This window comes from Gopherus flavomarginatus, chromosome 10 (genome assembly GCF_025201925.1).
Source record: "Gopherus flavomarginatus isolate rGopFla2 chromosome 10, rGopFla2.mat.asm, whole genome shotgun sequence".
In the NCBI taxonomy this organism is placed as follows: domain Eukaryota; kingdom Metazoa; phylum Chordata; order Testudines; family Testudinidae; genus Gopherus; species Gopherus flavomarginatus.
The window spans coordinates 9351035-9493504 of NC_066626.1; the positions used below are offsets into that span (position 1 = coordinate 9351035).

A 142470-nucleotide genomic window follows, 5' to 3' on the forward strand; every position below is an offset into this window, starting at 1 on the left:
AACTTTGCGTTCCAACAGGAAATGGGCTGAACAGTGCCGCTGCGTGCGGCCATGCACGGCTCTGAATTTGGGTTGAGCTCACTGAATAGCTTCAGCCACGTAAAAATTAGGAGAAAATTTTCAGAAAAGTTGAACTGGTTCATTCAGCCAGAAGGCAGCTTCAGTTCAACCCACAGGGCCAGCACTATTTGGGGCGGCACAATTTCAGGGGCGGCATTCCAGACATTTTTTTTTTTGCTTCGACAATTGCGCTCCCAGAGGTTATTTTTGTATTTTTGCTTAGGGAGGCAAAAACCTAGAGCCGGCCCTGTTAACCCAGCCCAGCCCCTTTCTGAGCTTTGAGAGGCGGTGAGAACCTGCGGGCAGGGGGCTGGGCTAGCCTGGGAACTGGATGTGAGCAGGAGCTGGCAGTGTGAGGGAAGGCTGAGCAGACAGCTCCCTAGGAGGAGCTGGCAGCAGAGAGCTGGGTAGGGCTGCAGCAGCAGGAGGAAGACAGGGCAGCCTGCAAGTGGGGCACATGGGAGCTGCAGCAGGACACAGGTGCCCATGTACCCCCTTCATGGCTGGGAGCTGCTGGCAGGCTCGGTGCTGTCACAGTTAGCGTGCCAGTGCCCAGGGGATCGCGTCTTTCATTTCTGGTGTCCTAGTGAAAGAATGTTCTGTTCCTGGCTGGGCATGAGCAGTGAGGCAACCCTCTAAGCAGCCCCCATATCCCATTGCCCCCTTGCTTTCCCTCCTGCACCCAATCATCTCTGCCCAGATCCAGGCCCCAGTTCCACACACACACACCCTTGCCCAGCCTGGTGCCCAGACCCACCCCACCCCACGCTCTGTCCTCCAGGCCACATGGTCAGAGCATAGAATCATAGAGTATTAGGGTTGGAAGGGACCTCAGAAGGTCATCTAGTCCAAACTCCTGCTCAAAGCAGGACCAATCCTCAGACAGATTTTTACCCCAGTTCCCTAAATGGCCCTCTCAGGGATTGAACTCACAACCCCAGGTTTAGCAGGTCAATGCTCAAACCACTGAGGTCTCCATCTGGCCCCAGGAACCTGTGGAGCGACTCCCAGGGTGCTGTAGGCTTTGCAGAAGCATGCAGGGTGCAGCACCAGCCGGCGGATATATGATCTCTCTCTGCCCATTTCCATGACAGCTCCATAACTCCATCCAATGCAGACCTGGTGCAGAAGGGAAACTGGGCTATTATCCACAAACAGCCTGTGTCTGGGGTAAAAGAGCCTGAGTTCACGGACCGGGACTGGGCAGCCCAGATAGCATGGTGGGTTGAAAAACCCTAAAGCCATGTTTAAATACAGTTCTAGCCATTTCCAAACAGTATGCTTTCATGTTAATAAATATTTTTATCTGTAAATACACCCAGGTGCTGAATACACGAAACACAACTGTAGGAGCGCATGGGATTTTCAAGTTAAAGCCAAAGGAGCATACAAAGCCTCCGACTGCACTTGGAGGTTTGTGTTAACTTTCTAAACATCCTGGAGCTTTTGGCCGAGTGGCTGAACTCCCAGGGAACAGAGCCAAAGCGGGAGCTGGCATTGCGTGTTTGCGTGGCTGTTACAGAGACTGTTGGTGCTGTCACCGCCTACCAAAGATACAGGCATAATGGGGTCTCTGGCTCATCGATTCACAGCTTGCATTGCTGCTGTGAGCATATCACTGCTATTCCCAAAGAGGAGAGGAAAGTGTCTGGAAATGCCAATTTCAGGGGCGGCATTCCACTTCCCTAGTGGTGTAAATAGGCACAACAGACCTATGCCAGCCTCCATCAGAGGCCCAGGGCATAGATGAGAAAGGGAGGGGGGAGGTATGGCCACAGCATACTGCACTCCAGCTGTTCTGGGCTGCTTGTCAGCGACATAGGAAGCTGTGCAGGTGGCAGAGGTTAGAGTAGCCCTGGGGCTGCTCTAGCTTACAGTGAGAACTGTCTGGTTGCCTCCTGAATTTGAGAGGCTCAAGGTGGGGAACCAGAATCCAGGCCTATGTTTAAAGCTGCCATTTCTGAATGAGCTCCTCTGCTAGGTGACATTGTGGAGAATATCTTGTGTTCCAAAAGGTGCTTTCTTTGCAGATAAGGAGTAACTGGGAATAGAGGTGAGCTACTGAGGGAGAAGGAGGGGGAAGGAGTGATAGAAAGTTTTTGTTGAAATTATGCGACTACTCCCTGGCAAAGGCCCTGGGCCAGGTGCTGCTGACAGCTGCTCCTCATGACTGGATTAACTGATCTGTGCACTGGGTCAGCTCTGCTTTCCCCACAGCCCCCAGTTTCACAGCCACACAGTGAAGGTGGGAACGCCAACCCTGCATCACCATAATCCCCCCAACCAGGCAGGTGACTCCATGCGCTTCCCTGGCAAATGTGCCCTGAATCATTCTGCCAGAGAGGGGGAAATTTGTGCTCCCCCAAACTGGCAGGAGGCCTCACTTTCATCTAGGATCAGGAGCATCCAGGCAACCCCCCAGTGACTCTGCTGTGTTCCTGTGACCCTGGCCCAGGACCATCCCTCTGGGGCACACCCAGTAGGAACTTCCATACACGCTTGGCTGAGGTCTGTCTCCTCCCCAGTCCGTGCCCACAGACCCCCCCCTCTGAAAGGGCTTCCACAGTGTCTAGTGGCCGGGGGAACCCGCAGCAGGAACAGTGTATCTGGGGCCTTTCGCGGTTCCCTGATCCTGCGCAGCAGAATGTGGCCCTTGGGAGGTGGCATGGTCCGATGTGTAGGACACTAGACTGGACAACTGAAGACATCCGTTTTTAGTCTACCTGAGCTGCTGGTTGACCATGGGCAATTCACTTCTCTTTGCTGTGTGCCTCATATACCTCTGCATCTGAGGAAGTGGGTATTCACCCACGAAAGCTCATGCTCCAAAACGTCTGTTAGTCTATAAGGTGCCACAGGATTCTTTGCTGCTTTTACAGATCCAGACTAATACGGCTACCCCTCTGATACTCATATACCTTGTGTGCACAATGCTATTCACCCTTGTGATGTGGTGTCCTCCCCACCCTGGGCTTGAAAGGCTTAAGGTGTCCGTCACGGCTAGTTAACTCCCCATGCTGCACCTGGAAGAGGAGTCAGGGAGCAGAGGTTTGCAGCTCAGCTGGGCAGAGGAGAGCTGTGTAAAGCCCAGGGGCTGAGAGTAGAGGAGGCTGCAGGGAAGCAGGCTGCACTCACACCCTGGTAGGAGGGAATTGGGAGGAAGCCAGGAAGGCAGGAAAAGGCTTAGGAGGGAAGCAGCAAGGGAGAGCAGTGTAGGTGTAAGCAGCGGATTGGTCCTGCTATTGTGGGAAACTTTCCCTGCTTCTGCACTACCCCGGTGAAATGGGCTAGTGAAAGGATCTGAGTCCTCGCTCCCACTCCCTTTACCCAGAGGGCTCCCTGCCCTCGAGGGCTCCCCTTCCACTCTCCTGGGGGGCAGAGTCCTCATAACCCCAACAAGGCTGGGCCCGAGAGTCCTGGGGGGCTCAACCCCACAGTCTTGTCATGGTCTCTTATGCCAGGGTCCAGGGTGTCCCCACTTCGGGTGCTCTCTCTGCACCCGATGCCTCCTAGGCCCACTGCAAAACCTCTTGTGTAGAGACATCTCCCTTTGCTAGGCCCTCTGCCCAGGGGCTCCCTCACTCTCTCAGCCACTCACCACGGCTGCAGTGTCACTTTTGGCACAGCAGGTTCTGCTCCCCCTCTCTGGGCCCACAGCTCCAGGCTGCAGCTTGGCCCTGGTTCCTAGCCCGTGCAGCTAGTCAGCAGTGCCCCAGCTCCAGCTCCCTGTCCTGGTTCCAGCTCTGCTCTGCTTCCTCTGGCATTGCACTGCTGCTCTGCCCCCAGCCCAGCTCTGCCCCAGGCCAGCCCTGGCTTCTCCGGCCCTGCCCCCAGCCCAGCTCTGCCCTAGGCCAACCCTGGCTCCTCTGGCCCTGCCCCCAGACCAGCTCTGCCCCAGGCCAGCCCTGGCTTCTCCGGCCCTGCCCCCAGCCCAGCTCTGCCCTAGGCCAGCCCTGGCTTCTCCGGCCCTGCCCCCAGCCCAGCTCTGCCCCAGGCCAGCCCTGGCTCCTGCGGCCCAGCTTTGCCTTCTGGGCTGCTTCTCTGGCTCTGGTGGCTTCTGCTCTTCCCAAGTCCAGCTCTGGCCCATTTAGCACAGGCTGCTGCTTTCCCCTTAACTCTGCCCTGCTGCAGCTCAGCAGCTCCAGCTCACACAGAGGATGGGACCTCACACTCCTGATTCCCTCATTGGCCTGCCCACCCTGTCAATCAGGCTGATTGGGTTATTGGGCTCTCATAGACTCTAGGACTGGAAGGGACCTAGAGAGGTCATCGAGTCCAGTTCCCTGCCCTCATGGCAGGACCAAATACTCTCCCCATTGGTCCTGGCAACTGGCAGTCTCAGGAGATTGATTTCTCATTGGCCATTCCCCTTTCTTTTGGTACTGGGAGAGGGCTGACTAAAACACCCCAATCAGTGTCAGTGAGGGGCTAAGAGTCCTCCAACACAGGCAGTGGCTGAAGCCTGGGGGGCTCCTGAGCTGGAACCTGAAGGAGAGGGCAGGCCCATTCCCCCTGCCAGCCCCTGGAGGGTGGCATGCTCGGAGCTGTAACTGGAGGACTGCCATTGCATATGGAGAGATTTTGATACCCTCTGTGAAGGGGAAACACCTGTGGTGGCCGGTCTGGAGGACTACTTCTCAAAGAGGGAGCCCCTGGAGCAGCAAACAGCGAGAGGGTGATGGAAGAGACACTGCTGGAGGAATGCACAACCCCCAGCCACAGCTGCTCACCCCCAGGACAGGCAGGAAGAGGCACCACGAGCAGAAAGTGGACCCTGTGACAGAGAAGCACCTGGGACCCTGCAGCTGAAAAGCGCTGTCAGGCCAAGGTTTGTTATTACTGTTGTAACAGTCGCTGTCAGTGTATGTGGACACTGATCCCTTCCTGCATGGTCTCAGGGGCAAACTAAATCTTGGGCAATCCTGGAGCAAATGAAACCACCTGAATCCCTCAGCCTGAAGGGGAACCTCTCTCGGATGCACAGGAGCTCTGCTACACCCCCGCTTTTAAACAGTCTCTTGGAGGAACCCCACTAGTCTGCCAGAGCATCAAGGGGTCCCACTCTTCTTTCAGGGTAGGCCATGCAGTCTCACCGCTTCCTAGACCGAACCTCTGGGCTCCAGCAAGCCTGCTTCACACCATGAGCTGTGCCCGACAAGTCCCGCTGAGCTAGGCTCTGATAGAGACTTGTACGCTTGTCAGGCCCAATGCACTTCAGCCAGCATTTGCCTTGACACCAGTAGTTGCAGTCGCAGTGTTTTTAAAACAGAGCAGCATTTATTAGTCAGCCTGGCAGTCCGTAGGTTAGCACAGAGGAAATAAAAGTTGAAGCATAGTCCATTCTGGCCAATCCAGCACTATTCAGCAGCCAAGCTGTCATGACTCCATTTCATGCTCTGTCTCTCTCTGATCCCTCCCAGTCAGTCCCAGGGGAAAGCAGTCAACTTCCACACTGGACATGTCTCAATCCTTTGCTCTAGAGCTGGGGTCTCTGCTCAGCTTCCCTTCTAAGAGGTCGGGGGAACCTCCTTCCTCTTCATCCTTAGAATCCTAAAATCATAAAAGATCAGGATTGGAAGACACCTCAGGAGGTCATCTAGCCCAACTCCCTAGGGTCCTTGCACTCTAGGTGTCAATGTTTTGTTTCATTTGGGCTTTTCCGATGTCTCTTTGGGCTTCTGTGTTGATACGGGGTCATTTTCAGCAAGTTCTAGCCAGTTCCTTAATGACCTTTTCTACTGTGCCCAGAGAGCAAGGCAATACCCATGCCGCATGTCTTGCACTGCCCCAAGACAATACAGAGAGAAACTGAGGCATGCATAGAATTTATAAATATATTAGAGAAAATTCCCCAGAACGCATGAGGGAAGTTAGGAGAGGTGGTTGCAGTGTTTCCAGGTTGACCTGGAAACAACAGGGATTTCAGACAACTGCAAAAAAACATGAAAGCAAACTCCATTCTTAGGCATATAGGCGGGGGAGAATGATCTGATAATGTGAAGACTACATCTTTTGTTGGGTCTCTTAATATACATTTATCAAGCAAGGCTCTGCAACTGATCAGTGCATGCTTTTGAAAATGCACCAATGCATGTTGAATTTCCCAGGAGATGGCTACTGAAGTAAGGTGCAGAGTAACCACAGTATGTGCAGTGGAACCACAGAAACCACATGAGGTGCCTGGTCACCATCCCTGGGACAGACCTATATGAATTAAACAGGAAAGATGAATTTGTATTGCGGGGCTGCTGCTCAATTTTAAGAAAAAACTGAGCACTAACCCAACCTATTGAGTAACAACATAATAATGCTTCTTAAATCACATGTTACTTATCATGGGAATGCAGATGAACTACTAACAGCTCACAGCTGTGACTCCTTTGTGTCACGCTCATCCTATGCAGAGTCAAAGGTGTTAGCAGAAGAGTCAGCCCAATCAAATACCAAAGAGCAAGGAACTTGATTTAAAAAAAGTAAAAGCTGATTCAAAAGCTACATTAGATCATTATAGCGCCCCTCACAAAGCATTGTTAATGTCTCCAGTTCAGGGACAGAGGGAGAAACCATGGAGCCAGCCTCTAACAGTCATGTTAGATTAACTGTTAGATTAATAATTAACAGTCACTTAAAGCAACTTCTGTATCAGATGGCTAGCATAATGCCGATTTTAAAAAAAGGCTCCAGAGACAATCCCAGCAATTACAGGCCGGTAAGCCTAACTTCATTTCCAGGCACATTGATTGAAAGTATAGTAAAAAATATCAGAATTATCAGACACATAGATGAAAACGATTTGCTGGGGAAGAGTCAGCACAGCTTTTGTAAAGGGAAATCATGCCTCACCAACCTATGAGAATTCTCTGAGAGCTTCAATAAGCATGTGGACAAGGGGGATCTAGTGGATATAGTGTACTTAGATTTTCAAAAAGCCTTTGTCATGGTATAATTCCCCACTCTGAACCTTAGCGTCCAATGATGGGGTACCAGCATGAATTCCTCTAAGCTCAATTACCAGCTTAGTACTTGTGGCGCTGCCACCAACCAGGAATTCCAGTGCCTGGTACACTCTGGTCCCCACAAAACCTTGCCCGGGAACCCCCGAGACCCAGTCCCTCTGGATCTTAATACAAGGAAAGTAAACCCTTTCCCTCACCGTTGCCTCTCCCAGGCTTCCCCTCCCTGGGTTACCCTGGAAGATCACTGTGTGATTCAAACTCCTTGAATCTTTAAACAGAGAGGAAAATTCACTTTCCCCCCTCCTTCTCTCTCCCCCTCCCAGACTCTCCCTGAGAGAGACAATAATCCTAACACAGAGAGAAAATAACCTCTCTCTCCCCCTTCCCTCCTTTCTCCCCACCAATTCCCTGGTGGATCCAGACCCAGTCCCCTGGGGTCTCACCAGAATAAAAAAACAATCAGGTTCTTAAACAAGAAAAGCTTTTAATTAAAGAAAGAAAAACAGTAAAAATTATCTTTGTAAATTTAAGATGGAATAGGTGCAGGGTCTTTCAGCTATAGACACTGGGAATACCCTCCCAGCCTAAGTATACAAGTACAAAGTAAAATCCTTTCATCAAAATACAGATGTGAACTCCTCCCAGCCAAATACACATTTGCAAATAAAGAAAACAAACATAAGCCTAACTCACCTTATCACCTAGTACTTACTATTCTGAATCTATAAGAACCTGTATCAGGGAGATTGGAGAGAAACCTGGTTGCACATCTGGTCACTCTCAGAACCCAGAGAGAACAACAACCAAGCACTAACAGCACACACACAAACTTCCCTCCCTCAAGATTTGAAAGTATCCTGTCCTCTGATTGGTCCTCTGGTCAGGTGACAGCCAGGCTCACTGATCTTGTTAACCCTTTACAGGCAAAAGAGATATGAAGTACTTCTGTTCCATTAACTCTTAACTATCCGTTTATGACAGCCTTTGACAAGGTCCCTCACCAAGGCTCTTAAACAAAGTAAGCTGTCGTGGAATAACACAGAAGGTCTGTGATGCAGTAGGGACTGTCTGTGTGGGGAGTGGGAGAGCAGGGGAGGACTTTAGGGGATGGACGATGCCAGGGCCTGTAACCTGAGCTAGGTAAGGGAGGGGAAAGGTCAAACACCTTTGCCCGGGAAGGGGAACAAAGGAAGGGAGTGGCAGGAGGGAAGCAGTTGGAGTTTGGGCTTGGGGCTGGGTGGGCGGAATTCAGGGTATCCTAGCTAGGATCCAAGCACCCTGAAAGCCCAGAAGGACTCGGTGGAGGGGTCCTGACTGTGCCTGCAAGCTCTGCTGTAACCGGTGTTCCTGTTGTCCAATAAACCTTCTGTTTTACTGGCTGGCTGAGAGTCACTGTGGGTCCCAGGAAGAGGGGTGCAGGACCGGACTCCCCACACTCCGTGACAACTGGTGGCAGCGGCGGGAGATACTGCACCCCGTGGACGGCGCTTCCTGCAGTAAGTGACTGGGGAGCAGTAAAACGAAGGGGTGGTTAACCCCTGGGAGTGTGTGCCCAGTGAGAAGGACTTTGCAGTAACAGGGTCCCCCGGGGGATTGCAGCGAGCGGTCCCAGGGGCGGAGGAGTCTGCAGCTCGACCCTGGCAGAGAGGTGGTGACCTCACGAAGGGCTGGTGCACTAGGGGTCCCCCTGGAAACCGTGGGGAGCGGCGAGCACCCCGGCCTGTGAGTGGCCAGCAGGAAGATGTATGCCAAGCGGCGCAAGTGTGACCTGGTGGAGCTGTGTAAGCAGAGGGGGCTGCACCCAGGGAGGCTCAGCAAGGACCAGCTGATTGCACAGCTGGAGCAGGGAGACCGCATGAATGAACGGAGCCCTGTCTCTGAGGGAAGCAGCCGAGCAGATGCAGCGCAGGCACCAGTGACTGTCCCCGCTGGGAGTGGTCAGCCGGCAGACGAGGGCTTCCCGAGACCCCCCCTTCCTAGGCGTAGAGGAAGGGCGGGGAGGAGCCCAGTGTATACCGAGGGCACCGTGACACCCCCGGCCAGCAGGGGAGCCCCACGGCGAAGCTCACCCCCCAGCAGGGGATCCTCCCGGCAACGCTCAGCATCCGTGGAGCGGATGCGGCTGGAATATGAAAGGGAGCTGAGACGGGAGGAGCTCGAGTTAAAGAGGCGAGAGCTGGAGGAGAAGGCGAAACAACGTGAACATGAGCTGGAGGAGAAGGCGAAACAGCGTAAACATGAGGAGAACCAGCGTAAACATGAGGAGAACCAGCGCCAGCGTGAGTGGGAGGAGAAGGAGAAACAGCGTAAACATGAGCTGGACCTGGCCCGGCTGAGGAGCAGTGAGGCCCCGGCTGCGGTGAGTGAGGGGGGACCCAAGCCTACAAAGAGCTTTGATAAGCACTTGCTGCCCCGGCGTAAGGAGGGGGAGGACATAGATACCTTCCTGACGGCTTTTGAGAATGCCTGCGAGCTGCACAGGGTTGACCCTGCAGACAGGATTGCAGTTCTCACCCCCTTACTGGACTCCACAGCCGTGGAGGTGTACAGCCGACTGAAAGGGGCGGAGGCAGGGGACTACGAACTGTTCAAACAGGCCCTGCTCCGCGAGTTTGGGCTGACTCCTGAGATGTACCGGAAAAAGTTCCGGAGCCAGCGTAAAACCCGTGAGGTCACATACCTACAACTGGTCAACCGGGCGCAGGGGTATGCTCGCAAGTGGACAGCTGGGGCCCAAACTAAAGAGGACCTGCTTGACCTATTTATACTGGAGCACCTGTACGAGCAGTGCCCGTCCGACCTGAGGCTGTGGTTGATGGACCAGAAGCCGGAGAACCCGCAGCATGCAGGCCAGCTGGCCGACCAATTTGTGGACAGTCGGGCAGGGGATGGCAGGGAGGAGTCTCGAAGGAGCAGGCCTGCCTCAACGCAGAGAGAGAGTCATCATGGGACCTCCCAAAGGGGGCCTATGGAGAACCCCCCCAAAAGGGGAACATCCAGCGGCAGGTCCCTCCGACCCACTCAAGGGGACCCACGAGATATGGGCTGCTATCGCTGTGGCCAACGAGGTCACATACGGGCCCAGTGCCCCAAGCTCAGGGACAGACCAAGCAGACCCAACCCGCAGAGGGTGGACTGGGTAAAAACCCAATCGGAGGAGGGGCTACGTTCCCAGGAAAGGGGGGTTGGCAACATACCACCTGTTGATGCTCCCGGTTCCGGGTTTTTGGTTTACCGGGTGGGCGCGGGGCTGCCCCTCCGGAAAGAGTGCATTGTTTCCCTGGAAGTGGATGGGAGGAAGGTCACTGGGTACTGGGACACGGGCGCAGAGGTGACGCTGGCCCGGCCCGAGGTGGTGGCCTCAGATCGGATGGTGCCCGACACCTACCTGACCCTGATGGGCGTGGGCGGGACCCCATTCAAGGTACCCGTGGCAAGGGTACACCTGAAATGGGGGGCCAAGGAGGGCCCCAAGGATGTGGGGGTACACCAATATTTGCCCACTGACGTGTTAATGGGAGGGGACCTTGAGGACTGGCCTAGTAACACCCAGAGTGCCCTGGTCGTGACTCGTAGTCAGAGTCGGCAAATGGCACTGCTCCCCGACAACGGGGAAGGTACTCGACCTGAGGTGCAGGCCCCTAACTCAGGGAGCGGGGAACGCCCAGGGGCACGGTGCAGAGAGGCTGCGGCCTCAGACCCAGCCAGCAAGAGAGAGCCGGTCCCCATTCCTGTCCCAGCTGCTGAGTTCCAGGCCGAGTTGCAGAAAGATCCCTCCTTGCGGAAGCACAGGGACCGGGCTGACATTAGTGCGGTACAGACCATGAGGAGAGGTTGCAAGGAGAGGTTCCTGTGGGAGAAGGGGTTCCTGTACCGAGAATGGGCTCCCCCAGGGGAAGTAGAGTCATGGGGGATCAGGAGGCAGCTGGTGGTTCCCCAGAAGTTCCGTCACAAGCTGTTGTACCTGGCCCATGACATCCCTCTCGCAGGGCACCAGGGAATCCGGCGCACCAGGCAGAGGCTGCTACAGAACTTTTACTGGCCTGGGGTCTTTACCCATGTCCGACAGTACTGCCAATCCTGTGACCCCTGCCAGAGGGTGGGGAAGGCCCGGGACAAGGGGAAAGCGGCTTTGAGGCCTTTACCCATCATAGAAGAACCTTTCCAGAAGGTAGCCATGGACATAGTGGGACCTCTCAGCAAGACGACCCGGTCAGGGAAGAAATACATCCTGGTGGTCGTGGATTTTGCCACTCGCTACCCCGAGGCGGTGGCCTTGTCCTCTATCGAAGCAGACACAGTGGCAGATGCGCTGCTGACAATTTTCAGCCGGGTGGGGTTCCCCAAGGAGGTCTTAACGGACCAGGGGTCCAACTTCATGTCGGCCCTGCTCCGGTCCTTATGGCAGAAATGTGGGGTCCAGCACAACTGGGCCTCAGCGTATCACCCCCAGTCCAACGGGCTGGTAGAAAGGTTCAACGGGACGCTGAAGATGATGCTAAAAACATTTATGAACCAGCATCCGCAAGATTGGGACAAGTACTTACCTCACCTGCTGTTTGCGTACAGGGAGGTACCCCAGGAATCTACTGGGTTTTCACCTTTCGAACTGTTGTATGGAAGGCAGGTGAGGGGGCCCCTAGACCTGATGAGGGACGAATGGGAGGGGAAGGCCGCTCCCGAGGGAGAGTCAGTGGTGGAGTATGTCCTGACCTTCCGGGAAAGACTGGCCGAGCTCATGGGCCTGGCCAGGGAGAATCTGGCCCGAGCCCAGAGGAGGCAGAAGGTCTGGTATGACTGCACAGCACGAGCCCGTACCTTCGCCACCGGGGATCAGGTGATGGTTCTTATCCCCGTGAGGAGAAACAAACTCCAGGCCGCCTGGGAAGGGCCCTTCAAGGTTATCAAGCAACTGAATGAGGTAAACTATGTGGTGGAGCTGTCAAACCGGGCACATCACCGTCGGGTGTACCATGTGAACATGATGAAACCATACTATGACAGGGGGAATGTGGTGTTGGCCGTGTGTGGACATTGGGAGGGGCAGGGAGATGACCCCTTAGTGGATCTATTCCCTGGGACAAAAGCTGGTTCCCCCCTGGAGGCGATTCCCCTCTCTGAGCAACTGACCCCGGGCCAGCACGCTGAGATCAGAGGGGTGCTGCATCTGTACCGACAGCTGTTTTCCAACCAGCCTGGACGCACTAATTTGACTGTCCACCGGGTGGAGACTGGGTCACATCCCCCTATAAGATGCTCCCCTTTTCGGGTCACTGGTAAAACTGCCCAGGATCTTGAAAGAGAGGTCAGGGACATGCTGGCTTTGGGGGTGATCCAGCCGTCTTCCAGCCCTTGGGCCTCGCCAGTGGTGCTGGTTCCCAAGAAGGATGGGTCAATCCGGTTCTGTGTGGACTATCGAAAGCTCAATGCCATCACCGTATCTGATGCCTACCCTATGCCCAGGCCTGACGAGCTCCTAGACAAGCTGGGAGGTGCTCGGTACCTCACCACTATGGATCTTACCAAAGGCTACTGGCAAGTGCCGCTGGACGCAGATGCCAGGCTGAAATCGGCCTTTATCACCCCTCTGGGGCTCTATGAGTTTCTGACCCTGCCCTTCGGCCTCAAGGGAGCGCCAGCCACCTTCCAGCGCCTGGTGGATCAGCTACTGAGGGGGATGGAGAGTTTTGCCGTGGCGTATATTGACGACATCTGCATCTTCAGCCAGACCTGGGAGGACCACATGTCCCAGGTTAAACAAGTCCTAGACCGACTCCAAAAGGCTGGGTTAACCGTAAAGGCTGAGAAGTGCAAGGTGGGGATGGCCGAAGTATCTTACCTGGGCCATCGGGTGGGGAGCGGCTGCCTGAAGCCGGAACCAGCCAAGGTGGAGGTGATCAGAGACTGGCCTGCTCCCCAAACCAAAAAGCAGGTACAGGCCTTTATTGGGATGGCGGGGTACTATCGAAGGTTCGTGCCCCACTTTAGTGCCATAGCCGGCCCCATCACTGAACTGTGCAAAAAGGGGAAGCCAGACAAGGTGATCTGGACTGAGCAGTGCCAGGAGGCTTTCCGGGCGCTGAAGGAGGCTCTGGTTAGTGGCCCAGTTCTGGCAAACCCAGATTTTGACAAACCCTTTATGGTGTTCACTGATGCCTCAGACACGGGACTGGGGGCAGTGTTAATGCAGGAGGATGAAAAGGGGGAGAGACACCCCATCGTGTACCTGAGTAAGAAGCTGCTACCCCGGGAACAAAGCTACGCAGCCATCGAGAAGGAATGCCTGGCCATGGTGTGGGCCCTTAAGAAACTAGAGCCATATCTCTTTGGGCGACACTTCACCGTGTACACCGACCACTCTCCCCTGACCTGGCTGCACCAGATGAAAGGAGCAAACGCCAAGCTCCTGAGGTGGAGCCTGCTCCTGCAGGACTATGACATGGACGTGGTCCATGTGAAAGGAAGTGCCAACCTGACAGCGGATGCGTTGTCCCGGAGAGGGGGCCCTGAACTTCCCCAGGTCACTGGGCAGAGTGACCCCGCTCAGTTCAGTCTCGAAGGGGGGAGAGATGTGATGCAGTAGGGACTGTCTGTGTGGGGAGTGGGAGAGCAGGGGAGGACTTTAGGGGATGGACGATGCCAGGGCCTGTAACCTGAGCTAGGTAAGGGAGGGGAAAGGTCAAACACCTTTGCCCGGGAAGGGGAACAAAGGAAGGGAGTGGCAGGAGGGAAGCAGTTGGAGTTTGGGCTTGGGGCTGGGTGGGCGGAATTCAGGGTATCCTAGCTAGGATCCAAGCACCCTGAAAGCCCAGAAGGACTCGGTGGAGGGGTCCTGACTGTGCCTGCAAGCTCTGCTGTAACCGGTGTTCCTGTTGTCCAATAAACCTTCTGTTTTACTGGCTGGCTGAGAGTCACTGTGGGTCCCAGGAAGAGGGGTGCAGGACCGGACTCCCCACACTCCGTGACAAGGTCCTCTTGTGGACTGGTAACTGCTTAAAAGATAGGAACCAGAGGGTAGGAATAAATGGTTAGTTTTCAGAATGGAGAGAGGTAAGTAGTGATGTCCCCCAGGGTCTGTACTGAGACCAGTGCTATTCAACATATTCATAAATGATCTGGAAAAAGGAAAACAGTCAGCTGGCAAGGTTTGCAGATGATACTAAACTATTCAAGATAGTTAAGTACAAAGCAGACTGCGAAAAGTTACAAAGAGATCTCACAAAATTGTTTGACTGGGCAACAAAATGGCAGAGGAAATTCAATGTTGATAAATGCAAATAATGCACATTGGAAAACATAATCCCAACTAAACATACAAAATGACGGAGTCTAAATTAGTTGTTACCACTCAAAGGAGAGATCTGGGAGTCATTGTGGGTAGTTCTCTGAAAACATCCACTCAATGTGCAGAGGCAGCCAAAAACGCTAACAGAATGTTGGGAATCATTAAGAAAGGGATAGATAAGATAGTAAATATTATAATGCTGCTATATAAATCCATGGTATGCTCTCTTCTTGAATATTGCGTGCAGATGTGGTCGCCCCATCTCAAGAAAAATATATTAGAAATGGAAAAGGTACAGGGAAGGGCAACAAAAATGATAAAGGGTTGGAACAACTTCCATAGGAGCAGAGATTGAAAAGGAGGGGACTGTTCAGCTTGGAAAAGAGGAGACTAAGGGGGGACATGATAGAGGTCTATAAAATCATGACTGGCATGGAGAAAGTAAATCAGGAAGTGTTATTTACTCCTTCACATAACACAAGAACCAGGGGTCACCCAATGAAATTAATAGCCAGCAGGTTTAAAACAAACAAAAGGAAGTTCTTCTTCACACAATGCACAGTCAACCTGTGGAACTAGTTGCCAGGGGATGTTGTGAAGGCCAGAACTATAACTGGATTCAAAAAGAATAAGATAAGTTCATGGAGGATAGGTCTGCCAATGGCTATTAGCCAAGATCGTCAGGGACGAGACCCCATGGTCTTGGTGTCCCTAAACATCTGTTTGCCAGAAGCTGGGAATTTGTGACAGGGGATGGATCGCTGGACAATTGCCCTGTTCTATTCATTCCCTTTGAAGCCCCTGGCATTGGTCAGTGTCAGTAGAGTACTGGGCTAAATGGACCATTGATCTGACCCAGTATGGATGTTGTATATTGTATTGTACATGTGCATAAGAACGGGCATAGGTTCAGGAGCAGCCCAATGACCTTATGTATGTATGTGTGAGCCGCTCCTGCAATTATGTGTATGTATTGTATGTGTACTGTGACAGACCCAGACCAGTGGGGTACAGGAGTCTGGCAGAGGGCAAATATATTGGTCACTGGATGAGTAGTTTTCTGTTCCCTGAGTGACCAGAGCAGGGGCTGCACTAGAGTAATCAGGAACCTGCTAGAACCAATTAAGGCAGACAGGCTGATTAGAACACCTGCAGCCAATCAAGGCAGGCTAATCAGGGCACCTGGGTTTAAAAAGGAGCTCACTCCAGTCAGGTGAGGAGGAGCCAGAGGAGAGGAAGTGGGTGTGAGGAGCTGGGAGCAAGAGGCTGTGCTGCTGGAGGACTAAGGAGTACAAGCGTTATCAGACACCAGGAGGAAGGTCCTGTGGTGAGGATAAAGAAGGTGTTTGGAGGAGGCCATGAGGAAGTAGCCCAGGGAGGTTTAGCTGTCATGCAGCTGTTACAAGAGGCATTATAGACAGCTGCAGTCCACAGGGCCCTGGGCTGGAACCCAGAGTAGAGGGCGGGCCCGGGTTCCCCCCAAACCTCCCAACTCCTGATCAGACACAGGAGGAGTTGATCCAGACTGTGGGGAAGATCACTGAGGTGAGCAAATCTGCCAATAAGTGCAGGACCCACCAAGGTAGAGGAGGAACTTTGTCACAAAAACCTACAATGCTGAGTACACACACAACCCCAGCTCCAAGTGTAGATGTAACCTAGATCTGTACAGCACTCAGCACAATAGGACCCTGATTTCAGATGGGGCCTCAGGTGCTTCTCTAGTGCTTAGTGTCAGAAGAGCTGGTTTCTTCTAGGCCCTGAAATTCCACAGGGTTTGGGTGGAAAGAATTCTGTTTGCCCATGGTGAGATCTCATTGTGAGCCAGGGGGCGAGGCTCAGGTTTAACGGAGTTGCTTGTAGCTGCCCAGGGTTTGTTGATTGGCTGGAACCATAAGCAGGGCCAGAGGCTACTTTTCATTGTGTCTGTACAGTGCCTGGTACAATGGGACTATGAGCTCTTTTGGGACCTGTACTGGAATAGAAAGAATAAAAAAGTAATACCATATGAGTAGCCCCAGGGGACATCTTCCAGGGGAACATGGTCCAAACTCAAAACCTGCTATACAAAGGGACCTCAGAAAGTCCAGAGAGATCTGGACAGAGCACACACTAAAATGCATAACAGTGGGGCACTGGAGAGCTGTAATGAGCCACGGCTCGCTTGGGGGTGACCGCGCTGGCTGCGAGCTGCATCTCCCTGGCCCAGCACAGGGCACCCGTGGAAGGAATGCAGGGCACAGGGGACTGCCCAGGGATGCAGGAGAGAGGAGAGGGGAAGCACTTGCAGACTCATGCCTAGGTAAATGCAGCAGCTGCGTGTTTTGACTGTGTCTCTTTCCCCCTTCCTTTCTCTCGCCCGCCCTCCCGTGCCTTGGTTTGGTGTGACTAACTTTGGATGGCAAGGCCTTTGGGGCAGGGGAGGCTGGAACCCAAGAGACTGGTGACACAGGCAGGTGAGACCCCAGGATGATCCTGAGGCAGACTCCACCCTCACACCCCAGTGTGATGACATCATCATAAGCTGACATGGGTGTGTGATGATGATGTCATACCTGGGGTCTGGCAACATCCCCAAGGGAGATGCAGCACATTATCATAAAGAGCAGGGGGCCTCCATGACATCACTTCTGGGCAAGGAGCGATGGTGATACCACAGGCTCAGGGGTTCTGGCACTAGCCTGCGACTTGAGAGAATTCTGCCACAGACAGCTTGGGTGACCTTGGGCCAGCCCCTGGGTGCCTCAACTCCCGTTTGTGAAATGGGGAAATAGCCTTGCCCTCCTGCCTGGGGTTGTGTCAGGCCCAGTGCTTTAGACAATAGGAGGGGCTCAGATCTGGTGGCAATGAGGGCCATGTTGGAGGCCAGGTTTGGATATCAGTCCAAGGGGATGAATTTCTTACTGGTGTAGTCATTTGCAGTCACTCTCCATAAAGGGTGTAATATATCATGGTACTGTCTCTTTAAAATTAGCCATGCATAATCCCCAGGGGGTCTCACACCCTGAGGCTCTCACCTATGAGGTGGGCACATTCAAGGTCTGCATGCTCAGGGACTGCCAGGGCCTCTTGTCACGTGACTAGTGGAGTTCTGGTTTAGACTTTACAGCCCTGCCCTGACTCCAGAAGCAGATTGGCTGCAGCATCCTTCCAAAGATGACACTGCCAGCTGTCTGCTTGTGTCAGAAAGCAAGATGGGGGGCATGCCAATGCAAGTGTAGGCAGGGTATGAATGAGCTCTCCCCTGGCAGCTATCTGGGAGGGGGAGAGACTTCAGGAGCAAACTGTATTCACATGAACACACCTACTCTGCTTAGAAATCTAGCAGATTCATAGACTCTAGAACTGGAAGGGACCTCGAGAGGTCATTGAGTCCAGTCCCCTGCCCTCATGGCAGGACCAAATACTGTCTAGACCATCCCTAATAGATATTTATCTAACCTACTCTTAAATATCTCCAGAGATGGAGATTCCACAACCTCCCTAGGCAGTTTATTCTAGTGTTTAACCACCCTGACAGTTAGGAACTTTTTCCTAATGTCCAACCTAAACCTCCCTTGCTGCAATTTAAGCCCATTGCTTCTTATTCTATCCTTAGAGGCTAAGGTGAACAAGTTTTCTCCCTCCTCCTTATGACAACCTTTTAGATACCTGAAAACTGCTATCATGTCCCCTCTCAGTCTTCTCTTTTCCAAAACTAAACAAACCCAATTGTTTCAGCCTTCCTTCATAGGTCATGTTCTCATGACCTTTAATCATTCTTGTTGCTCTTCTCTGGACCCTCTCCAATTTCTCCACATCTTTCTTGAAATGCGGTGCCCAGAACTGGACACAATACTCCAGTTGAGGCCTAACCAGCGCAGAACATAAGAACGGCAGTACCAGGTCAGACAAAAGATCCATCTAGCCCAGTATCTGTCTACCGACAGTGGCCAATGCCAGATGCCCCAGAGGGAGTGAAGCTAACAGGCAATGATCAAGTGATCTCTCTCCTGCCATCCATCTCCATCCTCTGATGAACTGAGGCTAGGGACACCACTCTTTACCTGTCCTGGCTAATAGCCATTTATGGACTTAGCCACCATGAATTTATCCAGTTCCCTTTTAAACATTGTTATAGTCCCAGCCTTCACAACCTCCTCAGGTAAGGAGTTCCACAAGTTGACTGTGCACTGTGTGAAGAACTTCCTTTTATTTGTTTTAAACCTGCTATCTATTAATTTCATTTGGTGACCCCTAGTTCTTGTATTATGGGAATAAGTAAATAACTTTTCCTTATCCACTTTCTCTACATCACTCATGATTTTATATACCTCTATCATATCCCCCCTTAGTCTCCTCTTTTCCAAGCTGAAGAGGCGTAGCCTCTTTACTCTTTCCTCGTATGGGACCCTCTCCAAACCCCTAATCATTTTAATTGCCCTTTTCTGAACCTTTTCTAGTGCTAGAATGTCTTTTTTGAGGTGAAGAGACCACATTTGTACACAGTATTCGAGATGTGGGTGTACCATGGATTTATATGAGGGCAATAAGATATTCTCTGTCTTATTCTCTATCCCCTTTTTAATGATTCCTAACATCCTGTTCGCTTTTTTGACAGCCTCTGTGCACTGCGTGGACATCTTCAGAGAACTATCCACGATGACGTCAAGATCTTTTTCCTGACTCGTTGTAGCTAAATTAGCCCCCATCATATTGTATGTATAGTTGGGGTTATTTTTTCCAATGAGCATTACTTTACATTTATCCACATTAAATTTCATTTGCCATTTTGTTGCCCAATCACTTAGTTTTGTGAGATCTTTTTGAAGTTCTTCACAATCTGCTTTGGTCTTAACTATCTTGAGTAGTTTAGTAACATCTGCAGACTTTGCCACCTCACTATTTACCCCTTTCTCTAGATCCTTTATGAATAAATTGAATAGGATTGGTCCTAGGACTAACCCTTGGGGAACACCACTAGTTACCCCTCTCCATTCTGAGAATTTACCATTAATTCCTACCCTTTGTTCCCTGTCTTTTAACCAGTTCTCAATCCATGACAGGACCTTCCCTTTTATCCCATGACAGCTTAATTTACGTAAGAGCCTTTGGTGAGGGACCTTGTCAAAGGCTTTCTGTCCACTGGATCCCCCTTGTCCACATGTTTGACCGCTTCAAAGAACTCTAATAGATTGGTAAGACACGATTTCCCTTTACAGAAACCATCTTGACTATTGCTCAACAGTTTATGTTTTTCTATGTGTCTGACAATTTTATTCTTAACTATTGTTTCGACTAATTTGCCTGGTACCAACGTTAGACTTACCGGTTTGTAATTGCCGGGATCACCTCTAGAGCCCTTTTAAAATATTGGCGTTACATTAGCTAACTTCCAGTCATTGGGTACTATCATAACCTAGTCCCAGATTTGGACCTTAGCGTCCAAAATATGGGGGTTAGCATGAAAACCTCCAAGCTTAGTTACCAGCTTGGACCTAGTAAAGCTGCCACCACCCAAAAAATTAGAGTGTTTTGGGGCACTCTGGTCCCCACAAAAACCTTCCCTGGGGACCCCAAGACCCAAATCCCTTGAGTCTCACAACAAAGGGAAATAAACCTTTTCCCTTCCCCCCTCCAGGTGTTCCTGGAGAGATACACAGAAGCAACTTCCGTGAATCTAAGCAGAGGAATTCCACCCTCCCCCATTTCCAGCCGGGAAACACAAGCACTTCCCTCTTCACCCAGAGGGAATGCAAAGTCAGGCTAGTAAATCTAACACACACAGATTTCCCCCTGACTTCTTCCTCCCACCAATTCCCTGGTGAGCTGCAGACTCAATTCCCTAGAGTTCCCCACTAAAGAAAAACTCCAACAGGTCTTAAAAGAAAGCTTTATATAAAAAGAAAGAAAAATACATAAAAATGGTCTCTCTGTATTAAGGTGACAAATACAGGGTCAATTGCTTAAAAGAATATTGAATAAAAAGCCTTATTCAAAAAGAATACAATTCAAAGCACTCCAGCAACTATAGACATGTAAATACAAAAAAAACCCATATAAATCACTAGCTGATCCTTTGTACTTACAACTGGGAAACAGAAGATTAGAAAGCAAGAAATAGAAATCCCCTCATAGCCAAGAGAGCATACAGGCAGAAAAACAAGAACAAAGGACTCACACACAAATTTCCCTCCACCCAGAGTTGAAAAAATCCTGTTTCTTGACTGGTCCTCTGGTCAGGTGCTTCAGGTTACTTTTTTTTTTCAGGTGAAAGAGACATTAACCCTTAGCTATCTGTTTATGACAGGTACCGAAGCCGATTTAAAGGACAGGTTACAAACCTTAATTAATAGTTCTGCAGCTTCACATTTGAGTTCTTTCAGAACTCTTGAGTGAATGCCACCTGGTCCTGGTGACTTGTTAACGTTGAGTTTATCAATTAATTCCCGAACCTCCTCTAGTGACACTTCAATCTGTGATAGTTCCTCAGATTTGTCACCTACAAAAGTCGGCTCAGGTTTGGGAATCTCCTTAACATCCTCAGCCGTGAAGACTGAAGCAAAGAATCCATTTAGTTTCTCCGCAATGACTTTATCGTCTTTAAGCGCTCCTTTTGTATTTTGATCGTCAAGGGGCCTCTCTGGTTGTTTAGCAGGCTTCCTGCTTCTGATGTAATTAAAAAACATTTTGTTATTACCTTTGGCATTTTTGGCTAGCCGTTCTTCAAACTCCTCTTTGGCTTTTCTTATTACACTCTTGCACTTTGGCAGTGTTTGTGCTCCTTTCTATTTGCCACACTAGGATTTGACTTCCACTTTTTAAAGGAAGTCTTTTTATCTCTCACTGCTTCTTTTACGTGGTGGTTAAGCCACGGTGGCTCTTTTTTAGTCCTTTTACTGTATTTCTTAATTTGGGGTATACATTGAAGTTGGGCCTCTATTATGGTGTCTTTAAAAAGAGTAGAGCGGAAGAATGACTTCTCGTGTCTTGCTCACAACACACCTGTTAATAAATCCCAGAATCACATTTGCTTTTTTTGCAACAGCATCACACTGTTGACTCATACTTAGCTGTTGCTCAAAGTAACCAACTTTGGTGGGTGTTGGGTTAAAAATCACTTTAGTACTGAATGCAGGGGTAGTGAAATGCTGTTATCAATGCTGTCTTTATTGTATGAATAAACGAGAGCACAATTGTGCTTAACCTGTCCCAAATGATGGGGTTACCCTCCGCTGAAAGGACCTAATTAAGCGAGGGGCTTGAATGCCAGACCCCTGTGAAAGTAAGAGGGGTGGGGACAGGCGTGCTAATCAAGAGATATGGATTCTCCCTAACAGCCCTTGGTCTGGTTTAGCTTATTTCTCTCCACTATTCAAAGATAGAGCTAAATACATCTCCCCAGCCTAGACCTCCCCCACTGTAACTTGAGACCACTGCTTCCTGTTCTGTCATCTGCCACCACTGAGACCAGCTGAGCTCCATTCTCTTTGGAACCCCTGTTCAGGTAGTTGAAGGCTGCTATCAAATCTCCCCTCACTCTTCTCTTCTGCAGACTAAATAACCCCAGTTTCCTCAGCCTCTCCACGTAAGAAGAGGGTAGGTTTAGAAGATAAGATAAAAAAAGAGCAAGTAAAAAAGCACTTAGAAAAGTTAGATGCCTGCAAGTCACCAGGGCCTGATGAAATGCATCCTAGAATACTCAAGGAGTTAATAGAAGAGGTATCTGAGCCTCTAGCTATTATCTTTGGGAAATCATGGGAGACGGGGGAGATTCCAGAAGACTGGAAAGGGGCAAATATAGTGCCCATCTATAAAAAGGGAAATAAAAACAACCCAGGAAACTACAGACCAGTTAGTTTAACTTCTGTGCCAGGGAAGATAATGGAGCAGGTAATTAAAGAAATCATCTGCAAACACTTGGAAGGTGGTAAGGTGATAGGGAATAGCCAACATGGATTTGTAAAGAACAAATCGTGTCAAACTAATCTGATAGCGTTCTTCGATAGGATAACGAGCCTTGTGGATAAGGGAGAAGCAGTGGATGTGATATACCTAGACTTTAGTAAGGCATTTGATACGGTCTCGCATGATATTCTTATAGATAAACTAGGAAAGTACAATTTAGATGGGGCTACTATAACGTGGGTGCATAACTGGCTGGATAACCGTACTCAGAGAGTAGTTGTTAATGGCTCCCAATCCTGCTGGAAAGGTATAACAAGTGGGGTTCTGCAGGGGTCTGTTTTGGGACCGGCTCTGTTCAATATCTTCATCAACGATTTAGATGTTGGCATAGAAAGTACGCTTATTAAGTTTGCGGACGATACCAAACTGGGAGGGATTGCAACTGCTTTGGAGGACAGGGTCAAAATTCAAAATGATCTGGACAAATTGGAGAAATGGTCTGAGGTAAACAGGATGAAGTTCAATAAAGATAAATGCAAAGTGCTCCACTTAGGAAGGAACAATCAGTTTCACACATACAGAATGGGAAGAGACTGTCTAGGAAGGAGTATGGCAGAAAGAGATCTAGGGGTCATAGTAGACCACAAGCTTAATATGAGTCAACAGTGTGATACTGTTGCAAAAAAAGCAAATGTGATTCTGGGATGCATTAACAGGTGTGTTGTACACAAGACACGAGAAGTCATTCTTCCGCTTTACTCTGCGCTGGTCAGGCCTCAGCTGGAGTATTGTGTCCAGTTCTGGGCACCACATTTCAAGAAAGATGTGGAGAAATTGGAGAGGGTCCAGAGAAGAGCAACAAGAATGATTAAAGGTCTTGAGAACATGACCTATGAAGGAAGGCTGAAGGAATTGTGTTTGTTTAGTTTGGAAAAGAGAAGACTGAGAGGGGACATGATAGCAGTTTTCAGGTATCTAAAAGGGTGTCATCAGGAGGAGGGAGAAAACTTGTTCACCTTAGCCTCCAAGGATAGAACAAGAAGCAATGGGCTTAAACTGCAGCAAGGGAGATTTAGGTTGGACATTAGGAAAAAGTTCTTAACTATCAGGGTAGTTAAACACTGGAATAGATTGCCTAGGGAAGTTGTGGAATCTCCATCTCTGGAGATATTTAAGAGTAGGTTAGATAAATGTCTATTAGGGATGGTCTAGACAATATTTGGTCCTGCCATGAGGGCAGGAGACTGGACTCGATGACTTCTCGAGGTCCCTTCCAGTCCTGGAGTCTATGAGTCTATGAGTAAGACATGTGCCCCAGCCCCCTAATCATTTTACTTGCCCTCTGCCGGACTCTCTCCAATTTGTCCACATCCTTTCTGTAGTGTGGGGACCAAAATTAGATGCAATACTCATGGTGTGGCTTCACCAGTGTCAAATAGAGGGGAATAATCACATCCCTCAATCTGCTGGCAATGCCCCTACTAATACAGCCCAATATGCCATTGGCAACGAGGGCACACTGTTGACTCTTATCCAGTTTCTCATCCAATGTAATCTCCAGGTCCTTTTCTGCAGAACTGCTCCTTAGCCAGTCAGTCCCCAGCCTGTAGTGATGAATGGGATTCTTTTTTCCTAAGTGCAGGACTCTGCACTTGTCCTTGCTGAACCTCATCAGATTTCTTTTGGCCCAATCCTCCAATTTGTCTAGGTCCCTCTGGACCCTATCCCAACCCTCCAGCATGTCTACCTCTTCCACCAGATTAGTGTCATCTGTGAACTTGGTGAGGGTGCAATCCATCCCATCGTCCAGATCATTAATAAAGTTATTGAACAAAACCGGCCCCAGGACCCATCCTTGGGGCACTCCGCTTGATACCAGCTGCCAACTAGACATTGAGCTGTTGATTGCTACCCGTTGAGCCTGACAATCTAGCTAGCTTTCTATCCACCTTATAGTGCATTCATCTAATCCATATTTTTTTAACTTGCTGGGAAGAATACTGTGAGAGACCATATCAAAAACTTTGCTAAAGTCAAGATATATCACGTCCACTGCTTTCCCCATATCCACAGATCCAGTTATCTCATCATAGAAGGCAATCAGGTTGGTCAGGCATGACTTGCCCTTGGTGAATCCATGTTGACTGCTCCTGATCACCTTCCTCTTCTTCAAGTGCTTCATAATGGATTCCTTGAGTACCTGCTCCATGATTTTGCCAGGAACTGAAGTGAGGCTGACCGGTCTGTAGTTCCCCGGGTTCTCTTTCTTCCCTTTTTTGTATGTGGGCACTATATTTGCCTTTTTCCAATCATCCAGGACCTCCCCATATCACCACGAATTTTCAAATTTTCTGCACTGAGCAGAGTATTGCAACAAATGACACACTGGATTTATCATGAGGAGACAGCTGGCATCATTTTTGTCTTTATCTGGAATTTGTGTTTAGAAAATGGACCATGACTAATTCTAGCTATTTGGCTGATGGATTTTTAAGCAATTGTTTTCAATGGCCAATAGCTCTGCAATCACATCAGCCAACTCCCTCAGCACCCTTGGATGCATTAGATATGGACCTATGGACTTGTGCACATCCAGCTTTTCTAAATAGTCCTTAACATGTTCTTTCACCACTGAGGGCTGCTCACCTCCTCCCCATACTGTGCTGCCCAGTGCAGCAGTCTGGGAGCTGACCTTGTTTGTGAAGACCGAGGCAAAAAAAGCACTGAGTACTTCAGCTTTTTCCACATCCTCTGTCACTAGGTTGCCTCTCCCATTCAGTAATGGGTCCACAGTTTCCCTGACCTCCTTCTTGTTGCTAACATACCTGTAGAAACCCTTCTTGTTACCCTTCACATCCCTTGCTAGCTATAACTCCAATTGTTCCTTGGCCTTTCTGATTACACCCCTGCATGCTGTAGCAATATTTTTATACTCCTCCCTAGTCATTTGTTCAAATTTCCACTTCTTGTAAGCTTCCTTTTTGTGTTTAAGTTCACCGAAGATTTCACTGTTAAGCCAAGCTGGCCACCTGCCATATTTGCTATTTTTTCTGCACTTAGGAATGGTTTGTTCCTGCGTCCTCAATAAGGTTTCTTTAAAATACTTGTGGTGGAACATCATTTCTGCCCAGCTTGCATCACTAAGAGCTGACAATCACTAAGAAACTGACCTGCAGAGGTCACAGCAGAGAGTACCTGATGAGAGCGGCGAGAGCAACCATCCAAAGCAAGTGCTCAGATGGTGGAGCAAGCCAGGTGCCTTCTTTCCTGGGTTGGCATTGAACTCACACAGATGCACCTTTGAATCCTGGGTCCTCACTGATCAAGGACAGCCACTGTGAATGGGGTCTGGTGAGGGAGCAGAGAGGGGCATGGTAAAGGAAGTTTTGGTTGTAGAACTTAAGACCTTGAGGTGGAAGGCACTGCCCCATGCACTCTGGGGTGAGTGTCCTGCTCAAAGTTTTAGATTTATGAATCCTGCTTGCGGTATTTTTCCTAATTAATGTCAGGTGATTTCCCTACTTTTATTAAAAGTTTCTTTGCTCCACTCAGACTCTATGCCTGTGAGTGGGGAAGGACTGCCTCTCAGGCACTTGGGGTAGTGTGTAATTTTCCTAGGTTACTGGGTGAGGGTTGAAGCTCGTTCTGTGTTGTATCAATGGAAAGGAACCCCTAGATAATGAACCCAAATCTGGTTGCTGCCGGTTCCACCTGGCAGAAAGGTTACACAAGGAGCCAGGCCCCACATGTCTGGATGCTCCTTCTGAACCTTTCAGGACTCTACCAGCTGGATCACCCCTGACTCCTATCTCAGCACTGACCGTGGGTGAGGGAGGTGCAGTGGTCACTGTGCTCCACCGCTCTTGTAGAGGCTTCAGGGAGGCAGCTGCAGTTGGGCCCAGCGCAGCCCTTTGGCAGGTATTTCTCAGACTGTGAGCTCTTTGGGGCAGGAAGCATCTGTTTGAGCCATGCCTGGCACAACAGGGGCCTGGTCCCATATGGGGTCTGGAAGCACCACCACAATAATGAGATTTCAGAACCTCAGAAGCAGTCTGTTTGGCTCAGGAGTTTATGTCCCTTCCATACGCAGCACAGAGATAACAAAAAGGTTTTCTCTGCAACCTTTTTTTCATCCCTCTCTATCTTCCTGGTCCCAATTAATTTGCTTTTAAGATAATATTTAGAGAAAACAATCTATGTAAACTGAAAACTGTTCTGCTGCAGTCCAGACTGTACAAGTTTTGTTTGTGCTGCACAGCTGGAGTTTATACTGCAATGTTAATCTATCAGGGATATATTTTATGACCCAGGGAATTGGCACTGAGCAGGGTATTGCAACAAATGACACACTGGATTTACGATGATGAGACAGCTGGTATCATTTTTGTCTTTATCTGGAATTTCAATGTTTAGAAAATGGACCGTGACGAATTCTAGTTATTTGGCTGATGGATTTTTAAGCAATCAATTTGCAAACATCTAGAAGATAATAAGGTGATAAGTAATAGTCAGCATGGATTTGTCAAGAAGAAATCATGTCAAACCAATCAGATAGCTTTCTTTGACAAGGTAACAAGCCTTGTGGATAGGGGGAATCGGTAGATGTGGTACATCTTGACGTTAGTAAAGCTTTTGATACTGTCTCACATGACATGCATCTGACGAAGTGGGTATTCACCCACAAAAGCTCATGCTCCAAAACGTCTGTTAGTCTATAAGGTGCCACAGGATTCTTTGCTGTCTCACATGACTCTCTCATAAACAAACTAGGGAAATGCAACCTAGACGGAGCTACTATAAGATGGGCGCAAAACTGGTTGGAAAACCATTCCTAGAGAGCAGTTATCAGTGGTTCACACTCATGCTGCAAAGGCATATCGAGTGGGGTCCCTCAGGGATCCGTTCTGGGTCCAGTTCTGTTCAATATCTTCAATATCTTAGATAATGGCATAGAAAGCACACTTATAAAGTTTGTGGATGATACCAAGCTAGGAGGGGTTGCAAGTGCTTTGGAGGATAGGAATATAATTCAAAATGATCTGGACAAACTGGAGAAAGGGTCTGAAGTAAATAGGATGAAACTCAATAAGTAAAAATGCAAAGTACTTCATTCAGTTGCACACATACAAAATGGGAAATGACTGCCTAGGAAGGAGTACTGCGGAAAGGGATCTGGGGGTCATAGTGGATCACAAGTCAACATGAGTCAACTCCGTTACCAAAAAACCAAACATCATTCTGGGATGTATTAGCAGGAGTATTGTAAGCAAGACAAGAGAAGTAATTCCGCTCTGCTCTTTGCTGACTAGGCCTCAACTGGAATACTGTGTCCGGTTCTGGGCATCACATTTCAGGAAAAATGTGGACAAATTGGAGAAAGTCCAGAGAAAAGCAACAAAAATAATTAAAGGTCTAGAAAGCATGACCTATAAGGAAAGATTGAAAAAACTGGGTTTGTTTAGTCTGAAAAAGAGACAACTGAGAGGGGACATGATAACAGTTTTCAAGTACATAAAAGGTTGTTACAAGGAGGAGGGAGAAAAATTGTTCTTCTTAACCTCTGAGGACAGGACAAGAAGCAATGGGCTTAAATTGCAGCAAGGGCAATTTAGGTTGGACATTAGGAAAAAATTCCTAACTGTCAGGGTGGTTAGCCACTGGAATAAAATTGCCTAGGGAGTTTGATCCTGCTCTGACCCTTGGCCCTGACTGGTCTTGTGGGGATCCTGGCAGTTTGCCTGGACCACCCCGGCCCTGGTGAAGACATTACCCTGGGGGAACATGGAGGCAGTGGTCCATTTCCTACCCAGGATGCCCCAAGCAGTATTGAAGGTCCCTAAATGGGTTGACCGCTCCCAGGAGGAGCTCCCCAGGCTCCAAGCCCAAGTATCGCAGCTCACAACAGAGAACCAAGTTCTGAATAGACAGTCCACCAAGCTCTGTGATGAAAATGTGGCACTGCGGGTCCAACTGGAACAGCACGCCGCAGGTAACCAGCTGCTACAAGAGCAGGTAGCCCGGCTGCAGAATGCAAACACTGCACTACAGGCATGACCCAGTTCCCCTTCCAGAATGTTTTAATGTGGACTGCCAAAAATTCAAGGTGTTTATTAATCAGTGCCGTCTCTGGTCCTGCCCCCTGAGCAAGCAAAAGCAGGACTCATTATTAGCCTCCTGATGGTACATGCATTGGACTGGACCTCACCCTATTTGAATGAGTGAGCCTCATGCTATTATAGACTCATAGACTTTAAGGTCAGAAGGGACCATTATGATCATCTAGTCTGACCTCCTGCACAATGCAGACCACACAATCTCACCTATCCACTTCTATAACAAACCCCTAACCTATGTCTGAGTTATTGAAGTCCTCAGATTGTGGTTTGAAGACCTCAAGCTGCAGAGAATCCTCCAAGTCACTCGTGCCCCATGCTGCAGAGGAAGGCGAAAAACCTCCAGGGCCTCTGCCAGTCTGCCCTGGAGGAAGATTCCTTCCCAACCCCAAATATAGCGATCAGTTAAACCCTGAGCATGTGGACAAGACTCACCAGCCAGCACCCAGGAAAGAATTCTCTGTAGCAACTCAGATCCCATCTCATCTAACTTCCCATCACAGACTACTGGGTCTATTTACCTACTGATGATCAAAGATCAATTGCCAAATTAATTGCCAAAATTAGGCTATCCCGTCATACTATCCCCTCAATAAATTTATCAAGCTTAGTCTTAAAGCCAGATATGTCTTTTGTCCCTACTACTCCTCTTGGAAGGCTGTTCCAGAACTTCACTCCTCTAATGGTTAGAAACCTATAGAACTGGCTTACCTTTCTGCAGGTGTTTTCCACCATATCTGATGATCCTCACCATGCCTACTCAGCAGAGGTGGCCCTGTGCAAACTCTCACAGGGGCAGGGATTATGTAAAGAGATTATGGATGAGCTACTTTATTTGGAGTCCCAGCCTAGATGCCTTTGTCAACCTTGTCATACACAATGACAGTGGCTCAGCAAATGGCATGAGGAAAGGAAGGGGTCCATATTAACATCAAGCCAGTTCCCCTTGGTACCGGTCTCCAACTGGTGCCCACTGCCATGTGACCTCTGAGGGAAAAAAAACCCATTGTTGATGCCACTGACTATGATTTCACTGTGGAGAATCTGGCTATACTCTTGTCAACTGCCCATCCTGAGCTCTAGCATGATGCAGTTTGGGAAATGACCACACCCAGACACGGTAGAGGGAGCTGGCCTGGAGGAGTCCTGAGATAATGTCCCCCTAATCCACACCAAGGCATGCCCCAGCATGCTCCCTGCATCTTAAAGTCCAGGTCTGCCTCTGTGTTCCAGGGGAGCCTTATCAAATTCCACCACAGTGGGCACTGGTGGATTACAGGACAGTGGACAACTTCATTGATGTCAATAAGGCCCAGCCTCTGAATATTCCGGTTCAACTAAAAATGGGTCCCAATTTAGTGGAAACTATAGATTTCATTGGTGCCAGGAACACACAAGATACCACCTCTGGAAGTTGCCATGTGGGAGCATCAGGATGACTTTCAGTTGTGAGCAGATCATTCCTCTCACTTCCACATAATCTTTGTAATTTCATCACTGGTGGTTCACGATCTGCACATCCTTTGGCATGAGCACCAAGTTAGCTCTTTCTCCAAGTTCTGCCAGCAAGTCTGTCTACATGCACCATCTGATGAGCCCCAGAAACAAGATGTGCACCACCAGGACCTGGCTGTGGGTCAGGTGGGAACACCATCAGAGTTGACTACAGCACTGCCCCACAAGTACAGTGACTATGGTGATGTCTTCAAGAAAAAGGATGCTGACACCTTACATCCACACCAGGATTATGATTTCCCAGTTGAGTGCAATCAGATGCCAAGGTGCCATTTGGCTGTATCTGCACAATGTCAGAACCTGAGCTGGCTGCTCTGCATTCCTGTCTCCAGGATAATCTGGCCAAGGGCTTCATAGGGCCACCTACCTCTCCCGCCAGGGCCCCAGTTCTGTTGTTAAAAAGAAAGATGGAAGCCCTCAATCAGGTTACCATCAGGAATACATACCAACTTCCACTCATCCTGGAACTAGTGGACCATGTACAATTGGCTCATGTATTCACAAAACTTGACCTGTGCGGGGCCTACAACCTGGTTTGAATCTGAAGCAGGGATGAGTGGAAGACAGCTATTCGAATGTGTTATGGCAATTATGAATACCTGGTAATGCCATTTAGCCTCACAAATGCCACTGCAACATTCCAATACTTCATAAACAAGGCCTTCCATGACATCCAAGACTGATACATGGTAGTCTACCTAGCTGGTATCCTCATGTTTTCTGAGGGTTTCATGCTACACACTCAACACATCCAGTCTGGATGCATAGCTGGAAAAGTGCAGCATTGACCAGCACTCCATGGAGTTCCTGAGCTAAATCCTGTCTCCTGACGGTCTCCGAATGATCAAAGAAGATGGAGGCAGTATAGATCTGGGCATTCCCCTCTCCCCCAACATCAAGGAACAACAATACTTCCTGGAGTTCACTAACTGTTATAGGCACTTCATCTCTTGGTTTTCAAGCCAAATCACCTCATTGACAGCACATCTGTGCAAAAGCATCACTTTCACTTGGTATCCAGAGGCACAACAAGCTTTCAATCAGCTCAAGATGCCCTTTACAAGAGCCCTGATCCTGGTCCACCCTGCCCTAGCATGACTCTTAATCACTGAGACAGATGCCTCCAGTGTGGCAGTTGGGATCATACTTGCTCAAAGACACAGCACCTTCACCCTTGCGCCTACTGTTCTTGGAAGCTCATTCTAGGTGAACAGAATTATGAAATTCTAGATAAGGAGCTTCGAGCCATCAAAGTGCCCTTCAAAGAGTGGCGCCACTATCTGGAGGGTGCTTGGTAGCCAGTATAGGTATACATGGATCCTCACATGAGGCCCCAATTCATATCTCAAAGTTTGTATTTTTCAGCAGCTTTTAACTCAATAGATGATTATAATATCATATATTTGTATTAAGGTAATATACAGATGTCCCAACTGACAGTCACTCCAAACAGATGAATTAAGAGTTAGAACAGTACTTGTGCTGCTTCACAAGGGCAATTGCTCAACCCTTCTACCCCAAACAGAGTTTGCTTAGAACAACACCGACTATGTCTCCACCAGGCAGAGTCTGTTCTGTGCCAGTTGTGGCTCCCACCCTCATCTCCATCTGGCCACACCTGTCTGCTCCACCAATCACGCAGTCGCCTACTGGTTGCAACAGATCCAGGAGATCCAAGAAGAACTCAAGACCCATGTGGACAAGGCCAAGGAAGACTACAAGTGGTATATGACCAACAGCACTGAGAAGGCCAGGCTTGCAGCATCGGGCAAAAAGGGTGGTTTTCAGCTACCAAATAGCCATGTTGTAAAATGGACCTTCCATACCTCAGCACGTGTTCTATCAGCCAAGTAATCAGCTGAGTGACCATGAAACTTGAGTTACCCAGATCCCTCAAAATACACCCAATGTTTCATGTATCCTTGCTAACCCTATATTGACAACAGCTTTGCTCACTTGGCTCACCCACCCCCCTCTTTGGTACAGGTCCAAGGACATGATGAGCATGAGGTCCAGGAGAGACTGGAATAAAAAATCAGTCACAGTTTCCTATGGTATCTCAGAGACTGGGAGAATAATGTCCTAGAAAGGGGATCCTAGGAGCCCATGTCCTAACTTCATGGTAGGCTTCTGTGTAGGTAGGGTAATGTAAGGGCCAGCAGGCCTAGAGCCTGGGCCTGCAGAGCTGCCAGGTAGTAGACATGTCCATGCTGCCAACCTGCAGTAGCTGTAACCAACTTGCGCTCCACTGCCTATGACCAGCTGTGGACGCAGACCATAGGAAGTCCTACCTCAAGGGGTCTGACAGGAAGCAGCCTCATGTCTCCTGATTGGCTCCTGCCCTATATAAACCCAAGGAGTGTTCCAGGTAGTGTTCAAACATCAGTACAGCTCTCCTATAGCTGCCTTGACCTTTCCTGCTCCTTGGCGCCAGGCTTCGACTTTGGCTTGATTTGGACTTTGCCTCCTAAGCTGGAGCCTGAAACCTGACTCGACCTCTGATAAGAATGGCCATACTGGGTCAGACTGAAGGTCCATCTAACCCAGTATCCTGTCTTCCCACAGTGGCCAATGCCAGGTGCTTCAGAGGGGATGAACAGAACAAGTAATCATCAAGTGATCCATCCCCTGTCACCCTTTCTCAGCTTCTGCAAACAGAGGCTAGGGACATCATCCCTGCCCAACCTGGTTAATAGCCATTGATCGACCTATCCTCCATGAACTTATCTAGTTCTTTTTTTACCCCTGTTATACTTTTGGCAGTCACAACATCCTCTGGCAAAGAGTTTCACAGGTTGAGTGTGCGTTGTATTGATCCTTGGTATTGACCTTGGCCTGGAACCTGACTATGAACTTCTCTGCCACTCCCAGCCTCAGGTTTGACCCTGTTCTAATCCTTGGTCCTAACTATCATTGCTAGGATCCTGATGACATGCCCCAAGAATAGAATTTGGCCTAGATTGTACACGCATGGACTGAGTATATTTTTCATGGTATGTAACGAGTCAGATACCAGATGGGAAGGGAGTCATCTAAATCTATCTATCTTACAGTTGGTTGAAAGATTCATTCATTTGAAATGTTTTGGCTTAAACTTTCAATTTTTGCTGGAAAAATTTGAAACAGTTTTTACTTTGATGCAATTTTCAAAAACTGAAAACTTTGAAAATGTTGGATGTTTGTTTTCTTCTTTCTGTTTTCCACCACTGAATGCCATAGAATGAATTATATCTTGGGGTTTTCTTGTTTTCTCTTCTTCTTTCCCCCCTTTTTCTACTCTGTAATTTCTCAAGATTTCTACAGTTTTGGAAAAGCTAGAGTAGCACCTTTATATTCTACATTCACATTCCTTGTTGTTGTTTGTTGTTTGCTTGTTTTGTTTATTTTATTATTATTTCAAGCATACTTAGTTTCATACCATATATGTTTCACAAAAGGAAACTGCCCATTTATGACTGTACCCTAAGTCCTGCCTCCAGGGTTCTCCAAGTTTTCCACTCTGCAGAGCATTCTGGGAAAGAAAGACCTTATCATGAGCCAGCAGTCCACCTCACTGCTTGGTTCTCAAATATTCCATTCCGTGGACCACCACGAAGGGCTCTGTGACCTTTGGTAGTCCCTACGTCACAGTTTGAAAACCACATAAGTATATAGAAAATAATTGGAAAATTACATGCAGAGGCTTTTTTTCCATGTGGGGCTTTTCCATGTACAGTACTGCAGAGTAAATGACTCATCAGTAAATCAGGACTGCTAGACTGTTGAACTGAAATGCATGGGGCACACAGGGCCAGTGCAAGGAGGTTTCACACCCTAGGCGAAACTTCCAGCTTGCACCCTATCCCCCTCACTCCCCCACCCTGAGGCATCCCCCCTTGGCAGCTCCTCCCCCTGCCCTGAGGCAGCCCCCTTGTGGCAGCTTCCCACCCCCCACCCTCTGCCCTGAGGCACCCCTCCCCCTGCCCCAGCTCACCCCTGCTCCGCACACGAGCACCCCGAGCATGCCTCGCTGCTTCACTTCTCCCGCCTCCCAGGCTTGCGGCACCAATCAGCTCGGGGAGGAGGCAGGGCAGGGGTGCGCTGGGGTGGGCAGTTCCCCTGCATTCCCCCCTCCCTTACTTGCTGCTGGCGGCCCTCCCTGCTCTCCTCTGCCCCAGCTCCCTCCGCCTAAATGCCAGCGGCGACCAGAGCGGCTGAAGATCTGGCTGCCGCAGTCGCTGCCGAAGAAAATGGCGCCCCTCAAATGCTAGTGCCCTAGGCGACTGCCTAGGTCGCCTAAATGGTTACACCGGCCCTGGGGGTACACTGGGCATGGAGCAGTTACAATAGCAGGGAAACAGCAAAAATCAGATTAGGAAAACAAATAGTAACATGGGTATTCATTAAAATGATGGGTCTGCCTTGTACTTGGAACCCAACAGGGCTCAGCCTGTGAGAGCTATGCACAGGCTACAAACCCAGCACCACTACTGGCAGGTCCCTCCGAGAGGCCAAAGGCTGAATGGGTTTGGAGAGTGACCTGCTCCCCCACCCCTAGATTGAGAGGTCAGTTCATGGCAGTGTCCAAGGGCAGGGAAGGCATAGGATGATGTGGGGACACTGGTGCTGCCATTCACCCTATTGTGTTTGTCTTTGCATTAGTGACATTAATGGGGGTTGGATCGGGACATTTTCCTGGCCAGGAGGTTGCCAGGGTCCCTGAGTAAGAGGCGAATATTTGTAAAGGCTGTGGGAAGCTGAAGTCTGAGGCCTTCTTGTTTTGAAATGTGCCAGTCCATGTTATGCATTCTCCTCAAGATAGGTTACAAATGGGGGGAAGAGGAGTAACATGAGTGAGTGGTGAAAATCCATGTGGCAGGCACAAGGAGAGCTCCTGTGCTTGGAAAAACATGATTTCCTCTTCCGTTTTGTTTAAAATAATCTCCTAACTGCAACATTACAGCATCCCCTCACCCCACTCCAGACACCCCCAGGGAAAGGAGTGATTGGAGGGTGATTCCCACTCCCCAGCCTAGCCTAGTGGGGCTTCGATGGATCCGCACTGACACCCTGTGGATACTTGGAGTAAGGACATCTTTGGTCTCTGTCACAGACAGAGCTGAAGGAGGAGAATTATAAAGTAGGCAGTTTCTTTTTTGCCAGAGAACAGAGGCTCTCGGCTGGAGAAGCCTCTGCCACTCCCAACTGATCCCTTCTCTTCATCAAAAATAGACACCAAAAACTTCAAGAAAAGAAATCCAACCCTTCCAACCAAAGATGCAGAAGCCCTATTGACAAAAAGATTCCAAGACTTTTCTCTTCTTTTCCTGATTTGACTTTCTGGAGGAAACTTCGATCTTGTTTTCAGGTAGGCAAAGACTCTTGCTTCACCATTTGATATCTCCATAAACCTTCCTGCTTCTTTTGAAGCTGCTGCAGATGTGAACAGCGAAACTAACTTTTTTATCTTCAGGCTGTGTTTGTGCTGCTGTTTGTGAACTCTTGATCAAGTTGATACAGTAGAATTTCTAGGCATGTTGCTTTTAGAGACTAGACACAGTAAACGCTTACCTCTCTGAGCTGCTCCATAGTTCAGAGATTTACATGTGTGGATATTCTGGGCAACAAACTCTCTTGGGATTAGAATAATTGTTAATGAGGCCACTTTCTGAAGGAAACCTTTTTGGGAGAGATTCTGCAGCTTCTGCTCTTCACAAGACCCAAGGAAAGTTCATATACAAGGGACTGAACTCAAGTTTCAGGCATTATGGCCAAGGGGCTAGTCAGTCACTATAAAACTTGTTGGGCCAAATTAATCCCTAGTGTAACTCTATTGAAGCCAGTGGCATTACCTGAGGGACAGACTTGGCCCACTGAAGCAGTACCAGAATGTTGATGCTGCTACAAAGCCTGAATTATTAGACCCAAGGGCGTCTCTTTGACTTTCAGTGACACAGGAATACAAAATGCTCTTTGCTCCTCACAGAAATCGGGTGTTTTGGTCTGTTGAATTTCACAAGCAAGTCGATTTTCTGCGAAGAGGTGACTGGCAGGATTTGAACAGGGCTCGGTGTTATTGCTAGGGTACACGTAACTTGCTTTGTTCGGGCTGATGGGTTTACGGCGTATACTCTGATTTCATGCACACTGCTTTAGCTGCGCACAGTGAAATGTGCATGTGGCTGGTTCACTAGTACTGCAATTCCAGCGGTTTGCTGATGGGTGTGGTTAACACGGCAGTATAAGCCATCCCCTGGAAGAGGTGCTGTTTCTGCACAAGTGAAAAGGGCACCCAGACCGAGATTGTTCCTCCCTCACAAAATGACATTCCCAGGCCTCTGGCTGCCTCCTTCCCATGCTGTCTGTGCTGTTTGAAGTCCTGTGGTGTTTGATAGACGAGGTAGAGCTGGGGGCCAGGCAATGGAGGGGAATGCTTTGCAGTGGGTGGTCTGCCTGGGAACCAACAACTGAGCACTAAGGGAAAGATCTAAGCAGATTGTTTGACACACACTGAAACTACTGGCACCTGCACTGAGTGAGCCCAGCCTGCGTGTGCGCGAGGGCAGGAGGAAGGCATTTGCCTGGGCATTTGTTGCAGACGAGGGCACAGATTTCTCCTAGTTTTATCTTACTTGATTTTCAGAAGAAACCCTAGTGCCTTGGACAGAGCTAGAACAGAGGGTGCCTATGTAACTGCAGACCACAGGTTGTGCCCCGAGATCACATATTCCAGTGCACATATCCTGCTTCTCCACAGCCTCAACACAACCCATAGCCACTGCCATGAAAACCATGGGCCTGGATGGTTCTTCAAGCAGGAATATGGCGTGTGAAATGTTATTGTAGATTCGCCATCAGTGGGATGATGCACGTGGGAATAGTTATCTTCCTGTGAGCAAAACCCATCTGGTGGCATTAACTCAGCTGCTTCCATACAGTGTTAGCCCAGACACTGAGGCTGGGACTGGTTTGCTAGGGGCACCTCTGGCAAGTGAGATGCTCAGGCCTCTCTCAGGGATGCCAAGTAGATCTTCAGTGTAGGAGGCACACAAGATAGGGATTCTCACCTGCTGATGCTCTCAGCTCTCACAGTTGGGTGAGTGGACCAGAGTGGTATAGGGGACCCTGGCTATGCAGGGAGGTTCTGTGGCACTGAGCTGGCCCTTCTGGCATGCTAGGGGATCTGCCAGCTGTCTCCACTCTCAAGGATGGGAAAGAAGGTCTGTCATGTCTGCTAGCTGGTGTCCTGCTGATCTGTGAGCAGAGGGAATCTGTATCCCTCATTGTGAAATTACTGCCACATTTCACAGGACTCCACACTCCACCAGCCAACGTCTCCCCACTGTTATAGGGAAGGGCAGTGGGGACAAATGGTTGAATGACGTGATTGTGTGCAACAAGACTTGTTGGGGATCATCTCAAATGGTGGGTGGAGCTGCTCTCTTGCCATGAGGAGTTCAGGGGAGGGAGAGATGTCTTTCCATTCTGCCTGCAAGTGCAGACCCGGCAGTCTCCTGCACGGCCACTGTCCTTGCCAGGCCACTGCTTGGCCATTAGGGCATGCTGCAAACAAACAGGGCAACCTAGGACAGGTGTGGATGGGTGAGCTCCTGGGCTCGCATGCAGCACTGCACAGTGCCTTGCGTCTGCACGTGCCCCCTCAAGTCTCCATCGATTCCTTGAGGTGAGGCCTGAACCACACGCAGGGAGAGGATCACTGCACAGGCTGGGGCCTTCTGCATCCACTCCATGGGCATGAAGCCAGGGCTGGTGAGTCCCAGGGCTGCTCCTCCTGTCTCTATTACCGGCAGGGATGTCTCACCTCTGACTCCCAGACTTTGGAGGAGGAGAGGTTGGGGGAAGCTTTGAGAGGGTCCCCTCATGGACTCTGCCAAATCACTCCCTCAGTGCCTGCAGGCCCGTGAGATCAGTGGGGGCCACTCCTCATCAGGCCAGACTGTCCGGGCGCCCTATGTGAGCCAGAGTAGGTAATACAGCCCAGGTGATATGACCTTCCCTGGGCACCTCTCTGCGGGGCTGCCTGGGGAAGGGTCAGTGTGTGTCCCTCACTCCGCTCACCCACGCCTCCCCAACCTGCTCACTGCCTCCACGTGGGTCCTGGACTCAGCAGAGAACCCTCCATGGTATCCAGGGGGACGGCAGGGGACAGCACCCAGCCAGTGACCTGTGGTCCTGTTGGCATGTGGGCCTGGTGAACATGCTGCCCCCAGGGAAGGCTGGGGGAAGCAGATGTAATGGTACCACCTGAGGTGGGGCAGGGGTGCACTGAGGTGGGCTGGAGAGGTGGGGGGTGGGGCTGAGATGGAGTGAGGACCCCGGCTGCTTTAACTGCTGCTCAGGCAGCGACTCTGATGGGAGCATGCCTGTCCCAAGGGAAATCTCTGGTTACAAATGGCAGGGGGGTTGTCCTGGGGCTCTTGTGGGGCACTGCTGTGCCGTATGTGTCACAGGAGTGTGTGTGCACAGAGGAGAGAAGGCTCTGGGTACACACCTGCAGCTCCAAGTCAGCACTACTCTTCTAGTAGCATCATTCATCCTGGTGCAGAAGAGGCCATGGCTGGTGGAGCTTCTCCGCCCCACGCTGCTAGTGCACCCCAGTCCTCTGCTGGAAGGCTGAGAGGCAATCTCTTGCCGTACTCATCCACTCCTTGGCTTCTCCAATGGGGCAGCAAATTGCCACATGGGCTGATGCCTGTCTTTGCTGTTGTGAGCCCCTGTCTACTGTGAGCTAGACTCAGGATCCTTCTCACTGCACATAGGTCACATGGAGGTGGTCCCTGGCCAGCTGGCAGGGCCAGGGATAATCAGCTAATTCCTGAGCCAGCCTATGCTCCAATGATTGGCCCCAGACTGCACAGCAACATAGCTCTCCATGGCGCTTCCCTGCAAACGAAACAAATGGGTGCTGATTTCGCTTTGCGAGCACATCTGAAGTATTTCTTTAATAGGCAGATGCCCTCTGAATGCTGGCTACAGTCCTGGGGCTCAGGATGGGGCCCAAAGGGCTGAGGGGTAATACTGGAGGATTTGGGGGTCCCAGAATGCTTGGCACAGCTCTCATCCGAGCCCCTCAAGCACTCTGCAGACATGGCCATGTTTTCTCAGCACCCTGCTGACAGGTAGGGTGCTATGGGCATGGTATCCCGATTTCCGGGGGAGGAAACAAAGGCAGAGTGGTTAAGTGACTGGCACGAGGCCAGACAATGGCTGTGGTGCTGATCTCACATCACTGTAAGTCAGAAATGGCCTTGTTGGACCCAGTGACATGACACTGGTGGAACCAGCATGACCCTAGTGAGTCAGTGCAGTCAGGACAGCCTGAATCTCGCGTTGCTGCGCTGGCCACTAGACCCCTTCCCTTGGAGCAACATGGGCTGGGGAAGCAACCACCCATCTGGCATGAGGTAAAAGCTGCTTAAAAACAACTTCCAGCCGCACTCCAAGAAGAGGGGTATTTAAAATAACTTAGCTGGATTAGTTAGACCTGAAACCTGACTGCAAGTCCCAAGGTACAGCCACTCTGTGCTGAATGAGGGTGGAGCCACACTCCCAACTGCACAGTGAGCACTTTGCTTGGTGGGTCGCGACTAGCATTGCCCTGGATGCTGTGTGCTGTGAATTGCAGGTTCCAGGCCCCAAAGGGAGCACTGTGATCATCCAGTCTGCCCTCTTGCATAACGCAGGCCAGGTGACGAGGGCACTATTAGAGAAGCATCTGCTCCTGATTTTTAAAATGTCCAGTCAGAAGACTCCAGCCCGACTCTTGGTAAGTTGTTCCAGTGGCTAATTCCCCTGACTGACCCCTGGGTTTGGTTTGTTCTCCTGCAGGAAGCTGAATGTGAAGTGAGGTGGCTAAGATGTCCCAACCAGCCTTTTTTGCTGTTCTTCTTTGCATGACGCTGGTTCCCCTCCAGGCTCAGTATGATGAGATCGAGTTCACAGCCTTCAGTCCTCGTTCAGCTGCCTGCCCAGGTACCAACAGGATAACTCGTCTCTCTGCCTCTGTCCTCTGTATTCAGCATTAACACTGAAAACTCCCCTGGGTTCAGTTCTAAAGGCTGCTCAGAGGGGCCCCTCCATGGCATGCCAGAGCTCACTGCTCCTTTGCATTGGCTGCACAGTACCAAGCCCCGAGGAGCTTCCTTGCCCAGTGGGTGGGGCAGGGCACACATGCAGCTCCCATTCCTGAGGGATGAGCTGGGGTGCGGATGTCTGGGCATGAGGATCTCAGTCTAGGGGAGGCAGGATATCACTGTAGATAGCACAGTGGACCCAGTTTGTGTGTACATTGTGAGTTACCATTCCTTATCCTCCCTGCACCTCCCTCCCAAACCCATTCTAAGAAGTCAGTGTAGACAAAGCCCAGTGTAGACAAAGCTGGGTGATTGGGCAACAAAATTGCAGATGAAATTCAATGTTAAGTTCAAAGTAATGCACATTGGAAAACATAATCCCAACTATACATATAAAAATGGGTCTAAATTAGCTGTTAAGAGCATAAGCATGGCCATATTGGGACAGACCAAAGGTCCATCTAGCCCAGTATCCTGTCTTCTGACAGTGGCCAATGCCAGGTGGCCCAGAGGGAATGAACAGAACAGGGAATCATCCAGTGATCCATTCCCTGTCGCCCATTCCCAGCTTCTGGCAAACAGAGACTAGGGACACCGTCCCTGCCCATCCTGTGTTACTAGAAGGAGTAAATAACACTTCCTTATTTACTTTCTCCATATTAGGAGTGATTGTATGGACCTCTGTCATATCCCCGTTTAGTCATGTCTTTTACAAGCTGAAAAGTCCTGGTCTTATTAATCTCTCCTCATACAGAAGCCGTTCCATATCTCTAATCATTTTTGTTGCCCTTTTTTAAACCTTTTCCAAGTCCAATATATCTTTTTTGAGAAGGGGTTACCACATCTGCATGCAATATTCAAGATGTGGGCATATCATGGATGTATCTAGAGGCAATATGAGATTTTCTGTGTTATCATCTATCCCTTTCTTCATGATTCCCAACATTCTGTTCACTTTTCTGACTGCCGCTGCACATTGAGAGGATGTTTTCAGAGAACTGTCCACAATCATAGGCGCCGACTCCATGGGAGCACCCGCGGGGAAAAATTGGTGTGTGTTCTGCACCCACCAGCAGGTCCTCACTCCGCCCCACCTCACCTCCTCCTCCACCTCCTCCCCTGAGCGCACCATCCCCGCTTCTCCTCCCAGCGCTTGCCGCCGCGAAACAGCAAGGAGGAGCGGGAATGTGGCACACTCAGGGGAGAAGGTGGGGAAGAAGCAGGGCCAGGGCAGGGGTTTGGGGAAAGAGTTGGAATGGAGGTGGGAGGGAGCAAGGCAGGGTTGGAATCGGGGCAGGACTGGGAGCAGGGGGGCACGAGTACCCACCAGAGCCAGGAAAAGTTGGTGCCTATGTCCACAATGATGCCAAAATCTTTCTTGAATGGTAACAGCTAATTTAAACCCCATCATTTTATAGATATGTTTTTCAATGTGCATCACTTTGCATTTATCAGCACTGAATTTTGTCTGCAATTTTGTTGCCCAGCCATCCAGCTTTGTGAGATCCTTTTGTAGCTCTTTGCAGTCTGCTTTTATCCCCCTTTATCTATCTGCTTTGCAGTCTGCCTTGATCGCCTTGTCCACATGCCTGTTGACCCCCTCAAAGAATTCTAGTAGATTGGGGAGGCATGATTTCCATTTACAAAAACCACCAGTTTGCCCTGTACTGAAGTCAGGCTTACCAGCCTGTATTTGCTGGGATCACCTCTGGAGCCTTTTTTTAAAAAATGGGGTCACATTAGCTGTCCTCCAGTCATCTGGTACAGAAGCTGATTTAAATGTTGGGATACAGGCTACAAGTAGTAGTTCTGCAATTTCATATTTGAGTTCCTTCAGAACTCTTGGGTGAATCCCATCTGGTTCCTGTGGCTTATTACTGTTTAGATTATCATTTTTCCCCAAAACCTCCTGTAATGACACCTCAATTTGGGACAGTTCCTCAGATTTGTCACCTAAAAAGAACGGCTCAGGTGTGGGAATGTCCCTCATATCCTCAGCCATGAAGACCGATGCAAAGAATTCATTTAGTTTCTCTGCAATGGCCTTATCGTCCTTGAGTGCTCCCTTAGCATCTCGATTGTCCACTGGCCCCACTGGTTGTTTAGCAGGCTTCCTGCTTCTCATGTGCTTGAAAAAAATTTTGCTTCTACTTTTTGAGTCTTTGGCTACCTGTTCTTCAAATTCTTTTTTGGCCTTCCTAATTATATTTGTACACTTCATTTGCCAGAGTTTATGCTCCTTTCTAGTTTCCTCACTAGGTTCTAACTTCCACGTTTTAAAGGATGCCATTTTGCCTCTCACTGCTGCTTTTACTTTGTTTAGCCTTTTTTGGTTCTCTTACTATGTTGAATTTGGGGTGTACGTTTAAGTTGTGCCTCTGTTATGGTGTCTTTTAAAAGTTTCCATGCAGCTTGCAGGGATTTCATTTTATGTGCTGTACCTTTTAATTTCTGTTTCACGAACTTCCTCATTTTTGTGTAGTTTCCCTTTCTGAAATTAAGGGCTACAGTGTTGGGCCGCTGTGATGTTTTCCCCACCACAGAGATGTTACATTTAATTATATCATGGTCACTATTACCAAGCGGCCCAGCTATATTCACCTCTTGGACCTGATCCTGTGCTCCACTTAGGACTAAATAAAAAATTGCCTCTCCTCTTGTGGGTTCCAGGACTAGCTGCTCCAAGAAGCAGTCGTTTAAGGTGTCAAGAAACTTTATCTCTGCATCCCTTCCTGAGGTGACTTGTACCCAGTCAATATGGGGATAGTTGAAATCCCCCATTATTATTGAATTTTTTATTGTAATAGCTTCTCTAATCTCCCTGAGCATTTCACAGTCACTATCACCATCCTGATCGGGTGGTCTGTAATATATTCCTACCGCTATATTCTTATTTTTCGAGCATGGAATTACTAGCCAGAGAGATTCTGTGGTACGGTTTGGTTCATTTAAGATTTTCACTTCATTTGATTCTATGATTTCTTTCACATACAGTGCCACTCCCACACCAGCATGACCTGTTCTGTCCTTCTAATATATTTTTGTACCCTGGTATTACTGTATCCCATTGATTAGCCTCATTCCACCAAGTTTCTGTGATGCCTATTATATCAATATCCTCATTTAATATGAGGCACTCTAGTTCACCCATCTTATTATTTAGACTTCTAGCATTTATAGAGAAGCACTTTAAAAACTTGTCACTTTTTAGCTGTCTGTCATTACATGATGTAATTGAATAGGACCTTTTTTCATTTGACTGTTTCTCATTAGATCCTACCTGTATTTTATTATCTTCCATCCTCTCCTCCTTACTAGAGAATCTCCATTAATAGGTCCTCCCCAAGGGGTGTCTCTGTCCAAACCACGTGCTCCTCTGCACCTGTCGACTTTTACCACTCAAGAAAGAGATCTTGGAGTCATTGTGGATAGTTCTCTGAAAACATCCACTCACTGTGCAGCAGCAGTAAAAAAAGTGAACAGAATGTTGGGAATCCTTAAGAAAGGGATAGATAATCAGACAGAAAATATCATAGTGCCTCTATATAAATCCATGGTACACCCACATCTTGAACACTGAATGCAGATGTGGTCGCCACATCTCAGAAAAGGTATATTAGAATTAGAAAAGTTTCAGAAAAGGGCAACAAAAATGATTAGGAGTATGGAACAGCTGCCATATGAGGCAAGATTAATAAGACTGGGACTTTTCAGCTTAGAAAAGAGATGACTAAGAGGGGATATGATAGAGGTGTGAAGAAAGTTAATAAGGAAGTGTTTACTCCTTCTCATAACACAAGAACTAGGGGTCAGGAAATGAAATTAATAGGCAGCAGGTTTAAAATAAACAAAAGGAAGTATTTCTTCACACAACACACAGTCAACCTGTGAACACTTGACCTTCAGAAGAGTCTCTGGTAAAGACTATAACAGGGTTAAAAAAAGAACTGTATAAATTCATGGATGATAGGTCCATCAATGGCTGTTAGCCAGGATGGTGTCCGTAGCCTGTTTGCTAGAACCTAGGAACTGGCGACAGGGAGTGGATCACTTGATGATTACCTGTTCTGTTCATTCCCTCTGGGGCACCCGGCATTTGCCACTGCTTGAAGACAGGATACTGGGCTAGATGGGCCTTTGTTCTGACCCAGTATGGCCATTCTTATGTTCCTTTGACGCGGTTTCTAACCAATAGCCATTTTCATGAGCCATCACCATAAAGCACCTCCAGGGGTGTTCCATGTGCAGAAGGGGTAGGTCTGTGTCGTGTGCTCCTGCACACTGTGTGCTCATTGCTCTGTGGGGTTTGCTCCTGCACAGTCTCAGTCCCATCCTGATGCTATCTGCCCCATTATCTCCACACAGAGAAGATAGACTGCCCCATCAACGTGTACTTTGTCATTGACACCTCGGAGAGCATTGCCCTGCAGACTGTGCCCATCCAGAGCCTGGTGGAACACATGAAGCAGTTCATCCCAGCCTTCATCAATAAACTGGAGACCGAGGTCTATCAGAACCAAGTTTCCATCACGTGGAATTTCGGGGGACTTCACTTCTCAGACGTGGTGAAGATTTACAGCGCCTTGACCAACAGCAAGGACGTGTACATCACCAGGCTGAATGGCATTGAGTACATTGGCCGAGGCACGTTCACAGACTGCGCGATCTCCAACATGACCAGTGAGATCCTGACCCATGCAGTCCCTGCCGTAAACTTTGCTGTGGTCATCACAGACGGCCATGTGACGGGCAGCCCTTGTGGCGGGATGAAGATGCAGGCTGAGAAGGCCCGGGATGCAGGTATCAAGCTCTTTGCAGTGGCCCCCAGCCAGAACATCTTCGAGCAGGGTCTCCGGGAGATCGCCAACCTCCCCCATGAGCTGTACCGCAACAACTATGCCACCACCAAGAGAGGTGCAATTGAGGTGGATGAGAACACCATTGACCGGATTATCCAAGTCATGGTAAGGGACATTGGTGCACACCACTCCAGCCTAACGCTGCAGCCAGAGGGTGCAGGGTCAGGCCGTTGTGACACAGGTAGGGATGCAACAGAGATTTTGTCGGACTGGGCTGCTGGGACAGAGGCACTGGGGACTAAGGACAGGCGATCCAGGGGCTTGTCTATACACAAAAGTTGTACTGCTCTGACTGCACTGGTTCAGATAAGCCAGCTAGTGGATGCAGTTATACCAGGATTAAAGTGCTTAGGCCAGTACTGCTTAGTCTATGTGTACATTATGGAGCCCATACCAGCATAGCCTCCTCGTGTAGACACAACCTACACCAACAGAAGGAGCTTTTCTGTCAGTGCAGGAACGCCACCTCCCCAAACAACATTGGCCACATCGAGAGAAGCACTATTCCGTCAACATAGTTGTGTCTGCACTGTCGGCGTAGCTACGGCTGTCAGGGTGTGTTTTTCACACCTGTAGCTATGCTGACATGGCTTTTAATTGCAGACCAAGCCTTAATCCACAGAGAATGAGGAGAATAAGCTATTGTGGTATAAGCACCTTTATACCAGTAGAATTGTGTCCACACTAGGCAATTGTACCGCTCAAACCCTCCCACCTGTTAGCAGAATGGGTAGATCAGTACAAAAGGTATGTGCAGCCCAGGCCTGGCCTGGAAGTTGGGCACTGTTGAGGCAGCTGGTGCACACAGTTTAATAAAATGGTAAGTAAATATTTAAGGGGAAAATTTGTGTCAGAGCCCCCTCCCCCCTGACAGTTCATCCCAAGGAGAGAAATTATGATGGGCCAAGTCATTGCCTGTTATCATCACCGTGTCTGTGTTCCCTCCATATATCCTAGAACCCCCATAAGCCAGCCTTGAGCCTCCAGTTTTATGGTGAATTACTTTACTTCCTAATGTTAGAACTGGTGCCAATATCTCTTTGTGGGAGGAGGGGATGTAAACGGTCAATCTGCAGTTCACCAGTAGCTCTTCTGGGTGAGGAAGGTTAGCTCCTGAAACCTGCATTTTGTCACTCTGGGGACGGTGGAGTCTTCACTGCTCTCAGTTTCCCTCTATTTGGAATAGGAGTCAGGGTGAAAAGAAGCTCCACCTCCAATCCTAAATCCCTCCCACAACCTCTGGGAGCAGGATGTCGCTGCTGGAGTGAAATGAAGTAGTTAGCCAGGCTGACACTTCGCTGAGTTCTTGCCCCCTTGGGGTGAGAAGGTCAGTTCACACCGAGCTGAGGAGGAGAGATGCTGTCGGTCTCTCTGAATGCTCAGAATGACCTGGGCACCTTGTGCAAGGCAAACTCTCAATATCAAGATAGACAGAGCACTGTCACCTTTTCAGTTAGGTTTTCTCCAAAGCCATAAAGGGCTAAAAACTTTCAGCTGCTGAGCTCCCTCAGATCTGACTTCAGTGACAACAGCAGATACTCAGCATCTTTGACAACCGGGGCATGTTTTTACAATGAAAGCTTTGCTATGGCAGCATCTGATGGACCCACGAGAAGTGTTCAGTGGGCCCCCTACTCAGACGCCTGCAGTTAAGAATGTGCATACGTGTCTGCAGGCTCCGGGTCTGACTAAAAAATTATTGATAAATTTCCTTAGGATTCTTACTGGTTTCACGTTCAGGGCTTAGTTAATTCTTCCTTTGTTCGAAGTGTCCGATTCGCCAACTCAGCAAACGTGCTTGTACTTTACTAGGAAGGCTACAGACTTGAAAGGTTCTGGGCTCAAATTTGCACAAAATCAGTGTTCCCCCAAATGTTAAGCTCTTCTTCCCTCCTTGCACCATACTGCCAGGGGCGGCTCCGGGCAATAGTGCACCAAGTGCATACCTGTGGCTGGAAGCCGCAGGGGGTGGCGTGCCGGTCGCCAGGAGGGCAGCAGTCAGGCAGCTTTCAGCGGCATGCCTACGGGAGGTCCGCCGGTCCCGCAGTTTCGGCGGCAATTCGGCGGTGGGTAAGCTGAAGGCGCGGGACCGGCAGATCACCCACAGAAACGCCACCGAGGCTGCCTGACTGCGGTGCTTGGGGTGGCAAAATACTGCACTAGGTGTGATTGATCAGTGTGTGTCGTCTAGCATTTAAAACTAGTCTTACAGTCCACTTCAGCTCCTAACTAACAAAACCAACAGCCCTTATTTTCAGTGGAAACTCCTGGATACTTGACACTGATAAGAACCAGGTAACCCATTCAAATACCCACATAAGGAATCAGGATCCAAAGATTAGGACCATTTAAAAAAAAATCCTGGCAAACAAAGTCTCTGAGAGGGAGAAGGTGGGTGAGGTAATATCGTGCTCAGAAGCTTGTCTCTCGCCACCAGAAGTTGGTCCAATAAAAGCTATTCCCTCCCCCACCTTGTCTCTCTAATATCCTGGGACCAGCATGGCTGCCACAACACGACATAATTAAGTTCACGGATGTTCTGTTCTATCCAAGTGTTGTCTGACGTAAGTCCATCCTTTAAAGCCGTATTGGCGTAATAGCACTCGAAGGCCTGTCCTGCAAATGCTCATGTACGTGCTGAATGCTCAGCATGGGGGTTGCTCCATCAAAATCACACACTGCAACGGAGGGGAAGGATGGCCCTGTGGTGAGGGAACTAGCCCAGGACATAGGACAGCTGTGAGGGACAATTCCTGGCTCTGGTATAGATTTGCTGTGTGATCCTGAGCAAGTAACTTCACCTCTCTGTTCCTCAGATCCGATCTGTACAATAAGGAAAATAGCCCTGCCCTGCTCATGGGGGGGGACATCCAGTACCGATTGTGAGGTGCCCAGACACTGGGGTGACGGGGGCTAGAGCATCTCAAAGGACAAAGCTGCTGTGACAAACAGTCTCTGTTCCTAACCACCAATAACTGGAAAAAGGGGCCAAGACCTTGCCTTTCACTGTCACTCACTGAAAACACAGGGGCAAAACTTGACTAGAGTTTTCCATACAATCCAGTTCCTGGCCCTGCCTCCGCAAAGCTCACACACATGCTCAGCTTTGGGCAGCTTGTGCCATTCGTTTGCTAGTAGGCAAAGTGCGTAACATTACACCCAAGTGCGCGTCTCTGCAGGACTGGCCCTACGGCCCCAGCTGGGGAAGGCGAATGGACTGCACTCTTGCATTCTCTGTGATTTAAAATGTGTACCAGTGATCAGTGCTACCCTGCATGTAAACTGAAAGGAGACAGAGCGGGTTAGTTCTGCAGTCTCTGGCCCCAGTCTGTAGGCTATTCCATCCAACAGGCCTGTGCTCCCAGCCAGAGCCCTGGGCTCATACAGAACAATACACAGAATCGGGGCCTTTGTCCTTGGACAACAGGATACCCCCCCTATGTGTCAGAAATTGGAGCGGTCTCATCTCCATATCTCACACCTGGGACTGAAAGTCACCACTGCTTGGGTTATTGTATGTTGCTTTTAAACCATATAACTACTGTCTCCCACTTTCCCTGCTCCCAGTGGGGAGTGCCAGGGCTGCCCAGCTCCGGGAGGGGGAGGCATGCCAGGTCTCCTCATGCTTTTTTATCTAAATGATCTGATTTCTCTCTCTCTCTCTCTCTCTCACAGAAACAGGAAGCCTATGGAGAGGTGAGTGAACAACACCTTCACACAGCTTGCTCACTCCAGTGAAATTGGATTGTACCACAGATGAGTAACCCTGGTCCTGCACTGAGCTGCAGGCAGCTGGACCCCTGCACCCATGTGGAACTCAGTGTGGGGTCAGGGACAAGGTCATGTTGCCTTTTAGTTAAAATGAAACAGCAGGATCCTGAGTTTCTGCCCTAAATCCCAGGTCAGTTTTGCTGAGTATAAATAAACAGCTGCTGTGTCCCCAGAGGTGGCTGCATTACAGTGCTAGGCATAGTGATTTCTGCCTGTATAAAGTTTTGTGAAGTGTTTCTGGCTCCTTTGGGCTGGAAGGAAATATACACAGAGATGAAATTCTGGGTTAGAAAACAGCAGCAGGACCTAGCATTACCATCAGATGGAAGAGGCAGACATTGCTCGCATTATGCCATTTATTCCACTGTAATGGTTTGTTTTATTGAACTGCTTTGGCGAGCGAAAGAACTTAAGATTCAATGCCCAGGCCAACTCAGACCAAGATCTTTCTCACTTCTTTAGTTGTTCAACTTGTTTAATATCATACTCTCGAGGGGCTCAGCTCTGTGGGTGTGGATAGATTTAAGTACCTGAGCTGGCTTTTATGCCTCTTATAAAGACCCCTTCGGCCTACTGGAGCAAATCGGTGGCTGCATTCATGCTGTAGAGACAGCCCAGCTCTCAGCTGGAACTGCGCACATGGAGATCTTTGTTCCAATAACACAAGCTGTGCAGCCCCTCCATTAATTCACTTTGTGTCACCTTGGACCTCTAGAGGAGAACATGGCATTTTCCTGCCCACCTTCCTCAGGCAAAATCCCCAGGCACTTTGTGGCAGTTTTTCATGAGAAGAGCTGGCTGAGACTATAGCCCCAAATATCCTGCCCAGAGCGGAGGGCAGCAGCAGACCCAGACCATACACACCAGCAACGGCCATTACAGCGTTGGTTGATTAGTCCCCAGGCCTGCTGAGGAGAAAGGAGCAAAAATGTGCAAAGAGGTCTTGGCAGCATCCTGTATTTTGGAGGGAAGCAAATGTTTCAGTTGGTGTCTAGCCTCACCTACATGCCTATTGTCCGTTTATCTGCCCACACAGGCGGACAGGAGAGCTTCAGGTGCACTAGACCCCAAAGGGCATAAGAACTGCACAGAGACGCTCTTTAAACCCAACCAGGCCAGAGTGCCATTAAGGCTAAGCGGTAACAGTCCCTGCTCCCCAGGGCTGCCCTCAGCCAGGCCAGGATTTGGGGGCTTCTGGCTGGTTCCCCTTCTGAAATCTAGGGTGGGATTTTCCACCATGCTGCCTGGTGGCCCCGCTCTGATCTCATCAGAGCAAATGGGGTATTTCCCGGAGGCCTATGGGAGCGGAGCTAGACTGACACTGGGCAGTGTCTGCATCCCAGCCTCAATGTTCCCTCAGTGTGTGCCCATCCCAGCCCCTTGTTACCAAGAAGGCTAACAGCATTATGGGCTGTATAAGTAGGGCATTGCCAGCAGATTGAGGGACGTGATCTGCTCGACATTGGTGAGGCCTCATCTGGAGTACTATGTCCAGTTTTGGGCCCCACACTACAAGAAGAATGTGGAAAAATTGGAAAGAGTCCCAGCGGAGGGCAACAAAAATGATTAGAGGGCTGGAGCACATGACTTATGAGGAGAGGCTGAAGAAACTGGGATTGTTTAGTTTGCAGAAGAGAAGAATGAGGGGGGATTTGATAGCTGCTTTCAACTACCTGAAGGGGGTTCCAAAGAGGATGGATCTAGACTGTTCTCAGTGGTAGCAGATGACAGAACAAGGAGCAATGGTCTCAAGTTGCAGTGGAGAGGTTTAGGTTAGATATTAGGAAAAACTTTTTCACTAGAAAGGTGGTGAAGCACTGGAATGGGTTACCTAGGGAGGTGGTGGAATTCCTTCCTTAGAGGTTTTTAAGGTCAGGCTTGCCAAAGCCCTGGCTGGGATGATTTAGTTGGGGTTGGTCCTGCCTTAAGCAGGGGGTTGGACTAGATACCTCCTGAGATCCCTTCCAACCCCGATATTCTATGATTCAAGCCTGAAACTCCAGGCTGGCTGCAGAGGGCAGGGTCCATATACAGAGAAGCAGCAGTCTCAGCCTTCTCACTAGGGAGCCAGTGGGCACAGCGAGATCAGCTCCTGGGGACTGAGAATGAGGCTTCTGAAGATCTCTAAAGGCCTCCGGTTGTTTCCATTACCTCTGTCATCCTGGCCTGGTTCTCCACCTGGCTTTCCCCATGCGTCGTGCCACGTGCCTCATGTTTAATCTGGTTTATTTCAGTGCTACAAGATGAGCTGTCTGGAGATCACAGGCCCGCCTGGGCCCAAGGGCTACCGGGGTCAGAAGGTGAGTGACATATGCCTGGTGGGCAGGAGGGGCTGTACTAGTTGAGTCCTTAGCCTGGGCTGGGATTGGGAACTGGGCGATGACACCGACCAGCCAAACCCAGACTGTCCTTGCCTTTGCTGACTTGCAGGCTGCAAACCCCACAGCTTCGGCCAGGCTCTCCTCACCTCACACTGATGCACAGCCTGTAGCAGAGAGAGGTGCAGGAGAACCCGTCCCTTGCGGCCTCACAAACCCAGCACCACCCCACTCTGGCTGGGCTGGAGACTAAAGGAACTGGGGACCCCTCCCCACTCCCAGTAACCACCCCTGCCACCCGGGCTCTAGGCTCACTCCTAACCACACCCACAGGCTGCCCCAGGCCAGGCTCCCATGATGACCCTAATTCTCTCTCTCTCTCCCCAGATGCCCAGGGCCAACCAGAGACTTCAGGGGGCCTGGGGCAAAGCAATTTCGGGGGCCCCTTCCATAAAAAAATGTTGCAATACTATAGAATACTATATTCTCGTGGGAGCCCCTGTGGGACCTGGGGCCTGGGCAAATTTCCCTACTTGCCCCCTCCCCCGGGCAGCGCTGCAGATGCCCCTTTCATCTTCCCCTCCCCCCACTCCTGGGGTGCCTGCGCAGTACACCTCCCCCTGCACACTGTTCTCCCCAGGGCAGGGCAGGGCAGCCCCAGCCAACGTTGTTCTTTGCCCTAGGCTAGTACACTCAGTGACGGGCAGCTGTCACACGGCCAGCTGGGCTGCATAGTCCCCTCCCCACAAAGCAGAGCTCTAAGTCCATATTGTGTGTCAGTCCCTCTGGTTGTCCATCTCCTGCACTCAGCGCTGAGCACAGCCCACTCTACTCTGGGCCTGCTTGCCGAGGCTGCACTCCATGGTGCCTTCTGCTGACCACGAATGAAAAGGCCTGGTGCTCTGTGTGTGCTTTGTTTGCAGGGTGCAAAGGGGAACATGGGTGAACCAGGAGGACCTGGGCTCAAAGGGCGACAGGTGAGTGGTGTCATATCCCCCCTGCTGCCTGCTGGCGAGCAGCCCCGGGCTAGGTCAGCTGGAGACTGACTGACTTTGGACTAACTCCCAAATCTTCTTTCTTGAAGGGTGACCCAGGCATTGAAGGTCCCATCGGATACCCTGGTCCCAAGGTAATGAATCCTGCGCCGGTGGCTGAGCTGTCTGCCTGCATTCTGGTTCTGATTCAGCAGTGGTGCGCGTGCGCGCTGCACAGCTGCCAGCCTGGTGTGCGACTTCCAGCACCGCTGCGAGGCCATGGGACTGGGGGAGGGCACACGGCCTGCCCCACAGCCTGCTGGAGTCACTGACTTGTCTCCCTGGGACTCTGGATCCGTTCACGAGAGAGGAGGTTTTTGCTGAAGGGAATGTATTCAGCTGAATTTTGGCCTGCAGCATCGTGACAGCTGGGTGTTATAACAAGGCCTCCTGTCGGCTGTCTGCCATGGGCAGGACAGACGGCCCCTGCCCTTGCGCTGCCGCAGCCCACCTCAGACATGCAGGGAGGCTGCAGCCTCAAGTAGCTGCTTGGCCAAACAGGTGTCCCTTGCACTGCTTCCTGCAGGTCAGCAAGCAGGCGGGCTCCCAGCCAGAGAGCGTTCCTCCGCCAGGGCCCTTTGCCAGATAGGCCAGGCTCTAGCCACTGCACATCAGCGCCGTGCCGCATGAGGGCGCTCGAGCCGGTGGGCGGTCCCTAAGGTAGGTCCCTAAGACCCCGGAAGGGCCTGGGGGACAATCACCTGGCATGGAACCTGGAAGCAGATAGGGAGCCAGGGCAGCTCCTGGAGCACATCAGAAGTGTTACATGCTCCTGGACCCCATTCCACTCAGCAGTCAGGTCCGTCCCGCCCACCACTGCGCCAGGGGATGCTTGAGTGGTGCTGCAGGTTAGCCCCGAGGAGGGGCATGGCAGGGACCAGCCTGGAGAGTGATGCTGCCTGTCAGCACAGATCGTTACAAAAGAGGCAGAGTCTCCATGTTCCTGGAGGGCACTGCATGTTCGTTGGGTTGGAATGAACATGTGTCCAAAGGGGCCGGGTCTGATGGCTACTGGCCCTCAACACCCATGGGCTGAAAGCTCTGTGAGGACCCAGACCCTGCTGTTCTGTGTCTGCACCAAGCAGTGTGGACTGCTGGGGATCTCGGCCTGTCTCTCTCACACTCTAGCTGGCCCTCTCCTACTTTCTGCATCTCTGAGTCCCCTTGCCTGCCCCTACCCACAGACACTAACAAAGGGTTTTGTGTTTTTTCTTGCCCTAGGGTATTTCTGGTCTGAAAGGAGAGAAGGTAAGAAAGAGCCTCTGCTCCTGGTCTGGACACTGTGCAATGGGCCAGCAGGGCATCTCCACGGGAGCGTGTTTCTAGTGCGTGTTTAGAGGCAGGTCTGGGAACAATGGTAGCAGTAGCTGGGAAAATGAGGAGGAATATTCTACAAGGATTTTGTTCATAGTGGAGCTTGACTGTGGGCATCTCTCCATGTTTGTAGCCTCTCCCCCACACGGTTGTGCTTTAACATTGCTACCTTTACTACATGGAAGGTGCATTTCAGACTCCCAGGACTGAATACTCATCCACAGTGCATTCAGAATTGTATATTCAAAGGTCGTATTTGAAACTGAAGTATGCTGGTAAATTACAGAAATCATCCTATGTGGGAGCAGAAACAGTAGCATGTGATTTATGCAGCTAAGCATCGGGTGGCCAGACCAGGACTAGTGTAGACCAGGGTCGTTCCCACGAAGTCAATGCAGATATGCCATATTTCGCCAGCTGAGGATCTGGCCCAGCGTGTGGCACATTGACAACAAAGTGCCCCATGTCTGTGTCTGTGGGAGCGAGGAGGGGGTGCTGCGAGGATGTAATGGAATCATTGCCCGTAACGAACAGATCTGAGAACTTGGTGATCTGCTTGCAAACACTTCATGAGAAGAAAGGTGCGGGGAGGGGGCAGCTAGGACACAGTGGTCGTCATTAGGAGGGGTGAGCAGTGCAGTGTACCCAGAGCTGACTATGCATTGTCCCCTTTCTCCGCAGGGCGAGTTTGGAGGCGACGGCCGGAAGGTAAGAAAGCACCTTTCATGTGGCACCTATCCCAGCTTAGAGCCTCAGAGAGTCTCTAGCAAGATAATTACTTATTTTCCTTTGGTCCCAGGGGGCAGCCGGTTTGGCAGGAAGGAACGGCACCGATGGACAGAAGGTAACGCCACACAAGGGACAAGCCGTGCCCAGTCCAGCTCCGGTGCTCTGGTCGGTTCCCAATGCCTGAGGCTGGAGAGAAGCTGTTGCCATGGATGAAAGTGAAATACAGGATAATATCAGAGAATTCTTTCCTGGGAGTGGGCAGGAGCCGTCCCTCTCCCGTACCTGCCAAAACACCTTCATTGCTTCCACAGACCAGCCTTCAGCCCTCCCTTCTACACTTCCTCTGGGCACTGCGGGGGCCTCAGCACCCACAGAGCCCAGCATGGAAAAGGGCCTTGATATATAGGCAGGCCATTGTTCCCGTGCCCCCTCCAGGGTGCTGAAGCTGCCTCCCTGCACCACCTGCAGGGCGTCACTGCTGCCTGCCAGGCTTTTCACCAAACACACTCCAGGCTGTGCTCTATTTTTTGTTTAAGGTGGATATTTGCAGTCCCTCTCTATCTGGCCTCCTTGTGCCAGACCCTTGTGATTAGCTTTGGGGTTCAATTCTTTACTGTGCTAGACCAGAAACTCCTAATTATTTCCCCCTGACTCTCAGGTTTTCTCTCCCCTCTTTCTGTTGTAACCTCTGCAGGGCAGGCTGGGACGGATTGGAGCCCCTGGCTGCAAGGGAGACCCTGGGGACAAGGTAGGATTTTTTTTGTGGTTAATCAGCCAAGGTGTGGTTCGCCATAGCAGGGCAGGCTTAGCCTGGCCTTACCAGTAGCCGTGGAGCTGCATTGGGAGCAGTGAGTTTCCCTGCCCCGCTGCACGCTGCCCAGTGCTGCCCATGCCCGAGAGCGCAGCGTGAATCGCACGCCACAGTCTCCTGCCAGCGCACAAGGGAAGCAGCAAGGTGATGAGAGCTGGCCTCTGTTTTGTTCCCACTAGCAGCAAGTTGAGGCCATTCTTTTATCTGAAGCTGCTCTCACTGCAAAGTGATTTTCTAGGGGAGGTGTTTTACCTGGCAGAGAGCGACGCAGTGTTATGACTGCAGGCAGACAGTTCTTTGTCCTTTCCCTCCCCAGGGCCCTGATGGGTACCCAGGAGATGCAGGAGATCAAGGAGAACCAGGAGACGAAGGCGTAAAGGTACGTGAAGTCCAAAGCAAAGAACAGAGCGGCAGAGTCTGGACCGAGCACCACGCGAGAGAGCTAAAACCCCCGGGTCCCGGCTGTATCCATCAGCAGAGCAATGCCCAGTTCTGCCCGCGGTGAACGCAGGCCAGTGGGGAATGGAGCAATGCAGAGAAAGTGGGAAACTTCCTCTGAGAATGTGCTGCTCAGTTTCACTGCTTCCTGTACCCTGTATGCGCTGGGGTTACTCGTGAAAGGCACCTGTGCTCCCTCAGCCCTTGTTTGTCCCCTCTGGGTAAGCTTGCCTGTGTGTGAGTGCAGAGTTCACAGCAGCACAACTGTGGCAATCCATGCCAAGTTTCCGAAGACTGTTGGAGAGTGCAGCGCTGCTGCAGCAGTTGTGTGACACAGCCACTAGATGGCGCATGGGAGAGACTCCAGCTGAGCTGGAGAGGACAGGAGGGGGTGGCGTGTTTGGAGTCCTGCCTGTGTCCCTGTGAGGCACAAGAAACGCCCCCCCTCCCGCCACACACACACACACACACACACACACACACCCTGTTCTGAGCTGGCTAGCTCAGATCTGCAGCCTGATTTGGGGTGTGTTAATGATGTTGATTTAATTTATCAACTTAATGTATTTGTATTTAATTATTTAAATAATATTAATAATGATTAATTACAAATATTAATAGTAGGGGTTTGTGGCTCGCCAATCTGTTTGATCAGAAGATAAATTTCTTGTCCCGAATCAGGCTTCACAGAGTTTATAAAGCGGTATGACAGGAAGCTCATACTGAGACAGATATAGTCATAAAGACTTTTTATTAAAATTAATGAAATGGTAAAACAGAATTACAAAATTCTAATTGTATCACAGTTAGTTATTTAAGACCTACATATGGTAATACAATATTATGTGCTGCAACCTTTGATTATTACTCACACTCTGTTTTGATAACCCGGTGTTCGAAGACACAGGACCTCACCTCTGGCAGTTCCAATTTCCCACCGCTTGCAGGGGTGTGCAGAGGAAACGAATGCAAAGAGCTGTTAAAGCTGTTTACTCTCTAACTTAACTAAATAAAAACTAAATGGAAAATAAAGCTTTAGGGAAACCAAGCTTAGTCTAGTCCCCTCAAAACTTAAAAGTTTTAAAAGAAACCAAGTGCAGCCTATTAATAGTTAATAGCCATCATAGATGGGTCGCATTGGTACGTAGTTGAAGATGGAGACAATGAAGAGTAGATAGATCGATCCCAGGAGTGAGATGAATTGCCTTTTTATAGGCATAAATGCTGGAAATCCTTCCTCTTATGGCCAAATTTCATTCCTCCCCTACGGAAATGTTAGGGTACACTTACCGCATAGGCTAGTATGTGTGTGCGTATAGATGACAGGTACGTGTGCACTTGTGGTGTCCTTGTTAAGTCTGTGGGTACAACTTTGAAAATCCCCCTCTGCCATCCTTCAGGTAAAGGTCTTAGCCCTATGCGTGGGTGCTTTGTCTGTTTGGGTAATAAACGTAGCCCAATTTTACTTTTCTGGGTAAAAGGGCACAGGATATAGATATGCTAATTTTGCCTTAGCTTAACATGCAGGTTTTTGGCCTGTGGTTCTCTTGCATTACAGTCAAACTTATTTTTAATATAAATCTATAAACCTATTACTATACATCAAATATTAAACATGTAAGAAAGATATATCTCTGCAAACAAGCAGGTTAATCCTTAGGGCTACAGACCTCCCTTTGACGGGTGGTTTGCACCAATGAACCCTGTCACATAGATAGGATTTAGTATTTGTGGGGACAGTTTCAACGCCCGTTTCATACCTGCGCAGGTTTCGGTATGTACCTAGAATGGGCACCATCTATACGTAGTCATGTTCCTCACCACATGGTGCCTGTCTAGGTTTTGGCTTGGATGTGTTGCATTTATACTGCAGGCCACCTAAAATAAGGGCAAAAGCTGGCACAACTCCGAACAAGTGGACTGTTCCTTTTCCAGCTTTAGAAAACACTTGGGACAGTACCAGCTTAACAATTGCTCATCTTTAATTGGGTCAGGAACTTTTCCTAACCTTAAGGATTGCAATGCATCGGTAATTGTACTTACGACACATTCTCCACCTGGAGAGCATATAATCTCTTTCCCCAAATGTTGATCCCTATGCTGACCATTGTTTAAAGTGATTAACTGGTCAGAACAGATGCCCTGACTGAGGCTCTCATGTGAGCACACCAAGTTAGTGCCCACAGGGAGGCTGCACTTCTCCCAGAGCTGGGAGTGTGATGGCCCCACAGTCCAGGATAAGTGCAGGTGGACAGCGCTCCCCACTTCACTCTCGAGGAGGGTGGAGTTCAGGTTACTGACTCCTCCACTGGCACAGATCAGCCACGAGCAGCAGCTGGGACCCCTGGGGAACAGGGCAGTGATGTCGCTCGTGACTATTGTTCTCTTGCTGTTTCAGGGAGATCCTGGCCGCCCCGGCCGCAATGGACCCCCAGGACCTCCAGGAGAAAAGGGAAACAGGGTAGGTTCCTCACCAAGCTGGGAGCAGGCCCCTCCCTCTGGAACCCATCTGCGATACTCTGGGACCACAGATAAAAATACTCACAGACTCAGTGGTCATGGGGCAACTGCAGCATACAGCACTGCTGCCATGTCTGCAGCTCAAACATATGGGCCCTGGCCCAGGCACTCTGGGAGCTGATATCTGCCCGATGACAGGGGGGAGCTGTACCATTGCTGTACCAAGCAGGGGACATGCATATGCCTGCCAGTGCCCCAGGTGACACTGAAGGAGACACCTCCTGCAGCTCACCGGGTGGCTTGGAGCAGGAGCAGTGCCGGTGGCTAATCGAGTCACTGGGAGATATGGTAGCAGTGCTGCTGTAGTGGAAAGGGAATTCTGTACTGTGCTGCACAACCACTAGACAAAAGAATTGGAAGGTACAGCTGGGAGTGGTGGGGATTTCAAAGAGTGCCTGGGGCCCGGTGCATGGCAGGGCTGGGGGAGGCTGGGGCTGTGCCCCTGTGGCCAGGCATGGGTCGGGGGGCTGGAATCTCTGCTTCCTGGCACAGGGGACCATGCAGGATCTGCCTTTCCAGAAAATCCCTTGCTTTGCATCCATCCTCCTCATTCCCAGCCCCCAATGCAGCTTTCCCAGCAGTAACCCCACTGCTCCCCATTGGTTGGCACTGGCAGCTGTGACCGTAGGGACTAACAGCTCACAGCAGTAGCAGAGGTCCTGCCCCCCCACTCAGGTCAGTGCCTCAGTGTTCCTCCAGGAAATGACTCGGATTGCACAGGGTGCAGCTGCTCCAGGGGTGCCTGGGCTGGGGGGCAAAGGGCCAGGAGCTCCTCCCCAGTGGCCAGTCACAGTCCCTGGGCTCCCTGGTCAGGGGCAGGGACAGGAGGGTCTGGCAGGAGGGGGAGCCAAGCCCTTAGGAGCCCAAGCCCCCTGCACTGCGCTGTGCTGAGGCTGGAGCTGGGGGGACTGGGCAGCATGTGGGTGGCTGAGTGGGGAGGGGTGTGGCTGGGGGAAGTGTGGGCGGAGCGGGGAGGCAGGGTGACCCCTGCTGGCCGGCCTGCCTGCTATCCTCAGACACACTCTGACTATTTCCTTTCTTTGCAAAGGGACCTAAAGGAAACAACGGAGCCCCCGGGAGCCCTGGTGCCAAGGGAGGCAAAGGCAGCCCAGGACCTGCTGGACCCAAGGGAGAGCCGGTGAGATCCCGAGGGGATCCTCTATCCCTGCACGCTGCATACACCTCGCAGTGGGTGATCCCAGCACCGGGCAAGCACACTGACTGTCCCCACAGGAAAGGCAGCTAAACCACATTCCTGCTGGCAAGGCCTGGCATCCCCTGCTGGCCCTGCTCGCAGCACCCCCAGGGGACCCCCACAGAGAACCGCAGGGATTCGAGCTCCTTGTCTGTCACAGTCAGAACTGGGATGTAAGACACTTTCCATAGCCATCTTGCTTGCAAAGGAAACCTTGAAAACCTGAAGAGAGAGGTCTGTCTGAGTCTGCAGCCAGCCTGAAACAATAGGTCAGAGGGATGTGGGGCTGGCCCCATTCACCTGCATTGATTCTGCAAACCTAAAGATCGCCAGTTAAAGTCCACATTGTTAACTAATTCCTTATGATCATTTATCAGAAACACCCAGCTAGTGTGCTACCCCGAGGCCCAAATCACTGCTCTCCGCAGCTGCCCCCTCCCCAGCTCCCCCGGAGCGGTGCTTGCAGGCAACATGGTACTAAGAGCAGAAATGGACAGTGCAAGGGCCATGGAGAATCAATTGATCTTCAGATCAAAAGAAAGTCCCGGCCCCTAGAGCTTCTGGACTGAGCGTAACATCCCTTCTCAGATTTTCTCCATTCAAACCCTCCGCTCTTCACTTACACGAAGCTGCCACAGAATCCTCAGTGCTGTTCTCGGGCATGGCAGAATCCAGGGGGCTAGCTACAGACTGTGGGCTGGCTCTCCGGCGGGGGGTAAATCGGCACAGCTCCCTGGCAGGGGGTAAATCGGCACAGCTCCTTTGGAGCCACCAGGCCGGCTCCCCGGCAGGGGATTAATCAGCACAGCTCCCTTTGGAGCCACCCGGCCAGCTCCCCAGCGGGGGGTAAATCGGCACAGCTCCCTTTGGAGCCACCCGGTTCGGCCCTTGCTTAACAACACACCCAAACGCTTCAGCCCATGGGGCAGCGCAGCACAACGGGGCCTTGGGTGCTCTCTGCTCCCGTCCCGGGGCCACGCGCTGCGGAGGGAGAGGAAGGAGGAGTGAATCGCAGGCGGGGAGGGGGGACAATACCGCAGCAGGTTATCTGAGTCCCGTCTCTCTGATTGGTGTCTGTGTGCGCAGGGTCGTCGCGGAGACCCAGGGACAAAAGGCAGCCCAGGATCCAATGGGACCAAGGGAGAGAAGGTGAGTGCAGGGGCACCAGAGTACAGCAGGGGATGAAGTGCACAGCAGCCGGGCTGAGCGAGATGCTGCCTCCCCACAATGCTACCAAGCTACCTATGGCCCCAGTCTCCCCTTCTGCAGCTCCGGCAGTCAGCCAAGGCAGGCTGGGCTTGGCTGCAACATGCTTGCTCCTGCCAATCGGACAGTCGGGAGGCGAGCGGACTGAGTGCAGGGGCTGAGCTGGGCTCTCCAAGCTCAGCTCAGAGAAAGGGGCAGCTCAGGAGGGAGGCGTGGACGTGGGCTGCTTTCGGATCCATACCCTGAGAGACAGAGCCGTCCGTCCACCCCCACACAGGCCCTGGCCCCTCCAGTCATGGAGTGGGTCTCTGGTGGGCTCTGGTAGAGGAATGCCGATACCATTCTAGCGACCCCGCTAGCAAACGCAGGAGGAGCTGGGGGAGGTGTTTCCTGCTCCACCTGGAGTCTGGGGGCCTGACCAGGGGTTGAGGGGACGGAGAGAGGGCAGTGATGGACGCTCCAGGCTGTGAGGGCGGCTGAGGACACCTTGCCCTTGCAGCACCCACCCCAAAGAAAGGAACTGGGCGTGGGCCTCTCCTGAGGTGGTGCCTGAGGCTGGGGGCCTTCGGCAGCTGAGACACGGCCCAAGGGCAGCACTGGACGGTGAGTGTGTCTTACGACCTCTTTCTGCCAACAGGGAGACCCCGGCCCCGAAGGCCCCCGGGGCCTGGCTGGAGAAGTCGGCAGCAAAGGAGCAAGGGTAAGCATGAAGAACAGGCGTGGGGCAGGCAGCAGAGGGAATGGCCATTGACGCTCTTCCCAGCCTGTGCAGGATCGCCCCCTGAGCTGTCTCCATGAAGCGTGAGGAATATCCACCCCCCAGTTCCGACTGCAGCACGTGTGCCCTTCCTCTGAGCCCCCAGCAGGCCCCTCTCTCCAACCCCATGGCTGTGCGAGAGCTGAGCTTGCTTGTTACGTGTCCCCTCGTGCCAACCTCCATCACACAGGAGGGCTGCCCACAGGGCAGGAATCTGTCCAGATGCTGTGCACAGTCATGCAAGCAGGTCTCCCAGCCCTGAGGAGATCAGAGCCTGGTGTGGGACGCCACATTTCCCTCTCCCCAATACCCACAGCCATGTCCCTGTAATCTGGGTGCGGGAGAGAGGTTTCTTTAACCCTTCTGTCCCTTTCCACAATGCCACAAACATGAGAACACCTGGCCACCTGCTGCCCCTCTTGGGCTTGGCCCCAGGATGGATAGGCAGCTGCTTGAGGCTGCCCGGGGTATGTCAGCTGGGAAGGAGCCCCCAGAGAGCCAGCCAGGGGGTGGCCCAAAGCAGAGGAAGTGGGGAAGAGGCCCACTGGCACCGCACCAGGAAGGAACGCTGAGCTAGGCCTTCCCCAGTAGCATAGCCCTGCCCGGGGAGCAGAGTTCAAATGCTGAGCAATTTGTCCCGCTCCTGCAGTGTCGGCCGGGGAAGGGAACATTGCACTGTGTGCTCAGGCAGACGGCTCTGCCGTGAGATAGTCCAGTGCCAGGAGAGCGTCCCTTGGGCAATCTGCACCCCCGGAGCAGCAGCAAGAGGCTTCCCCTGGGAGAGGGGACGCTAATGGCAAAGGGTTCCCCACTCAGAGGTGCCCAGATGGGAGCCTAGGAGTGCCCAGGTGCCCTGGTTAACCCCACCCCATCCAATGCCCTGCTGCCAGTGGCACCTGCCCTGCCGGTGCTGCGTACGCTCTGCACTGCCCGTTAAATGCTGAGAGCTGGTGTGTGCCTGTCCGCTCACAGTGTGGTGACCTGTCTTCTTGCTTTGTTCCTCAAGGGCGACCGAGGACTGCCGGGGCCCCGAGGCCCTCAGGGTGTCGTGGGAGAGCCAGGCAGGCCTGTAAGTTTCCCAGTGATTGCGGAATAGTGAGTGACTTTGATGATAGCCCCCAGGATTTACAGAGAATGATATGAACGTCCATTCACCCTTCCCACCTCCCAGCAGTGGGGCCAGCATGTTTTACAGATGGGCACAGGGACTTGCCCCACAAATTGGTGTCAGAGCCAGGGTCAGAATCCAGGGCCCGTTCAGTGGCTCCTGCTGCTCTGCTCGGTCCACTAGGCTGCACTGCCTCTCTCAGGCCTGACTTTCTGGTCACTTGGCCAGAGCTTCCCCTTTGCACCCTGGTTTAGTTAGTGGTTAATTCCAGCATCATTTGGTGGCAGGGGTGGTTTCCCCCTGGAACCCACTAATGCCAGAAGAGTTCGGTGCATGGGCCCTGCGGGGACGCGAGCAGCAATTGAAATGTAGAATTGTTCTGTGTTACTTTAACCCCCCGTATCTCCCTAGCCATCCACAGCACCATCCCCTGGCCCAGTGTGCAATCGGTGTCCTCTGCTTATCCTGCTCTCTCCCACACTGTCTTGCAGGGATCTCGTGGGGACCCAGGTGACATGGGCCCAAGGGGAAACTCAGGGCCCCCAGGACCAAAGGTAAAGTCTAGACGTACGTCCAGTGCAATAGAAAGGGGGGAATCAGCGGCTTCACCTGTGTACTCCATGGGGGCAGTGAGCACCCCCACCTCAGTCTGTACCTCTGAGACCCACTCTGAGTTCTCACCTGCCCCCTCCAGCCATGGCAGCTTAGTCCTTCCCCTGGATAAAGACTCGCTGGTGACACCCAGGTGAAGTGTCCAGGTCCACGCAGCCTCCCTGTCCGAACTCTCCTCCCGTCAGGCAGCCCTGCTGTTTCTGGAAGGCTGATGCTGTTGGTGCAGAGTCCTGTGCTGAAGTCATTGCTGTCCTTGGCTTCTCTTAGCCCCATTCCTCTGTGTCATGGTACAATTCCCCACTCTGAACCTTAGCGTCCAAAAGATGGGGTACCAGCATGAATTCCTCTAAGCTCAACTACCAGCTTAGTACTTGTGGCGCTGCCACCAACCAGGAATTCCAGTGCCTGGTACACTCTGGTCCCCACAAAACCTTGCCCGGGGACCCCCAAGACCCAGTCCCTCTGGATCTTAACACAAGGAAAGTAAACACTTTCCCTCACAGTTGCCTCTCCCAGGCTTCCCCTCCCTGGGTTACCCTGGAAGATCACTGTGATTCAAACTCCTTGAATCACAAAACAGAGAGGAAAATGCACCTTCCCCCCTCCTTCTCTCTCCCCCTCCCAGACTCTTCCTGAGAGAGACAGTAATCCTAACACAGAGAGAAAATAACCTCTCTCTCCCCCTTCCCTCCTTTCTCCCCACCAATTCCCTGGTGGATCCAGACCCAGTCCCCTGGGGTCTCACCAGAATAAAAAAACAATCAGGTTCTTAAACAAGAAAAGCTTTTAATTAAAGAGGGAAAAACAGTAAAAATTATCTTTTTAAATTTAAGATGGAATATGTTACAGGGTCTTTCAGCTATAGACACTGGGAATACCCTCCCAGCCTAAGTATACAAGTACAAAGTAAAATCCTTTCAGCAAAATACAAATTTGAACTCCTTCCAGCCAAATACACATTTGCAAATAAAGAAAACAAACATAAGCCTAACTTGCTTTATCTACCTAGTACTCACTATTCTGAACTTATAAGAGCCTGTATCAGAGAGATTGGAGAGAAACTTGGTTGCACATCTGGTCCCTCTGAGCCCCCAGAGTGAACAACAACCAAAAACTAACAGCACACACACAAACTTCCCTCGCTCAAGATTTGAAAGTATCCTGTCCCCTGATTGGTTCTCTGGTCAGGTGACAGCCAGGCTCACTGCTCTTGTTAACCCTTTCCAGGCAAAAGAGATATAAAGTACTTCTGTTCTATTAACTCCTACTATCTGTTTATGACACTCTGCCTTACAAACCAGGATGCTCCTTCTAGAGCGCTCCAGCGCCCAGCAGCTAGCTAAGTCAGTGACCCAAATGCAGAGATTGCGGGTGTGTCTTCTAGAGAAGAGAAACTCCCCGACTCACTGACGTCGCTAGCTCAGCACGCGCTGCATTTTAACGTTCTGGCTTCACTGAAACATTCTCTCTTTCCTCTCAAAGGGAGACCGAGGCAGACCTGGCTTCAGCTACCCTGGCCCCAGAGGACTTGGGGTACGTATGGCTCAGGCAGAGGCAAATTAAGCTTTTGTGGGTCCCTGGTTCAGAGCAAGTGGGGGGCCCCTCCCCATCCCTTCTGCTTGCAGTCCCTCCCAGCCTCCACCCTCGCACTCCTGCCAGGGAAAGGGGGTTGGGTCGCAGCGGCTTCCCCTGCTGTCTGGCAGGCGCGCCGGGCAGGTGGAGCGGGTTGGGGCACAGGAGCGCCCATTTTTCTAGGGGCCCCCAATTGGCCAGAGCCCCTGGCTACAGACCCTATTGGCCAGTGGCTGATCACATTCATGTGGCTAAGCACATTCATGCCTGGCACACTAGCTGCTATGGCTGCAGCCGGCTGTGCAGGGGAAATCCCAGCTCTCCCGGCTGAGCCCTTTGAGAGAAGCAGAGGAGGGAGGTTTTGGGAGGAAGCCTTGTTGGAGCCAGATCCGGAGAAAGGGAAAAGCTGCTGTCCCAGCAACAGCACAGATGAAACCAATGGGGAATCGCTCCCACGCAGCAGAGGGGCAGGCATAGAAGGAGCGGTGAGAGGCTGGCAGGTTTCCATTGTCAAGATGAAGCATTATTGCTCCTCGGAATAAGTAGGAACATAATAGTCCTGTTGGAGGGTCAGGTTCCCTCACACCCCTTTGAATTCAGTGTAATAAACCAGGGTTTGCGTGTTACTTATCCACTTCTCCCTGATGGATAAAGGTGGTGTAAGGAATGTAGGTCTGGTACCAGAGCCGCCTGCTCTAAACACCCACGCTCCATTGAATAGGAGATTGACTGGTCTGTGTGTTAAATAGCTGCCTGCGGATTATCCCAGCCTGAGCCAGCTGTGCAGGGTGTGGAGCACTGCAGTGTTGTGTTCCCACCACAATTCGGCCAGGGAATCTTACCCTTTGCTTACAGCAGTCAGCCACTCACTTGTGGGGCTTCAGGGCCAGAGCCAGAGCCCCTTCGACTGTGGAAAGCCTCCCACTGACTCCAGTGGGCTCTTCTGGCTGGGCTGTCAGAGGTGCTAGGGACCTGCAGTCCCCACAGAAGTCCAGGGGAGTTGCAGGGGCTCAATCCCCTCCTAAAACCAGGCCACAAGTATGTTGGTGTATTATATCGAAATGTGTCCATCACCGTTGTCTGTAGGCACATGTGCAGCAAATTTCAATCTAGCACAAAACTGAAGCTAACTAACTCCTGTCTGTTCCCAGGGTGACAAAGGCCAGATGGGGCCACCTGGTCCAGAGGTACGGAGTGTGTGTATGGGGGGGTGTATTTATGAGGTTATCGGTTTAACCACTGAGCTAAGCAGTTAGTTCCTGGCCTGTCAATGAGTGACAGAGGAACCCTGCACTGATGGGCATGGCTGACCTGTGACCTGCCAGCAGCTCTGATGATCCCAGGGGGCACTAACCTGGGGACCTGTGTCCTACAAGCAGCCCCATTGGTCTCAGGGGTCACTCACTTGGGGAAGGGTGTGCAGGACCCTGATTCATTTGGTTGGATTTAGCGGTGTGTGTACACACGGACACAGGGGTTAGTGTCGCTGTGTGTGCTGCCCTCCCTCAGCATATGCAGTCCAGGGAGGATGCTGAGAAATAACTGTCTTCCAACCCTAGAATTGCCCTGGCACTAACAGACCTGTGTCCTCAAGGTGGCATCCAGCCTGGGGAGGGCCCTAGCAAGGTCCGCTGGCACAGTGGCCATGCAGGGAGCCAAGGCATGCCCTGCCCCTGAGCTGGGGACTCTGTGTTGGAACCAAAGGGGTCGTCCCTCAGGAAGTGCTGGGGCTGTGCCAGCAGAGGGGCCGCTGGACCTGTGCACAGATGGCCAGGAACTCCCACTGAGAACCCTACAGTGGGACAGTGGCCACAGCCGCCTCCTTAGGGCCTGGTCCAGCCCATTGAATCACTAGGCGTCTGTCCTTGGCCTCCAGGGAGCCTTGGCCTGGCCCCTAGTGCCACATGTAGGCCTCAGCTTGGGCTTGTTGTGAGCCGAGAGGGCTCCACCCACAGCAGTGGGCTACCAGGGGCATTTCTTCTCATCACAGAGCCCAGGCTCTGTGTGCTGGTGGTGGGCCGAGGGGCACAGGCAGGGTGGTGCCAGGTGAACTATCCAGAGAAGTTAAGGGCACACAGATATACAGTCAGTTATCTTCCTGGTCCTCACACTTCGTATGTTGGTCATTCCGGGTCTGTACAGCACCTAGCACAAGGAGGCACCAGTCAAGTGTCAAAGTTAGAATCAGGACTCACAATTTGTCAGACCACTCTGTTTATTAGCGCAGCGCTCCGCCAATAACATTCAGAATATGTGAGTGCCCATGCAAGGCCCAAACAGTCTTATTTATACAGATAAAAGAGCGGGAATTTAGACAAAGGGACAAAGAAATCAAAACAGTAAAATTCACCTGGGGCACAGCATGCATATCCTATTTCCTTACTAACTGTTATCGATCTAAGGCTAATGCTTCACCAATTGCCCTTAAACGGTGCAATTGTTCTATGTTAATGTCTGTATTCCTGACACCTGGTTGCAACATTCCAACAACTTTGCTTAAAGGTACAGACAGCATTTCTTTAATCCTTTCTATTTTTACTATATAATTCATTCTACTTTCACACAAGGGTGGGGCCTCTGGATGCTACCCTGGTAAACGCTGCAATCTAATGGTGACACTCAGAGGCAGATAGCTACATGCTAGCAGCAATTACCGAGCCTCAGCTTGCCAAAACCCTACGTACTTCACAGTAATTACTCCTACATGGTGCGATTGACATGTGCCAGGCATATCTCCGTTCGGTGCAGCATTCAGCACTCGGGCTATACGTTAGCTGTCTAACTTCCAGTAGTAGTTAATCCCATGTGCAGAGTCACCAAGCTCTCCCATTGACACACCTGGCCCTGGAGCTCTTCCAGGCATGTGTTTTCAGAGTAGTAACCTGATGTTTCATAAAGCATCCCCCTCTGAAAGGAATGGCTGGGAAAGCCAGACGTCTGCAGAGATCCCACTTCCTCTTCCCCACGCCCAGGGCTCCTTGACGACAGGCAACCTGTGCGCAGACTGTGTTTCTGGGACAGGAGATCAGCCTGGCTAACAGCAGTACAGCTTTCCCGACACACGCTCTGGACTGCCATAACACTTCTCTACCTCCTTTGCACAGGGTGGAAGGGGTGACCCGGGACCGAAAGGCGATCCTGGGAAGAAAGGAGAAAAAGGGGAAGCTGTAAGTACGCTGTCAGTGCCGCTCCCATATCCAGGCCCTGCTTTTCTGCCGTGGGCAGGACACCCGCACTGCCAGAGGTTGAGGGGACGACATACGGACCCTGCTGTTCTGCACGTCTAGCCTCTGGGGCACCTGGGTGTGAGAGAGCCAGGTTAAAGGTCCATAGAGCTCCCGCCTGGCATTGCTACTGCTCCCCAGCCTGGGCAGTGCCAGTCTCTTTACACTGGGAGTGTAGCTGGGATCACAATCTGGTTCAGATTTCTGGCTGGGGGACAAACTAGAAGCTTATGGGCCATGCCACTTGCAAGACCAGAGCACATCCTGCATGTGGCTGGATGCTGGATGGGTTGCGTACCTGGCCCCTTAGCGCACCTGGCCCCCGTACCAGGAACACGGTATTTGCAGTGAGATCTGCCTGAGTACAGCACAGCTGCTCCCGTGGCTAGGAGCTAGTGTCCAGCAGGAGAGGCAAGGCCCTTGGGGTACTCAGCTGGGGTGTTGCTGGCCAGGGCAAGTGGGGAGGGCTCTTACTTCAGCAGTATCACCCATGTCATGCCTGTCAAATTCATTCCTTTTCTCTTCCTGCCAGGGTGACCTCCCCCCACCCGGCCAACCCGGCCCCAGAGGTGAACCAGGCAAAAAGGGCGACGAGGTACCGTACCGTGGCACTGTTAGATCGGTTGCGCCCAGCTGCTCCCTTTCTCCCTCCATCTTACGTGTGCTTGAAGCCGCTAGGCTGAGAAAGCCCTGGTAGGGCCTCCCCCTGCCGGACTGGCAGGGGGCTGCTCCCTTGTGGGCCAGCCATTAACGATTCCAGCTAGGCGCTCTGGGGCTGTTACCGTTCCCCTGCCTGCCAGCGCCTGTGTGAATCCAGCCCCAGCAGGCAGCTGTGACTAGATCCCAAAGGTGAGTCCAGGAAAGGGCATGACACAGCTGTGTTCTTCTTACAGGGTGACCCGGGCCCACCCGGAGATCCTGGCCTAACCGTAAGTAGAGGCAGGTTCCTAATTACCTCCCACGGATACAGCTGGGAGGCGGGGGGATGACACTCACCCAGGGACTGTTCCCCTGCAGCATGCCGAGTGGGACTGAGACTCCGAGGCAGATCCTGCTCTTGGTGCCAGGGATGCAGCTCTGGCTGGACTCTCCCCATAGTACAGAGCAGCAGGAGAGCGGTGTGGGACTGAGGAAGGGAATGCAGAAGGGAAGCTGTGTTGCAGGCCGGGAATGGAGGGGACACTCCCACCCTACAGGCAGGCTGGCACTCACCAGCGCTCTGCTTCTTGTGTTTTGCTGGCAGGAATGCGATGTGATGACCTATGTGAGAGAAACCTGCGGCTGCTGCGGTCAGTCCAATGCTCTTCTCTTTGGGGGCTCGGTCAGCGCTGAGCAGCTTGGCTCTGAACCCGGAGCATGCTGCGTGTCCCTTAGAGGTCCCTCCCCAGTCATCCTCCTCTGCACCTGTGGTGTTAGCAGGAAGGTCGTACGCGGCAGCCCTCGCCCCAGGAGAGGGCCAGCTCTCTCCCGTGTGCCACGGACGGCCTCAGAGTTGAGGCAGAGCAGGACTCTCATGGGTTTGCTCAGACAGTATCGTCCGCATGCACAGCTGCTGCCCCTTGGCACTGTCAGTGCTGAGCATGCTCTGCCCGTTGGGGCGATGGAATTGCCAGCAGAACACAGACCCACTGCTCAGACTCAGGGAAATAACGAAACCCCTGCTGGGCCTGACCGTCCGCTGCTCGCTGCCCTGCATGCTCCACCATCGCGGCAGTGAAGCTGCCCAGGCGGTGTGAGACAGCCCGGCTAGTCTCTGTGCTCTCCCAGCAGAGATGCCACAGACAGACATCAGGGAATGGTGGGTCGCAGCCAGTCACAGCCTTCCCCTGCCAGGGACAGGGACTGAGTCCCTGCTGAGCTGGGTGGGTAAAGGGCTGGATAAATCTCTCAGCTCTGCAAACTCAGATAAGGCTAATGAGCATCCAGCCATGTGCCACAGAGCATCAGCTTAGTTTCCTCCCAAGGTGTCCAGCTGCCTGTGGATGGCTTCACTTTCCTTCGGGTAGGATGGCAGGGACCTGATGTGGGATCTTCCCATGGATGCCCTCCCTTGTGGTGGAGGCCCTCTCTGCGATCTGGGCAGGCCTTGCTGGCCTTGTCCTCCTGTGATCCGCTCCTCTCTCCCATCCACAGACTGTGAGAAGCGCTGTGGTGCCCTGGACATCGTGTTTGTCATAGACAGCTCCGAAAGCATCGGCTACACCAACTTCTCCCTGGAAAAGAACTTTGTCATCAACGTGGTCAGCCGCCTGGGCTCCATCGCCAAGGACCCCAAGTCAGAGACAGGTGAAGGGTGCGGGTGAGCAGTGGGGGGGGGGGCTGAGGGAGAGACAGATGGGGCCCTTGGACCCCCACCTCTTACCCACCCACCCTAAGCAGAGCCGGCTCTAGGCACCAGCGTTCCAAGCATGTGTTCCTGGCTCCCATGTAAATGAGCAGGAGTCACTCCACCATTACATGTAGGTTAAAGGTCACAGTAAAATCGGTGGGAAAACCAAATGAGGGGAAAGGTCAGCAGCTCATAACTGAGGTAATGGAAATTGGTGGGACTGCTAGGACTGTTGGCATGCGTTCAGCATGCCTGGAACATGGGCATGTGCAAGACGGAGATTGGCAAAGGTGCCTAGACAGTTCTGACAGGACAGTAGAAAAGTCAGCATGGCAGCGGGCAGCCAAAGGCGTCGGGAGGCTGGGCGCTGACAGGAGAGAAGAAAGAAGCGTGCTGGGTGGCCCATTGACATCAGCCGCAGAGGGAAGCAGAGAGAGAGAGAGAACTCAGGAGAACGATGAGTAAATCTGTCAGACAACACTAGCACATCGCGTAGGGCAGTGGGAGTGTGTGTGTGTGCGCGCGCAGGTAGGTTAATAAAGACGGATGTGTGTGTGTTGATTGTAAAGGGAATGTTTAGATTTAAAGAAGTGTTACCACTTGCGATCAGCAATCTGGGAGAGATGGGTCAGCTGTCATAGAGCGCAGCTACTTGGGAGCACTTCAGACTGTAAGGCAGTGTGATTTGGGGTGCTCTTTAGCTTCGTATTACAGATTTGTGTTTTAGAACAGCAATGAGGGATGGGGGTTTAGATTATTATTGTATTAGGGATTGTTCTATACAAAAATCCAGGTTGTTTTCTATTGTTCAGAGCCCGAGAGAACTGGAATTGTGTGTTGTTTTGTAACACCGTGACAGCACTTTGACCATGTGAAACCATTCAGTCTTTCAGTGCTTGTCACTGGTGCAAGTCATTGGCATGCATGATGCAGCGTGGCAGTGTCATGATGTCACGAGATGCTGCCATGCAGGGGTCCGGAGCGATGGTGCCCTCTGCAGACAATTTGGCATGTATAGTGTGCTGCCAGTGTGTGCCCTGCATAGGGACACACCCCAGTGAGCTGGGGGAGGGCGCCACAGGAGTGAGGATGGCGGGGTGTGACCATCTATCTCCCTGCAGGTGCCCGGGTTGGGGTGGTGCAGTACAGCCACGAGGGGACGTTCGAGGCCATCCAGCTCAACGACGAGCGCATCAACTCGCTGTCCAACTTCAAGGAGGCGGTGAAGCGTCTGGAGTGGATTGCCGGGGGGACCTGGACACCCTCCGCTCTGCAGTTTGCCTACAACAAGCTCATCAAGGAGAGTAAGCGAGAGAAAGCCCGTGTGTTTGCCGTGGTGGTGACAGACGGGCGCCACGATCCGCGGGACGATGACAACAACCTCCGGGCCTTCTGCCAGGGAGATGTGATTGTCAATGCCATCGGCATCGGAGACATGTTCAACCAGCCAGACCAGGATGAGACCCTGCACTCCATTGCATGCAACGACCAGCAGCATGTCCAGAAAATGAAGCTCTTCTCGGAGCTGGTGGCTGAGGAATTCATTGACAAGATGGAGGACGTCCTCTGCCCAGGTCTGCACCTGCCACCCTGGCTCAGTCACCGTGCAAGGCTGGGGCTGGGGTGCGAGTTGGTCGGTTGTATGCAGCACACAGTGCAGTACCACCGGATGACAATGCATGTAGTTGGGTCAGTTACACTGGAGATCGCATCTCCCTAATGCAGATCAGCATAGCTGTCTCTTCCCCAACCGCAGAGCAGATCCCCATGGGCAGCATCCACCCCTGTGTGTGTCCTCGCCCACCACGGAGCGAGAGGCCTGGCCTGCTGCTGAGATAGGGCGGCACCATCTCACTAGCTGTTCCTTTGTTCTCGTTTCAGATCCACAGATCGTCTGCCCGGAACTGCCCTGCCAAACAGGTAAAAATAACACCAAACAGCTCCGTCCCTTACGTGCTGCGCGGTAGTGGGTGAGTGAGGAACAGCAACCTCTCCATCCACGCAATACCCCAGCGGGGGTAGAGAAAGGGGCTGTCACTTTATCTCAAGAGAGGCCTCAGTTTCCATCCCCCCCGCACTTTGCCTGTCTGGCTGAGGGCTCTCCACAGGCAGGTACGTGTGTGCAGTACAGCCATGCTCAGCCCCTCTCCCTTCTCCTCATCCCAGTGGAGATGGCACCGAACCTAAACCCCAGATCCTAAACCCCCATGGGACCTGACAGGGCTTGGAATCCAAATCCAGGAATGAAGTGCTCACGAGCCAACCCCCCAGAGCCAAACTCCCCACCCTTTGGAAATCCTGCCCTGTGGCACTGGGCATTCCCTGGGACTGGACGGGCAGTGCAGCAGAACTCTACGGCTTCCCGTGGAGACTTGACTCACACTGGCTGTACTGAAATGAACTAGTAACACCGAGTTGGGTGCAAAGGGGCCATGTGATGAGGCGGGACAACCCTGTGGGGTGAGAGAGGCAGATGCTGCTTGGTGCAGATCCCAGTACTTGGACCACGTTCTGCTTGTGAAGTGTTAAAACTCCAGCCTCATTACTATTGCTAGCACAGAAAGTGCAACGTATCTGTCTGCAGACCTGCCAGTGAGCTCTGTGCAGCTTGGAAGCTTCTCTTTCCCCAACAGAAGTTGGCCCAATGACAGATATTACCTCACACTCCCTCTCTATCGAACTAATCATAGACCCAGTGTTTGGCGATAGGCGAGTCGTGCAGGTTACCGTGGGTCACGCAGTGTTGCCAATACTTGCGATTTAGTCGTGAGTCTCACCATGTTGTTTTCCGAAAGCCCCAGCTCCACAAGTCAGGTGACTGTGGGATCTCAACTTACATGGACTAGAAAGTGACTTGTTTAAAGATCAGTCTGTAGAGCAAAGCTGGAAAGCAGGCCCCCTGCAGGCCGAGGAAGCAGGAGAAAAGCAAAGGAATCCCAGTGTTTTATCTCTTTAAAATCTCATGATTTTTCAGCCAGTCTCATGACACTGGGGGCCCTGACTTGTGAATCTGGAGGCAAGACTGAGGAGGGGTTGCAGGGAGCTCCGTGCTGTGCCCTATGACAAGGGTTGTCCTGGAAAGCCATGTGTAGGGAGCTCTCCTTCCCTACTGCCCTGGGGGAAATACTCTGCAAGCTTCTTTAAAGAGAACCCTCTTCCAGTCTGCCCAGCCTCCCTCTCTGGGGCAGACTGACCAAGGACTGCCAGGAGGAGGGGGAGATGGCAGCTGGCAAAGCCTTGAGCAGGGAAGAGAGTGGAATTTTTCACCTTGTGATGAAAGTGCCAACCTGCTGTCCCAGGCCAGAGAAGGGGCTAGCTGGGCACCCTCCCCTCCTGCTGATCTGCTGCTGTGCGTCAGCGCTGACCGCTCCGGCTGCTGCAGCCTCGCCTGTCTTGAGCAGCACCTGACAGTCGTGTCAATCAGTGTGTTGTGCACAAATATTCCGTCAGGATTGTGCAAACCCCACTGACTCCTTTCACTGACTCAGGTTTAACCCTGCACTGCGGAGCTGAACAGCTAGCCCTGAATGCGGCACCTTCCCACTGAATTAGGGGCTCTGGACAGTGCACTCCAGCCCCACATCTGAGGCAGTCATACTCAGCTGCTTTGAATTTGGATCTGGACAGATCTCAAAGGATGCAGCAGCCTGCTCTTCCAGCCACTGCTTTATCATAGGCTGCGCCAGGCATCCGTGCTTCAGAGCCCTGCTTGTGCTTAGCTGCGAGGTCAGACTGGCAGTGGGGTGGGCGCAGTGCCATGAGGGCAGGATTGATTTGTAAAGAGAAACCATGCAGGGCAGCGTCACTGACACTTGGAACAGCAGCATGTTCGGGTTCTGCTCAGTCTCTGCCAAGCGTCCATCAGGAGATCCCAGGCCTGGGCGACGTGGCCTTCGTCACATAGCAGCTCTCGACCATTCTCATTGCGCATGCCAGGTACGGCACCGCTTAGAACCACTTCTCTTTTCCTACACTGAATAGGGCTGGATCAGAAACCCCCGGGGGGGAGGGGGGGCTGTGGGGAGACAGGCCACTCTAAAAGCAGAATTCCCTCACCCAGACCTTAGCCCGGGCAGGGCTCAGGCTGCATCCACCGAACACAGCAGTTGTAGATCGACTGCCCCCGGGAGTGGTGGCAGAGAAAGCGTAGCCCTGGCGGTGATGGGTGGTGTTGCTTTGCTCTGGGTGGGTGGAATTCCCACTGGGCTGGGGAGTGAGTGGGATTTAGGAGGCGCCCAGGTGCCCCCCAGCTCTGTGCTGGCTCACTGCCAGGCTGCGTGTGACATCTGGCAATGTCCAGCCAGGTTTGGCCTGGGAAGCCGGGCTGTGGCCAAAGCTGGGAGGAGCCCGTCTGTGCTAGAGGAACCCAGCGACAGGCAGCGTAGGCGAGCTGAGGACTTGGTAGTACATGGCTGCAATGATGCGGTGGGCTCTGCTCCCTTCTGACCTCTCTGCCGTGTGGCTGAAAGCTGTGTCCATGCTGAGCTGTGAGAAGCCGCATGTTACCTGGGGTATGTGAGATGTGTATGTGCCACCCACCCCTCGGACGAGTCAGTGGCCAGCCAGGGCCTGGAGCCAAACGCAGACAGGCCTGGCCCTGGGCCTCACTAATACCAACCCTTGGGTCTTACAGAGCACATGTCAGCAGCAGGCCTCAACACACTCACACTCTCTAATGGCTTTCCCCCCGCCCCAGGGCAAGGCAGGGCGGGGCTGGCAGACCCTGGGCAGGTGGGGGCTGGCACTGAGAGGCTGTGTGTCTTGCCCAGGGTCACACAGGCAGGTCTGTGGCAGGGTGGGAATTGGCCTCAGTGTAACAATCTTGGGGTTCATTAAACATCCAGCCAGGGAATGAGAAAGGAATAAAACTTGTAATAAAACAAACGGAAGAGCGTCTGAGGTGATGTACTGTGCACAGCTACACTGGCTTCTCCACCCCAGCCTCCCGGGCACCTCTCTAAATTCCTGTATTTATCATACTGTCCCTTATGATGGAGCATCTCTACATTATAATCTTCCATAAACATGTCTCTGTAGCGTCCCTCTTAACGAAAATCAAAAATTAACTCTTTATATACATATCTATTAACAGCGAACAACTATCTAATAACACATGCATTAAATTCTCAACCCATCTAGTAGGTTTCCATAAACCCAATGTGTCCTCTCCCTAGAGAGGAGAGGTTACCAGCACACCACTCTGGAATAGCAGCAAAGAGTCCTGTGGCACCTTATAGACTAACAGAAGAGCGTCTGAGGTGATGTACTGTGCACAGCTACACTGGATTCTCCACCCCAGCCTCCCAGGCACCTTCTGATAGTCTATAAGGTGCCACAGGACTCTTTGCTGTTTTTACAGATCCAGACTAACATGGCTACACCTCTGATACTTGACACTCTGGAATGAGTCTTCACAACTCAGTTTTCTCAACTACCCCTTCTCCAGGCAGGTTAGCATGTCTGAGTCTTTCAGGACTCCCTCTCCAATCTTCTCAATATCAGTCTTTTCTTTCCTTAGAGACTGAGTCGTTCTCTTGTTCCTTGACAGTTTCTCCTTTCTCTGATGATGATAAAGGATCGGTCAGATGGGAAATGCTAGAGTCCACCTCAGCTGTCAGTGTGGTGGAACTTTCTGGGATTACTCGTAGATCCCTTCAGTTATGCCAAAATGTGTCCCCCTGGCTATCCGGACTACATAAAACCTTGGATTCAGTTGTTCTTTAATGGAACCCCTTTGGCTCCAAGTATCAGAGGTGTGATTCCTCAGGCACAGGCTATCACCTGGGTTAAGAGATGGGAGCTCACTGGCCCTTTTGTCAAAATTGGATTTCTGCTTTTCTTTCATTTCCATATGGTTTCATTGATATGAGATTTTAGCAAGTTAGCAGTGGTTGGTACATTAGATCTTAGCCTTCGTCTCATTAATAGCTCAGCTGGAGAAGAGTCTTCTCCAGAGGTGCACTTCGGTAAACCAATAACACTTTACACCAATCGCCCCCACTGGCAAAAATCTTTTTCATAAGGTTCTTCACAGTTTGTAGAGACTTTTCCACAAGTCCATTTGATTGAGCGTAATTTGGACTTGATGTTTTGAGATGAAAATCCCAATCTAGGGCAAATTGCCTAAAATCTGCAGCTCATTATCACTAAAAACTTCACCTGGAATTCCATGTCTGGAGAAGTTTCCCTTCCGTGACGAAGTGGGACTGTTCTTAATGTTTCCCCTGAATACTGTGTGGGTGCCTCAGTTTCCCCTATGCATTTCTTAAGTCTCCAGTGTGCATAAATGGCCAACCCTCTGTATCCTGGCAACAAACGGCTGGGGCCCTTCCCCCCTGCAAGGGAATAGCTAAAGATGAACAAAGAGGTCAGGTGACCTCCTGGCCCGGGAAAGAGACAAAGGCCAGAAAGGAGGGATTGGAGGGGGTTTCAGTTGGGAGCTGGCTGGGGACGAGGAGTGAGGGCGGACTGGGTTGTCTGCCTCGCTGGGCCCCAAAATGGACCTGACTGAGGGATCCTGTTCGCTGTACCTACAAGCTCTGTTTTAGATCGTGTTCCTGTCATCTAATAAACCTCTGTTTTACTGGCTGGCTGAGAGTCACGTCTGACTGCGAAGTGGGGGTGCAGAACCCTCTGGCTTCCCCAGGACCCCGCCTTGGTGGACTCACTGTAGGAAGTGCACGGAAGTTGCAGAGGATGCTGAATGCTCCAAGGAGAGACCCAGGAAGGTGAAACCGTGTGAGCTTCTTGCCCTGAAGACAGTCTGCTCCAAGGGAGAGGAGGCTCCCCAAAGTCCTGACTGGCTTCGTGGGGAACAGTTCCAGAGCATCGCCCAGGGACTCCATGACACCTTCATGCCGGCTATCACTGATTTACTATTAGTACTGTGCAGCATGCACATTTCTGGCAATAGAGACTTATCTGTGACTATTAAATAATCCTTTGATTGCCAGGTAAATAAGTCAGGGCGAACCTTCTCATGAGGCCTTTGTGGAACTGGGTGAGGTCTCAGTGTTTCTGCCTGTTGCCTTGGCTTCTTCAAGCATGAAAAGCAGCTTCCTACCACATTAGTAATGTCATGGTTGAGCTGCAGCCAATACAGCACCCCTCGTGCTCACTGTTTGCACTTCTCAATTCCTAAATGACCCTCATGGATCTTCTCCAGCATTTCTTTTCAGAAACTCACTGGAATTACAGCCTTACTGCCCTTGAAAACCACCTCATCTTTCACAGAAAGTTCATGTCTGCACTTCCAATAGTCTCTTATACCTGGACAGCAGCTGCTTAATTTCTTCAGGCCATGCTTTAATTATCACATCTTTAAGGATCCTCAATTATTTATCTTTCTCCATTTCCCCTCTTGTTTGTTTCAGTTTCCTGATAGCCATTGGAACTGACTTTATAATCAAATCTGCAGTGAACATGAATTTACTGGGTATGTAGGTCACAACCAAATCATACTTTTGCAGCTTTATCATCATGCTTTGAATCATTAAGGTGCAGTCATTTAACAGTTTGCTAAATAACACTATCCAGGGCTTGTGGTCATTTCAGCTTCCACTGCCTGGCCATAAATCTACTAATTCAATCTCTCACTGGCAAACAATATTCCTAAAAGCCCCTTCTGGATCTGTGTGTATCTGGTTTCTACCTCAGTCAGTGATTTGGCTGGATATGCCACTGTTTGCCAACAACATTCCTCATGCTTCTGTAGAATCACTGCACCCAACCCAGATTATGAAGCATTTGCTCAAATTTTAATAGGTCATCCTGGTGCATAGAAGTGACTGTTGTATCATTTGTTTTTGTTTTTAAACCTTCCCATGATTCCTCCTGTTCTGCACTCTGATTTTTATTCTCTAGAAGTTTTCTCAAAGCTGCTACTTTGGGAGATAGATTAGGTATGAACTTTCCAAGACAATTAACCATTCCCAGGAACCATTGGACATCTTTCTTTGTGTGGGGACGTGGCATCATTTCAATGGCTGAAATCTTCCTCTGATCAGTTTTTACACCTTCGTTGGAAATAATGTCCCCAAAAAAATCAGTTCTGTAACCCCTAGAACACATTTCTCCTTATTTAATTTGAGGTTTGCAGCTCTAGTTGCATCTAGGACATCCTGAAGTCTATAATCATGTTCCTTCCTAGTTGAGTCCCAGATGAGGATGTCGCCCACTGATGTGTCAACGACATTATTTCCATAGATCATCTGTATGGTCTTGTGGTACATTCTGGCACTGAAGCTAAGCCAAAGGGTAAGCGTAAGAATCTGTATCTTCCAACTGAGGTATTTAATGTGCGTAGTTTTGAGCTTTCTTGATTAATTTTAGCTGCCAAAATCCTGAGGATGCATCCAATATACTGAAATATTGAGCATTTGCAAATTGAGCCATAATCTCTTCTCTGGTTGGTAGTTTGACATGCTCTCTTTTTATAGTCTTGTTGAGGTCTCTGGGATCTAAGCATATGCAGAGCAGGCTGCTCCTTTTTCTCCACAATGACTAGGGAACTCACCCATTGTGCTGGCTCCTCGATTTTTTGTATTACTTTTATTGCTTCCATCTTTGCAAGCTCAGCCTTGAGTTTATCACAGAGTATGAACAGCGCCTTTCTGCATGGATGGACAACTGGAGGGATCTGCTTGTTTGTCTGGGATTCTGTGTTCACCCTGCAAGCAATCCAACCCTTGAAACAGATCACAATATTCCCGAACGAATGCCTCATCATCAAATTCAGTGTGATCTTGTAGAGAGAGAACAACTGATCTTGTACTTTTACAGATTGAGTTTCTCACATGCAGCCAGGCCTAAAGTTGGTGTCTCCTCCTTTGGCATTACAATGAAAGGGAGCCTGTACATGTTGTTTTTATGGTTGATGCTACCAGTTCACATCCCTTTCACTGGTATATTTGTTCCAGAATAACCAGTGACTTTTATTTTTGTTGGTCCCAGTTCTGGTCTTATTTTTAGTCTCTCATAATCTTGTCCAGACAGAGTCCTGTTTCAGTGGAATAATTGCTCCATTCACTGTCATAGTCAATATCCAGTCCCTCTCATCAGTCTTGCTAGATCCCAGCATGCCTGTGGAAAAAATCCTCAGCCAGATTGTCTTTAACTGAATGCACTTGACTTTTGTGCAGTTGAGATCTGCAGCATTTTTCAAAATGATTATTTTCCCCACATTTATGACAGCTTCCCAACTGTCTAGGGCCATGCTGGGATCCACAACTTCCACGTGACCGTCTGTACCCAGCCTTCAAATAGACGTAGTTTTCATAGCAAGTGGTTCCACTCTGATTTGACCTATTCTGGCTAGCTGCCTGTGTACTTAGTACATGGGGAACCCCTTCTGGTAAATTCAGCTCTCTGACTCGTGCTTTCAGAGTTTCTGCTGCCCTGTATATCTGGAGAGGTTTTTCTAAAGTTAAGTCTCCTTCACAGAGAAATTTCTCTCTTAGAATCATTGGGAGCATTAAAGACAATGTGGTGAGCGGACAGAGTCTCTGGTCAGAGATAATGTTTTCTTAATTCTGTGACATATGGCTATTAGTATCCTCAAGGGCTTTTTTGTTGGTTTGGCTTCGTTTGGGTTTTTTTGCATGCATGTAAAAACGGTGTCTCTCTCAGAGGTCTCATTCCTTTTTGGCTTGCAACGTTCCTCAAATGTAGTCAGTATTTTACTTAACGTCATACTTCCACCGTCTCCAAACTTTAAGTCGTTATAACTATCCAATGCTTCCTCCCCAACAACACACAGAAAGATTGATGATTTCACTTTATCACTTTTCTCAACTGCCTGAATCTCTGTCTGAATTTTTTCCAGTTCTCTGCAACTTTGCTGGACTATGACAGACTGGATGGAGGTTGCAACATATCCATTTTTGGCTTCTTATCCCCTTCTTAAGCTAGTCGACCTATTGTTGTGCTTAAAAAATACATTCACAAGCCTTGGTTCTTCTCTGTTTGCTACTCCACCTGCTCCCCTTGTCTCTGCTTTCAGTTTCAAACACAGGAGTTTGACCTCACTGTGAGGTCATCTCCTCATTCGGCACTTCTCATGCCCTGTAATGATCCTGGGATTCATTAAACAACCAGCCAGGGAATGAGAGAGGAATAAAACTTACAGTAAAGAAACTGGAGAGGTCTGGGCACACCTACACTTACTTGGGTTCTCCACTCCCACTTCCAGGGCACCTCTCTAAATTCCTGTATTCATCATACTATCCCCTATGAGAGAATGTCTCTAAATTATAATCGTCCACAAACATGTCTCTACACTCAGGTCTCCAAAGTGGTAGGCCAACCTGCGCACAGCCGCTCGGCATTGCAGAGCCGGCCCTGTAAGGAGCTTAGCCGCATACTGCCCCCAGGGTACATCGCTCAGAGGATGCAGCCCATGGAGCCAGCCAGGGCCGCCCAGAGGATTCAGGGGGCCTGGGGCAGGGCTGAATTGCCGCCAAAGAATGAAGTGGCAGCAGTAGAGCTGTGGCACTTGTACTCACTGGGCAGCACTTGCTGCCAAAGTGCCACTGAAAACCCGGAGTGGCTTGCGGGGCCCCTGCGGGGCCCGGGGCCTGGGGCCGATTGCCCCACTTTTTCCCTCCCCCCGGGTGGCCCTGCAGCCAGCGGTACCACACATACTCCCCACAGGCATAGGAGGCCTGCAAAGGTTTCCGCCCCCCAGCACTGCTAGCTCCCCAGGGCAGCTGGGCCTAGCAGGAGCACCAGAGCCTCAGGCCCTTCCCGTGCACAGGGCTGCGCTTGCTGGAGAACAATGTATTTATTGCTTTGGGGCCCACGCTCAGCATGTGGGGCTGAGCACAGAGCCCACCTGAGCTGAGGTAAAGGCTGAGGTGGAAACCATGTTAAACTCTGTGGGTCTCGGGGGGCCCTTCTAACCCAGGCAACCAGCCACTTCAGACGAGCGCTGCTTGGAGTCCAGGGAGCAGGCTTGGTGCAGTGCAGGACTGTAGCCTATGTTCGTGGGGTGGTTTCTCATGGAAGCATCGTTAGCTGCCCATGGCTGTGCCCTGATGCACTCTGTTGAGTTCTGCATGGATTGGCCCTGGAAATGCACTAACAGCTGCCCAGAAACAACCTGGCAAACCCTGTCTGCTGCCAGCTGACCCCTTGCTCAGAGGGAGGTCGGACAGTTTCCTGCTTCAGCAGCTCTCCTCATAGTGGGAGGTGCAGGAGGAAGGAGGGGACATGCATCAATAGCTGTGTAGAAGCTTCATACATTTACTGCAAATCCTCTTCCAAGTACTGTCTAAGGGCCCAATCCAAACCCCATGGGAGGCAACGAGCAGCTCTCCCTTCACTTTGTGAGATAGGGCTGCAGCGGAGCTTCCAGGCTTTGGTCTTTGCTTCTCCCTCCCGTGCTGGCTGTCGTTCCTACAGTGCAGGGTGCATAAGAGAACTGAGCAGCGGTGCTAGCAAGCCCTGAAAATATTCTTTTGACGCTCACTTGCAGATGGCAGGAACCCTGGGAATGCAAACCCACTTATTTTCCGCCCCATGGAAGAGGAGGTCAAGATACATTTCCCCTACACCAAAGAGTCAATCGCCCAGTTCCTAAACTCTACGCGGGAAATCCAGGACCCCAGCATGTACAGCCAGCTGGTGGCCACTTTGGCCTATACCGCCGAGAACGCCAAGTTTGCCACTGGACATGAGCGGCAGGAGTGGATTGACCTGTTCATTGACACTTTTAAAATAGTGCACAGTGAAATTGTGGGGGATCCAGAAACCGTACTGGCGCTCTGCTGAGCTTTGCAGTAGGGACAATGTACAAGGAGTGGCCGCTGAGCTGGAGCAGGCGCTCTTGGGAAAAGCAATGTTCCCTGTAAACAGTGCCTCTAGAGAATTCCCCTGAGGGCTGGGTACCATGATGGACGCATTGAGCTTAGGAGAAGCCCAGAGAATCTCAGTTGCTCCCAGCCAGTGGCAGGGGTGATTCTCTGCAGCGTGGCTGCCAGAGCAGCATGGTGCATCTTCCCAGAAACCAGGAGAGATGCTCCTGCTTCACCCACTATCTCTGCAGCACTTTTTAAGGGAACATTGGATGCTTGCAGAGGAGCTGTCCTGTCCTGAAGAGACGCTCTTATTCTGGCCTTCTAAACATGCCAAGCCTACAATGACAGACTAGCTTGTCAAATAGCCCTGGTGGATCCCGCCTGGGCTCTGTGGCAGAAGCAAGGAGATTGCTTGCTGATGTGTACCTGAGGGCCAGAGCGAGCCCTTTCTCAGCGATGGGTGTAGGGATGTGTGCTAACATGTGTCTCTTTTCCTACTTAGCTTTTGTTCTGATTGTCCTCGAATTTTCTCCTGTGTTCTCTTTTTGTGTTAACTAACCGGGCTTTCCTGGGGTTATACCAGCCCCGAGAGAGGCCAGGCTCCCAAGTGAGAAGCCCCAGCACGCTACCCCCTTTGCTATAATCACAATGTTTAATCACTCAACTTGCGCTGTAACCTGTGCTATTAAAGAAAAGACAGCAGTATGAGCGGTTCAGGGTGGGCCCCCTTTGTGTCTCCCTTGGCCTTTGCTGGAAAACGCCCTAGTCTCAACATGTGCCATGTGTCTTCGTCTGATTGTCATTGTGCCTGCATGTCGTGTCATACTTGACTTGCTCTTCTCACTGTCCTACAAGCCACATGCATAGTCCTAGGCGGGAAAATATAGCACATGTCGGAACGAGGAGCTAAAAGCTCTTACCCAGTGCCCGCGCCGTTCTGAAATATAATAATGTACCATACACGTGTAAGGCAATAGGTTTAAATATGCTGTAGTTCTGTGCCTGGGAAGTTTCTAACCAGCCGTGTATGCAATTCAGAGATATTATAGTCCCATCGTGTGAGCCTGGTCATTATAACCTGCTCCAAGGGACCACATGGGGAGAGTTTCAAAGGCACCTAACTCCCATTGACTTTGAAAGAGAGTTGGGCACCATGCTGCTACATGTGCTTTCAAAACTCTCCCCCATAGCTACAGAAGAACAGACCAAAGAGTGCAGGGTACAAATATTAGGTTCCAGTGGGTGAATTCTGCTAGTCCGCTGACATTGAGTTTGCTTCATTGCGATGACTTCGGCTATCTTGTGCATTTCATTAGTTACTATGCAGATGAAAATACACAGAACTGGACTGAACCTCCCATTGTGCAATGATGTTTGGGCTATAATGCTGTCTGCTTTCGAGGGCCTGAAGCGGGTACATTTGCCAGAGCACTAGACCGGGCCAGGAGCTGGAACTGGGAGTCTGCAAACCTCAGAAATGTTTTGTGACTCTGCACCCCAAATTCTGGCTAGAATGAGCCAGAGCTCTGGGGCCAGTGAAACCAGGCTGAGCACTGCATGGCAATAGGCATCCTCAGCTAGTATCTGCCATTTTCTGCTTTTGCTGCCAGCCTACCCAGTGGGAGGGAGCTCAGAGAACCCCAGCGCTGGCAAACATTGAGCAAAGGGCTGACGACGCTCGGCCAGGCTTTCGAATGGCTTGGCTTGAGCTTAGGGCAAGGGCTGGGAGCAGGGTGAGGTCCTACCAGTGGCTGACTCCATTTGTTCGTCTCTAGATGTAATCACCGTAGGTGTGGTGGGTGAAGTGAACAACCCCTCACACATGCCACCACCATTTTGGTGTGCGACAGCAAAGATAGCCTGTGGCTTTCGCTTGCTGGGGTGCAGCTGAGAAGCACTAAACTCAGAGCGTTGTTGCTGCTTTGGCCTGAGCCAAGGACACATAACTGTTGGCACAGGAGGAATCTCGTCTGGCTTCTGTAGGGCTGCCTGAGGTCTGACGTGTTTTTTCTGAACCAGCTCCTAAGTCAATACAGTTTAGTTTGTTTTAGCCAGGTGAGTTTATCCTCCTCTCCCTCAGGCTGCAGCTAGTTGTTTGGTTTCCCTGGTGGAGCTTGCCCGGAAAAGGATTAAAACAAATCAGCAGAAATCTAAGTCCCCAGAACATGAGAACAGTATCTCCGAGGGCAGTCTCAGTCTCTCTGCACAGTTCTGAGCCAGTGAGTGGGGATGGCTCCTGGAGAACCAAAACAAATCAGCAGAAATCTAAGTCCCCAGAACATGAGAACAGTATCTCCGAGGGCAGTCTCAGTATCTCTGCACAGTTCTGAGCCAGTGAGTGGGGATGGCGCCTGGAGAACCTGCTCTTGGCAAGCACCTCGCAGCCCCCAGGCAGGCTCTGATGCGGAATCCACGTCATTCCCTCTGTCTGGTGGTGCAGAGGACAGGTGGGGGGATTGAGGGGACGGATGATCTCGGGGGGAGGGGGTTGAGAGCGGGGGAAGGGTAAGAGGTTGCCGTGAGATTGCCTACCCTGAAATGGCTGCGGGGGCTCTTCATTGAAGGGAAACAATAAAAAGACATGGATGGAATTGCAAACAGGGCAGTGGGTGGTTCTGTCAGAGCTCAGAATTCCCCGTATGTAAAATCAGGTGTTAGGGGTGTGTCAGTGTGTGTGGCACAGGCTGGGTTATCTGCAGCAAAGCACTGGTGGTGCTTGTTCAGTTGATCTGCTTCATCCACTGTCTCCTTTCGACCTGCATTGCATGCTGCCCAGCGCCTCACTCCTGGAGCAGCCATAGCCTCCTCGCTCTGTACGCTGCAGGGGACGGACCCGTACTGCAGTTGCAGCAGGCTGTGAAGAGCACAGGCTGCCGGCCTGGGGCTGGCTATTGCAGGCCTCAGGGATGCTCCTTTCCTGGTGTAGGGGTGGCAGATTTGCAGAGCTTATTTGCAGCCCTCCTGTCAATCCCAGCGGTAGTGGATGGTAGCAGCCCCCATCCTTCACGGGGGAGGAGGAACATCGGACCAACCTCTGGCTGCACCCTCAGCCTGGCTGGCAGCTGGGAAGACAAATGATGAGTGGCAGCGTGACGCCAGGGACCACTAACGCTGAGGGGGGCTTGTCTAGATCTGCTTCTCCTGCCCATTCTTGGGGGAGCCTCCTGCCTAGGGGGGACCTTTCCCTCCCGCACCTGAAATCAGACCATGCCAAGCAGGGATCTCGGAGGCAGCTGATCCTCACAGAGGCAGGTGCATGATCCCCCTGACTCAAAGGGCAACCGCACCCATGGCTGCCCTGAGAGTGGAGCAACGTCCTGCCAGTGTGGGGGTGTGATGTGAATGGGCCTGAAGCCCGCAGATGTGCCCCTCCATGCCAGGTACGGAGCACGCCCATGTTCCAACCAGCTCTGAGGGCGCCCGGCCATTGAATGGGGTGGCAGGAGGCCCAGGCTGACCTCTCTGCTGCGGGCTACAGTACAGGGCTGAGGTGAGTGACGGGTGAGCCCCTTTCTGACGCTACCCCTAGCCCCACCCCTGGGACCGAGCTCTCTGCGCCCTGCTCAGCCAGCAGCTGGGCTCAGGAGCCTGGCCCAGCACAATGGAAAACCCACTTGTTGAGGACAGGCCAGGCAGAGTCTAAACATTCTTTTCCCCCATGGCTTCATCCCTTGTGCCTACAATCCATAGGCGCCTGCAGCTCTCCTGGTCTCACTGCTCTGGGGCAGGATCCCTGCTGGAACTGGTTGGTGGCAGGTCTCAGCCCTGGGACAGAGGGGCTTGGCAGGGGGGGAGTGGTCAGGGAAACATTCAAACCCTACAAGGCTTTGTTATACTCTCCCCCTTCCAACAGCCCCGGCCTGAGGGTGCTGGGGCTTTATGAGAGGAGCTCAGCGAAGACACACCCGGCAGAACAGCCTGTGCCCCCAGCTAGCACAGTGCTCCAGTGGATGACCAGACCACTGGGTTCACAAGATAGCTGCTGGGGAGCAGCGGGCTGGGCAAGGGCAGAGAGTCAGCCCCCTCTTTGCCAGTTCTAACACTGATTGGGGCTTCTCCTTCCACTGGACCGTGGCAAGGAGAGGGCTTCCTGGCCTTTGTCTGCCAGCCTTTGTGCTGGCCTGTCCCCCATGCCAGGGGCTGCCACCAGAGAGGCTGGGGTGAGTGCAGAGCGAGTGGCCTCCCACTGCAACATTGCATTGGAGTCCCAGAGGAGACAGTTGGGGCTCCAGGGAAGCAGCGGGGGTTGCCCCCACAAACACGCTACTCTCATCCAACCCAGGCAATGTGAGGAAATGGTGGAGCCCTCCTCTGGCTCCTTTTCCCCAGGCTCGATGTGACTGTTTTCCCTCTGCCCACAGAGCTGGCGGTGGCTCAATGCACACAGCGCCCTGTCGACATCGTCTTCCTGCTGGATGGCTCGGAACGAACTGGAGAGGTGAACTTCCGCAGGGCCCACAACTTTGTGGAGGAGGTGTCCCAACGCCTCACGCTGGCCAGGGGTGACAATGACAACATGAATGCACGGATCGCCCTCCTGCAGTATGGCAGCGAAAGAGAGCAGGAGGTGATCTTCCCCCTGACATACAACCTGACCTACATCTCAGAGGCCCTGTCCAATATCAGGTACCTGGACTCCTCCTCCAACATCGGCTCGGCCATCATCCATGCCATCAACAACATCGTCATCAACCCGCAGAACCAGCAGAGGGCTGCCCGGCGCAACGCCGAGCTCTCCTTCGTCTTCATCACCGACGGCATCACGGGCAGCAAGAATCTCAATGAGGCCATCAACTCCATGAAGAAGCAGGACGTCATGCCCACAGTGGTGGCTGTGGGGAGTGATGTGAACATGGATGTCCTGCTGAAGATTGGCCTAGGGGACCGAGCTGCCATCTTCCGGGAGAAGGACTATGCCAGCCTCTCCCAACCCGGCTTCTTCGACAGGTTTATTAGGTGGATATGTTAGTTCAGGAGAATGCGCACGTTCTCCATCGCCAGTACACACACCCATGATATTCCTTGGTTTGTTTTGTTCTCTTGCCACTCTATGGTTGTAAGCAGGTCCAGAGCGGTTGGTACAAACTGCCCTCTGGACTGTCTCTTTTTTAACCAAAGTTTGAAGCTGATTTTTTTTTTTATTTTCATGATGAACAACAAAATGTCACTCACATTAATGGTGCTAATTATAACCAAGATCAAAGAAGTATTCAGAGCCATACCATGTCATATGTCATGCCCTAAGCAAACTAAACGCTCCGTTAGGGTGTGTGCTGTGATCCTATGGGTGCTAAACAGCGGGGCAGCAAAACTTTCCAATTCAGCAGGAAGAAGAATCATCTCTGACATCCAAGAATGTGTCCAGCCACCTGCCCCACAGCCCCTCTCCCCCCACCTTCCCAAGCATTCTTAGGTGGAGCTTACATCATGCTGGGGGCAATACATCCCCACTGCTGTTGCTGAGGGCTCTTGGTCCGGGGATCAAGCTCAATGGTTTCTAAGTGGGCCTGTGCACTGAGCTTGGACCTCAGATTTATTCATAGTTAAAAAGAGTAGAAGAAAAATAATTGGATCCTTCATTTTCCTTGTGGCATCCCCAGGCTTTGACGTGTTCCACAGGTGAGCACCTTCTCTTCCCGCTCACCTCTGCCCCTGCCCTTGCTGAGGGGCTTCGGGGGTACATGCTTCTGGTACATCATGGTATGTCTTGATGTGACCAGCAAAGTGCACTTCCATTGCATTGTTATCTCTCCATACCAGGGGGTTACCTGTCCTCCTCCCTAGCAATGATGGGTTGGTCTATTAGCCCAAGTTCTGAACCATTCCTTATGCTCCCATATGACCCATTCAGCGCTACATCTGCCTTGCATTTCACTGGCCTCCTCCTGCATCCAGACTGTTGTGCAACTCTCCTTGTCGTGCTTCTTTCTGCTACCATCACCCATCTCTCCTGAGTGCCTGTGCATTTATCACCTCATGGGGAGGACCAGCACCCAGCCAGGCTCCTGATGGGGCGGTCTGAGCTGGAGCGCACCCAAGGGTGTGCATGTGAAACCAGGAAATTGCAGCTTAGAGCACATGTGCAACTGGGGTCGCCTGAATGACATCCAGCCTGGGACTCAGCTTGTGCTCTGCAAAATAAATCAATAAATAAACTACCCCACCCTAAAACTAATGTGTAGTTTGTGTGTCAATTGGGGCATCTCAAGTGGAGTCAAAGAGCCTGATCCCCCATGCTGATGCAAATCACCGTCACGCAACTGAAGTCCCATGCCCTATAACTCCTGAGTGAGTCCCTGCATCACTAGGGGGCTAGGGTTGTTTCTAAGAAGCCTCTGTTCCATAGGAGCTTTGTGCTTGGGGAGACAAATAAGGAAGATAATGTCACTGACCCGTCCCCAGCCGTTACAGCATGTTAGTCCTGGCTGGACAGAGCCAAAAGGGGCAGGGATTTCACTGGGGACACTCTCCACCAGCCTAGGAGATTATTGTACTTGCAGAGAGTTGAAGGGACTGACTATGTCATTCCATGACACTGCCCACCCAGCACATCAAGGGGATTGGCTACCTCATTCCATAGTGACCCTGAATGCCCAGCCACCTATCTAGAGACTGGGGGAGCTGAGGAGCACACTACATTTCCATAGACACACCTGTTTTGCCAGTGCACTCAGCAGACAGCCCTGCTTTGTCAATGTGATCAAGTTTGGCTGTTTTGGGTTAAATTTCACGTAATTCTTGGAGGTGGGGTAATGAAATGTGGTTCTCCTTATTGTATGAGTCACGTGCAGGAGAACGTAGCATATCCTGATGACTTCTATGGGAATTCTGTGTCACTGCTCAGTGCAGAATTTTGCAGAAATCAATGTTGGGTGAGCAGAATTTCCCTTTTTCCCCACAGAAATGGGCTGCAGAGATGATGGCTGCCACTAGGGGCCTTTGGACCCTCAGAGCCCATCTCACAAATACAGGACAAAACCGGGGGGATGGGGAGGGAACTGGAGGGTCCCCAGGAGCTGCAGTTCCCAGCATGCCCAAGGACGGAGAGGGCAGTGAACAGAAAATCCAGCTTCAGGCTGTTTTTCCCTGTGGATCCCTGGGCTCTGGTGTGTGTGTCTAGGCCAGCAGGCTATGGGGGCCGTGACTGGGCTAGGGGGAAGGGGGTTGTGAGTGTCTGGGCTGTGGGGGCCGTGGCTGGGCTAGGGGGAAGGGGGTTGTGAGTGTCTGGGCTGTGGGGCCCGTGGCTGGGCTAGGGGGAAGGGGGTTGTGAGTGTCTGGGCTGTGGGGGCCGTGGCTGAGCTCTGGGGACTCACTGGGCTGGAGGAAGGAGCACTTTCAAGCTAAGTCTCCTTATCTGCCCCTGGGCTCCATGGACTGGGTCAAGCAGCACTTTCAAGCTGTTACCCTTATGTGTGCCAGATTCAGCATGTCCCTGTCCCCACTCTCACAGCACAATCGTACTGGCAGTAACCTGCTTGATGAGCAAACCCCACAGTATTCTGGGCGCTGCAGGGATCTGTAGCTTAGGTAAAAGAAGCGTTGCTGCAGAGCGAATGGGGGAAACTAAAAACAAAAAAGAGTAAAGTTCAGCAAGAAGGAGAGAAGCAACCAGCTTAACGATAAAAGTTATTTATTGAATCATAGTAATAACTACACAAGAAGGACTAAACCAACATAACCTACATTATTAAAGGTTAATACCTAAGGTAGAAAGGAAAACAGAGAGTGAGAGAGAAAGAGAAGGGGGATCTCACCGCTCCCTGAAGCTTGAACTGGTCGGGGTTCCCATGTGATGGTGGTAGCTCAGGGTCCTGAGTGCTGGAGACAGGCAGAGCCCCCAGCACGATCAGTCAGGAGAAGATGGAGTCCCAGTAGAACTGATGCCTAGTTTGGATCTAAGCATCAGAATCCTGACTGGAGGGTGAGTAGGGATTTTTGCAGAGAAAATACAATGGTTCAAGAGAGAACACTAGATTTGTTTATAGGTAAGGCTGATGACTCAAGAGGTTTCTTTAGACTAGACAATAGGAGCTGATCACTCTTGGCTATGGGTGGTGGTTTCTTCCAGGGAGCTCACAATGCAACTAGGCTGCGTCACTATTTTGGATATCAATCAAGGATTCATTACTAGAATTGGTCTGATAACAGCTAAGCTGGGTGTGGGCAGGCATAGGTTCATTAACATCTGGAGCAGAGATTCCCATGATGCAGTGCATCCCTGCTTTTCTGGTCCCAGAGTTCAGTGCGGTTCTCTGTTCTCAGGGGCAGCTCCGGGGACCAGCACGCCAAACACGTGCCTGGGGTGGCAAGCCATGGGGGGCACTCTACCGTTCACAGCGAGGGTGGCAGGCAGGCTGCCTTCAGTGGCTTGCCTGTGGAGGGTCCGCTGGTCCCACAGCTTCGGCGGACCTCCCACAGGCTGCCGCTGAATTCTTGGAACCGGGGACCTCCTGCAGGCAAGCCGCCGAAGGCAGCCTGCCTGCCATGCTTGGGGCGGCAAAATACCTAGAGCCGCCCCTGTCTGTTCTCCATTCTGTATGCAAATTGAGATGTCTCCCTCTCCCGTCTTTCATGCAGATGAGGCTAGAGGAGTTGTCTCTGCTCCCCATTTTGTATGCTAATGGAGATGTCTTAATCTTGTCACCCTTGTCAGGAAGGGTCTAGGTGTGTCTCCCAACACCCTTCACTGCTCTCTGCAAGTTTTTTCCTCCCATGGGTTTTGGTTTAAGCAGAGGCTGGGGGTGGGAGGGGTATCTTTCATGAGTCAGGCTGGATACTGCATCCTGGTTTCCCAAGAACACAGAGCTGATTGGGATGGGGGGAGAGTGTCTGGGCTTGGGGGTGCGGGGCTGTGGCTGGGCTCTGGGAAGGAGGGAGAGTGAATGAGAAACAGGAACTGGGCTGTTGAGGTTTCTTTAACTCTCTATGCCTGGGGGAATATTTGTGTGTGTCTGCATTGTTACAGACATACTTGCTGACAGGTATTTTGAAATAAATTACCAAAATAATTGAAACTGGCATGATTATGTAAAGTTATTTTGACAAATAAAATTTGCAGAATGTTAAGATATCGTGCAGAAATTTTAATTTTTTGGTGCAGAATCCCCCCAGGATTGACAGGCCACTCTCCTCGCTAAGTGAGGGGTAGTGAAGTAACTCCCAAGTCCTGGGCAGATGGGGTGGGGTCAGGTGTTTCTGGGGCGAGGGGAGGAAGGACTTTGTTTAAGGGTCCCAGATTTCATTCGACCCTCCCCCTCCAGCGATTAAAGATGAAGCTGCATAGACGCAACAGAGAGTCCTTGTCCCTTCTCAGTGACCACGAGACTGGAAATCACTGAGCCTTAGACCTTGGGAGGAGCTGGAGCACTGGGGAGCAGACACAGCAGCAGTGAGGCCCCCACCCCCCTTAAATCACTGTTTGTTGTGCCAGACTCAGGGCTTGCACGTGGGGGAGAATTGCCTCGTGCAGGCGACTAGGGCGCTGTGCAGTTTTCCCTAATGTCTGGCTCGGGGCTTGCGCCGGTTCTGACGACCATTGTGAAGAGGAACTCCCAGGTATCAACCATGGCCCTGCTGGCTGCTACCACCACCTGGCAGAGGCGCTACATAAGAGGGGGGAATCTATTCAGTGACAGAGGGGAAACGAGCCAGGTCATCAGCTTAAAATGCTTCCAGATAGAAACTGAACAAACCAAACAGAAGAGAATCACTAGCCACATGGTTACATGAGGTTCATTTAGAAGAGGAAGCAAAGGGCAGCAGAAGAGTGAACTGGAGAGAACTAACAGAAGTTCTTAAATAGTATTTGGCTTCTGCTGCTGCTGTGCCACAGATGTGAGCCAGGCCAGTGGGAGGCGCTTTCTTAATCCGAGTCAGAACTGCTGCTCGATCCACTTCCATGCTGAAAGGGACAAGGATTGACGTGTATTAGATATCGTGAGACTAGCCCTCTCCATGGCTGTCTGCATTCACAGCAGTTACTGTCCCACAGCCTGTCTCAAAAGACGGAGCTGGCCCTGCTGCCGGGCCAGTTACACTCTGGCTGCTCCCGTGTCACCTGTATGTGGTGCCCTCCACTTCCTGACCCAGACTTTGGCATCATTTTCCGGTGGCTTCTCAGAGGGACGGCCGGGGCTAGTAACTGGTTTCTCTGCTCGCCCGTAGCAGACAGCGCTAGGGATGATGATGCCAGCTCTCCTAGCCAGGCCTGCAGCAGGCATGGGGGGAGCCAGGACTGCTCAGACATTGAGGAATGGGCAGGGGTGTGAAGGTGGGAGGTCTGACCTTTGAGGGAAGCACAAGCCCACGATCTCCCCTTCAGGAACAGCCCTGGCAGGCTTTGGGACACTCCCGGCCAGGCCTAGCCAGCAGGAAGGAGGCAGGAGGGCTGCAGCCCTGGCCCCCGAGCATGCCCAGCGTGATGAGAAGGCCCTGGGCACAGAGAAAGAAGTGGCCAGGCCCAGCAGGCAGACAGGCACCTCACAACGCTAAACAATGAGCCCACTGCACAATATTTCTTGCCAGCCAGGAGGCTGCTTCACCTTGGAAAGGAATCACCCTGGCAGAGACGGGCTGTGCAGGGAGACACTGAAACAGCCCGACCTGCATCCCCTGACACTGCCGGGGGGAGGCTGGGCTTTGAGTCCAGTTCTCAGCCCCAAACCTCTGCACCTCCCCCCCATGCTGCTGGGCTTCTCTACACTCGCCAGGTGATTCCAGGGGCCAGTCCCTGCTCCTGAGCCAAGCCAAGTAGAATAGCCACTAACTGCACCACAGGACCCCCGGGGCAGCAGCAGCACATGAGGGACCACATCCCCAGCAGAACACCAAGGCCCTGCTCTGTGAAGACGTGTGCACATGCCTGACGGTCCCTGGGACTTAGCAGTGCTGATTTCCAGGTGCTGCTTACAAGCCGAGGCTGAGATTGTGCACGCGTCTGTGCAGACTCAGGGCCTCATGCAGGGAGTCAGGCCCTGCAAGGGCTCCCAGCGCAGGGCTCCGTGGCACAGGGATATTCTGGCTGGATGACGGGTTTTTGCGAAGGTATCACGCCCAGCAAGCTGGGTCGATTTGTTTCAGCCCCATGTCTCGGTACATTAGTGAAGCTGGCACAGACTGCAGGCTGGGCGTGGCGCTGGGCAACGTGCTGGAGAGGTCCCTGGGAACCCAGGCTGCCTTGTGAGGTGTGTCGAGGTGCCATGTCGCAGCTCTGACATTCTGTGCTAAGTAGGATTGCGAGCTGTCTAATCGCACAAATCCAAGTACTCTTAGCCTGCCCCCTGACCCATAGCCACACCTGTGCCCTGCCCCTTTTCTGGGGCCCTGCCCCCCACTCACTCCATCACCCGTCCCTCTATTGCTCACTCTCCCCTGATACTCACTTTCACTGGGCTGGGGCAGGGGGTTGAGGTGTGAGAGGAGGTGTGGGGTCAGGGAAGGAGTTTGGGTGCAAGAGAGGGCTCAGGGCTAGGGCTGGGATGGAGGAGGAGGTGCAGGGTGAAGGCTCTGGGAGGGAGTTTGGGTGCAGGAGGGGGCTCAGGGCTGGGGTGGAGGAGGGGGTGGAGGGTGAAGGCTCTGGGAGGGAGTGCGGGTGTGGGAGGGGACTCCAGACTGGGGTTGGGGTGGAGGAGGCGGTGGAGGGTGAAGGTTCTGGGAGGGAGTGTGGGTGTGGGAGGGAGCTCAGGGCTAGGGCTGGGGTGCATTAGGAGGTGCAGGGTGAAGGCTCTGGGAGGGAGTTTGGAGGTGGGAGGGGGCTCTGGGCTGGGGCTGGGGGTTGGGGTGCATGAGAGAGTGAGGGGTGTGGGCTCTGGGCAGTTCTTACCTCCAGCGGCTCCTAAAAGCGGTTCCTTGCCTTTGCAGCTGCCATTGGCCATGGTTCCTGGCCAGTGGGAGCTACAGAGTCAGTGCTTGGGTCAGAGGCAGCACACAGAGACCCCCTGACCACTCCTGCCTGAACCTAGGAGTCGCGGGGACATGCCCCCACTTCTGGGAGCCACACAAAGCCAGGGCAGGTAGCAAGCCTGCCTTAGCCCTACTGCTCCATGTACTGGACTTTTGACCTAGTAAAATCTCCCCGGTTCCTTTCGATAGCATCTGGGAAATGGAGGCAGATTCTGGGAGACTCCCAGCCAGTCCGGGAGGGTTGGCAACAGTAGTGCTGAGCTAAGTTCTCCGTCCCACCCGAGTGGCCTGAGCTGTGGCTCGTGCTAGTCCTGCTCCCTCTGATGCTGACTGTAGGAACACCTGGGTTCCCAGCAGAGCTGGGCCAGTCCTGCACTGCTTTGGCTGCACAAGGTGCGATGCAGTAGCCTGTAGCTGCAGGTGGGTTTGGTTTGGGGTTTGAATACAGGAACCAGTGATGCCCTGGCCAATACAAACCCTAATCCGGAATCCAGGGACCTGGTGAAAACAGCCGACTTAACGGAAAGGACTGGTGTCATGTCCCCTGGCTGCAGGGAGCTAAGAGGTTGGGTTCTCATGTCCCCACAGCCCCATGTATGGGTTGGGAACAGAGCAGTCCCTAGCCCAGCTAGGCCTTGGGTTGTGGGCCCTGCGCAGCATCCCAGCACACAGCTGATGCTAATGGTGCATCTTCTGCAACGTGGCCCCCACACCCCAGTGACCAGGGCTCCGTACCTTGTGTCCATGGTGACCATGGCCATGCTTCTTATGCCTGTGCTTTTTATGATGCCCATGAGGGCCACCAGGGGCACAACACCCAGGAGGAGGAGGGCATCCAGGAGGGCATCCAGGTCCCCCGGGCATCGGGGGTCCATGTGGGTGGTGTCCATGCGGGTGATGTCCATGCGGGTGTCCATGCGGGTGGTGTCCATGCAGGTGATGTCCATGTGGGTGGGGCCCACCAGGCCCAGGGCATACAGGATGGGGAGGGGGGCAGACTACGGGAGGGCATGGATTCATGCCAGGCCCAGGGCATGGTCCAGAGGGAGGGGGACAATATGGTGCATTTGGTGGGGGTATCCCACCAGGCGCTCCTGCCAGACCAAAGGAAAGAAGAGGAGATGCGTTAGAGAAGGGTCAGGGCCCTTCACCCCTCTTGACAATGACCCAGTCCATGATGCAGTCACTTCAGCCAGATGGCTCACGCTGAGTAGGGTATTGCCTGATTTCAGTAGCCTGCCAGCTCCAGAGTAAGGGGCCTGGGGGAGGCAGAATGGGGCCAGCAACCAGGCCATGAACACTACACACTTACATGTACACACGTCACGGTACGGAAGGGCAGGGGGCTGCAGTCCTTAAACAGGCAAATCTCCCAGAGACAGCCCTGCTGTGTGGCCCCCAGCCACTCCCCGCTTTAGCCATGGCCCCACACAGAGAGCCCTGAAACCCGTCGGGTCCCCGTAGAACAGAGGAACTGGCCTTAGCCTGAGGCCCAGGAAACAGCCCTCGAGTTCCCCAGCTTTAAGCAAAACAGCTGGAAACAGCCCGTCCCGGCTCCCCCCAGCAGGCCGACCTGTGCAGAGCCGGGGTCTCACCTGCATTTGGACACCACATGCCGGAGGGGTTCATCAGCACCTGCAAGGGAAGGGGAATCCTGGTCAGACGGTTTCTCCCCCAGCCCTCCATTCACCTGCCTCACGCCCCTGCAGCCACTTCTCTGCACCAGCGCAGGAAAACCACAGAAAAGCGCCATCAGCAGGGAGGCAGAACGGTCCCGACCTGCAGCCTGCACCCCCTGTACTGCCCCATCCCTGAGGAGGTTGGGGGGGTGGCAGTTAAGCACGGCCGTGCCCTGCTCCCTGGGGAGCAGCGAGTGAGCGGGCCCTGCACCCCCAGCACAGGGGAGGGGCTCAGGTTCTGCTGGCCCTTGCCCACGCCCTCCCAGAGAGCCAAGCTGTGGCCAGAGGAGGCAGGTGCAGGGCACAGAGCTCAGCACAGAGCCAGCAGCAGCAGCAGGGCCCTGCCCAGGGTATTGCCTGTCACCTCTTGGCCAGTGGGCGCCCAGCCAAGGGTTAGAGCAGCTCCTCGGGGATCTGCCCAGCTCCACTGTCCCCTCCCGCATGGGGCTGGGGCAGGCGGCAGTGCACTCCAGCTCCTCCACACCTGCACGAGGAGGGGAGGTGCTGCCACCGTGCGATGGCACCGCACACACACGCCCAGCACCTGCAGGCTGCCGGCCTGGGCTCCCGTCCTGTCTCTGCCACAAGCTTCTGGGTGACCTTGGGCACTTCCCCTGCCACCTTGGTCTGCCTTGGCAGCCGCTCTTAGACCAGGGCCTGTCCCTGTGCCTGTGCAGCGCCCAGCACCAGGGACTCCTCAGCTCAGCTGGAGCCTCGAGGGGCTGCTGGACTACACAGCGCAAGGAACAGAGGCAGCAAACCCACAGGGCCAGCTGTCCCTTTCCCCAGCAAAAGCGCCCTTGGCTCCAAAGGGGCAGGGGCAGCTTGGACAGCACATGTCTGTCTGCAATGGGGTGGAGCCACATGCTGCCGTGTCCTGTGCCCACTCACACTGTGGCAGCGGGAACACCCAGGAGCAGGGCCGTGTACTTCACTGCCTTTTGGAATGGGGGATTGGCTCTGAGCTACCAGCCTGGAGCCACCTGAGAGCACCGTGTGTCCCGCTCTCTTGGTGTCATGCAGTTAATGCCCCTGCTGCCACTCCCGTGCAGCCTGGCACTGCTGGCACGCAATGCCCACTGCACTCTGCCAGCCTGGCATTCCTGCCGCCCGTTGCAGTGTGTGTCCCAGGCTCCTTACAGCACAGCAGCGAGCAGCCCTGCTGGCTCCAGCCCAGTGTCTCCACAGACAGCAGCTCTGGGCTACATTGTGGTTTTATGAACTGCCCTGGGTGCTGGCTGGTACATACGTGGCACCGCCCGAGGGCTACTGTCACGCAAACGCCCCTCTGAGTCACACTCCCTCCCTGCTCCCCAAGCTAGTAACTGGCTGCTGGCCCACACCAGAATAAAGTGCGAACCTCCTCTGCATGGATTCACTACTCCGGCCTCAGGAATGAGCGAGCAGCATCTAAAGGCTGGTTTTTGGGCTACAGAGTTTGCCCTGAGAGCATGAAATAAACGTCTCATTTCAAACCAGAGCCTCCCTCCAGCTCTGTGGTTGCAGCTACTCAGCACCAGGTCACAGAGCAGCATTTATGACAGCTTGAAAGGCCAGTGCTCTTCTCCTGTCACCTTAGCCCAACTTAGGGTGACCAGATGTCCCAATTTTATAGGGATAGTTCCAATTTTTGGGTCTTTTGCTTATATAGGCGCCTATTACCCGTACCTCCCTACCCCCATCCAGATTTTTCACACTTGCTCTCTGGTCACCTTCGCCTAACTGGGCTTTAGTCAGCCCAGGGGTAGCGCCGCTGGCTCTGTTTATATATAAGCTCTAGTTGGGCCCTCTGCATAATGTGACTGCAGAGGCAACATGGCTACAACTTCCTGCAAAGGTACTAGCACCCCTGGGATAACTGTAGCCCACAGCAGGTAACCCCTTGGCTTCTCCTTAAGCCAAGGACATTCAAAATCCCAGAGCACCAGCGCTAATCTCAGAAATCTTACTAAATAGCTGGTACTGACAGAAATGGCTCTGCTGCTGTAGACATGGAGTAGGTGAGATAAGATTGGCATTTGGCATTGCAGCAGTGCCCAGGGACCAACAAAGAGTGCCCCCTCCCTACCTCCCTCCCTGCGCCAGGCACTGCACCTGTCTAAGAGACAGTGTTTGCCCCAAAGAGTTTAGGATCTAAACAGACTAGACAGCCAAAGGCTGGGAGAAAGGGATCGAACATATGAGCGGAGGGAAGAAAGGGAAGGTGGCAAACATCATGCAAGTTCCTTCATTTTTCATTTCTTTTAAGCCCCTCTGTGCATGCAGCTGCCTTTGATTTCAGTAGCTGTGGCACGTATGGCTCTCGCCTAGAGCTCAGCAAAGTGTTTCAGCAAAACTGCTTTTCCATTGAAAAATGCAGATTCCAGTTGATGGAAACATTCGTGAATTTGTCAGTTCCGACTAATTGTTCCCAATTAAAATAGTATTTTGCAAATGTCGAGACAGTTCATTGAGCCATGTGCAAAACAAAAGCTCTATTGATCTGCATTGACAAGGGGAACGAGGTGCTGGTCAGCACCATGAGGTGGGTGGTGTCCCCTTATGCCTGGGTTAGTGCCCCACCTGGGAGGGGAGAGACCTGATACAAACCCACGACAAACGCAGGTCTCCCAGCTGGGTACCCTAACCACTGGGCTAGGGACACAAAGGGGGCAGTGCCAACTCCTCAGCTGCATGAATGGCATCTAGGTGCCCCCCATTTCCCAATTTCCTTTGCTTTTATTAAAAACACCCCAAAATCAAACAAAACTATTTTATTTGCCCCAAAATAAAAATAATTCACCACTCCCGCCCTTTGCTAAAAACAGCAACTTCCAAATTCCAAACTCCCAGTACAATTAGCACTTTACTGCCTTCTTTGTCTGAATCTTTAAATTATATAATTGTATCAGGTGCCTGCACCCACACACATACCCCCACATACCCTCCACACCCACTCACAGACTCCCACACAGAAACACCACCCCCCAGACACACACAGTCACACCACGGTTGGGGAAAGTGCTGCAAGGAGCAATACTATTTCAAGCCTAGCAAGCAGCCTATAGCTACTAACCAAAACTGCCTACGATACCAGCAGGAGACGGTGACACAGACGCCGCTCCCTGTGGCCGCTCTCTCCGGTTCAGCTAAAATGTGCTTACAGAACAGACCAGAAGTCCCTTAAATACACTCTTCCCCAGCGCCCATCGTCGGCTGAGCCAGTGAGCAGGCAGGGGGCAGAGCATCGGAGATGCTGTGGGCAGGGCTGAGTACAATAAAGCTGCGTAACTGGCTTCTCACCTCTTGCCTCCCTTGTTGCCAGGCCCTGGCGCTGCGTACAAACATGAACTACACACCCAGGTGAAGTGCGAAGGTCACATTGGGCTTGGTGCAGAGGCTGGGCGTGGAGTGGTTCCTTCCTCTCACAGTTCAGCTGTAATTAACAATCAGCTGAGTGACATGAGTCATACTTATTGTGATTGCTCTTGGTCATGGGCCTTTCCCGTGCCCCCACTGTCATCAGTGCCAACCCTCGTGATTGCCATGAGCATAGACCTGGACCTTGGAGGCAGGCTCTCCTTTCTGCTCTAGCCCCCTCAACTGGCATAAAGGGCTGGTAAATCCGGCAGGCCCATGCCCCATTGAGCACCCCAGCACAGGGGTTTTCTCAGGAGGCTGAGCGCAGGTAGGATGGCCCTAGACTGGCCCCTTCCCAGCCCACTATCTAGAGAGAGGATGGGTGTGGCCAGAGCTTGCTGTGCTCTTGCTGTTCCTCATTGCTGCCATGCCCCTGAGGTGAGCATAGGTTACAGCAGCCCTGAGGCTGCTCTAATCATGCCAGCAGCCAGTGCAATCACAGTCACATGAAGGCATGTGCAAGCCACCTTGGGCCAGCTGCCAGCCCTGCACTGAGCACAGCTTGGGCAGAACGGACACTCAGGTTTGAGTCTCCTCTCCCTGCCACGCCTGCTGTTGTCAGATGTTGGCTGAGCATATGCTCTCTCTGCGGCTGCACTGGCTCTGGCCAGATAACCTGGAGCGCAGGCTCTGAGCGAACTGCCCAAGAGCCACAGTCCCATTAGGAGCAAAGGCAGCCGTCCAGGTTCATTGCCACTGAAACGCGGGCCTCACGCTCCAAATCACTGTGTAGTTACACTCGCACACGTATGCCATGACAATGGACCACCTCAGCCTGTTGTGGGACTGTCCACTGCCCCGTTAGCTGGTCAAAGACATTCCCCCAAGACCTCTCTTCATAGAAACAAGTGAAGTATTGCCCCCCACTGTAGCTACTTATCAGCCTCTGACACAGTTAGCTACCAGCCTCTAGCTTGTACATGTTGGTTTGATCAAAACATCTGTACCCATCCCCCTGTCATCCTGCCCGTCTCTTCAGGGCAGGTTACCGTGTCCCTGTTACCTCTGGAGAATGTGTTGGTAGTAGGGTTACCTACTTTCCAGTCACACAAAACCAAATACCCTAGCGCTGCCCCCTCCCTGAGGCCCCACCCCCTGCTCCGCCCCTTCCTGAGACCCTACCCCCCACTCACTACATTGCCCGTCCCTCAGTGGCTCGGTCTCCCCCACCCTCACTCACTTTCACTGGGCTGCGGCAGAGGCTTGGGGGTGCAGGAGGGGGATCCAGGTTTGGGGCAGCTCAGGGCTGGGGTAGGTGGTTGGATCTAGGGGTGGGGGCAGGGGCTTAACTAGGGCAGCTCCCGATCAGTGGCACAGAAGGGCTAAGCAAGGCTGCCTACACGCCCTGGCAACCTGCTGTGTCCTGGAAGCAGCCAGCTGGTCCGCGCACGGCTCTCACCCACAGTCACTGCCCTCCCAGCTCCCATTGGCTGGTTCCCGTCCAATGGGAGAGTGGAGCCAGTGCTCGGGGTGGGGGCAGCATGCGGAGTTCTATGCCCCACACACACACACACACCTAGGAGCCGGACCTGCTGGTCACTTCCAGGGTGTAGCAAGGTGCCAGGACAGGTAGGGGCTAGTCTATCTTAGCCCCACAGCAGCACCAACCAGACTTTTAACCCTTTTAAAGGTCCCTTTCAATGGGGCGTTCTTTTAAAAAACCAGACTCCTGGCTACCCTAGTTGGTAGCAGGGTGTTCTGGTCCCACACTTCTGAAATGTGCCCTGTGCCTAGCACTTCTCAGGAACGTGCATTTTTGCAGTACCAGCCCTGTTCTTGCTAGGTTCTGTGAGCTTGCATGCGGGCAGTACGACGATGCCCTTTGCCCACCAGCAGAGTTGGGAGTGGGGGAGCAGAGAGAGCCCAGCTCCTCAGGGCAGCTCTGCCCCTTCTGTGACACCATATGGAATATGTGGGACACTTTGTGCTATTACTGATACCAATGTTATAAAATTGCAATGAGTCTGACCAGACATGCCATGTGGGGTATCTGCAAAAATGTTATAATTTGCCAAGTATGAGAATCTTGTTTATATGTTCATATCACCTTTGTATTATGAGTTATAGGGATGTGGGGTGTATCTGTATTTCCAAGTTGTGCTGTTCCTGGGTGACACCCCCAGACAGATTGGCATCAGCACCGCCTAGCCTGTTCGATGGCCCATCAGCTGTCATCAGCTGTACAATGAACCCCTTGAAAGGAACCAGGGAGACTCCTTATGAGTCAGCAAGACATGGTATGCCTGTGGACAGAGAACTCTAAGGCTTTTCCATGCCACATGCTGGGCAGCTTGTGTTTGGGACAAAGGAAGGACAAGCCACATAGCAAAGGATATAAAAGGCAGCTGCATAGTCTTCATTTTGTCTTCATTTCTGCTTCTTACCTCTGGAGTAACTCTTCTACAAACCAAAGCTCTGAACAAAGGATTGAATGACCCATCTAAGCTGTGGATGTGTTCCAGAGGGACTTTCAAGCCAGCAAACTCACCAGTACTGCTAAGAACCTGATATATGGACTTTGAAGTCTTTGTATGTATGTAACTGCTTTACCATTTCACTTCTCTCTTCCTGTTCTTGCTTCCATGTTTATAATAAACCTTTAGGTTTAGATGCTAATGAACTGTCCGGCAGCATGGTATGTTGGGCAAGTTCCAACCTAATATTGACCTGGTAACATGGCTGACCCTTTGGAGTCAGGAGAACATTTTGTATAGTGAGCAGAGTTTTTAAATAACTTCTCACTATACTGGACCTGGGTGGTGATTGGGAGCCAGAGAACTGGTGATGTGTAGTTTTCACAGATTTCTGTCTTGGGGCTTGTCACGGAGTGTTGTGGAGACAAGGCCCTGCACCCCCGACTTCCTCCGATTCATCATGACCCTCAGCCAGCCAGTAAAGCAGAAGGTTTATTTAGATGACAGGGACACAGCAAAGACAGGTTTTGTAGGTACAGACAACAGGACCCCTCAGTTAGGTCCCTCTTGGGGCGGGGAGGTGCATGGAGAGCAGAGACCCATTGGGAGGCCAGAGCCCTGTTGGGAGGCCAGAGCCCCATCTGGGATCCCCTCCATTTCCTCAGCCAGCTCCAAATTGAAACTCCCTCCCACCATCTCACTCAGCCTCCCCCCAGCTCCTCCCCCACCCTTTGTCCAGTTTCCCAGGCAGAGGTGTCACTTGGCCTCCAACCCCCTTCCCAGGTTCTCATGTTATGTGCTCAGGTATCCTCCCTCAAGGAAACTCTCCCATCCCCCAATGCAGACAATCCCAGCAAAACTCCTCTGCAGCATTCCCAGGTCTATACTCCCCACTCAGTATTCAAAGAACACATCAAGAACATTCCCAGGTCGTCACAGGGCTCACTGTCAGGTCTGGTGAGCATTGTGAAGAGGAACCCCCAGGTTTCCAGCATGGCCATAGGTGCTGCTGCTGATACCACCTGGCAGAGGGGCTATATAAGAGGAGGAAATCTCTTCAGTGACAGGGGGGAAACGAGCCAGGTCATCAGCTTAAAATGCTTCCAGACAGAAATTGAACAAACCAAACAGAAGAGAATCACTAGCCACACGGTTACATGAGGTTCATTTAGAAGAGGAAGCAAAGGGCAGCAGAAGAGTGAACTGGAAAGAACTAACAGAAGTTCTTAAATTGTATTTGGCTTCTGCTGCTGCTCTGCCACAGACGTGAACCAGGCCAGTGGGAGGCGCTTTCTTAATCCGAGTCAGAACTGCTGCTTGATCCACTTCCATGCTGAAAGGGACAAGGATTGACATGTATTAGATACCATGAGAATAGCCCTCTCCATGGCTGTCTGCATTCACAGCAGTTACAGTCCCACAGCCTGTCTCACAAGACAGGAGCTGGCCCTGCTGCCGGGCCAGTTACACTCTGGCTGCTCCCGTGTCACCTGTATGTGGTGCCCTCCATTTCCTGACTCAGACTTTGGCATCATTTTCCGGTGGCTCCTCAGAGGGACGGCTGGGGCTAGTAACTGGTTTCTCTGCTCGCCCGTAGCAGACAGCGCTAGGGATGATGATGCCAGCTCTCCTAGCCAGGCCTGCAGCAGGCATGGAGGGAGCCAGGACTGCTCAGACATTGAGGAACGGGCAGAGGTGTGAAGGTGGGAGGTCCGACCTTTGAGGGAAGCACAAGCCCACGATCTTCCTTTCAGGAACAGCCCTGGCAGGCTTGGGGACTCCCGGCCAGGCCTAGCCAGCAGGAAAGAAGCAGGAGGGCTGCAGCCCTGGCCCCCGAGCATGCCCAGTGTGATGAGAAGGCCCTGGGCACAGAGAAAGCAGTGGCCAGGCCTAGCGGGCAGATGGGCACCTCACAACGCTAAATAATGAGCCTGCTGCACAGTATTTGTTACCAGCCAGGATGCTGCTTCACCTTGGAAAGGAATCACCCTGGCAGAGACGAGCTGTGCAGGGAGACACTGAAACAGCCCAACCTGCAACCCCTGACACTGCGGGGGGGAGGCTGGGCTTTGAGTCCAGTTCTCAGCCCCAAACCTCTGCACCCCCCATGCTGCTGGGCTTCTCTACACTCTCCAGGTGATTCCAGAGGCCAGTCCCTGCTCCTGAGCCAAGCCAAGTAGAATAGCCACTAAATGCACCACAGGACTCCCGGGGCTGCGGCAGCACGTGCAGGACCACGTCCCCAGCAGGACGCCAAGGCCTCGCTCTGTGAAGACGTGTGCACATGCCTGACGGTCCCTGGGCCTTAGCAGTGCTGATTTCCAGGTGCTGCTTACAAGCTAAGGCTGAACATGTGCGCGTGTCTGTGCAGACTCGGGGCCTCAAGCAGGGAGTCAGCCCCTGCAAGGGCTCCCAGCACCGGGCTCCGTGGCACAGGGATATTCCGGCTGGATGACGGCTTTTTACGAAGGTATCACGCCCAGCAAGCTGGGTTGGTTTGTTGCAGTCATGTGTCCCGGTACATGAGTGAGGCTGGTGTGACAAAGTTCCTCCTCTACCTTGATGTGTCCTGTGGTTATTGGCAGATTTGCTCACCGCAGTGATCTTCCCCACAGTCTGGATCAACTCCTGTGTCTGATCAGGAGTTGGGAGGTTTGAGTGGAATGCATTCCCACCCTCTACTCCGGGTTCCAGCCCAGGGCACTCTGGATTGCAGCTGTCTATAGTGCCTCCTGTAACAGCTGCATGACAGCTACACCTCCCTGGGCTAATTCCCCATGGCCTCCTCCAAACACCTTCTTTATCCTCACCACAGGACCTTCCTCCTGGTGTCTGATAACACTTGTACTCCTTAGTCCTCCAGCAGCACACCCTCTCACTCTCAGCTCCTTGCGCCTCTTGCTCCAAGCTCCTCACACGCACTTCCTCTCCTCTGGCTCCCCCCTCCCTGACTGGAGTGAGCTCCATTTTAAACCCAGGTGCCCTGATTAGGCTGCAGAAGTTCTAATCAGCCTGTCTGCCTTAATTGGTTCCAACAGGGTCCTGATTACTCTAGTGCAGCCCCTGCTCTGGTCACTCAGGGAACAGAAAACTACTCATCCAGTGACCAGTATATTTGCCCTCTACCAGACTCCTGTAGCCCACTGGCCTGGGTCTGTCAGACTGGCCACAGACTGCAGGCTGGGTGTGGTGCTGGGCAACATGCTGGAGAGGTCCCTGGGAACCCAGGCTGCCTTGTGAGGTGTGTCGAGGTGCCACGTCGCAGCTCTGACATTATGTGCTGAATAGGATTGCCAGCTGTCCAATTGCACAAATCCAAGCACTCTTAGCCTGCCCCTTGACCCACAGCCACACCTGTGCCCTGCCCCTTTTCTGGGGCCCTGCCCCCCACTCACTCCATCCCCTGTCACTCTATTGCTCACTCTCCCCTGCCACTCACTTTCACTGGGCTGAGGCAGGGGGTTGGGGCGTGGGGGGGTGTGGGTTCTGGGCTGGGGGGTTGGACCAATGGATGCAGAGTATGGCAGGGAGCTCCAGTCTCAGGCAGGGGGTTGGGGTGCGAGAGGAGGTGTGGGGTCAGGGAAGGAGTTTGGGTGCAGGAGGGGGCTCAGGGATAGGGCTGGGGTGGAGGAGGGGGTGCAGGGTGAAGGCTCTTGGGAGGAAGTGTGGGTGTGGGAGGGGGCTCCAGGCTGGGGCTGGGGTGCAGGAGGGGGTGCAGGGCGAAGGCTCTGGGAGGGAGTTTGGGTGCAGGAAGGGGCTCAGGGCTGGGGTGGAGGAGGAGGTGCAGGGTGAAGGCTCTGGGAGGGAGTTTGGGGGTGGGAGGGGGCTCTGGGCTGGGGCTGGGTGTTGGGGTGCATGAGAGAGTGAGGGCTGTGGGCTCTGGGTAGTTCTTACCTCCAGTGGCTCCCGAAAGCGGCGCCTTGCCTTTGCAGCTGCCATAGGCCATGGTTCCTGGCCAGTGGGAGCTACAGAGTCAGTGCTCGGGTCAGAGGCAGCGCACAAAGATCCCCTGGCCACCTCTGCCCGAACCTAGGAGTTGCAGAGACATGCCGCCACTTCCGGGAGCCACACAGAGCCAGGGCAGCTAGCGAGCCTGCCTTAGCCCTACTGCTCCATGAACTGGACTTTTGGCCTATTAAAATCCCCCCAGTTCTTTTTCAATGGCGTCTGGGAGATGGAGGCCAATTCCGGAGACTCCCAGCCAGTCCGGGAGGGTTGGCAACAGTAGTGCTGAGCTGAGTTCTCCATCCCACCCGAGTGCCCTGAGCTGTGGCTCGTGCTAGTCCTGCTCCCTCTGATGCTGACTGTAGGAACACCTGGGTTCCCAGCAGAGCTGGGCCAGTCCTGCACTGCTTTGGCTGCACAAGGTGCGATGTAATAGCCTGTAGCTGCAGGTGGGTTTGGTTTGGGGTTTGAATACAGGAACCAGTGATGCCCTGGCCAATACAAACCCTAATCCAGAATACAGGGACCTGGTGAAAAGAACTGACTCTTAAGGGGAAAAAAATGTTTCCAGGGACTGATGTAATGTCCCCTGGCTGCGGGGAGCGGAGAGGGTGGGTTCTCATGTCCCCACAGCCCCATGTATGGGTTGGGAGCAGAACAATCACTAGCCCAGATAGACTTTGGGCTGTGGACCCTGTGCGGCTTCCCAGCACAGAGCTGATGCTAATGGTGCATCTTCTGCAACATGGCCCCCACAACCCAGTGACCAGGGCTCCATACCTTGTGTCCATGGCCATGCTTCTTATGCTTGTGCTTTTAATGCTGCCCATGAAAGCCACCTGGGGGACAACACCCAGGAGGGGGAGGGCATCCAGGGGGGCATCCAGGTCCACCGGGCATCGAGGGTCCATGCAGGGTGGATGTCCATGCGGGTGGGGCCAACCAGGCCCAGGGCATACAGGATGGGGAGGGGGGCAGACTACGGGAGGGTACGGATTCATGCCAGGCCCAGGGCATAGTCCAGAGGGAGGGGGACAATATGGTGCATTTGGTGGGGGTATCCCACCAGGCGCTCCTGCCAGACCAAAGGAAAGACGAGAAGATGCATTAGAGAAGGGTCAGGGCTCTTCACCCCTCCTGACAATGACCCAGTCCATGATGCAGTCACTTCAGCCAGATGGCTCACGCTGAGTAGGGCATTGCCTGATTTCAGTGGCCTGCCAGCTCCAGAGTAAGAGGCCTGGGGGAGGCAGAATGGGGCCAGCAACCAGGCCATGAACACTACACACTTACATGTACATATGTCACGGTACGGAAGGGCAGGGGGCTGCAGTCCTTAAACAGGCAAATCTCCCAGAGACAGCCCTGCTGTGTGGCCCCCAGCCACTCCCCGCTTTAGCCATGGCCCCACACAGAGAGCCCTGAAACCCGTCGGGTCCCCGTAGAACAGAGGAACTGGCCTTAGCCTGAGGCCCAGGAAACAGCCCTCGAGTTCCCCAGCTTTAAGCAAAACAGCTGGAAATAGCTCGTCCCGGCTCCCCTCAGCAGGTCGACCTGTGCAGAGCCGGGGTCTCACCTGCACTTGGACACCACATGCCGGAGGGGTTCATCAGCACCTGCAAGGGAAGGAGAGTCCTGGTCAGACGGTTTCTCCCCCCGCCCTCCATTCACCTGCCTCACGCCCCTGCAGCCGCTCTCTGCACCAGTGCGGAAAACCACAGAAAAGCGCCATCAGCAGGGAAGCAGGACGGTCCCGACCTGCAGCCTGCACCCCCTGTACTGTCCCATCCCTGAGGAGGTTGGGGGGGGGTTAAGCACGGCCGTGCCCCGCTCCCTGGGGAGCAGCGAGTGAGGAGGCCCTGCACCCCCAGCACAGGGGAGGGGCTCAGGTTCTGCTGGCCCTTTTCCACACCCTCCCAGAGAGCCAAGCCGTGGCCAGAGGAGGCAGGTGCAGGGCACAGAGCTCAGCACAGAGCCAGCAGCAGCAGCAGGGCCCTGCCCAGGCTAATGCCTGTCACCTCTTGGCCAGTGGGCGCCCAGCCAAGGGTTAGAGCAGCTCCTCGGGGCTCTGCCCAGCTCCACTGTCCCTCCCGCATGGGGCTGGGGCAGGCGGCAGTGCACTCCAGCTCCCCACACCTGCACGAGGAGGGGAGGTGCTGCCACCGTGCGATGGCACCGCACACACACGCCCAGCACCCGCAGGCAGCCGGCCTGGGCTCCCGTCCTGTCTCTGCCACAAGCTTCTGGGTGACCTTGGGCACTTCCCCTGCCACCTTGGTCTGCCTTGGCAGCCGCTCTTAGACCAGCGCCTGTCCCTGTGCGTGTGCAGCGACCAGCACCAGGGACTCCTCAGCTCAGCTGGGGCCTCGAGGGGCTACTGGACTACACAGCGCAAGTAACAGGAGCAGCAAACCCACAGGGCAAGCTGCCCCCTCCCCCGGCAAAACTGTCCTTAGCTCCAAAGGGGCATGGGCAGCTTGGACAGCACGTGTCTCTCTGCAATGGGGTGGGGCCCCATGCTGCCGTGTCCTGTGCCCACTCACACTGCGGCAGCGGGAACACACAGGAGCAGGGCCGTGTTCTTCTCTGCCTTTTGGAACGGGGAATTGGCTCTGAGCTACCAGCCTGGAGCCACCTGAGAGCACCGTGTGTCCCGCTCTCTTGGTGTCATGCAGTTAATGCCCCTGCTGCCACTCTTGTGCAGCCTGGCACAGCTGGCACGCAATGCCCACTGCACTCTGCCAGCCTGGCATTCCTGCCGCCCGTTGCAGTGTGTGTCCCAGTCTCCTTACAGCACAGCAGCTAGCAGCCCTTCTGGCTCCAGCCCAGCGTCTCCACAGCCAGCAGCTCTGGGCTACATTGTGGTTTGCGAACAGGCCTGGGCACAGGCTGGTGCATACGTGGTACCACCCGAGGGCCACTGTCACGCCAACGCCCCTCTGAGTCACACACCCTCGCTGCTTCCCAAGTTAGTAACTGGCTGCTGGCCCACACCAGAGTAAAGTGCGAACCTCCTCTGCATGGATTCACTACTCCGGTCTCAGGAATGAGCGATCAGGATCTAAAGGTCGGTTTTGGGGCTACAGAGTTTGCCCTGAGAGTATGAAATAAACTCCTCATTTCGAACCAGAGCGTCCCTCCAGCTCTGTGGTTGTGGCTTCTCAGCTCCAGGTCACAGAGCAGCATTTACGACAGCTTGAAAGTCCAGAGCTCTTCTCCTGTCCTCTTAGCCTAACTTAGGGTGACTAGATGTTCCGATTTTATATGGACAGTCTCGATTTTTGGGTCTTTTTCTTATATAGGCACCTATTACTTCCCTCACCTCCATCCCGATTTTTCACACTTGCCCTCTGGTCACTGTCGCCTAACTGGGCTTTAGTCAGCCCAGGGGTAGCGCCGCTGGCTCTATTTATATATAAGCTCCAGTTGGGCCCGCTGCATAATGTAACTGCAGAGGTACATGCCTACAACTCCCTGTAAATGGACCAGCACATTGGGATAACTATAGCCCATAGCAGGTAGCCCCTTGGCTTCTCGTTGGGCCAAGGACATTCAGAATCCCAAAGCACCAGTGCTAATCTCAGAAATCTCCCTGCGAGGCTAGCCCTGGCAGAAATGGCTCTGCTGCTGTAGGCATGGAGGAGGTTAGATATGATTGGCATTTGGCATTGCAGCAGTGCCCAGGGACCAACCAAGAGTGCCCCCCTCCCCGGGCCAAGCACTGCACCTGTCTAAGAGACAGTGTTTGCCCCAAAGAGTTTAGGATCTAAACAGACTAGACATCAAAGGCTGGGAGAAAGGGATCGAACATATGAGCGGAGGGAAGAAAGGGAAGGTGGCAAACATCATGCAAGTTCCTTCATTTTTAATTTCTTTTAAGCCCCTCTGTGTGTACAGCTGCCTTTGATTTCAGTAACCGTAGCACGTATGGATCTCACCTAGAGCTCAGCAAAGTGTTTCAGCCAAAATTGTTTTTCCATTGAAAAATGCAGATTCCAGTTGATGGACACATTCGTGAATTTGTCGATTCCGACTAATTGTTCCCAATTAAAATAGTATATTGGAAATGTCGAGACAGTTCATTGAGCCATGTGCAAAACAAAAGCTCCATTGATCTGCATTGACAAGGGGAACGAGGTGCTGGTTAGCACCATGAGGTGGGTGGTGTTCCCTTGTGCCCTGTAGTGCCTGGGTTAGTGCCCCACCTGGGAGGGGAGAGACCTGGTACAAACCCACAACAAATGCAGGTCTCCCAGCTGGGTACCCTAACCACTGGGCTAGGGACACAAAGGGGGCAGTGCCAACTCCTCAGCTGCATGAATGGCATCTAGGTGCCCTCCATTTCCCAATTTCCTTTGCTTTTATTAAAAACACCCCAAAATCAAACACAACTATTTTATTTGCCCCAAAATAAAAATAATTCCCCCACTCCTGCCCTTTGCTAAAAACAGCAACTTCCAAATTCCAAACTCCCAGTACAATTAGCACTTGACTGCCTTCTTTGTCTGAATCTTTAAATTATATAATAGTATCAGGTGCCTGCACCCTCACACATACCCCCCACACCCACTCACAGACTCCCACACAAAAACACACCCCTAGACACGTACAGTCACACCACGGTTGGGGAAAGTGCTGCAAGGAGCAATACTATTTCAAGCCTAGCAAGCAGCCTATAGCTACTAACCAAAACTGCCTACGATACCAGCATGAGATGGTGACACAGACGCTGCTCCCTGTGGTCGCTCTCTCCGGTCCAGCTAAAATGTGCTGACAAAACAGATCACAAGTCCCTTAAATACGATCCCTCCACCCCTACCCCCCTGGTGCCAATCGTCGGCTGAGCCAGTGAGCAGGCTGGGGACAGCGCACTGGAGATGCTGTGGTCCGGGCTGAGTACCATAAAGCTGTGTATCTGGCTTCTTGCCTCCCTTGTTGCCAGGCCCTGGCGCTGTGTACAAACATGAACTGCACACCCAGGTGAAGTGCAAAGGTCACATTGGGCTTGGCGCATAGGCTAGGGGTGGGGTGGTTCCTTCCTCTCACAGTTCAGCTGTAATTAACGATCAGCTGAGTGACATGAGTCATACTTATTGTGATTGCTCTTGGTCATGGGCCTTTCCCGTGCCCCCACTGTCATCAGTGCCAACCCTCGTGATTGCCATGGGCATAGGCCTGGACCTTGGAGGCAGGCTCTCCTTTCTGCTCTAGCCCCCTCAACTGGCATAAAGGGCTGGTAAATCCGGCAGGCCGATGCCCCATTGAGCACTCCAGCACAGGGGTTTCCTCAGAAGGCTGAGCACAGGCAGGATGGCCCTAGACTGGCCCCTTCCCAGCCCACTATCTAGAGAGAGGATGGGTGTGGCCAGAACTTGCTGTGCTCTTGCTGTTCCTAGTTGTTGACACGTCCCAGAGGTGAGCATAGGTTACAGCAGCCCTGAGGCTGCTCTAATCATGCCAGCAGCCAGTGCAATCACAGCTGTATGAAGGCATGTGCAAGCCACCTTGGGCCAGCTGCCAGCTCTGCACTGAGCACAGCTTGGGCAGAACAGACACTCAGGCTCGAGTCTCCTCTCCCTACCACGCCTGCTGTTGTCAGATGTTGGCTGCGCATGTGCTCTCTCTGCGGCTGCACTGGCTCTGGCCAGATAACCCAGAGCGCAGGCTCCGATCGAACTGCCCAAGAGCCACAGTCCCATTAGTAGCAAAGGCAGCTGTCCAGGTTCATTGCCACTGAAACGCGGGCCTCACGCTCCAGATCAGTGTGTAGTTACACTCGCACACGTACGCATGACAATGGACCACCTCAACCTGTTGTGGGACTGTCCACTGCCCCGTCAGCTGGCCAAAGACATTCACTCAAGACCCTTCTTCATACAAACTGTCATAAACAGATAAATAAGAGTTAATAGAACAAACGTGCTTAATATCTCTATTGCCTGGAAAGAGTTAACAAGAACAGTGAGCCTGGATGTCACCTGACCCGAGGACCAATCAGAGGACAGGATACTTTCAAATCTTGAGGGAGGGAAGTTTTTGTGTGTGCTGTTAGTTTTGGTGGTTGTTCACTCTGGGGGCTCAGAGGGACCAGATGTGCAACCAGGTTTCTCTCCAATCTCTCTAATACAGGCTCTTATAATTTCAGACTAGTGAGTACTAGATAGATAAAGCAAGTTAGGCTTATGGTTGTTTTCCGTATTTGTAAATGTGCATTTGGCTGAAAGGAGTTCAAGTTGGTATTTTGCTGAAAAGATTTTAATTTGTACTTGTATACTTAGGCTGGGGGAGTATTCCCAGTGTCTATAGCTGAAAGACCCTGTACCTATTCCATTTTTTTAAATTTACAAAGATAATTTTTACTGTTTTTTCTTTCTTTAATTAAAAGCTTTTCTTGTTTAAGAACCTGATTGTTTTTTTAGTCTGGTGAGACCCCAGGGGACTGGGTCTGGATTCACCAGGGAATTGGTGGGGAGAAAGGAGGGAAGGGGGAGAGAGAGGCTAAATTCTCTCTGTGCCAGAATTACTTTATCTCAGGAAGAGTCTGGGAGGGGGAAAGAGAAGGAGGGAGGAAGGTGAATTGTCCTCTCTGTTTTGTGATTCAAGGAGTTTGAATCACAGTGATCTTCCAGGGTAACCCAGGGAGGGGAAGCCTGGGAGAGGCAACGGTGAGGGAAAGGGTTTACTTTCCTTGTGTTAAGATCCAGAGGGACTGGGTATGGGGGTCCCCGGGCAAGGTTTTGGGGGGACCAGAGTGTACCAGGCACTGGAATTCCTGGTTGGTGGCAGCGCTACAGGTTCTAAGCTGGTAATTGAGCTTAGAGGAATTCATGCTGGTACCCCATCTTTTGGACGCTAAGGTTCAGAGTGGAGAATTATACCATGACACAAACAAGTGACATATTGGCCCCCACTGTAGCTACTTACCAGCCTCTGACACAGTTAGCTACCAGCCTCTAGCTTGTACATGTTGGTTTGATCAAAACATCTGTACCCATCCCCCTGTCATCCTGCCCGTCTCTTCAGGGCAGGTTACCGTGTCCCTGTTACCTCTGGTGAATGTGATGGTAGTAGGGTTACCTACTTTCCAGTCACACAAAATCAAACACCCTAGCGCTGCCCCCTCCCTGAGGCCCTGCCCCCTGCTCCGCCCCTTCCTGAGACTCTACCCCCCACTCACTACATTCCCCCTCCCTCGGTGACTCGGTCTCCCCCACCCTTACTCAATTCTCACTGGGCTGCGGCAGAGGCTTGGGGGTGCAGGAGGGGGCTCCAGGTTTGGGGCAGCTCAGGGCTGGGGCAGGGGGTTGGATCTAGGGGTGGGGGCAGGGGCTTACCTCGGGCGGCTCCCGGTCAGTGGCACAGAAGGGCTAAGCAAGGCTGCCTACACGCCCTGGCAACCTGCTGTGTCCTGGAAGCAGCCAGCTGGTCCGCGCACGGCTCTCGCCCGCAGTCACTGTTCTCCCAGCTCCCATTGGCATGCAGAGTTCTATGCTCCCCACACACATACACCTAGGAGCCGGACAAGACGGTTACTCACCTTTGTAACTGTTGTTCTTCGAGATGTGTTGCTCATATCCATTCCAGTTAGGTGTGCACGCACCGCATGCACGTTCGTCTGAAGACTTTTTACCCTAGCAACACTCGGTGGGTCAGCTGGGCACCCCCTGGAGCGGCGCCGCTATGGCGCCGGATATATACCCCTGCCGACCCAACTGCCCCTCAGTTCCTTCTCGCCCACTACTCCGACAGTGGGGAAGGAGGGCGGGTGTGGAATGGATATGAGGAACACATCTCGAAGAACAACAGTTACAAAGGTGAGTAACCATCTTTTCTTCTTCATGTGATTGCTCATATCCATTCCAGTTAGGTGATTCCCAAGCCTTACCTAGGCGGTGGGATCAGAGTGAGATGTGGCAGTCCAGGATAGTAGGGATCGAGACCTCAGAAGGAATAACATTCTGCGTTGTGCACCAGCAGGAAAAAAGTTTCCACTTGGCCAGATACATTGACCGAGTGGAAGGCTTCCTGCTACCCAGGAGTATTTGTTGTACCAGAGCAGAGCAGCGCAACTCTGATTGGTTTAGCCACGCAGCAGCCATGCTGTGAGGTGAAGGGCCTGCAGGTTTGGGTGGCGAAGACAGCCGCGGTCCTGAGTTATGAAGTCTGGGTGGAGTGGCAGTGTAATTGGGTTGGTTATTGACAGGTCGAGCAGCGTGGTGTACCAGTGCTGTCTGGGCCACGCTGGCGCAATCATAATTAGATGCGCTCTGTCCCTGTGGAGTTTTAGTAGGACCTTGTGAACCAGCGGGAACGGTGGGAAGGCATAAAGCAACCGGTGCTTCCACGACATTAGGAATGAGTCCGAGATCGATCCTGGTGAAAGACCCTGGAAGGAGCAGAACATCTGGCATTTCCTGTTTGCACAAGAGGCGAACGGGTCTATGTGGGGAAATCCCCACTTCTGGAAAACCGAATGAATAACGTCCGGCCATATTGACCATTCGTGACACAGGAAGGATCTGCTCAGTTGATCTGCCAAAGTGTTCCGAACCCCTAGGAGAAAGGAAGCTACCAGGTCTATCGAGTGGGCTATGCAGAAGTCCCAGAGTTGGATGGTCTCCTGACAAAGGGGGAAAGAACGAGTTCCTCCCTGCTTATTTATGTAATACATGGCCGTTGTGTTGTCTGTGAACACTGAGACACAACGACCATGTAAATGTTGCTGAAACGCCTGGCACCCCAAGCGGACCGCTCTCAGCTCTCGGACATTTATGTGAAGTGCCAGTTCCTGCAATGACCAGAGGCCTTGAGTACGAAGGCGTCTGAGGTGAGCCCCCCAGCCGAGAGATGACGCATCTGTTGTCAGGGACAGTGAGGGTTGGGGGGGGATGGAACGGTAGCTCCGCACACACCAGGGAGGGAGTCAGCCACCAGTCTAGGGAGGCTAGAGTGCTTGGGGGAATGGTGACTATTGTGTCTATTGGGTCTCTGCCCAGACGGGATACCGAGTTGAGCCAAGTTTAGAGAGGACGGAGGCGGTGCCTGGCGTATTTGGTCACGAATGTGCAGGCAGCCATGTGACCCAGGAGACCGAGACAAGTGCGAGCCGAGGTTGTTGGGAAGTTCTGTAGACCTCGGATGATTGTTGTCATTGCCTGGAACTGCGGCTGTGGTAATTAGGCCTTGACTAGACTGGAGTCCAGGGTAGCTCCTATGAAGTCTAACCTCTGTGTGGTAACCAGAGTGGATTTTTCCGTATTGATCATCAGGCCTAGACCTGTGAATAGGTCCCTGACAATGCCCACATGTTGTATGACTTGTGTCTTGGAGGTTTCTCTGATGAGCCAATCGTCCAGATACGGGAATACATGTATCCGACGTCGGCAGAGGTATGCGGCGGCTACGGCCATACACTTCGTAAACACCCTTGGAGCCATGGAAAGGCCAAAGGGGAGGACCATAAACTGGAAGTACTGATGGTTGGCTACGAAGCGAAGATACTTCCTGTGTGGAGGAAAAATGGCGATGTGAAAGTATGCGTCCTTCATATCGAGGGCAGCATACCAGTCTCCAGGATCCAAGGACGGGATAATGGTCCCCAAGGAGACCATGCGGAACTTCAACTTTATCATAAACTTGTTGAGTCCTCGCAGGTCTAGGATAGGCCTGAGGCCTCCCTTTGACTTGGGGATCAGGAAATAACAAGAGTAAAACCCCTTGCCCTTTTCGTCTTTTGACACCTCCTCTATTGCTCCCATGGCGAGGCGCTTCTGCACCTCTTGCAGGAGGAATTGCTCATGAGAGGGGTTCCTGAAGAGGGACTGGGTTGGAGGGTGGGAAGGCGGGGTTGAAACGAATTGGAGGTGGTATCCATGTTTCACCGTGCGTAGGACCCAGAGGTCTGAGGTTATCTGGGACCACGCCTGGAGGAAGTAGGAAAGGTGGTTGGAGAAGGGGAGGAAGGGATCCTGGCCTGAAACTGGTACGCCGTCCTCAGGCGTACCTTCAAAAGGCGGACTTAGGTCCCGCCGGTGGTTTGGAGGGACCTTGGTTTTGGCCCCCTTGGGGTCCTGACTGGCGTCTATGCCCACCCCGCCAGCGCCATCTGCCAAAGTCTTGTCTATTTCGAGGCATAAAGTATGGGTGGTTAGTCTGGGGACGGAAAGGCCTGCATTGGATCAAGCGTGTATGCATGCCTAAAGAACGCATGATGACTCGATTGTCCTTCAGGCTCTGCAGTCTAGGGTTGGTCTTTTCTGAGAAGAGACCTTTACCATCAAAGGGTAAATCTTGGATGGTATACTGCAGCTCCGGTGGGAGGTTGGAAACCTGTAGCGAAGAGATGCGTCTCATGATGCCACCCGAGGCCAGGGTTCTGGCTGCTGAGTCGGCCGCATCTAGCGAAGCCTGGAGGGAAGTTCTGGCCACCTTTTTTCCTTCCTCCAAGAAGGCAGCGAATTTCTGGCAGGAGTCTTGGGGAAGTAGCTCTGTGAACCTACCCACCTCCGCCCAGGTGTTATAATTATAGTGACTCAGCAGGGCTTGCTGATTCGCCACCCAGAGCTGCAGGGCGCCTGCTGAATAAACTTTGCAGCTGAGCAGGTCCATTCGCTTAGCCTCTTTTGACTTCAGGGCTGGCGCCTGTTGGCCATGGCGCTTCCTCTCATTGACAGATTTGAACAACTAGTGAGCAGGGAGGAGGGTGGACATACAAATGCTCGTACCCCCTTACGCTCAACTCCCTTTGCCACAGGAAGGATGGAGGCTGGGGATTGCCATAAGGTGTCGGAATTGGCTTGGATGGTCCTGATAAAGGGTAGGGCCACTCTGGTGGGGGTATCTGCCCACAGAATGCTCACTACAGGGTCCTTGACCTCCGGGACCTCCTCCACCTGGAGGTTCATGTTGAGTGCTACCCTCCTGAGGAGGTCCTGATGGGCTCTGAGGTCAACTGGAGGAGGGCCTGAGGAGGATGTTCCTGCCACTGCCTCATCCGGAGAGGAAGAAGAGGAAATACCGGGGACGAGCGGGTCCTGTGTGGCCTCCTGGTCTTGGGCCGTCTCCTGCTCCAGCGGTACCAGGGAGACCAATGGGTGAACTAGTGCTTCCTCTGTTCCAGCCGGAGGAGGACGGGTAGCTGTAGCCTCAGGTGCTCGGTTCTCTGATGGAGCAGAGCGGGACGGGACTATTGCAGAGCCTTGCACCTGGTGGTATGCCCAAGGCATCCAATGTGGGCCTTGGCCCTGGGTCTGGGCCTCTTGAAAAACTCCGGTGGGAACATCTGAATTGCGGTCTTGAGCATAGTAGCTGTCCACGTGGGACGACACCGAAGTGTGTCTGGATGGCCATGGAGGAGCGGAGAAGCCCTGGGCAGAGGTTCCAGCGGACCTTATTCTACTGTGTATCGGAGACCGGTGCAGGGAAGTATATCGGTACCAGGAGCGAGACCGAGACCTGCGACCAGAGTGGTGCCGGGAGGTCGACCGAGATCTCGAAGCTCGGCGTTGTGATTGGCTACGAGAGACACGGTGCTTGGAGCGGTGCCGAGAGCTGGAATGGTGCCGAGAGTAGTGGGTCGGTGAATGGGATGCCGACCAGTGCCGCGAGTTCGACCGGTACCGAGGAGGGGAACGGTGCCAGGACTGCGAGCGGGGTCAGGAGTGAGAGTGCCGTCTGGACCTGGAACATCTGCGGGACCGCGATCATGAGCGGTGCCGGTCCGCTGTGCCGACAGAGGATGGTCTTATCAAGGCCGGTTTGCCTATCGATTTTATTACCCGCACCGGTGGTGCCGGGCGTGGAAGCAGTGTCGACTCTGTCAAGGCAATCAGATACCTCGCCTCTGAGAACATCTCAGGCATGGATGGTATAGTCAGCTCTACCGCGGCCCACGCCGGGGAGCTAACAGGCTCCGGAATCGATGGCCCTTGTGGGACAGGAATCGATGGTGCCAACGTTGTTGGTGCCACGGCAAGTGTTGGTGCTGGGCGATCCAACTTAGACACACTCTCTAGCTGCAGTGCGGGCAGCACAGAGGTAGCAGGAGTCTTAGCCTTTCTTGACCTTGGGGAGAGGGAGCGGCATGGAGCCAACTTAGGTGCCTGCGACGCCTGGTGCCGAGAGGGTTTGACAGTACCACCACTGTCCGGTGCCGAGGAGGCGCTTCTGCTAGTCGACTGGCCAGTGCTCGGTGTCGAGAGTGGAGGGGTGAGAGCCGCCTCCATGAGGAGCTGTTTAAGTCTGATGTTCCGTTCCTTTTTTGTTCGTGGCTTGAAAGCCTTGCAGATGGGGTACTTAGCTGGTAGGTGCGATTCTCCAAGGCACTTCAGACAGAAGTCATGTGGATCTCCTGTCGGCATTGGCTTGTGACAGGCAGAGCACAGTTTGAAACCCAGTGAGTCGGGCATGGACCCCGGCACCAGGTGTGGGGAAGGGGCTAATCCTCGAGCCCCTCTAACTATAGTGGACTAACTATGCTATAAACAAATACGCTAAGTATAACTATATAAAAAGGATTATAACTATATACACGATAAAGAACAAGAAAACTACGAGTAGCTAGGGCAGTGGAGGTCAGGTAAGCCGCCCTCCACTGTTCCAATGACCGAAACGGGCAGTAAGAAGGAACTGAGGAGTGGCTGGGTCGGCAGGGGTATATACCTGGTGCCATAGCGGCGCCACTCCAGGGGGCACCCAGCCTACCCGCCGAGTGTTGCTAGGGTAAAAAGTCTTCTGAGGAACGTGCACACGGCACGCGCACACCTAACTGGAATGGATATGAGCAATCACTAGAAGAAGAACTACTGGTCACTTCTGGGACATAGCACGGTGCCAGGATAGGTAGGGACTAGTCTACCTTAACTCCACAGCACCGCCAACCGGACTTTTAACAGCCCCATCAGTGGTGCTGACCGGAGACACCAGGTCCCTTTTCGCCGGGGCATTCTTTTAAAAAACCAGACCCCTGGCTGTCATAAACAGATAGTTAAGGGTTAATGTCTCTTTTACCTGTAAAGGGTTAACAAACAGGGAACCAAACACCTGACCAGGGGACCAATCAGGAAACAAGATACTTTCAAATCTCAGTGGAGGGAAGCAGTTCTTTGTGTTTTTTGGGTTTTGCTTTGTTCTCTCTGAGCTCTGAGAGTGACCACACGTACCTACAGGCTCTCTAATCATCTATTCCAATTTTGTAAGTACAAAAGTAGAAAAGCGGGATAGTCTTTTTATTTGTTTTTCTTTATTTGCAAATGTGTATTTGGCTGGAAGTATTTTAAATTGTATTTCTGCTGGAGGAGGCTTTTTCTCCAGTTTCTATAAGCTGACAGACCCTGTAATATTCCATCTTGAATGTACAGTGATTTTCTTTATTCTTTTTTTCTTTTATTAAAAGTTTTGCTTTTAAGACCTGTCTGATTTTTCCCCTTGTTGAGGCGCAAGGGAATTGAGTCTGTACTTAACAGGGAAGGAGAAGGGAGGGGGAGAGAAGTGGGGGGGGAACCCACCTAATTTCTCTGTGTTGTGATTCAAGGAGTTTGAATCACGGTGATCTCCCAGTGTACCCAGGATGGGAAAGATCTGGGAGGAAGAAAGGAGAAGGGGGAATCCCTTTGTTTAGATTCACGGAGCTTGAATCTGTATCTCTCTCCAGGAGCCCAAGGAGGGAACACCTGGACGGGAGGAGGGGGAAGGAAAATGGTTTATTCCCCTTTGTTTTGAGACTCAAGGAATTTGGGTCTTGGGGGTCCCCAGGGAAGGTTTTGGGGGAGACCAGAGTTTATAAGGCACTCTACTCTAAGTCCTGATTGGTGGCAGCACTACAGGATCTAAGCTGGTAACTAAGCTTAGGGGAATTCATACTAGTACCCATATTTTGGATGCTAAGGTTCAGAATTGGGAATTATACTATGACACTGGCTAACCTAGGGTGTTCTGGTCCCACACTTCTGAAATGTGTTTGCGTGAGTGCCCTGTGCCTAGCACTTCTCAGGAATGTGTGTTTTTGCAGTACCAGCCCTGTTCTTGCCATGTTTTGTCAGCTTGCATGCGGGCAGTACGACGACGGCCTTCACCCGCCAGCAGAGTTGGGAGTGGGGGAGCAGACAGAGTCCAGCTCCTCAGGGCAGCCCTGCCCCTTCTGTGACACCATACGGAATACGTGGGACACTTTGGGCTATTGCTGATACCAATGTTATAAAATTGCAATGAGTCTGACCAGACATGCCATGTGAGGTATCTGCAAAAATGTTATAATTTGCCAAGTATGAGAATCTTGTTTATATGTTTATATCTCCTTTGTATTATGAGTTATAGGGATGTGGGGTATACCTGTATTTCCAACTTGTGCTGTTTCTGGGTGACACCCCCAGACAGATTGGCATCAGCACTGCCTAGCCTGTTTGATGGCCCATCAGCGGTCATCAGCTGTATGATGAACCCCTTGAAAGGAACCTTATGAGTCAGCAAGACGTGGTATGCCTGTGGACAGAAAACTCTAAGGCTTTCCCATGCCATGTGCTGGGCAGCTTGCATTTGGGACAAAGGAAGTACAAGCCAAATGGCAAAGGATACAAAAGGCAGCTGCATAGTCTTCATTTTGTCTTCATTTCTCCTTCTTACCACTGGAGTAACTCTTCTACAAACCAAAGCTCTGAACAAAGGATTGAATGACCCATCCAAGCTGTGGATGTGTTCCAGAGGGACTTTCAAGCCAGCAAACTCACCAGTACTGTTAAGAACCTGATATATGGACTTTGAAGTCTTTGTATGTATGTAACTGCTTTACCATTTCACATCTCTCTTCCTGTTCTTGCTTTTGTCTTTATAATAATACCAGGTCTTGCAGGTACAGACAATAGGACCCCTCATTTAGGCCCCTCTTGCGGGGAGGGGGTTGCAGGGAGGCCAGAGCCCCGTTGGGAGGCCTGAGCCCCATCTGGGCTCACCTCCATTTCCCCAGCCATCTCACTCAACCTCCCCCCAGCTCCTCCCCCACCCTTTGTCCAGTTTCCCAGGCAGAGGTGTCACTTGGCCTCCAACCCCCTTCCTGGGTTCTCATGTTATGCGCTCAGGTATCCTCCCTCAAGGAAACTCTCCCATCCCCCAATGCAGACAATCCCAGCAAAACTCCTCTGCAGCCTTCCCAGGTCAATACTCCCCACCTAGTATTCAAAGAACACATCAAGAACATTCTCAGGTCGTCACAGGGCTCGCTGTCAGGTCTGGTGAGCATTGTGAAGAGGTTTCCAGTATGGCCATAGTTGCTGCTGCTGATACCACCTGGCAGAGGGGCTACATAAGAGGGGGAAATCTCTTCAGTGACGGAGGGGAAACGAGCCAGGTCATGAGCTTAAAATGCTTCCAGACAGAAATTGAACAAACCAAACAGAAGAGAATCACTAGCCACACGGTTACATGAGGTTTATTTAGAAGAGGAAGCAAAGGGCAGCAGAAGAGTGAACTGGAGAGAACTAACAGAAGTTCTTAAATCGTATTTGGCTTCTGCTGCTGCTGTGCCACAGATGTGAGCCAGGCCAGTGGGAGGCACTTTCTTAATCCGAGTCAGAACTGCTGCTCGATCCACTTCCATGCTGAAAGGGACAAGGATTGACGTGTATTAGATACCATGAGAAAAGACGGTTACTCACCTTTGTAACTGTTGTTCTTCGAGATGTGTTGCTCATATCCATTCCAGTTAGGTGTGCGAGCACCGTGTGCACATTCCTTGGAAGATTTTTACCCTAGCAACACTCGGTGGGTCGGCTGGGCACCCCCTGGAGCGGCATCGCTATGGCACCAGATATATACCCCTGCCAACCCAGCCACCCTTCAGTTCCTTCTTGCCAGCTACTCCGATAGAGGGGAAGGAGGGTGGGTTTGGAATGGATATGAGCAACACATCTTTAAGAACAACAGTTACAAAAGTGAGTAACCATCTTTTCTTCTTCGAGTGCTTGCTCATATCCATTCCAGTTAGGTGATTCCCAAGCCTTATGTAGGCGGTGGGGTCGGAGTGAAATGTGACAGAATGTAAACTGCTGAGCCAGAGGCTGCAGCATCTCTTGACTGTTGAACCAGAGCATAATGCGAAGCAAGGGTATGGACCGCAGTAGGGACTGTCTGTGTGGGGAGTGGGAGAGCAGGGGAGGACTTTAGGGGATGGACGATGCCAGGGCCTGTAACCTGAGCTAGGTAAGGGAGGGGAAAGGTCAACACCTTTGCCCGGGAAGGGGAACAAAGGAAGGGAGTGGCAGGAGGGAAGCAGTTTGAGTTTGGGCTTGGGGCTGTGTGGGTGGAATTCAGGGTATCCTAGCTAGGATCCAAGCACCCTGAAAGCCCAGAAGGACTCGGTGGAGGGGTCCTGACTGTGCCTGCGAGCTCTGCTGTAACCTGTGTTCCTGTTGTCCAATAAACCTTCTGTTTTACTGGCTGGCTAAGAGTCACTGTGGGTCCCAGGAAGAGGGGTGCAGGGCCGGACTCCCCCACACTCCGTGACACCATGGAGCTGCACGATAGATCTAGTGGGTAGGTATATGAGCCAGCAAGGCGGCAGATGAAGCCTGAGCCCTGGTAGAATGCACGGTGATGTGGCTTGGGGAAATGTGAGCCAAATCATAACAAGTGCGGGTGCATGTCATCACCCAAGATGAGATCCTCTGAGAGGAAACAGGTAGGCCTTTCCTTCGGTCTGCTACTGCGACCGAGAGTTGGGGCGTTTTACGAAATGGTTTTGTCCGTTCAATATAAATGCGAGCGCTCATACAGACATCCAGGGAGTGCAATTGTTGCCCCCATTGCGTTGAGTGTGGTTAACATGAAAGGCCGAAACTACCTTAGGGAGGAAAGCCGGGTGTGGTCGTAACTGCACTTTGTCTTTGTGAACATAGTGTATGGTGGAACCACCGTAAGAGCCCTGAGATCGGAGACTCATCTGGCCGATGTAATGGCTACGAGGAAAGCTGTCTTCCAAGACAGGTATAGCTGCGAGCAGGTCACTAACGGCTCGAATGGGGGAGACATAAGTCTGGTTAAAACCAGGTTGAGGTCCCAGGTTGGGGCTGGGCAGCATACTTGAGGGTGTAAGTGCTCCAAGCCTTTGAGGAACCTCGAAACCATAGAGTGTGAGAACACGGAACGACCATCTTAGCCTGAGTGGAAGGTAGAGATGGCTGCCAAGTGTACCCTCAGCGATGACACCACTAGGCCCTGCTGTTGTAGGCCAGAGGGCAGTCCAAAATAGAGGGGATGGAGACCTCAGTAGGAGTAAGATCAAGCATTTCGCACCTGTAGGAGAAACGCTACCACTCGGCCAGGTACGTTGACCAGGTGGAAGGTTTCCTGCTACCCCGGTTTAGTCAAGCAGCAGCAACACCGTGAGGTGAAGAGACTGCAGGTCTGGGTGGCAAAGCCTGCCATGGTCCTGAGTTATGAGGTGTGGGTGGAGTGGCAGGGTAATTGGGTTGGCTATTGACAGGTGGAGCAACATGGTGTATCAGTGCTGCCTGGACCACGCTGGAGTGATCATGATGATGCGCACCCTGCCCCTGCAAAGTTTGAGCAGGACCCAATGAGCCAGGGTGAACGGTAGGAAGGCATAAAGGAGTTGACCCTTCTACGGCACGAGGTAAGTGTCCGAGATTGATCCTGGGGAGTGACCTTGGAAGGAGCAGAACCTCGGACATTTCCTGTTCTTGCGGTAAGTGAACAGGTCTATGTGGGGAAAAATCCCCGCTTCTGGCAACAGAATGCATCACATCAGGGCAGAGCGACCACTCGTGAGACAGGAAAGACCTGCTGAGTCGAAACGCCAAGGCTTTCCGAACACCTGGGAGAAAGGACGCTATCAGATTTATCCAGTGGGCTATGCAAAAGTCCCAGAGATGGATGGCCTCCTGACAAAAGGAGGACTGTGTCCCTCCCTGGTTGTTTATGTAGCACATGGTCGTCGTGTTGGCTGTAAACACTGAGACACCATGGCCTCGCAGCTACTACTGGAACCCCTGGCACGCCAGGCGGACTGCTCTCATCTTTGGACATTGATGTGGAACACCAGCTCCTGAGAAGACCAAAGGCCTTAAGCTCGAAGGTGACCAAGGTGAGCACCCGAGCACAGAGATGACGCGTCCATCGTCAGGGACAGTGAGGGCTGGGGCGGATGGAACGTTATCCCTGCCCATACCAGGGAGGGAGTTAGCCACCATTCTAGGGAGCCTAGGATGCTCGAGGGAATGGTGACTATCGTGACCATTGGGTCCCTGTCTGGGCAGTACGCAGATTTGAGCCAAACTTGGAGAGGACAGAGGCGGAGCTTGGTGTGTTTGGTTACAAATTTGAAGGCAGCCATGGAACCCAGGAGACCGAGAAAAGTGCGAGCCAAGGTCGTTGGGAAAGTCTGCAGACCTCGGATGATAGTTGCCATCGCCTGAAACCGCGGCTGTGGTAAGCAGGCTCCGGCTAGGTCGGAGTCCAGGATAGCTTCTAGGAAGTCTAACCTCTGCATGGGAACCAGAATGGATGTTTCTATAGTGATCATCAGGCCTAGACATGTGAATAGGTCCCTGATGATGCCCACATGCTGAGTGACTTGTGTCTTGGAGTCTCCTCGGATAAGCCAATCATCCAGATATGGAAAACGCATATCCGATGTCAGCAGAGGTGGGTAGCGACTACGGCCATACGCTTGGTTAATACCCGTGGGGCTGTAGAAAGGCCAAACAGCAGGACCGTAAACTGGAAGTACTGACGGTTGGCTAGAAGTGGAGGTATCTCCTGTGCGGAGGGAAGATGGCAATGTGAAAGTAAGCGTCCTTCATACTGAGGGTGGCATGCCAGTCTCCAGGATCCAAGGATGGGATAATGGTTCCCAGGGATATCATGCGGAACTTCAACCTATCATAAACTGGTTGAGTCCTCGCAGGTCTAGGATAGGTCTGAGACCTCCGTACGAGTTGGGGATTAGGGAATAATGAGAGTAAAACCCTTTGCCCCTTTCGTCCATCGGCATCTGCACATCTTGTAAGAAGAATTGCTCTTGAGAGGGGTCCCATAAGAGGGACAGGGCTGGAACAAATTGAAGGTGGTACCCATACTCCACCATGTGTAGGAGCCAGAGATCTGAAGTTAACTGGGACCACACCAAGAGGAAGTAGGAGTGGGATCCCGTCTGTAACTGGTACGCTGCTCTCGGGCGCACCTTCAAAAGTTAATCTCTGGACCCGGTGGTGATTACGAGGGACCTCGATCTTGGCCATCTAGGGGTCCTGACAGTCATCTGCGACCACCTCAGCCGCGCCGTCTGCCCAAGTCCTGTCTGTGGCTAGGCACAGAGTACGGTGGTGTGGCTGGGGATGGGAAGGTCTGCGTTAGGTCGTCGGCATATGCACACTGATAGAGCGCATTAGGACCCTGTTGTTCTTCAGGCTTTGCAGCCTGGGGTTGTCTTCGCCACGAAGAGGCCTTTACCATCAAATGGTAAGTCGTGAATGGTATACTGCCGCTCCGGCCAGAGGTTTGAAATCTGAAGCCATGAGATGCTCCTCATGGTAACACTCGATGTCAGAGCCCTGGCTGCTGAGTCTGCTACATCCAACAAGGCCTGGAGGGAAGCTCTGGCCACCTTTTTTTTTTTCTCTTCCTCCAAGAGGGCAGTGAACTCTTGGAGGGAGTCTTGAGGGAGAAGCTCCATAAACTTATCCACCATCATCCAGGTGTTATAACGATATGGGCTAAGCAAGGCTTGTTGATTTGCCACGCAGAGCTATAAGGCCCCTGCAGAGTACACCTTGCGGCTCAGTAGGGTCATCCACCTAGCCTCCTTCGATTTCGGGGCTGGTGCCTGTTGGCCATGCTGTTCCCTTTCCTTAACGGACTGAACGACTAGTGAGCAGGGAGGAGGATGGACATACAAGTAGTCGTACCACCCATAGAGTATCGGCATTCCCCTGGATGGTCCGAATAAATGGGTAGGGCCCCTCTAGTGGGGCAACTGCCGATAGAATGTCCACTACCGGGTCTCCTACCTCCAAGACCTCCTCCACCTGGAGGTCCATATAGAGTGCTACCCTCCTTAGGAGGCTGAAAAATCATGGTCAGAGTCTCTGACTCTATCGGACCTTGCCCAACTCGGCACCGGGGACTGGTACCAGGAGGCGTACTGGTACCTGGAACAAGATCTGGACCTGCGACCAGAGAGGTGTCAGGAGGTCGACCGAGATCTCGAGGCTTGATGTCGGGAGCGGGTACGGGAGTCACAGTGCCTGTAGCGGTGCTGGGAGCTGGAACGGTGCCGAGAGTAGCGGGTCAGCGAATGGGACACCGACCGGTGCGACAAGTGCGACCAGTACCGAGGAGGAGAACAGCACCAGGACTGCAAGTGGCGTCAGAAGCGGGAGTGCCGACGGGACCTGGAGCGTCTGCGGGACCGTGATCATGAACGGTGCCGCTCTGCTGTGCTGACAGAGGATGGTCGTATCAAGGGAGGCTTGCCAAGAGACTGTATTACCTGCACCAGCGGTGCCGGGGGTTCAGGCAGCATCTACTCTGTCATGGCAAAGAGATCCCTTGCCACTGGGAGTGTCCCTGGCATGGAGGGAACAGGAAGCTCAACCACAGCGCGTACCGGGGAGCTGTCAGGCACCGGATTCGATGGCCCTCGTGGGACCGGGATCGACGGTGCTGACGTCGTCAGTGCCTCGGTGGGTGTCGGTGCTGGGCGATCCGACTTAGACGAGCTCTCTGGCTGCGGTGCAGTTGGCACGGAAGCAGCAGGAACAGGGAGCTCAACCATGGCACGCGCCGGGGAGCCGTCAGGCACCAGGAGGAGTCGTAGGCTTTCTTGACCTCGGAGGGAAAGAGCGGTGCCAAATGGACTTCGATGCCGGCGACGGCCGGTGCCGAGAGGCCTTGGCAGTACCGGCGGGCTCTGGTGCCGGGGATGCGCTTCTGCCCGCCAATTGACCAGCGCTCGGTGCCAAAGGTGGAGGAGTAAGTGAAAGTCCCGCTCCATTTTGTTCTCAGCTTAAAAGCCTTGCAAATGGGGCACTGAGCTGTGAAGTGCGATTCCCCGAGGCACCTCAAACAGGAGTCGTGCGGATCTCCTGTCGGCGTCGGCTTGTGGCAGGACAAGCACAGTTTAAAACCCGATGAGCCGGGCATGGGCTCCGGCACCGGGTGCGGGTAAGGGGCTACTCCCGGAACCCCGCTAACTATTACTAAACTAACTATGCTAGTAAAGAAAAAACTTATAACTATACAAATATATATAAAAGGATTATAACTACATAACTATATACACGAGAACTACGAGTAGCTAGGGAAGTGGAGGTCAGCTAAGCCGCACTCCACTGTTCCAACGACCGACACGGGCGGTAAGAAGGAACTGAAGAGTGGCTGGGTCGACAGGGGTATATATCCGGCGCCATAGTGGCACCATTCCAGAGGGCGCCCAGCCGACCCACCAAATGTTGCTAGAGTAAAAATCTTCCGACGAACATGCATATGGCGTGCGCACACTTAACTGGCATGGATATGAGCAAGCACTCAAGGGAAGAATAGCCCTCTCCCACGGCTGTCTGCATTCACAGCAGTTTCCGTCCCACAGCCTGTCTCACAAGATGGGAGCTGGCCCTGCTGCCGGGCCAGTTACACTCTAGCTGCTCTTGTGTCACTTGTACGTGGTGCCCTCCACTTCCTGACCCAGACTTTGGCATCATTTTCCAGTGGCTTCTCAGAGTAAAGGCCAGGGCTAGTAACCAGTTTCTCTGCTCGCCTGTAGCAGACAAAGCTAGGGAGTCTGATGTCAGCTCTCCTAGCCAGGCCTGCAGCAGGCATGGAGGGGGTGAGGGAGGACTGCTCAGGGATTGAGGAATGGGCAGGGGTGTGAAGATGGAAGGTCTGACCTTTGAGGGAAGCACAAGCCCACGATCTCCCTTTCAGGAACAGCCCTGGCAGGCTTGGGGACTCCCGGCCAGGCCTAGCAAGCAGGAAAGAAGCAGGAAGGCTGCAGCCCTGGCCCCCGAGCATGCCCAGCGTGATGAGAAGGCCCTGGGCACAGAGAAAGCAGTGGCCAGGCCCAGCGGGCAGCCGGGCACCTCACAACGCTAAACAATGAGCCCGCTGCACAATATTTGTTACCAGCCAGGAGGCTGCTTCACCTTGGAAAGGAATCGCTCTGGCAGAGACGGGCTGTGCAGGGAGACCCTGAAACAGCCCGACCTGCAATCCCTGACACTGCGGGGGGGAGGCTGGGCTTTGAGTCCAGTTCTCAGCCCCAAACCTCTGCACCCCCCCATGCTGCTGGGCTTCTCTACACTCGCCAGGTGATTCCAGGGGCCAGTCCCTGCTCCTGAGCCCAGCCAAGTAGAATAGCCACTAACTGCACCACAGGACCCCCAGGGCAGCGGCAGCACGTGACGGACCACGTCCCCAGCAGAACACCAAGGCCCCGCTCTGTGAAGATGTGTGCACATGCCTGATGGTCCCTCAGCCTTAGCAGTGCTGATTTCCAGGTGCTACTTACAAGCTAAGGCTGAACACGTGCACGCGTCTGTGCAGACTCGGGGCCTCAAGCAGGGAGTCAGCCCCTGCAAGGGCTCCCAGCACCGGGCTCTGCACCTTGCTTTAAGCAAAGGAGCCGGAAACAGCCCGTCCTGGCTCCCCCCAGCAGGCCAGCCTGTGCTGAGCTGGGGTCTCACCTGCATTCAAAGTCCACATCCCAGGGGTGTCCGTCAACACCTGCAAGGAAAGGAGAGTCCTGGTGAAGTTTCTGCAGCAAAGCTGCTGGGTGACCCTGGGAACTGTGAAAGTAGAATGAATTATATTGTAAAAATAAGAATGGATTAAAGAAATGTTGTATGTACCTTTAAGCACAAATAAGAAATGTTGAAATACAGGTGCCAGGAAAAGAAACATTAGGCGTAAACTATGGTGCTAATGGCGAAACATTAACAGAAGATTGGTAATAGTTAGTAAGGAAATAAGATATGCATGTCTAGCCCAGGTAAACTTATCAGATTCTGCTTCCTTTGTTATCTTATTGAGTTCTCGCCCTTTGATCTGTATAAATAAGATAGTTTGTGTCTTGCATGGTGCTCACATTATCTGGGTGTTATTAGTAGAGCGCTGTGCTAATAAAACAGAGTGGTCTGACAAACTGTGAGTCCTGAGTCTAACTTTAACAGAACCCAGGCTGCCTTGTGAGGTGTGTCGAGGTGCCACGTTGCAGCTCTGACATTCTGTGCTGAGCTGAGTTCTCCATCCCACCCGAGTGCCCTCAGCTCTGGCTTGTTCTAGTCCTGCTCCCTCTGATGCTGACTGTAGGAACACCTGGGTTCCCAGCAGAGCTGGGCCGGTCCTGCACGGCTTTGGCTGCATAAGGTGTGATGAAGTAGCCTGTAGGCACAGGCAGGTTTGGTTTGGGGTTTGAATACAGGAACCAGTGATGCCCTGGCCAATACAAACCCTAATCCGGAATCAAGGGATCTGGTGAAAACAGCCAACTCTTAAGGGAAAGGAAAATATTTTGTGGCAAATTGCCACCACCATTATGATGGGTCTTGCACTTTCTCTTCTTTGGGCGGGGGTTCAGGGCACCATTTCTTGCCCCTGAATTGGAATATTAACTGCCCCACTAATGTCCTAGAGGAGGAGAGTGGAGAGGGAGGGAACTGGGCCTGCCCTCTACTCCAGGTCTCAGCTCAGGGGCCCTGAGGACAGTGGTGAATCTCTTGAACTGATGGTTCCTTCCCCTGGGCCACTTCCCTCTCCTGCCCTTCAGCTTGTGGGGGGGCTTCCTGCCCTCCCTTGCACAAGCCAGGTGCCCCTTTACCTAGAGTCTTGGTCTTCTTAGCCCACCACAGCACTTCTCCAAACTGTTCTCTGCTCCAACACCAATCCTCTCTGCTCCAACTCCTCCAAACTGTTCTCTGCTCCAACAGCAATCCTCTCTGCTCCAACTCCTCCAAACTGTTCTCTGCCCCAACACCAATGCTTTCTGCTCCAACTCCTCCAAACTGTTCTCTGTTCCAACACCAATCCTCTCTGCTCCGACTCCTCCAAACTGTTCTCTCCTCCAACACCAATCCTCTCTGCTCCGACTCCTCCAAACTGTTCTCTGCTCCAACACTTGTCCTCTCTGCTCCAACTCCTCCGAACTGTTCTCTCCTCCAACAGCAATCCTCTCTGCTCCGACTCCCACACTGTCTGATTGAAGCAGGGGTTTTTATCAGGCGACTGACTGCAGGTCTAATTGGCTTGCCCAGGCTATTGCCTGTCACCTCTTCGGCAGTGGTCGCCCAGCCAAGGATTAGAGCAGCTCCCCGGGGCTCTACCCAGCTCCGCTGTCCCTCCCGCATGGGGCTGGGGCAGGCGGCAGTGCACTCCAGCTCCCCTCACCTGCACGACGAGGGGAGATGCTGCCAGTGTGCGATGGCACCACACACACATGCCCAGCTCCCGTCCTGTCTCTGCCATAAGCTGCTGGGTGACCTTGGGCACTTCCCCTGCCACCTTGGTCTGCCTTGGCAGCTGCTCTTAGACCAGGGCCTGTCCCAGTGCGTGTGCAGTGCCCAGCATCAGGGACTCCTCAGCTCAGCTGGGGCCTCGAGGGGCTGGTGGACTACACAGCGCAAGGATCAGGAACCCACAGGACCAGCTGCAAACCCACAGGAAACCCACAGAGTCAGCTGCGCCCACAGCCCCCTCCCCCGGCAAAACTGCCATTGGCTCCAAAGGGTATCGAATATATGAGCTGAGGGAAGAAAGAGAAGGTGGCAAACATCATGTGAGTTCCACCAGTTTTTGTTTAAGCCCCTCTGTGTGAGCAGCTGCCTTTGATTTCCGTAGCTGTGGTATGTACGGATCTCGCCTAGAGCTCAGCAAAGTGTTTCAGCCAAAACTGTTTTTCCATTGAAAAATGCAGATTCCAGTTGGTGGAAACATTCGTGAATTTGTCAGTTCCGACTAATTGTTCCCATTTAAAATAGTATTTTGGAAATGTCGAGACGGTCCATTTGGCCATGCGCAAAACAAAAGCTCCATTGATCTGCATTGACAAGGGGAACGAGGTGCTGGTCAGCACCATGAGGTGGGTGGTGTCCCCTTGTGCCCAGTAATGCCTGGGTTAGTGCCCCACCTGGGAGGGGAGAGACCTGTTACAAACCCACGACAAATGCAGGTCTCCCAGCTGGGTACCCTAACCACTGGTCTAGGGACACAAAGGGGGCAGTGCCAACTTCCCAGATACATGAATGGCATCTAGGTGCCCCCCATTTCCCAATTTCCTTTGCTTTTATTAAAAAACACCCCGAAATCAAACACAACTATCTTATTTGCCCCAAAATAAAAAAGTTCCCCACCCTCACCCTTTGCTAAAAACAGCAACTTTCAAATTCCACACTCCCAGTACAATTAGCACTTTACTGCTTTCTTTGTCTCAATCTTTAAATTATATAATTGTATCAGGTGCCTGCACCCTCACACATACCCCCACACCCACTCACAGACTCCCACACAAAAACACACCCCCAGACACACAGTCACACCACAGTTGGGGAAAGTGCTGCAAGGAGCAATACTATTTCAAGCCTAGCAAGCAGCCTATAGCTACTAACCAAAACTGCCTACGATACCAGCATGAGATGGTGACACAGACGCTGCTCCCTGTGGCCGCTCTTTCCGGTTCGGCTAAAATGTGCTGACAGAACAGACCAGAAGTCCCTTAAATACACTCCTCCCCAGCGCCCATCGTCGGCTGAGCCAGTGAGCAGGTAGGGGGGCAGAGCGCCAGAGATGCTGTGGGCTGAATACAATAAAGCTGCATAACTGGCTTCTCACCTCATGCCTCCCTTGTTCATGAAGTTGCATGTCATCCTTGCGCAGGGGCCATGCTAATCTTCTCTATATCATTCCAATTTTAGTATATGTGCTGCCAGCTAAATCTTGGGCTGTGGGCCCTGCGCAGCATCCCAGCACAGAGCTGATGCTAATGGTGCATCTTCTGCAACGTTGCCCCAACACCCCAGTGACCAGGGCTCCATAATTTGTGTCCATGGCGACCATGGCCATGCTTCTAATGATGCCCATGAGGGCCACCTAGAAGATGATGAGGGCATGCAGGTCATGTCCAGCACAATAAGACCCACCAGGCCCAGGGCATAGAGGAGCAGGAGGAGGACAGACAACAGGAGGAATAAGGACTCTGGTGAGAGTGGCAATATGGCATGTTCAATGGTGGTCTCCCACCAGTAGGGCCCATTATATGGAGATATAGCTATTCCATAGAGCTAGAAGGGTCCTTGAAAGGTCAGCAAGTCCAGTCCCCTGCCTTCACAGCAGGACCAAGTACTGTCCCTGACAGATTTTTCCCCTGGATCTCTAAGTGGCCCCCTCAAGGACTGAGCTCACAATCCTGGGTTTAGCAGGCCAGTGCTCAAACCACTCAGGTATCCCTCCCACTCCTACCAGACAAAGGGAAAGCAGAGATGATGTGTTAGAGCCCATGGCAAGGCCCCTTCACCCATCCTCCTCCCAGGGGTTCCCTGCAGTGCAGGCAATGCTGACACATCACTGGCCCCAAGCAGGTTTCCCTGTGCTGGAGGGTCCCAGAATCCTCTCGCATGGCCTCCACCGTCCCAGTCTGCACAGCCGCTTGGACACTGCCTGCAGGAGCTGGTCACCCTTGGATCTGCTTGGCTGTACCAAGAACTTACAGCCCTGTCTGGGATACCCCCTCTGATTGGCTGGTCTTCCTCAGGAGGTGAGGCAGTGGGGATGGCAGCCAGTCAGCGCTGCTGCAGGAGGCAGGCAGCACCCCCTCCACCCAGGATCCAGAAGAATTTGGGGGGAAGGGAGCTTCTCATGGCAGCCCCACCTCTGCCCCCCTTCCTGACAGCCTGCTCCCTCCTGTGTTCAATGGGTCACTCTGACCCCTGTCTCCCTCCCCCCGTGAGCACTGGGTCAAGCTGCTCCCTCAGTTCTGCCCCTACTCTCCCCCGTCATGCAGCACCAGCCCTGGGACCTGGAGAGGGGTGAAGAGCCCTGGAGGGGCAGGTGTGGGGCTCAGGGGCAGAACTGCTGAAGGGCTGGAAAGGTGCATAGTTCCTGCTGGGTGAGGGAGGGGCAGGTCTGGAGGGCGCAGAGTCAATTGTTGTGTATTTGGTTATTTGGTTGTCATGGTTTTTGTTCCTATGGCAACTGAGTTAGATTATTAGGGGATAGCCCAGCCAGCTTCAGCTGATCAAGTGAGCTCCGTGTCTGTAAATAAATGGTAGTTTTGTTAGTTGTCTGCTCTCTGGCCTCAAGTGATTTCCTCCTAAACCGGCTGCCCCCAAGGATATAACAAGTGGCGACGAGGGTGGGATCCCAGTGCTGCCCCAGCAACAGAAGGAAGTAGAAGTCAAAGTGAAGAACAAATAAACAAACAAAAACTGTTTGTTTGCACTGACTGTGAAAGTGAAACTATAACCATGGCTACACTTACTGGGCCACTGGAACCTTTTGAGGAGACTATAGTGCAGTGGCAGGTGTATACTGAGCATTTTGAGCTTTTTATTATTGCAAATGACATTACAGAAGAGAAGAAGGTGCCAATATTCTTGTGTTGTAGGGGCTAAAACCTACTCCCTGCTAGGCAGCTTACTACACCCTGTTAGGCCTGAGACTAAATCTTACAGTGACATTGTGGAAATCCTGGGGTCCCATTTTTCCCCAAAACCACTGGTAATTGCTGAAAGATACGGGTTCCACAAAAGAGACCAAAAAGAAGATGAAACGTTGTACAATTTGTAGCAATTTTAAAAAAGCTAGCAGAACACTGTGAATTTAAAGAGATGTTAAATGATGCCCTGCGTGACAGGTTAGTGTGTGGCCTGTACAGAGAAGCTATACGGAAGCGCCTACTGACAGAGGCTCAGCTTACCTTACAGAAGGCTGTGGATATTGCTGTCTCCATGGAACTGGCTACAAGGGAGGCACAATACATCGGTGCATCCCCTAGGGTGCAAGAAGTGTCACAAGAACCGACTCACAAAACTGTGCAGAGTCAGGAATGTTACCGCTGTGGTAAGCCGGGTCACCAGGCATCAGAATGCTGGTGTAAGGACCTGGTGTGTCGACACTGTGGCAAAAAGGGACACACTGAGTGTGCCTGTAAACAAAAGAAAAAGAGGCCTGTGGTCTGGCCGACAAAAAGAGGAGCCCTGCATACCCTAGAGCAGACCCAGGATGATCAAGATGACACCTCATCACAAAAGGAAGTGCCACTGCATGTTTTGTCTTCGGCAGTGGGCTCACATGAATACTGGGTAACCCCGTTGTTGGATGGCAAACCTATACGCATGGAACTGGACACCGGTGTAGCCGTCTCGCTGGTCTCCGAGACTGTGTACAAAGAAAAGCTACAGCATCTTCCGCTTAAGGCAACAAAAACTGTTCTGAAGACGTATACGGGAGAAGCTGTGCCCACGTTGGGCACTATTGATGTTAAGGTGGAGCTCAATGGACAGGCTGCTAAATTGCCACTGTTTGTGGTGAGAGGTAATTACCCAGCCTTATTGGGTAGGTCTTGGCTTGGGAAGATTCAGCTGAACTGAGCAGAAGTGCACCGGATGACTAAAGAAGAAACCAGTCTAACCCCTATACTAAGAAAACATGCTGCTGTTTTTGGAGAGGATCTGGGAACTATGAACGGAATCACTGTAACATTGAACATTAAACCTGACAGTCCACCAAAATATCTGAAAGCCCAAACTGTGCTATATGCCATCAGGCCAAAAGTTGAAGTGGACCTGGAGCGCCTGGTCACCAATGGAGTCCTAATACCAGTTACCCATAGCCCACAGGCCACTTCTATTGTTCCAATAGTGAAGAAAGATGGCTCCCTCCGGATCTGCGGTGATTTTAAAGTCACTGTCAACCCAGTGTTATGTGCAGAGCAATACCCGCTTCCCCACGTCGATGACCTCTTCGCAGGCCTGGCTGGGGGACAAACGTTCAGTAAGATTGATTTGAGTCAAGCATATTTACAGATGCATGTCAATGAAAAGTCCCAAGAGCTATTGACTATTGTGACTCATAAGAGGCTTTATCGATACTGTCGCCTACCCTTTGGAATAACGTCTGCTCCCGCCCTGTTCCAGAGGGCTAAGGACCAGATCTTGTGTAGCTTGTCAGGAGTTCAGTGCTATCTGGATAATATCCTGGTCACTGGAAGGAATGAAGAGAATCACTTAAAGAATTTAGACGCTACCCTACAAAGACTGGAAGAGTATGGCCTACGAGTTCGCAAAGACAAGTGTGAATTCTTCCAGCCCTCTGTTGAATATTTGGGACACATCATTGATGTTGCGGGTCTTCATAAGGCCCCTGCAAAAGTTAAGGCTATTGTGGAGGCTCCCCCACTTCGAAATGTAAGCCAGCTGCACTCGTTTCTAGGACTACTGAACTATTATGGAAAGTTCATCTCACAGTTAGCCACACTGCTAAAACCACTTCACGAGCTCTTTGGGCAGAACAAGGCCTGGAAGTGGACTGAAGCCTGTGATGTTGCATTTAACAAAGCTAAGGATGCATTGCTAAATTCTGAAGTTCTAACTCACTTTGATCCATCCTTACCCCTACAGTTGGCCTGTGATGCCTCCCCTTATGGAGTGGGAGCAGTCGTGTCACACATTGTGCCTTTGGGAGAAGAGAGACCTATTGCTTTTGCTTCACGTACTCTAAGCGAAGCAGAAACTAACTACGCCCAAATCGAACGTGAGGCATTAGGAATTGTTTTTGGAATTTGGAAGTTTCATCAGTACCTGTTTGGGTGGAAGTTTACTCTTCACATAGACCATCGACCTCTGATGTCAATTTTTGGACCCTACACAGGCATTCCCCCATTAGCTGCTAGTTGTATGCAACGTGGGACATTGTTACTTTCAGCACACACATATGAAATCAAATATTGGAAATCCACTCTGCACGGCAATGCAGATGGCCTCTCAAGGTTGCCTTTGCTGGTCAAACATCAAGACAGTGCCCAAAAGGAAATCTTCTACTTTGAACAGGTAGAGAATACACCCATCACTGCTACTCAGATAAAGAAGGCAACTCGCATTAATTCAGTATTGTCCCAAGTTATGGACCTGGTGATGTATGGAAAATCTTGACAAACGTCTCCGGTCTCACCCGACCATGTTACCTACATGTCCAGGAGGATGGAGTTATCGGTCCAATCTGGTTGTTTGTTGTGGGGGAGATGTGTCATTATTCCACCACCACTGAGATCACAGATGTTAGAACAGCTACATTCCGGTCACTGTGGAATAGTGCGCATGAAGGAAATTGCACGAAGCTATTTTTGGTAGTCTGGATTGGACAGTGCTCTTGAAGAGAAGGCAAAAGCTTGTATGTCATGTCAGAATGTGAGGAATGCACCCCAGTGAGCACCCCTACACCCAGGGGACTGGCCTGAAAACCCATGGCAATGTATTCACGTTTATTTCACTGGCCCCCTTGAAGGAAGCATGTTCTTCTTGGTGGCAGTAGATGCCCAATCTAAATGGCCAGAAGTCTCTATAATGCAGTCCACTACTGCAGAGAGTACTATCCAAAAACTACGGGGACTCTTTAGTTGTTTCGGTCTGTCAGAACAACTTGAGAGCAACAACGGACCGTAGTTCATCTCTCAGGAATTTCAAAATTTTATGAAGGCAAATGGGATACACCACATCACTTCAGCACCATATCATCCATCCACCAATGGATTAGCTGAAAGATTTGTGAAGACAATGAAACAAGCTTTGAAATCAGCAAGGGGACAATACTCCATTCAAAAGCATCTGGATACCTTCTTACTTTCCTACAGAAACACACTTCATGCTACGACCAATGCATCCCCAGCCTTTCTGATGGGATGACAGCTGCGCATTTGTTTTGATCTGCTGAAACCTTCTGAACCCTGACAAACTGTGCAACATCAGCAGCAATATCAAGTCATCAGATGGGCACCCAGAGCAAAAGACCAAACCTTTCACTCGGGACAGCCAGTTTTGTCTCTGAATTATACTTCCAGAGCTAAATGGGTACCTGCCACGATCATCACTCAAACAGGACCTGTTTCCTACACAGTCTAGACTGCAGAGAATCTTACCTGGCGGCAACATGTAGATCAGCTGTTGCCAGGTCATGCCAGTCCTGAGGACACATCTGCAGTTGAATGGTCTGACTTCACCTCTTCTGGTGAGACACCAAATCAAGAATCACCTGTTCCTGACTGTTCTCCTCCATTACTGCCAGCGTCTGAGATACCCCTTTGCCCAGCACGAGCTGATACCACCTCCTCACCCATTTGTGCTGCGAACCCTGAGCCCATTGTCAGGCCTGAGCCCATGGTAATTTCGGGTGCAACAACACCAGAAGTTTTCCATATTCCACCTAGAGACAGAAGACCTCCTCAATGGCTGGATCTTTAGCTAGAGTGAACACACGGTTACGGGGCAAAATAATCCCCAGGGTTTAGCCAGGAATGGAGGCAGTCTACCCTCCTTGTCTAGTCTAGTGTGTGTTTTATTTAGGGGATATTCTTATTAATGGGGGAGGACTATGTTGTGTATTTGGTTGTCACGGTTTTTGTTCCTATGGCAACTGAGTTAGATTATTAGGGGATAGTCCAGACAGCTTCAGCTGGTCAGGTGAGCTCCATGTCTGTAAATAAACGGTAGTTTTGTTAGTTGTCTGCTCTCTGGCCTCAAGTGATTTCTTCCTAAACCGGCTGCCCCCAAGGATATAACATCAGTGACTAAGGATGTGGCACAGGGTGAAGCTGGAAGCTCTGTCCTGTCCAGCAGCCACGAGAGTCCCTGCAGGGGCCACAGTCACCTCCCTGTGCAAACCCAGAGGACTGGCAGCACAGTGACTGTCACACACACACCTCCACCCTTCCCTGGCCAGGTGGGCAGGGGTCAGATGTCAAAGGTCACAGCAAAATAGAGAGTATTTAAATCTCCTGAGTTTAAAGGTGTGAGTCTGATTTTTGAACTTTTGAGGTAGGCAATACTGAGGGGTTGGGGGCATGACAGAGGAGTGCTGGGGGTACGTGGAGCAGGGGCAGTGGTGCCAATTGTTGCTTGGGGAAAGGGCAGCTGCTCAGGGGGTGCCGCAGCCCTGCCAGCCCCTCTGTGACCAGCGCCTATGGGGACAGCATGTAAGCAGCACTCCTCAGTGAGCTGACTCTGCGGGCAGGGTGCCCCTATGGTGCTCAGCGAGGCTAGCTCAGTGTAGTGCCTGAAGCAAAGTGAAGAAATCCAGGGGTGACATAGTACTAGGCGGGTGAATAAAAGCAGCGGACATGGCTCTCGGGAACGTGTCCAGAGTCACATGACTGTGCAATGGCACTGACTGGGAAGACATGTTTGATGTATAGGTGACCAGATGTCCCGTTTTTAAAGAGACAGTCCCGTTTTGGGGGACATTTTCTTATATAGGCACCTATTACCCGCCACCCCCCCTCATCCCGTTTTTTTCACAGTTGCTGTCTGGTAACCCTACAAGTGTATTACTCATGTGGGCTTGTGCTGGACACTGGGTGCGGGGGTATTTTTTCCTCTGCTGATGTTCCTGTGCTAGGCCCTGCTGACAAGCCACGGGGAGCATGTACAGGAGTGGACACTGGTGTGCTAACTGCACCTATATTTACCCTAAGTTTGCTCAGCTGTAACAAGTGAGTGTCAGTTCATAATGTGATGCTGGCAGACCAGGTGCCAGTTCATGCCAAGGCCCCGGGTCTCACCAACCGCTGACATGTGCATAGCTGGAGCCAGTCTGGCTCACCTGTGTGTTAGCATTGCTAAAACAGATGTTATGTTGCTAAAAACATGTTTAGTGTTTAGAAGTGAGGAAACACTTGTTGGCTGCTGCATGTAGCGAGCTCACTTATGACCTCTGTATCCCATGGTGTAAAGTTATAATGAGTGTTTGCATTGTAAAGCTCTGTAAATGTGTAACTCTTCCAACAGGACAGCAGCATTAAATTAGTGTAACAAGCTGCTCCTGCCCACAAGATGCCCATTGAAACCAAATGAGCCGTTGTGAAACATCAAAGGACAATGACTGTGAATTGCTCTCCCTGCACCCATGCAGAGGGGGCCTGTGTGTGAGCTCGTTCCAACAGCTGGAACTCCGTGGGAAGGAATGAAAATGCCTGACAACACACTGGATCTCATGATGATACATAGACTTCGGAGGGGGCAATATTTCTAAGCATATGCGAGGGATCCCCACACTGCGTAGCTTGGGTTCGCACTAGAGGCCATAGAAAGCTTGCACATCGCAGCAGTTTCTATTGCCTTCTGGAACGCAAAACTGTAGCTCATTTGTGTGTGTGTGTGTTCACCTGCTTTAACCTAGTTAAGAACTCTCTCATTTCTTTTTCTCAGCTAACAAATCTTTAGTTAGTTTATTATAGGATTATAGGGTACAAGAATTGTCTTTGGGGAGGGATCTGAGGTACAATTGAGCTGGGGTAAGTGACTGATCCTTTGGGAGTGGGAGTAGTCAGGCTATCATTGTGACTTTGGTATAAGGGAACATCTGTCACAATGGCAGGCTCAGCTGGGTGGCAAGATAGACCGGATTGCCCAAGGAGGCTGTCTGTGACTCCAAGGTAGACCGGATTGCCCAAGGGGGCTGTCTGTGACTCCATGGCAAGTCTGCTCTAGTGCTTGAGTTCACACTTGGTTGGAGAAATCTAATTCTAGAACACACAACCAATTTGGGGTTTGTGCTCTGACTGTTAGCCACTCGAGATGTAACAAGTCACAATAACCTACAACAATCAATGTTTATGGGAAAAGGTACGAAAGGGAGACAGACTGAATTAGACCAAAGTGGCCTGTCATTCAAAAAGGGTATTAAGATCATGCTGGATAAACCAGAACAGTGTGAAACTGAAAATATATGAAACAAACTTGGTAAGAACATAAGAGCAGCCAAACTTGGTCAGACCATGTAGCCCAGTATCCTGTCTTCCAACAGTGGTCAATGCCAGGTGCTTCAGAGGGAATGAACAGAACACGTAATCATCAAGTGATCCATCCTCTGTTGTTCACTCACAGCATCTGGCAAACAGAGGCTATAGACACCATCCCCACCCATCTTCATTATTTACTTTCTCTGCATCAGTCATGATTTCATAGACCTCTATCATATCCCCCCTTAGTCGGCTCTTTTCCAAACTGAAAAGTCTCAGTCTTATTAATCTCTCCTCATACGGAAGCTGTTCCATACCCCTAGACATTTTTGTTGCCCTGTTCTGTACCTTTTCCAATTCCAATATATATTTTTTGAGATGGAGCAAACAGTTCTGCACACAGTATTCAAGATGTGAGCGAACTGTGGATTTATCTAGAGGTATTATGATATTTTCTATTTTATTATGTATAGTTTTCCTAATGATTCTTAACACTCTGTTTCCTTTTTGGACTGACACTGCACTGACACTGACGTTTTCAGAGAACTGTCCACAATGATACTAAGATCTTTCTTGACTGGTAACAGCTAATTTAGACCCTATCATTTGATATGTATAGTTGGGGTTATGCTTTCCAATGTGCATTAGTTTGCATTTATCAACACTCAATTTCATCTGCCATTTTGTTGCCCAGTCACCCATTTTTGTGAGATCCTTTTATAACTCTTCACAGTCTGCTTTAGACTTTACTATCTGGAGTAGTTTTATACCATCTGCAGATTTTGTCATCTCACTGTTTACCTCTTTGTCCAGATCATTTCTGAATATATTGAATGGCACTGGTCCCAGAACAGACCCCTGGAGGAAGGCACTGTTTACCTCTCTCCATTCTGAAAACTAAACAGTTATTCCTACTCTTTGCTTCCTATCTTTTAATCAGTTATTGATCCAGGAGAGGACCTTCTCTCTTATCCCAGGACAGGTTACTTTGCTTAAAAGCCTTTGGTGAGGGACATTATCAAAGGCTTTCTGAAAGTCCACGTACACTATATCCACTGGATCACCCTTGTCCACTTGCTCGTTGACCCCCCTCAATGAATTCTAATAGATTGGTGAGGCATGATCGTCCTTTACAAAACACCATGTTGACTCTTCCCCAACAAATGGTGTTAATCTATGTGTCTGATCATTTTGATCTTTATTATGCTTTCAACCAATTTGCCTAGTACTGAAGTTAGGCTTACCAGCCTGTAATTGACAGGACTGCCTCTGGAGCCCTTTTTAAAAATTGGTGTCATATTAGCTACCCTCCAGTTATCTGGTACAGAAGCTGATTTAAGTGATAGGTTACATACTAGAGTTAACGGTTCTGCAATTTCACACATGGGTGCCTTCAGAACTCATGGGTGAATCCCATCTGATGCTGGTGACTTATTAATGTTTAATTTATCAATTTGTTCCAAAGCCTCCTTTAATGACACCTCAATCTGGGGCAGTTCCTCAGATATGTCACCTAAAAAGAATGATTCACGTTTGGGAATCTCCTTCACATCCTCAGCAGTGAAGACCGATGCAAAGGATTCACTTAGCTTCTCAAAGATCATAGAATCATAGACTGCACTCTCAGCAAGTTTGCAGATTACACTAATCTCCTTCCTTAGAGATTGTTAAGGTCAGGCTTGACAAAGCCCTAGTTGGGATGCTTTAGTTGGGAATTGGTCCTGCTTTGAGCAGGGAGTTGGAATAGATGACCTCCTGAGGTCCCTTCCAACTCCGATATTCTTTGATTCTTCTAAGATTCTATGACTCATATCCAGCTTCTCATCCACTGTAACCTCCTAGCTCCTTTTCTGCGGAACTGCTGCCTAATCTGTAACAGTGAATGGGATTCTTCCATCCTAAGTGCAGGACTCTGCATTTGTCCTTGTTGAACCTTGTCAGGTTTCTTTTGGACCAATCCTCTAATTTGTCTAGGTCCCTCTGTATCCTATCCCTACCCTCCAGTGTAACTATCACTCCTCTCAGTTTACTGTCATCTGCAAACTTGCTGAGAGTGCAGTCCACGCCATCCCCCAGATCATTAATGAAGATATTGAACAAAACCAGCCCCAAGACCGACCCTTGCAGCACTCCGCTCAATACTGGCTGCCAACTAGACATGGAGCCATTGATCACTACCCGTTGAGCCCAACGATCTAGCCAACTTTCTATCCACCTATGCCTAACTAATGTGGTTGAGATCATTGCCTGGAAACAGCAGTGCAGAATCACTCCTGCATGGGTCCTCCCAAAGGTCAGGTGGAGTTCAGAGGTGCCAGCTGGGCAGACGGTGTTCTAATGCCTGGCAGTATATAGCAGTAAAATGGCTGACAATCTCCAGCCAGAGTCAATCCATTCTAAAGTTTTGGAAAAGTTTCCATGACAAGCCTTGTTTTGAACACTCGTCCCACTAACTTTCTGATTCAAGCCTTTTTCTGCATGACCCTTCACCTGCTTACTCAAGGCCAGCAGTGGATTTGGGGGGTTGTCTGACAAACTATTTTTGAGTTAGGAGATTTCTGAAGAAAATGTATCAAAAAACCTACCAGTCTTGAAGTCTTCATTGTTTAGTGCTCACCTCTACTCAAAAACAACATTGTGAAAACTGTGACAAATTTCCTCCTCTACCTTGGAGGGTACTGTGCTTATTGGCAGATTTGCTCACCTCAGTGATCTTACCCTCTGGTGGAATCCGCATTCTGCGTCAACTCCTCCTGTGTCTGATCAGGAGTTGGGAGGTTTAGGGGGGAACCTGGGCCCAACCTCTACTCTATTCCCAGGGCCCTGTGGATTGCAGCTGTCTATAGTGCCTCTTGTAACAGCTGTGTGACAGCTACAACTCCCTGGGGTACTTCCCCATGGCCTCCTCCAAACACCTTCTTTATCCTCACCACAGGACCTTCCTCCTGGTGTCTGATAACACTTGTACTCCTTAGTCCTCCAGCAGCACAGCCTCTTGCTGCCAGCTCCTCACACCCATTTCCTCTCCTCTGGCTCCTCCTCCTCACCTGACTGAAGTGAGCTCCTTTTTAAACCCAGGTGCCCTGATTAGCTTGCCTTGATTAGCTGCAGGTGTTCTAATCAGCCTGTCTGCCTTAATTGGTTCTAGCAGGTTCCTGATTACTCTAGTGCAACCCCTGCTCTGGTCACTTAGGGAACAGAAAACTACTCATCCAGTGACCAGTATATTTGCCCTCTGCCAGACTACTGTACCCTACTGGCCTGGGTCTGTCACAAAATATACTGATAATCAATGAGACATAGTAATTCACAATCAGTGGGAGACAGTAATACCAGGATATAAAATATATTGGAATGACAGATTAGGTCATGCTGGTGAGGAAGTGGCACTGTATATAAAAGAAAGTATAGAGGAAATATAGTCAAAAATCTTAAATTACTCAAACTGTACCACAGAATCTCTATAGCTAGTAATTCCATGCTCGAATAATGAGAGAATAGAAGTAGGAATATACCCACCACCTAACCAGGATGGTGATAGTGACTGTGAAATGTTCAGTGAGGTTAGCAGGGTTATAAAAATACAAACCTCAACAATAATGGGCGATACCACTAACCCCATATTGACTGAGTATATGTCACCTCAGGCTGCGATGCACAGATACAATTTCTAGACACCTTAAATGACAGCTTCTCGGAGCAGCT

General features: G+C 51.8%; 1 protein-coding gene and 1 non-coding gene across 3 annotated transcripts; one reads left to right on the forward strand and one right to left on the reverse strand.

Moving 5' to 3' along the window:
• The first annotated feature begins 34948 nt into the window (after positions 1-34948).
• On the forward strand, positions 34949-88499 carry COL6A2 (collagen type VI alpha 2 chain). Of its 2 annotated transcripts, none has more exons than XM_050916481.1 (28): positions 34949-35163; positions 39645-39788; positions 44255-44853; positions 48424-48444; positions 50754-50819; positions 51761-51814; positions 51922-51966; positions 53093-53119; positions 53867-53893; positions 53985-54029; positions 54609-54662; positions 55042-55104; positions 57562-57624; positions 58732-58821; positions 59965-60027; positions 60722-60784; positions 61848-61910; positions 62441-62503; positions 64044-64094; positions 65285-65320; positions 67238-67300; positions 67890-67952; positions 68251-68286; positions 68601-68646; positions 69491-69643; positions 70808-71260; positions 71568-71606; positions 85843-88499. In XM_050916481.1, exons 2-28 carry the CDS (start codon positions 39674-39676, stop codon positions 86448-86450), a joined length of 3069 nt encoding a protein of 1022 aa, XP_050772438.1. In that variant the 5' UTR covers positions 34949-35163; positions 39645-39673; the 3' UTR covers positions 86451-88499. The 2 variants fall into 2 exon arrangements, with proteins under 2 accessions (XP_050772438.1, XP_050772439.1); XM_050916482.1 differs by lacking the exon at positions 85843-88499 and adding an exon at positions 81160-82186.
• A 42150-nt stretch (positions 88500-130649) lies between these two features.
• Positions 130650-130754, reverse strand: LOC127030556 (U6 spliceosomal RNA). The gene has a single exon (XR_007768417.1). It is a non-coding gene; the product is annotated as a U6 spliceosomal RNA (small nuclear RNA).
• Positions 130755-142470: the final 11716 nt, after the last annotated feature.

What these genes read in the sequence shown, in the direction of transcription:
- COL6A2 (XM_050916481.1), top strand. Translation starts at nt 39,674, where the DNA reads ATGTCCCAACCAGCCTTTTTTGCTGTTCTTCTTTGCATGACGCTGGTT. An exon ending in TGGGAGAGCCAGGCAGGCCT is followed by an intron (nt 61,911 to 62,440) that starts GTAAGTTTCCCA and finishes ACTGTCTTGCAG; the next exon opens with GGATCTCGTGGGGACCCAGG. An exon ending in CCGGAGATCCTGGCCTAACC is followed by an intron (nt 68,287 to 68,600) that starts GTAAGTAGAGGC and finishes TTTTGCTGGCAG; the next exon opens with GAATGCGATGTGATGACCTA.